This window comes from Panthera tigris, chromosome D1, assembly GCF_018350195.1.
Source record: "Panthera tigris isolate Pti1 chromosome D1, P.tigris_Pti1_mat1.1, whole genome shotgun sequence".
Taxonomy (NCBI): Eukaryota; Metazoa; Chordata; class Mammalia; order Carnivora; family Felidae; genus Panthera; species Panthera tigris.
Genome location: NC_056669.1, coordinates 44,400,677 through 44,544,855, shown reverse-complemented (window position 1 = coordinate 44,544,855; position 144,179 = coordinate 44,400,677). Strand labels below are relative to the sequence as shown.

General features: G+C 39.0%; 1 protein-coding gene and 1 pseudogene across 1 annotated transcript; one reads left to right on the top strand and one right to left on the bottom strand.

Moving 5' to 3' along the window:
• Positions 1 to 70,639: 70,639 nt before the first annotated feature.
• Positions 70,640 to 127,740, bottom strand: RAB38 (RAB38, member RAS oncogene family). Its single transcript, XM_042958734.1, has 3 exons — positions 126,999 to 127,740; positions 104,764 to 105,044; positions 70,640 to 71,526 (listed from the first exon to the last, which is right to left on the bottom strand). Exons 1-3 carry the CDS (start codon positions 127,198 to 127,200, stop codon positions 71,374 to 71,376), a joined length of 636 nt encoding a protein of 211 aa, XP_042814668.1. The 5' UTR covers positions 127,201 to 127,740; the 3' UTR covers positions 70,640 to 71,373.
• A 14,006-nt stretch (positions 127,741 to 141,746) lies between these two features.
• On the top strand, positions 141,747 to 142,232 carry LOC102956450 (annotated as a pseudogene).
• The last annotated feature ends 1,947 nt before the right edge of the window (positions 142,233 to 144,179 follow it).

The following is a 144,179-nucleotide window of genomic DNA, read 5'->3' as shown; positions in this document are numbered from 1 at the left end:
AAGCTAGCATCTGCTTGTGGCCATGTCTAATCTTGAGTTATCTTCTAGCCTAGAAGCAGGATGAGCCACTGGCTCTGGGCTCAATAACACTCCAGAAGTAGTTAGACAATTGTTGAGTACTGAGGAGGCCTGAGGAGAGAACTCTATAATCCTGTAGTATTAATTTGCTAGAGCTGCCATAACAAAATGCCACAGACTGGATGACTTAAACACTCAAAATTTATGTTCTCACAGTTCTGGAGGATGGAAGTCCGAGATCAGGATGTCAGCAGGGTTGGTATCTTCCTTGGCCTCTCTCCTTGGTTTGTAGATGGCTGTCTTTTTTCCGTGTCTTCTCATGGTGTTCTCTAGATGTGAGTCTGTGTCCTCGTTCCTTAAAGATACCACTCATATGGGATCAGGACCCACCCATTTTAATTCAATCACCTCTTTAAAGACTCTACTTCCAAATACATCCCTGTACTGAGGCACTTAGGACTTCAACATATAAAGTCAGTAGGGCTGCAGGGGATGCAGTTCAGCCTATAACACTGGCCACATTCACAAATGGAGACTTAAGGGAATTTGAATGTTGAAAAGATAAAACTCCTAGTATTTTTAAAAGTTATTTTATTGTCTAATCATTACCTATCACCAATCTTTTCAGATCTAATGCTCTGTCAACTTGCTTCAGAGATTTTGTTTAAACATATTGATGAAAATAGAAGATGTGGTTGAGGTCATCAGTATGTACCCTGACAACATTCCTATGGATGTTTTTATTCTTCTGTTATAAACTGCCTGGCATTGTAAGCTGGTGAAGTAGATCATACCATTTATATCTGATTAAAATTCTTATATAAATGTCAACGTCAGAATAAAGTCCACACTCCCTAGCATGGCATAGTTTTTAAAGATCTGTCCTTACCTGCCTTTCTGGTCCCACTCACCGTCCTGCCCCTACACAATGGTGAGCTAAACACATCATTTGCATGCATATATCTCCATCCCCTTCCTTATATGAGCTCTTCTCTTTCCCTAGAATGACCTTGCCTCCTGCCATCTAGTTTTTTGTCTCATTTATATTCTTGTATCATTGAATAATGCCTCTGTCACAATACACATTATATCAGATTAGAATCGTACACTTTTTTTTGCATGTTTTACCAAAAGGATTCAGAATGCCTTGAATGTAAGGAGGGGACCTCTCATGATTCAATGTCTGGAGTTTGGCATGTAGAATATTATTAGCTCAACTAATATTTTTTAAATGAATAATTTAATGAATAAATTGGTTATTGATGATGTTGGTAACAAATATTTCTTGGTGGCACATACTTGTCCCATGAAATTGGAAAAAAAATTAGTTTTTGCAAAAAACTAAAAATAAAGTATTTCTGAGATTCTGTTCCAACGACAGAAGGAGCACCTAAATAAGGGGGGCAGGGAAGATATATGTACTTCCTGAGAATTGTTTCTCCTGCTGAGAAACACCACTCACCACTCCACTCACAACACCACTGCTTTCCTTCGGTGGCTAGGATGTATACATGGCTGACTGTCTCTGCGATGCCTGAACACAGCCTTCTCTTGACACCTGACAGCCCTGTCTCTCCCTGACCCTGCTGGGAGCTGTTACTATCAGGTGTCAGAGGCTTTTATTCCTACCTTATTAAGATGGAGACCCTGGTCCTGGAACCTAATTCCACCAAAACCCATAACTCAGGGAAGGGAGTGGGGGTTAGGGAGACATATAAGAGAGCCTTTCAAACAAATTGAAAAGCTAGTCTAGGTTCTAAAATTTTAAAAGCTTTTTCATCACATCCATGTTCTGTATCTGTCTCTTCTCAAGAAAAAAAAAGTCATTTCTATCAAATTGAGGTTATAGGCCTCCCAAGGAAAGGCACGGGCCAGCTTCCCCCCAGGCAACAGAGTCTCCCAGACTGGTCTGTCTCTGCAGGGGACACAGCCTCTGTGCCTCTCCTTGCTACATGGGGCAGCCTTGCAGTTTCTGCACACAGGCTTATTCCACCACCCACCCAGTGGTAATTGCTTTCCTGGGACACGACAAGAAGCTGGGGTGGCAAAAGCCTGGCAATATCCTGAGATAATTCCTGAGGGCTGTCTTCCTGCACTCATTATCCTCACAGACACTCAGCCCTCCAGGTTTCCCCAGAGCACCCCAAGTCAGTCATGCCAAAGGAAGGCATCATGGGCACCCTCCCTCCCAAATGATAGAACAGAAGGTTAATTCCCAGGCACAGTGCCTGGGGAAGCCAGGGAGTGTACACAGGAAAATTGATAAGCATACGAGGGAGACCGTGTCAGCTCTCTCACCCTCATTAGTGGGAGCAGACAGAAGAAGCTGTCTCGGCTTGCAGACCTGAGGGGATGCTGGCTGCCTACAGGGTCATCACTAGAGATAAAACCAGAGGAGAGAGCCAAGACCTCATGAGGAAGTTTTGCCTTGAATGAATGAGAGCATAGTAAAATAGGACACACAGGTGGTCTTCTCTTGTAGTCCTGAGAATGTCTGACCTGGGGCTCAGGACTTAATACAGGATGAATAATTGTCATCTGATGTGGCTCAGACGCTGTGAACAGAAACGTGTCCACAGAGAACAATATAAGAAAGTTCAACTTCATGAAACAATAGCTAAGTTTGGGGGTAGTAACAAGCACTTGAAACACAACTACCATGCATTTTTAAATAAAGATCTCCTACCATACACATACAGACACACACGCACGCACACATGCACACACAATGAGCAATAAGAGAATTTCTCTCCGTTTTTGTTTTTTTTTTATTTTTATTTTTTGGAAAAGAGGAAACTTGTGCAAAGTAACAAACATAAAAGATACTGACAGACTCCAAAGAGATCAGAAATAAGCTAGAAGGGTCATCTCTTTAAGATATTGTTATACCAATATTGTTCCAGGACCATTTCAATACTTTTATGTGATCATGCCTGTTTCCTCAAACAGATGACCATGCTCCTGGCTAGATCAGTGTGTAACACATCCTCACTTGTATAGTCTGCGGTGCCTATGAAAGTGACAGGCACAATGAAGGTGCTAAATCAACATTTCCGGAAAGGAAGGAAATAAGGGGGAGAAAGGAGCAGGGGCAGGATGGAGAAAGGAAAGGAGATAAGGAGGAAAATGGGTGAGGGATGTTTTAGGGCTTTCCAAAATTACACAGGAATCCACTCTCTGAGCCAAGATATAGGTTAAATTTTTCTTGGCATTGAGATGAATACAAAATATCCAGAAGCTATGCAATAGCTTAAAAAGCAGTCAGCAGTTTTTGTACACAGCTCTAATTCTCCAATCTAATTTCAATGATGAAACAATATTTCAATAACATTCTGCACTGCTTCTTACCATCTTCTGCCTGCAGTCAGCCATGTTCAATAAACAAAACAGTCCTGGGCCCCAGGGGGCAAAAAAAAAACCCAGAAATCCTAAACAAAGGGCTTCAAACAGGGCACTTAAAGAGGTTTTCCAGCCTTTTTCAATGCAGAATGTACAGAGAGCTGAAGGAATGGTAGCACTTAACTTGACCCACCCTGCTCAAAACCCCCATCTACACTTTATGTAAGTATCCTTCTTCTTATAAACAGGACAAATTGCAATTTGGCCCATGCTAGCAAATACTATCCCTCTGAGAGAAGTTTATCCTGATGATTCTCTGTAAACAGAAGAAAGGGGGAAGCCAAGAGAAGGACTCAGAGGTTCTCAATCCTAACATTATCTCTTCCACTAATTTTGAAGGGAAGAGGGGAAACCTCTGTTTATCTCAGTCTATAGCATCCTTACTTAAGTTGCCCCCTCATCTCTCTCTCCGTCACTCAGCTATGAATGTACGCGCGCACACACACACACACACACGCGCCTATTCTAACCCTGGAAGATGAAGAGGACTAAAAGAACACTTGGGATAACTCCTGGGAAATCTGAAAAGTTAATTTTACATTGTTGTTGTTGTTAATTTTTAATTTAAATTTTTTTTAAATTTGTATCCAAATTAATTAGCATATAGTGCAACAATGATTTCAGGAGTAGATTCCTTAGTGCCCTTACCAGTTTAGCCTTTTTCAAGATCGCTTTGACTATTTGGGATCTTTTCTGGTTCCATACAAATTTTAGGATTATTTGTTTTAGCTCTGTGAAGAATGCTGGTGTTATTTTGATAGGGATTGCATTGAATATGTAGATTGCTTTGGGTAGGATTGATATTTTAACAATATTTGTTCTTCCTACCCAGGAACACGGAATCTTTTTCCATTTTTTGTGCCTTCTTCAATTTCTTTCATAAGCTTTCTACAGTTTCAGTGTATAGATTTTTCACTTCTTTGGCTAGATTTATTCCTAGGTATTTTATGGTTTTTGGTGCAATTGTCAATGGGATCAATTCCTTGATTTCTCTTTCTGTTGCTTCATTGTTGCTGTATAGGAATGCAACCGATTTCTGTGCATTGATTTTATATCCTGCAACTTTGCTGAATTCATGAATCAGTTCTAGCAGTTTTTTGGTGGAATCTTTTGGGTTTTCCATATAGAGTATCATGATATCTGCAAAGAGTGAAAGTTTGACCTCCTCCTGGACGATTTGGATGCCTTTTATTTCTTTGTGTTGTCTGATTGCAGAGGCTAAGACTTCCAATACTGTGTTGAATAACAGGGGTGAGAGTGGACATCCCTGTCTTTTTCCTGACCTTAGAGGGAAAGCTCTCAGTTTGTCCCCATTGAGGATAATATTAGCGTTGGGTCACTCATATATGGCTTTTATCATCTCGAGGTATGATCCTTCTATCCCTACTTTCTTGAGGGTTTTTATCAAGAAAGGATGCTGTATTTTGTCAAATGCTTTCTCTGCATCTATTGTGAGGATCATATGGTTCTTATTCTTTCTTTTACTGATGTGATGAATCACGTTAATGTTTTGTAGATATTGAACCAGCCCTGCATCTGAAGTATAAATCCCACTCGGTTGTGGTGAATAATTTTTTTAATGTATTGTTGGATCTGGTTGGCTAATATCTTGTTGAGGATTTTTGCACCCATGTTCATCAGGGAAATTGGTCTATAGTTCTCCTTTTTAGTGGGGTCTCTGTCTGGTTTTGGTATCAAGGTAATGCTGGTTTCATAGAATGAGTTTGGAAGTTTTCCTTTCATTTCTATTTTTTGGAACAACTTCAAGAGAATAGGTGTTAACTCTTCCTTAAATGTTTGGCAGAAATCCCTTGGAAAGCCATCTGTCCCTGGACTCTTGTTTTTTGGGAGACTTTTTATTACTAATTCAATTTCCTTACTAGTTATGGGTCTGTTCAAATTTTCTATTTCTTCCTGTTTCAGTTTTGGTAGTATATATGTTTCTAGGAACTTGTCCATTTCTTCCAGATTGCCCATTTTATTGGCATATAAGTGCTCACGATATTTTATTATTGTTTTTATTTCTGTTTTGTTGGTTGTGATCTCTCCTCTTTCATTTGATTTTATTTATTTGGGTCCTTTCCTTTTTCTTTTTGATCAAACTGGCTAGTGGTTTATCAATTTTGTTAATTCTTTCAAACAACCAGCCTCTGGTCTCATTGATCTGTTCTACCAGTTTTTTGGTTTCAATAGTGAAAAGTTAATTTTACTTTCAAGGTCACAGATTTACTAGGAAGTATAGTTCAACACAATTGTTTTATAAAATTTTTACTGTTTTTTTACCCCTTCCCCCCCTGAAATCACTCCCATTGCCAAACTCTTGCTTCTCCTCTAGCTCATTGTAGCAATTTAAGAATACTCTTCTCTGGTTCTGGTTCTAGTTTGAGTTAAAATGGAGTAGGAAGCACCTTCCACCTCACTCCCACTAAGTGCAACAATAAAACCTGCACAGAATGTGTAGAGCAGCTACTTCAGGACACTAAAAAATAAATAGTGGCAGACAGGTTGAGGAAGAAGATCAGAATTCAAGGTTCCACCATAGTCTCAATGTTTGCCATTTTCCCTACCTGTCTTCCTGCTGTTCTGCACCACATGGGATGCAGTTGTGGAAGTACACAACAGTACAGGATGGGGATTAGAATAAGGCAATGGAGGCAGGGTCATAAAGTACAGAGCCAGAACCTGTCTTTATTTAAAATTGTAATACTTTGTACATGATGTATTTTGCATTAATTTTTAATGCAATGTATTTTTAAAATTTTTAATTTTTTTATTTATTTGAGAGAGAGAGAGAATTAGTGGGGGAGGAGCAGAGAGAGAGGGAGACACATAATCCAAAGCAGGCTCTAGGCTCCAAGCTGTCAGCACAAAGCCTGATGTGAGGCTTGAAATTGTGAACACGACATCATGACCTGAGCCGAAGACAGATGCTTAACCAACTGAACCACCCAGACACCCCTGATGCAATGCGTTTTTTAAATAATGCATTTAAATTTTATTTATCTTAGTTATTGATTTTTTGGCACCCCCTAATTTTGCACCTCCAGTAATGCCTCCCTTATTTCACCCTAGTCATAGCCCTGTAGCAAAGTAGAGCAACTAAAATCTATTTTCTTCTGGGGAACTGAAAATGTGGAACTGTGGGGAACAGGAAACTGTGAAGGAGATCAAGGATAGAGAGGGTTGCCTGGGTGGCTAAGTCAGTTGAGCATCTGACTCTTGATTTCAGTTCAGGTCATGATCTCAGGGTCATGGGATCAAACCCCGCATCTAGCTCCACACAGAGCATGGAGCCTGCTCAAGATTCTTCCTCTCCCTCTGCCTCCATCCCCACCCTATCCTAAATAAATAAATAAATAAATAAATAAATAAATAAATAAATAAATAACAATAAAAGAAAGAATAGAGAGGAGCTCAGGAAAGTGACTCCATGACAATTGTAAATTAACTCCTGGTCTAAACACCCAGCTGTGTAGACATGGATCAGATTCTAAAGAGCAAATCAAAATCTGTGAGAACTGAGACAAGATACATCACTGCCCAGGACACTGAATGGTCACTAGGTAGAGCACAGACGGGACAGATAGAAGGAAAGGTTTTGAAAACTTAATTGACATTGGAACCACAGACAAGATAATTCTACAGAAGGTTGGGGTTGACTTGCAGCCTGAACCTACCAGAAACAAATTATACCAACATTCTCTATAGTATTGACATGCTATACAACCTCAAATGGGGCAGCATATGAAGGAAAATCTCAACTCACATTGGAAAATACAGCTGCCAAAGCTAAGGTGGCACTATCTGATGGAATTATCTGACCACATCTTTAAGGCAGCTATTACAAAATGTTCCAACAGGCAATCATGAACACTCTGCAAACAAATGAAAATACAGAAGGTCTCAGTAAAAAATTAGAAGATGTAGGAAAAAACAAACAGATCTAGCTAAAAAAATACAAATGACAGAAATAAAAAATTCACTAACTGGACTCAGTAGTGAGATGGACATGAATAGAGGAAAATAGAGAAAAGAGTCAGAAAACTTGAAGATATATAAATAGAAATTTTCTAGCTTGAACAACAGAGAGAAACAAGATTTAAAAAACAACAACAAAGTTTTGGATATCTGCAGGATAATAAAAACAGGCTTCATGTGTGTGTCATCAGAATCCCAGAAAGCAATGAGGTAGAGTTTGGTCCTGAAAAATTAGTTGAAGAAATAATGGCCAAAAACTTTCCAAATATTTTGGTGTACAATTCTAATAATTTTAATGCATGTATTGAATAATATAACCACTACTACAAACAAGTAACAGAATTAGATTTTAAACCGAGGTTTCTTTTTCTCAAAAGCTTATTTAGATCCTGTCCATATGCATCCTTAGGTCTGCATTTGAATTCTATAAAACAGATAATCTCTTCTGTAAAATGTGAAATGAAGGGTGTTATTTGGCCCTCATAATTTCTTTCATTCTCAAAAATCCCTGACACTGAACTATCAGTGTGGCATTAACAACTATATTATGAGCAGTTTCCCTCAAAACTGTTCTTTTTAATAGATAAAAATCTCCAGGGACCTAAAAGACACCAGGCCTGACTCTGACAATCTGCATGGAAAGCTTTCAGAGTGTAGGGTCTCTTCACTTACTGGGTCTTTTCTGACAAAAAAAGAAAGGGGGGGGGGTGCTCGTGTGAATGTAAAGTATGTAGAAGTCTCAATAGTTTGTCTGAAAAAACTATCAAATAAGAAAGTCACCAGAAGGTTGTGTCCAATGAGAAAGGTACATTTATAAAAACCAGAAGGAGCTTCACTCACATTAGTAAAGAGTAGCAAAGACCGAATGAGAGGGGCACCTGGTGACTCAGTCGGTAAAGTGTCCGACTCTTGATTTCAGCTCAAGTCATGACCTTGAGGTTCGTAGGATTGAGCCCCTCATCAGCTCTGTACTGACAGCAGGGAGACTGCTTGAGATTCTCTCTCTCCTCTCTCTCTCTCTCTGCCCCTCCCCCAACTTGCTCACTTGTTATCAAAATGAATAAACATTAAAATTAAAAAAAAATTGTTAATGTTTATTTATTTTTGAGAGAAAGAGAGCGCAAGCAGGGGAGGGGCAGAGAGAGAGGGAGACACAGAATCTGAAGAAGGCTCCAGGCTCTGAGCTGTCAGCACTGAGTCCGACACAGGGCTCAAACTCATGAACTGTGAGATCTTGACCTGAGCTGAAGTCGGACGCTTAACCAATTGAGCCACTCAGGAGCCCCAAACATTAAAATTTTTAAAATGCTATCTTTAAAAATTCAAACAAACAATAAACAAATGATATCAGGAGGTTGGGACCATAAGACCAAGCCAGAGTACTTAAATAAATTTTACCAAAAGACTTAATTACATAGAGGGCTACCATGGACAAATAGCCTTTTTTGTTCTCAACCAGGTACACTGTTAGAGAAAAGGGTTAAGCATTTTCTTACAGCAAAGTCAGTGGTGGGGCTGGGGGCAGGGGTGGGGAGTGATGGGATCTGAATGGTTGAGATGAGAAAGGCATTCTTATTTATGTCACTGCTGCTCATATAGGGAGGAAATTCCATGTGGTATACCTTTAAGCATACCCATTTTGAAATCAGAACTCTTTGTAAAACTCATATCTCCCATTATACATGAACTTGGGCAAGTCATTACACCTCTGTCTTGAACTCAATTTTACAAATTGTGAAGGATGAAGATACCATGCTGCCTCACATAACTTTTATAAAAATTAATGCACCAGGTCACACCTCTTCAAGCTGTGATATTCTGAAGGGAGCATTTTTCCTGCACATGGAGTAGCAGTTACCCTCATTTGAAAGGCCTTTTATCTTGACTTTGTTCTGTGAATCTTGAATCAGCCTTGGGTGAAACCATGTCCCTTTGAGTTGACTATATCTCTGGGTAGTTTTCTGCATTCCAACAGCCTCAAACTTTAGATATTAAATGGAGAAATAAAACATATAATACTTCAACTTCCTGGCTTTGAAACACTTCAGTGAAGCAAGTTATTCACCTATATATGAATACAAATTTTAGAAAAAAGCAAAAGGGAAATAAATATCACCTGTTGTATCTCAAACACAGTTTTAAAGCCAACCCTATTGATAGTTTAGCTCAACTTGGAATTTACTGAACACCTACTGGATAAGACATGCTTTTGGCTCTCTAGCTGCCTAAAGCACACTTGGGGACACAGAAATCTGAGTAGATACTCCTGAGTGAAAAATCCAGTAATGGAAATATATACAAAGAATAGAGGTAACATAAAGGAAGCCACTAGCTTGTTCAGGAGGGCAGGTATACTTCACAGAAAAAGTGGTGTCATGTCTGAACACAAAGATGTGTAATGTTTCTTGGGTTGGAAGTGGGAACAGGCTTTACAGGCAAGAGTAACAGCTTACACAAAAACACAGAACCAAGTGATTACAGGGAGAAATGAGGAGATCTCCTTAAATCTACCATGATCCCAGAATGAAAGCATGAGGACAAAAATCCCTTTCCCTAGGCCCAGGATTGTCTGGTTCTACATTTTGCCCACATGGGATAATGCAGGGAATAATATGTAGACAAAAGACTAGGCTAACCATTTGATCTTGGGCAACCAACTCTGAGTATTAGTTTCCTTATCTATGAGTTAAATAAAGATAATTGCTGATTCATACAGCTGTTGTGAGAATGTGCTAATATGAAAGTATTCTTCAAACTTTAAATCTATACAGATGTTTATTATTATGGATATTACTTTAGATATGGTCATTTATAAATCACTCATATTCAATTAATCATAAACAGTTATATTTATAAAGAAAACCAAAGCAGGAGGCCTCACAATCCCAGACTTCAAGCTATACTACAAAGCTGTAATCACCAAGACAGTACAGTACTGGCACAAGAACAGACACTCAGATCAATGGAACAGAATAGAGAACCCAGAAATGGGCCCACAAACATATGGCCAACTAATCTTTGACAAAGCAGGAAAGAATATCCAATGGAATAAAGACAGTCTCTTCAGTAAGTGGTACTGGGAAAACTGGACAGCAACATGCAGAAGAATGAACCTGGACCACTTTCTTACACAGCATACACCATACACAAAAATAAACTCAAAATGGATGAAAGATCTCAATTTAAGACAGGAAGCCATTAAAATCCTCGAGGTGAAAGCAGGCAAAAGCCCCTTTGATCTTGGCCTCAGCAACTTCTTACTCAACACGTCTCTGGAGGCAAGGGAAACAAAAGCAAATATGAACTACTGGGACTTCATCAAAATAAAAAGCTTCTGCACAGTGAAGGAAACAATCATCAAAACTAAAAGGCAACCGACAGAATGGGAGAAGATATTTGCAAATGACATATCAGATAAAGGGTTAGTATCCAAAATCTATAAAGAACTTATCAAACTCAACACCCAAAAAACAAATAATCCAGTGAAGAAATGGGCAAAAGACATGAATAGACACTTCTCCAAAGAACACATCCAGATGGCCAACCAACACATGAAAAAATGCTCAACTTCATTCATCATCAGGGAAATACAGATCAAAACCACAATGAGATACTACCTTATACCTGTCAGAATGGCTAACATTAACAACTCAGGCAACAACAGATGTTGGTGAGGATACAGAGGAAGGGGATCTCTTTTGCACTGTTGGTGGGAATATAATCTGGTGCAGCCTCTCTGGAAAACAGTATGGAGGTTCCTCAAAAAACTAAAAATAGAACTACCCTGCAACCCAGCAATTGCATTACTAGGTATTTATCCAAAGGATACAGGTATGCTGTTTCGAAGGGACACATGCACCCCCATGTTTATAGCAGCACTATCAACAATATCCAAAGTATGGAAAGAGACCAAATGTCCATCAATGGATGAATGGATAAAGAAGGTGTGGTATATATGTACAATGGAGTATTACTCGGCAATCAAAAAGAATGGAAATTTGCCATTTGCAACTACATGGATGGAACTGGAGGGTATTACACTAAGCGAAATTAGTCAGAGAAAGACAAAAATCATATAACTTCACTCCTATGAGGACTTTAAGATACAAAACATAAGAACATAAGGGAAGGGAAACAAAAATAATATAAAAACAGGGAGGGGGAAAAACAGAAGAGACTCATAAATATGGAGAACAAACTGAGGGTTACTGGAGGGGGTATGGGAAGGGGGATGGGCTAAATTGGTAAGAGCACTAAGGAATCTACTCCTGAAATCATTGTTGCACTATATGCTAATTAATTTGGATGTACATTTAAAAAAATAAAAAATTAAATTAAAAAAACAGTTATATTTATAAAGCAACAGGTACACAGTGCCTGAATAATAGTAAATAATACATGGATACCACTAAAATCTTCTAGGAATTGAAATAGGCAGTAAAAGATCTAGATGATTTGAATCACTTTCAAGATGTTTACTGACTAGGAAGAGAAACCTCCATCTCTTAGGACTTCCCATCTGCAAAGTGCAGGGAAAGAAACTTCCCATCTCTTTCACATGAAAGAAGTATTATGACAGAAAAATAATTGAAGAAAGCTTAAGAAGATACTTGAATGCATGGTTTATTTAAAAAACACGATAGAAAACTTTCAGAGTGAGACATCTGATGTTCAGACTACAGCAGCTCAGAAGACGAGACAGCAGAAGAAGAAACTATGGCCATGAGACAACCAGAGGCCCGGGAGGTCCAATGATGAACACTAACCTGTTTTGTTTTGTTTTGCATTGCTTTTGAAGGCTCTCACACTGCTTCTTAGGCGCCATTTCAGAACTGTGATGTTTTTTCTTTCTTTGGGGTGTGTGTACATGTAGGGAGAGGACAGTTTATATGTACTACTTTGCTTTGAGAATACTGTGAAGTATATTTGGAGCTTTCCTCTGGATTGTGACTCCCCTGGAAAAAAAAACTTGCAAATCATCTGATATGGTAAGTAATACCGGCTAAAATATTTAATGAATTTATCAATTAATTCTTTTTTCTGTTAACCCGCCAGCCCTACATTATGCCAGCACTTGGCTGGATGCTATGAATACAAAGGTGAGCAGGGACCCACTGCCTCTGCCTGCAGGCTACTTCAGGTTGCTTCCAGGGGAGCAGGGAAGATGGCCAGCTGAGCAGCAATTACAGGAAGGTTCATTGCTGCTCTAATAGGAGGCATGCAATGTTGTAGCAATCCTGGTAGAAATTGTGTGTTTAGTTTGGGGTGGGAGGGATTGGACAGAGGACTATCACTAAATAATGGATTTTATAATGCAAACATTTAATGAGTACCTGAAATTTTCATGCTGATTTGGGGTACATAGAAACTACCAAAACTGATGCATTAACATTAACTCCCAAGTTTCTTCAGTGATTCATGTGGTCATCCAGTGAACATTTAATGAATGTTATTTCCTTCTGTGGGACGGGCACTGGCATATACAGCAATGAGCAAAACTGGCTGATCCCCTCCATCACTGAGCTTAAATGTAGCACATCTAAAATCTTCATTGCACAGCTGGAGAAAGACTTAAGCCAAAAGGATCACTTATCACAAGTTAGAAGTGAAGACATTCCCTTCCCTGGGAAAGGGTGCCCAGCACACAAGCTTGGAAGCAGCCTCAGAAATGATTGTCCCCTTTCCTCTGCCTGCACCAAGGACACTCCCCAAAACCAAACACAAAGTACCCATTCTCACTTTGAAGACCTCCTTAGACCTGTACTGCCCAAACGTATGAGGGAAAGAGTATGTCTGAAGACAGCTAGGTTGAACTCAGCCATAAAGCTTCGCAGCAGCTGTGTGGAGCTTTGTGAAGAGCAGATTTCCCCAAGGCTCACTTTCATCTGTCTGGAAAATGGAGGAAAGCACAGCAATCTTTTGGAGCTGTGGTGAGGATCCAGTAGACTAATCTAACTGAAGAATAACACAGCATGTAGTGTTCAGTAAATTTTTCTTTGTGCTTCAAGGTCCTGGCCAATTGTCAATCCCCACGTTAAAACTTTAATTTCCTGTTCCCTAGTGTGTAACTGTACTCCTGTCATAACTTGAATGCAATTTGAAAAAAATTAAATTTCTATGTTTCCTCACCAGGCTATGAACTCCTTGAGGATAGGGAATATATGTGTAGTCCTGCCCTAGTTCAGTGCTTGGAACCTTTTAACTGCTCTTTCCCTCCCTCCCCTACAGGATTACCATGACTTTCCCATTAACAGGAGGTGCAAACGACAGGAAGTCAGGGAATTCCTTCCAGCATCCTCTCAAATGGAAAACATTGCTTGGCAAATCTCTGCCTCAGTCAGAGGTACTTACCTGAAGTGTAAGGTTCAATAAATTTCCAGGTGAGTGGCCATACATTTTTGGCAGCCAAAACAAATAAGGAGATATGAATATTTACATAATTTGATGTGCAAAAGAGGAAAGCAAACCAGAAGCATTAGTAAGAGCACAGTGATCTCTGGTATTAAAACCAGAGAATCTCTTCTCTGGGGCCTCAAACAAAAGACGCTGTTTAATTTAATTAACAGTGCCCACAAGAGCATCCTTGCTGTAAATATAGCATACAACAAGATGACAGTAACCATGATACCTAGGGATATTCCTGCTGGTCATTTGCAATCTAGAGATACATTTTACAATACCTAGAGGAACAAACGGACAGTAGAATCTTCAGACGGTCCTGCATAAACACTTATTTCTCTGAGCCAGTTTGATAGGCATGGAGCATCTGTGACTTTGGGAATCTGCTCCCTGAACAGCATAGCAGCAGCATTGCATAGTGGTTAAGAACCCAGGTTCTAGACTCATACTGACCTATTATTTACTATTAATTCTATAACCTTAGGCAAATCATTTAACCTCTCTGAGCCTTGATTTTTTTCATCAATAGAATGGGAATAACAATAGGATCTATACCTTAGGGTTATGGTGAGCATAAACCAAAATGTGTAAAAAGCATTTAGCTCAATGTATGGGATATGGTAACCACTTAATAAATGTTAATCATTGATTCTCATGACTAGTTGTTTCCTTCAGTTGAGTTTGGTTATACTTTACTCTCTGGCTTATAATTCCTATTTGTTCTAACAGGAGTTTCCTTCAGTATCTCTGCTAATGTGAGGAATAGAATCTACTTGATTTTGTTGTTACCCACCTTATGTGAAACCTTAAGTCTCATTTCTTAGAGGAGGCATTATCCTTCAAGGATGTTCCTACAATAGTTATCAGTCATGCAGCTCATAGGCCTCCATATGCCCCATGCCCTTTGTGGGAAGGGACTACCTTTGTCTCTGCCCAGAGTGTTCCCCTCAGTGTTCAGAGTCAAATGTTACTAGACCCACTCAGGAGCATTTGGTTTCAGGGTTTCTATGCATTCATTCAGTAATCATTTATTAAATACTACCATGTGCCAGGTACTATGCTTTGTCCTGAGTCTGTTATAGTGAACAAGATGACATCTTTGGTCTTGAGGCCTCAGGAGAGGATCCTTGGCTCCTATCCACCACAGTCTATGTATTCCAAGAGTCTTGTCTGCCTCACGGCCAGTCCTGGGGCAGGTCTTGAACTGGGGCCAGTGGTTTGCGGTGGGCATGCATGTGCCTTGATTCTCTGGATGCTCATAGGCTCTTTTGGAGGCTTTAGCTTCACTGTAACAATCTCGGTAAAAGTAAGCCTTTGTTATTCTATGAACTCAATTAAGCAAATATTTAATTTTGTGGATACTCATGGAGCTTGGGAAAGGAATGGAATTGACATCTTTTGTGTTAGCACTTTGGCATGCTTTGGTCTCTCTTAAAGCTGTCTGCATCCTTAAGAGGCAAAGGCTAAAGTGTTCTGAGTGGTAACAAATAGGCACCATATTTGTTACTCTTTCTGTAAGCATAGTTTTGATCAGGACTTTATGTCTCCAAAGAATAGCCAGATCCTTGAGTTTTATTAAGATACAAAGATCCCTGAGTCTTACTATGACAAGAATCCCTGCTTTCATCTGTCTCACTGGGTCTAAATTCTTGTAACATTTTATGTCAGAACTTTTCAAAGTGCAGAGAAGTCAAGCAACTTTCCCACGATCATAAAAGCAAGTGAACAAGTGAGTTAGTTGGGATGGGAACCTAGATCTGACTTCAAAGCCATATTTTCCACTATACCAGGGTCTCTCAACCTTGGTAATATTATCATTCCAGACCAGATAATTCTCTCTTGTTTGTTTGTCCTATGTATTTTAGGATGTGTACCATCATTCTGGACCTATACTAACTAGCTTCTAGTAGTACTCTCCACTTGTGAAAGTCAACATTTTCTCCAGACAATGTCAATGTCCCTGCATTAAAAACATTTGCCCTATAATAAACTAAGGGAAGCCATTCATCCAATATAAGTACTTGAACCTCCTTAAAATTGCTGAGATTTCAAATTATATAAGGCAATCTCTTAGGGACTGTGAGGATGAAAACATACATGAAACATTCTACCTTGGAGGAACTTAATAAAAAGGTCTTGGAATAAAGAAAAAGAAGTTGGGGGAGGGCACCTGGGTGGCTCAGTTGGTTAAACAACAGACTCTTGATCCCGGCTCAGGTCATGATCTCATGGTTCATGAATTTAAGTCCTGCATCGGGCTATGCGCTGATGGTATGGAATCTCCTTGGGATTCTGTCTGTCTGTCTCTCTCTCTCTCTCTCTCTCTCTTTCTCTGCCCCTACCCCATTTGCACTCTCTTTCTCTCTCACAATAAATAAACATAAAAATTAAACTAAATACATGAATAAATAGATAGATGGATAGATAGATAAATCTAAAAGAAGTTGGAATTGCTTGTGGGGACAATCATTTAATTTATCAGGAGTGGGAGCTATTTAAGCACTGTTGTCCATTCACTGATCTGGTCAACATTATTGATACTCTATAATATAATAATGTAGATAGTAACAATCACAGTTGTGACAACAGTCCTATGATATTGCTAGTTTTACTGATTTTGCAAATGAGGAAATTGAGGCTAAGAGAAATAAAGCAGCCTACTCCAGATGAGGTAGCTGTAAAGAGAGAAGGCCAGGCCAGGACCCATTTCTGCACTATTTTAACCAACATTCTAAATGACAATCACCAATGGTGGAAAGTCACAGATGCTGTGAGAGACCCAAGTGCAAGCAGTTAGCAAAAGCTTTGCGAATAAAGTGAAAATAGCAAATTAACCACGAGTTGAAGTGCTGAACAAAATGAGAAAAAATCATATATATTTGGAAGAGACATCTCAGATGTCTAGTGACATTAACCTATTTATATATTGCAATTGAAGACATCACTTTGTTTTATGATCATTTAAGAATCAAATTGCAAAAAGGGCTGATTCTAGAAAGACGGCTGATTCTAACTAGAAATATTATATTAGAGGAAATTAGAAACATTAAGGCAATGGAAGTACACTTTTAAAAAATATAACCTTAAATGCCTATAGGAAAAATAACTCAAATGATACAGTATTTTATCCTAGCTTGTTCATAGGCTGAACCCATTCTGGAGATTTATCTGCCCTTTGTGTTTATAAAAAATTTCTGTAGGCTGTAAAGACTTGCTCTGGATGGTTCAGCACAGGGGTGAGACCTGATTTCCTCTCATGTGATGACTCACAGCATGCGAGGAAGACTTGCCAATCCACTCTGCTGGGAGCCCATCTGGCACCATGCAGAGGTGTCACAATGAGAGTAAATGGTCAGGTTCACTATGTTGTCATCTTCATGTGGTTACAAGTCTTCATTTTAGTGACTGCACAAAGTCTAGATTCAGTCTGCTCTGAAAAAGGGTCTTTTTCTCTTGAAATTTTTTAGTTTTGGTAAGAGGAAGATTTTTTTTTTTTTATCATTTAAACAGATTCCATTACAAGTCTTTAAAATAGGGCACCTGGGTGGCTCACTCATTTGCTTAAGCATCCAACTTTGGCTCAGGTCATGATCTCGTGGTTCATGGGTTGGAGCCTAAACATGGAGCTCTGTGCTGACACCTCAGAGCCTGAAGCTTGCTTTGGATTCTGTGTGTGTGTCTCTCCCTCTCTTTCTGCTCCTCCCCTGCTTGCACTCTATCTCTCTCTCTCTCTCTCAAAAATAAATAAAAACATTTAAATAAAATTTTTAAGTGTTTAAAGTACAAGGAAAATGGAATTTATATATGTAAGAAAGTATATGTAACAAATGAGAAATATTTCTAACACATACACACACACAAAAAAACAAACCTAATATTTTTAATATATCAAGAGCTTTCATAAAAGTAGGAGATAAAAATGAGTAACTCAATAAAAACAAAATAAAGTATATAAGAAGGCATTTCACATAAAGAAAACATTGGCCAATAAATATATAAAAAACATGTTCACCATCACAGATTTTAAAAGATGAGATACATATTGTACTCAATAGCTTGATATGAGTTTAAAGTATACATATATATGAAACAGGGTCTTTTGTTCTAATACCTTTTTCAGTTTCACTGTTGTAGAATTTTTCTTTTCATTTTCAATTTCCACATCTTTGGAACTGTCAGATGGAAGGACATAAGGCTGTATCTACTACTAAATATAATAGAAAAAAAGGAGAAAATTTTAATAAATAAAGAAAATTAAAGCAAAAATATTTGAAGAAATAGATGGGGGCAGGGTGCCTGGCTTAGAAGAGCATGCAACTCGATATCAAGCTTGTGAGTCTGAGCCCCTCATTGGACGTTGTGATTACTTAAATAAATAAAACTTAAAATAAAACAAGGAAGAAACTGGGCAGTGAAATACTAACTTTATGGTGCTTCAAATGTACCTATTTTGTTCTTATTTTTGTTTTGTGAATCTCATCTCTCCAGAAGCATCTTTAGGCTCCCTATGGAAGGTAGCACTTGTTTTTTTTAAAAAGTGATAAACATACAGCAGTTGCCTAAGTTAATCGCCCTTAAGTAACCCAAGCAGGGCCAAAGTACAACATGGCAGAACTAGACAAGAATCCCAGGACTTGTGTTTCTAGTGCCAGGTTTCCCACTCACTATTTGTGATCTTCAGCAAGTCACTGAGCTTCTCAGGTTGTATGTGTCTCACCTAGTAAATGAGTGTTGGGTATATTAACCATGCATAACTTATTCCCCTTAAGTCTAAAAGTAATGTTAAGGACTACAGAGTCACAAAGTTTGGTCAAATGCTAGCTTTTAGAATTTACTTAAACTTATTTAACTTTAATTTGCTCAGCCATTACATGGTCAGAATAACAGTACCTACTTCACAAGGTTGCCATATGACTGTCACATACAACACGTCCAATACACTTCAGCTAGTAGCAGGAATAGCATTGATAGTACTGTTGAATAGCTTTTAATATCAGTGGCAATCTTGACCCCTATCACTTCTTAATAGTTTCTCTCTTCCCTAAACACAGGATCATATGAAGAAAGATCATTTTCAGTGCAAAGGAGGAAGGAGGAATTAGCATTCCCATGGTACTTCATTCCTGGCCAACATGTGGGTGTTACACACTATTCACACTCCAGGAACTTCTTTATATCAGATAAGAATTTCATGAAGACGATGCCAAATACTTTTTTGCTTTCAGATATTTGGATTCAGCAACAATATCATTAAGCATACATTTATTAAACACCTACTATGTGTTTAGTATTGTTCTAGGTATTGAGACATAATGAATGATGAACAAGAGAGACAAGATTTATCACCTCATGTTGAAAACATTGAAGAGACAGAGAACAAAAATAAATAATGGAATTACAAGTGTTGTGCCAGGAGGAGAAAGCAAAGCCTGAAATAGTCTTGGGCAGGACCCACTGAAAAGATGAGTCCATTGGTGGTAATCCAATATATTCAAAATACTATGCTTGTTAAACATTTAGAATAGATGTCTATGGGATTTTAATAGATGTTGCCTGAGGAAAAAAAAATACTGTGTTCAAACAGTTGGAGAAACTATAGTAAGGCATTAAATACATTCCTTTAGTGCAGCACTTATCAGAACTATCTCTATCTATCTATCTACCTATCCATCTACCTATCTATCTGGAGGGAGCAGCAGAGGGAGAGGGAGAGAATCCTAAATCTAATCCTAGTCCTAACCCTGACCAAGGTCTCAATATCACTACCCTGGGATCATGACCTGAGACAAAATCAAGAGTCTGATGCTTAATCGACTGAGCCACCCAGGTGTCCCAGAGCTTTTATTTACTGATGTACATTAGTTTTCCAAAAGAAACAACTATTTTTCCCAACTTACTTTACTACACTACAGAATCCTATTCTCACAGAACATTTTTAAAAGGACAAGTGGCTCATTAACATGTTCTGGGAATAACAGCTTTAGAAATATCACATTGAACTGAAGAAATATGTTATATTAAATGATGTTTTAAAAATGTTGTTGAGAAGTTCTGAAAACTTTTATAATATAATGTAGGTATGTTTGTAGTTGACAATATTTCAGTTTGGTATTTTTATCCAGTTAGTCTTAAATGGAAAATATTATAGGCCTCTAGAGAATATGAACACATTTTTTTCTCAGTCTCAATAGATAGTTTGCATTATTTTCATACTTGAAGGTCAGCATCATTTCTGTAAGAACTATACTGTTAGTGGAGTCTCTGGGATAGAAAGTTTAAGATGAATGACTTACTAGTGATCCATTAATGTATCAGTTGTTTCCTCTGGTGAGAGGAGGGAGAGGAATGAAGGACGATGGTAAGATTATGTTGTCATTTCAACCATTTGTTGAAAACTCATTTACTGAAAAAGAATGCCTCAGAATTGATATACATCTATGGTTTTTCTTTACTATCAACAATTTTATTTATGAAGACATATTTTGACAGAAATAGAGATTACCTTCGACTCTTTAAAATATATTTCACTTCAATATTCAAAACCGTTTTTTTAACTGTTTTCCTACTAACACCATAGAGAGACCACCAGATAGTTTTTATCCCTGATGACAGTAAACAACATTATTTGTGAAATATTCTGGATTTGTTTTCTATGTAGTATAACAAAATTCTACAAACATAGCATCTTAAAACAACATACACTGTAGTATCTCATAGTTTCTGTGGGTCAGGGTTTAGATATGGATTAGCTGAGCCCTCTGCTTAAGATCTGTCATGAGGTTGTGATCAAAGCATTAGCTGGGCTCGGTTTTCATCTGGAGGCTCAAATGGGGAATAACCTACTTCCAAGATCATTCAGGTCACTGACAGAATTTATTTCCTTGTGGAGGTAGGAATGAGTGGCTAGTTGGCAATTCACAGTTGACTAGCGGCTGTTCTTAGGTTCCAACAGCCTAAGAACTGTTGGAACAGTTACTACAGCTACTGGAAGCTACTGGAAGCCACTTGTAGTTCCTTGACACACAGGCTCTCTCAACATAGTTATTTGTATCATTAGAACAAGGAGAATCTCTCATTCCAGTCTGCTATGACAGAATCTTAAATAATGTCACCCAATCACAGGAGTGACATCTCATCACCTTTACCATATTCTATTGGTTAGAATTAAGACGCAAGTTCTGTACACACTCAAGGGAAGGAAACTATACAAAGGCATGAGTGTCATAAGGTGACAATTATTTGGGATCACCCTAGGGACTGTTCATGATGTATTCCTTCCAAAAAAGTAAACTGAAATCTGATCAAGCCTGTAGATCTATTTACTAATTTACAGACAAACAAGTGGCAAAGGAACATATTAAACATCAACAGAGTTCCAGACAGTAAAACCACACTATAAAAAACTTCGTAATCAATTATCTCTTTATTTGCCAATTGAATTATGAGGAGAAAAAAAAGTCATAAGGGGAGAAGAATCTCAAGTAATATTAATCAAGTGCAACGAATGAACTTCATTTTAATCCTAAATCAGACAAATGCAGAAAAATACCCAATTTATCAGATAGTTGATACTAGGGAGCTATTGCTTTTTTAAAGTATGAGCATTCTTGGTTATATTTTTAAAGAATAATTATCTTTTTATGATGCATATTGAAATATTTATGGGCAACTAATCTGCTATCTAAGCTTTGCTTCAAAACAATAATGTGTGGATTGTGGGAGCCAGAGGGTGAGGGTATAGAAAAACAAGATTAGCCATGTGTTAAATATTGTTGAACCTGGGTAATAGGATTAGAATGGTTCATTATGTACTTACTTTTCTATGTTAGAAATTTTCCATAATTATTTGTAAGACTTTTATGAAAAGTACCCAAATTTCTTAATGGAATAAAGTGTCTCAATTCATACCTTGTCTAAAGGTAGCCCCACTTATATCAAGGGAAAGAGTCATTCTGGGATGGCAAGAAGGGAAAATAATAAAGTATATTTTATAACTATATCTACAATAGAACTTTTACTGTAGTTGGAAACAAATGGAACAGCTTGGAACCCAATATATCAAAACTTACTAAGTTTTTTAGGTAACTGTATTGCCAAAGACAACATCTCTCCCCTTAAGTTCACCACCCAAAAAAATCCCCAAAACATTTTTAAAGCTTTGTTATTACACTTAAGTTCCCAATTTTCTACAAGCAGAAGGCAGATTTTGAACTCTCTACATCCCTGAAAGAGAGCACACACCTTATATCCACTTGGAAGAGCCAAGGAGAAAAATGTGCAGAGGATCTTGTCTTTAGGTGGGCAAGAGAGCAAGAAAACTGTCAGAAAGCAAAACCAGGGCCTAATTAGGAACTTCCTTCTATACTTAGGGTAGGGGGACTTCCCAACATGTGGCCAGTGAGATTTCACAATTGATATGGAACAGTGACTGCTGTATCCCTTTATTTTGATTATGCTGGGTATGTACCACCATTGTAAATGGTTATACCAGGAGCCAGATAACTGTAAGGAGCCACATCTAAAATCCAGAGGAGGAACTTATCAATGGCTATTCTAAACTTTGAGATGGATGCAGCCCTGTAACCAGATGAGACTTTGGGTTATTGTCTTATGGATATGCTGAGTGTATTCTATGTGTGTAAGAAAAAAACACAATGAAATGTGGCAAAGGGGATAAATGCCTACAAATTTCCCTTCTTCCTGCTGGGCAGACAGGAAAAATACATTCTGAAACCCCTCTTCTAGTTAGGCTGGAACCATGTGACTGGCTTCTGGCTAGTGATATGTGGGATAAAGTGATAAATTCTACTTCCAGGACTGGCCCTGCTAGGATGCATGAGAATTTTTCTATGTCTCTCCCTCACCCATGCTACTGGAAGCGATGTGTAATACTCTGAGAAGGAAGGAGACTTGATCCCCCAGTTATCAGTTGGAAAAAAGCAACAGAGAAGAACCTTCTTCCCACATCAGACTATAACATTATATAGAGACCTTATTCTGCTAAGCCACTGAGATTTAGAGAATATTTATTGAAGCAGCTAGCATTAATTATCTTAGATTCACTGCTTGATACAAGCATATCTCTTCAAGTAGCTTTCCCAGGAATAATACAGGAATGCTATATACTTTGAGATATTATGTGCTTATGATTATCTTTGAACTCTACCTTTTGGGAATTTTTTTGGTCATAAGCTTTTGCTTTTTTTCCTCACCTATTTGTTCAACAGACATTCAAGAAGCATATGCTGAGTTCCTTCTATTTATCAAACACTGTTGTTGGTGCTGGGAATTCCTAGGGGGAAAAAACGGATCGTTTCTGCTCACTTAGTGTATACAGTCTAATAGAGAGCTCTTTTGGTTCTTGTAAATAATAATTTTCAAGGATTTGTTGAAGTCTCTGGGAAATGGTTTCTTACCCTGTGTTGGGTCCTGTGATCTCTGCTTTGTCTTTCTTGTCATTTCTTTAGTGATCTTTAAGTGGGTAGAGCTCTATCAAGCCCAGCCTTTAACAGGCTTGCAGAATTTCCCTCTTAGATCCAGATACAAAGGGCAGATTTTGTGTTTATCTCCAAGGTCCCTGTGTGATGCTCAGGTGTATACTTACTTTACAAATATGGACTCTCCTCTACTCAAAGCCCACAATAGTGAGTTCTCTAATTTTTATTGAAACTAAGGTTTTACTTACAATTTTTTTATCAGTCCAGTATAAGATAGATAATATGACCTGTCATCTAATATTGCTAATATTCTTCCTGCCTTAAACCCAGATTTTAATGCACTTGCTTTCATCTGCAATGCCCTGAGACTCTGAGCTTGAAGGGATGTTTGGGCATGAGAGGGTACTCAGAGGGACAGGAAAAATGGCTGGCTTTAACTCCAAAATTAGTTTACCAGGGCCAATGCATTCCCAGAAACATCACAGCAGAGACAGAAGACTAGATTTGGGCAGTGGGGGAGGTGGGGAGAGAATATTTGGCAGTAGGGAATGGAGGGCAGCTAAAGAGGCCTGAATCTTGGCTCTCTCCTCTACAATTGTGTGATGTGTGTCCTTGGGCAAATCAATTAACCTAGCTAACACATTTTAATTTATGAATGAGCATATTAATAGCAAATTTCTCATAGGGTTGCTGCGAGGATTAAATGAGCATATAAAGTACTTTGCATTAGTATTGAATTTCAGAGGGTGAACCACATAGGTTACAGCACAATAAGGCCTTTCTCAGTTTATATTCATCATGACACAGAGGGAGAATGTCCCTTTGATTTGATCAATTGTCCTTTTGCTACATTTACATTGTAGATTCAGTTTTCTGTATATTTATGGCCATTATGTTGGGAAGTTGGGAGGAGTAATATCATGCAAGGTTATTATTGTAAATTTAAAAGCTGCTGCCTCATTCAAGAATGAAATAACACTGAAGGGACCCAAGCCCTGCAAAGGCATTGCAGATTGCTTTGTTTTGTTATCACCAAAGGAGCAAGGGACCTTTGCTGACATTTTTGATTTAGCAGTTTAAACATATGCTTTGTAACAGAGAGTGAGAGAACAGGTTTACGTTGGTTGCTAAAATCCCATCTTAGGGATACTGCTGATTCCTTGTTAGTTCATTACACAGCAGACACTGGCAGCAGTTTTTATACCACAGGACTTAGTGAGCTGTCATGTGAATATGCTGCCTGAGGTTACCATAGCTGAAATATTACTCTCAAAACCTCCCAAAGTTCTTGGAAACACATGCTGACAAGGGAGAGAAAGTAATTCCACTAGATGTATCCTGGGTCACGTCATCCTAGCTAAATATTTTAAAATAGATAGGTCTTCTTTCTAGAGTTTTATCCAAAATATGCAACTCATATCTCCAGGAAGAAGTCAGGACATTTTAAAACATGTTTCTCTGCTTCAATCTGTATCATATAGTTACACAGGATAAAATAAGTTAAATCACAAACCATGGGTCAGGATGCACCTGTCTCACCAGAAGCAGCATAGCCTAATAGTTAAGTACACGGGCTGTGTGCTTAAACATATCTGGATTTTATTTTGGTATAGCCATCAGTAAATGTGAACTTGAATAAATTACCTGAACATTCAGGTCACTGGTTTCCTCATCTTAAAATACTTTTAAATTTTGTTCTATTCCATAGGATGTTTTAAAGAAGATTAATTTTTCTCTCAATTTTCATTGAAGTATAATTCACCTTTTTATGAAATACCCATATTTTATGTGCACAGTTGATGAGTTTTTCAAATGCTGTTGCACTTCTATTGAGATCTAGCCTATTTTCATTACTTCAGAAACTTCCTATAGTTTCCTTCTCAGTCAAGCCCTGACTGCCCCATTTCAGAGGCAATCACTGTTCTGATTTATTTTATTATATCTTAGGCTTTCCTTTAAGGAAGACTAAGTTTGAAATGAAATAATGTCTATAAAGTGCTTAAAATATTTCTGGTATCTAGTCAGTATTCAGTAAGGGGTACCAATTATTATAATTAATAGTTCTACACAGAGTTACAATTGGGATAACTGATGCACAGCAGACACTAGAGCAAAATGTCCAAACTGACAGGGAATGAGATGTATTGAGAAAATGAAGAAAAGAGGAAAATAAAGATTAGAAGAAAATGTAAAAGAAGAATTTTTTTTTAACTTGCACCGTATTTAATCAGCAGCAGAAAGAGGTCAATAGATGATTTCATTTACTTTAAACACATTTATTTCATGTATTTTTAAGACAAACCTGGCAAAATAAGTCACTGAATGCTTTCAGATGCCAATACTAATGCAAAAGTTTATATGATTTAATATTCATGATACTCTAAGAGATTCTGCTCTGCCCCCCATGAACAAATTGGAAAACAGAGGTTCAGGCCAGTTAAGAAGCTTCCTCATATCACAACACACTGCTAAGTAACAGGGCTGAGACTGAAGCCTCTGTGGGGCTCTAGAGTGACACTCATTCTAGTAGAACACTAGAATCCCCATATTAAAAGACATAAAAAAGGAAAGAAAAACAACCTTGAGTCATAAAATGACAACGTATTAAGCTTGGTGCTTCTCACACATTATCTCATTTAATTCTCAAAGAGGTTATTCCTTCTCCTCCCATGCCCCGCACCGGCGCACACACACTGTATACTTGAGGAGTCAGAATTAAAAGTTTAGTTTAACTTCAAATAACAGTGTCTTCCAACTGTCTATCAAAAGAAAGAATGCTTGGATTAAATCAGGCCACAAATACTCAGCTCTCTCAACACACTCCACAAAAGGGCCAACTGAGATCTCAATATTTAGATTTGAAGTTAAAGAAGGTGATCAAAGTTGATCATACGGTATAATGTCAGGTCTAGGAAGTTACACTTTCATTCGTTGTATACACATTTATTTATTTATTTTTTATTTTGGGAATGTTTATTCACTTTTTGAGAGAGAGAGAGAGAAACAGAGCATGAGTGGGGGAGAGGCAGAGAAAGAGGGAGACCCAGGCTCTGAGCAGGCTGCACAGAGCCCAACATGGGGCTCTAATTCACGAACTGTGAGATCATGACCTGAGCCAAAGTCAGATGCTTAGCCAACTGAGCCACCCAGGTCCCCCCTGTATACACATTTTAAATCATGGATGGGTTTGCATAAAATATCTAGATGTTGCTAATTGATCATAGTTACTTTGGGTGGTCTATCATCTACACTCTGAGTTTTTTGTAGCTATTTTAAAAATTCTATTATTTCTTTTATATATGGAGGCATTGTCTGATCTTGGGATCTCGAAATAAAGCAATCGATAACTCAGCAACTTACATAATCTTAAAAGAACAGCATTTAAACACAGTAAATTTCAAGGCTATGATGTAAGCAAGAGAATGCAAGAGAAAATTTTGGACTTTTAGACACTATAAAGTGTCTATAAGCCATAAGTGTCTTCCTTTTACTCAACTAATATTTGATCAAAACCATATATTGTGACACTTTCATATTGAAAATTTTTTATAAAGCTATTATAGAAATGCATTGACCCAAATCAACCTTTTATATTCAAGCCTATACTTCCCTTAAAATGGCAATTTAATCTTTAATCAGGCTGTGCTAAACAAAGTACTGCTGTCTATAACAAGGAATTATAAAATCAAGAAATCTGGGAGACCAAATGAAGTCAAAGGGTCTCTAACTCTGGCTCCAACCCATTCTAATTTGATGAAGATAAATACATTGAGGCAATTTTCTCAGTTCACAATTAGTTATTTTAAGTAGGGAATTAGAAGACAACTTGAGCCTGAAGTATTTTAAGAACTTTCCCAGAAATTAAAAATATGGATGTCCTCCCAACAATGTTCTCCTAAGTTTTAATATCAGAAAGAGACAGAGAGAGAAAGAGAGAAAACTACCCTGAGGATTGAGGTCAGGAATGACATACTAGTTATCTTGGATTATCAGACATCAGGATACCAAGATCAGAGCAATGGACAAAACTGTTACTTTTACTCTGGATGGAGAAAGCGAAAAGAGAATGGTGCTCCCATTCAAGCAACAAGAAAAAAAAAACAAGCAATCTCCAAAATTATAACTTCTCTTGAGCTCATTAGATAGCTGAAGTTGCAAGACAGGGAGACCTGGAGTGAATTTCAAACAGTACCCGTAAACTTTGTCACCATTTATAAAACATGGGAGGAAGAAGTGGCTGCCATAGTGTAAGAAAACTTCAGCTAAAATTTAATGGATTTGTAAAGGCCAACTATGGCTAGCATGAAAGTTTAAAATAGCCTGGAGCCCGAAAAACTCAGGAGGAGTTTGCAAGTATACACTCAAAAGCTCATTGTTATGAGCCTTAACTAGATGCTCATATTAAATATAGAATTAGGTCAGACAAGTGGAAACAGCCCTGCTCAGTGATACAAGCATGTAAGTCATGATCACTGCGACTGGAAGAGATGAGCACAAAACATTTCCTGCCTTCTAGGACACATAGAAGGTAAAAGCTTTAAGCCATTGAGAAAGGGGCAGGGAAACTTCACACATACACACACACACACACACACACACACACACACACACACACACACACTCCCTCCCTCCCTCCTGGTCATCACTGAACTGTAAGACAGTAGCAGTGGTCTTATATACAGTACTTTGATTGTCAGAGGGAGAAAAGAGAGAAATTGAGTATTACAAATAACTATTTGAGGGGCGCCTGGATGGTTCGGTCAGTTGAGCATCCGACTCCTGATTTTGGCTCAGGTCATGATCCCAGGGTCATGGGATCAAGTTCTGCATTGGCATCTACACTGAGTGTGGAGCCTGCTTAAGAGCCTCTCTCCCTCTCCCTCTACCCGTCTCCCCTGCTTGCACACTCTTTCTCTCTCAAATAAAATAATTAAAAAATTAAAATAAATAAATAACAATTATTTAAGATCTAATGGCTAAGAATTTTCAGAATTAATTACAAGAACCTCTGGGAATCCTAAGAAGATTTAATTTTAAATAATAATATTCCATTAAATACACCTATATTCATTATATTCAAACTGTTGACAAACACAAATAAAATGTTAAAGCCACAGAAAATAAGGAAACATTACATAAAATGAAACAAATCTCATATTAAGTGTTCTTACAATTAAATTAAATTAAAAATCTAAGAATTAGAGTCAATTTCAGAAATTATTCAAGCAAGACAACAATGGAAAACATCTGTAGAGTGCTGAAAGAAAAAAGAACTGTCATTTCAGAATTCTATACAAAATAAAAATAAAATTTAAAAATAAAAATATTTAAACAAACAAAAAGAGAGTGAGTTCATTGCTAGAAGATCAGTACTTTTAAGAGATGTTAAAAATAATTTCTTCAGGAAGAAGGAACATAATACTAGATGGAAATATAGATTTATACAAATAAATCAAAGGTGCCAGATATAGTAAAATTAGGATAAATATGGAAGATATTCTTACCTTTTAATTATTATAAAAGAAATTGAATTTTTAAAACAACCAGAGCAACAATCTTTTATGGAGTGTATGTATATGTAGAGTAAGATGTATGACGACAATGGCAAAAAGGATGGGGTAATTATTGTGGAGCATTCTGTTGTAAGTTTCTCAAACTACACAGGAAGTGTTGAACTGTAATTAGAAAGTAGATAAGTTAAAGATGGATATTGTAAATGCTAAACTAAACACTAAAAGTTTAAAGCACAGAGATATAACTACTAATCTAATATTAAAGATAAAATGAAATATAAAAACATTACATTAGTCAATAAGAAAGACTCAGCAAGATAAATAATAATGGATGGAATAAACAGAAAAAATAGCAAGATGTTTTACTTAAATGCAAATATATCAATAATTGTATTATACATAAATGACCTAAACACCCAAATTAAAAGGTAGATATTGTCTGATACTGTAGAAAGAAAGAGTCAACTATATATACTAGTGTCTAGAATTACAAAGAATAAAGTGAGATAAAAGAGTTCTTGCTAGTAAAATGAAGGGTTGGGAACAGTATTAAAATACAGTTTCTACCAGTGACACACAGAGCCTGGTACAGGACCTATAATCAATAGGATGCACAGTTTAATGCATCCAGCATCTTTAAATCATATGAAGCATCTTTTCCACTACCATGGTAGAAAACTAGAAATCAATTATAAGCAAACTGCAAAATACACAAATACATACTTATGGGATGCAGAAAAACAAAACAAAACAAAACAAAAAACGTCCTAAGGGGGAAGTTTAGAGGAATAAACACGTTAAGAAAAAAGAAAAATTTCAAAATAAACAATCTAACTTTACACTTCAATGAACTGGGAAAAAAAGAACAAACTAAAGTCAAAGTAAGTAGAAAAAAGGAAATAACAAAGAACAAAGCATAAGTAAATGAAATAGAGACTATAAACCTAATAGACCAATGAAACTAAGAGCTGATTTTTTTATAAAGGTAAACAAAATTAGGGGGCCCCTGGGTGGCTCAGTCGGTTAAGCGGCCGACTTCGGCTCAGGTCATGATCTCGTGGTCCGTGAGTTCAAGCCCCACGTCGGGCTCTGTGCAGACAGCTCAGAGCCTGGAGCCTGTTTCAGATTCTGTGTCTCCCTCTCTCTGACCCTCCCCGTTCATGCTCTGTCTCTCTTTGTCTCAAAAATAAATAAACGTTAAAAAAATTTTTTTAAAATAAAGGTAAACAAAATTCAAAAACCTTTAACTAGACTTACCCAAAAAAAAGTTAGTGAAAATTAAAGTCAGTTAAATTAAATTATAAATAAGAGACATTACAACTATTACCACACAAAAGATCGTAAGAGACTACTATGACAACAAATTATCCCAAACTTGATGGCCTAAAATGACAGAAATGTATTCTCTCATAGTTGTGGATGCCAGGAGGCTAAAATAAAGGTGTTGATAAAGTTAGTTTCTCCTGGAAGCTCTGAGGAAGAATCCATTCCATTTTCCTCTATAGTTTCTTGCGGCTGTCTGCAATCCTTGGTACTCCTTGACTTGTAGATCCATCACTCCAATCCCCACATCTATCTTTACCTGACCAACTAGTGTCTTCTCCTTTTCCATCTCTTATAAGGGTAGTCATTATTGGACTTAGGGTTCACACTAATCCAAGACGATCTTATTTCAATAGCCTTACCTAATTACATCTTGCATAAGGCTTTATTCCAAATAAGGTCACATTCTGAAGTACCAGATGGACATGTCTTTTGCAAGGCTAGTATTCATTCCACTAGGGTGGCTTTATTCACAATCACCAAAATCTGGAAAAGCCCAAATATTCTTCAACTAGTGGATGGATCAATAAATTGTGCAACACCCCTATTACTCAGCAACAAAATGGAACGAACTCCTAATACATGTAACAAAATGGATTGATCTCAAAGGCCTCCTGCTAAGTGAAAAATTCCAGACACAAAAGCTATATGCTCTGTGATACCAACTATACAATATCCTGGAAAAAGCTAAAATTTAGGGACAAACTCAGATCTGTAATTGTCAGGGGTGGGGATGAAAGATAGAAATATCTTTCACAAGACAGAATTTTTAGGGATGATGGAAATGATCAACATTTTAATTGTTATGGTAGTTACATATCTGTATATATTTGCCAGCACTCAGAGTAGTTCAGGCCCAACAATAGCCAAGCCAAGGAGAGTCAATTAAGTTTAATAAACAATGGGGAGACATTGAAAGTTTTTGAGTACAAATGTTAATCACCCTATGGTATACATATACAATGGAATATTATTCAGCCGTAAAAAATGAAACCTTTCCATCTGCAACAACATAGATAGACCTAGAGGGTATTATGCTAAGTAAAATAAGAAAAGAGAAATACCAAATGATTTCACTCATATGTAGAATTTAAAAAACAAAGAAAAACAAAAAGAGAGACAAACAATAAAACAGACTCAACTATGGAGAACTGATGGTTACCAGAGGGGAGGTGGGTTGCAGAATGTGTGAAATAGGTGAACGGGATTAAGAGTACACTTACAATGATGAGCGCTGAGTAATGTATAGAATTGTTTAATCACTATACTGTACACCTGAAACTAATGTAACTGTATGTTAATTATACTGGAACTAAAATTTAAAAAATAATAAACATGTTAATCACCTTAATCTTAGAAAGAAAATAATGATTTGTTGAATCAGGACATGCAAAGCCTAGAAAGAAGGGTAATGGTTTTAAGAATCTGAGCATGGAAAGTGTCAGTCTGGTGGCAGAGGCAGTAGGGAATAAACAGTGTCAGAAAATATAGCCACTGGGATACCTGACAGGAATCTCAAATCTAAGATTGCCAAACCTGTACTCTTAGTGTTCCGTATTAAACATGCTTCTCTCACAATCTACTTCATCTCAGGCAACAGCAACTCCACTTTTCCAGGGTCCCTGATCTAAAACAGAGGCATCATCATCATCATCATTGTTGATTCTTTAATCTCAATCCCACATCTCAGTCATCAGAAAATCTGTAAATTCCATCTTTAAAACTTACTCAAAGTCTCTCATTTCTTATTAACTTCATTGAAGGCATCCAGGTCCAAGCCACCAATACCACATTCCTAATTTTTCCCATTGCTCCCTAACTGGCTCCTATTCTCACACTCTCCAGTCTTTCCTCGATTCAGTAGCCAGAGTCCTTCTTTTAAAAAATAGATCAGATTATTTAACTGCTCTATGTAGAAACCTCCAATCGTTTTGCATCTCACTCACAAAAACAAAAGTTCTATGGTAGCCTAAAGGATCCTACATAATCTGGCTTTCTATTCCTCCTGACCTCATCTCCTACTACTCTTCTTTTAGCTTAATCCCCTCCAGTAGTACTTGCCACTGCACTGTACCTTGAACTTGAATAGATATACTCCTGCCTCAGGGTTTTTGTATTCACTATTCTCTTTGTTGGTCTGCTCTTCCCTCAGAGGTCTGCAAGGCTGACTTCCCTTTAAAATATCATCTGTGCAATCAGACCTTTCAGGATACCTTATTTAAAATTAGGTCCTTCTGGGGTTCTTGGATGGCTCAGTAGCTTAAGCATCTGATTCTTGATTTTTGGCTCAGGTTATTGAGATCAAGCCTCACATAAGGTTCTGCACTAGGCATGAAGCCTGTCCCTCCGTCCCTCGTGCATGCGCTCTCTCTCTCTCACACACACACACACACACACACTCTGAAAACAACAACAAAAAACACATCCCTCACCCTCAGCTCCTCTTATCCCTTTTCTCTATGTAATTTTTCTCCTTAGCACTTCCCATTATCTGAGATATTGCATGTGTTTATATTATTGAAATTCATTGATCTGAAGATGCAAAAAATTCATATTTTATCACATTTTAACATTTATGAAATCAAAGTATCTCACAATTGATAGTGTATTATTTTAACTGGTAGCATTTTTTGTGGTGATACACAAAATAATAATGTACAGTAAAACCTTGGTTTGAGAGCATAATTCATTGCAGAAACCTGTTTGTAATCCAAAGCACTTGTATATCAAAGCAAATTTCCTCATAAGAAATAATGGAAATTCAGATTATTCATTCCACAACCCAAAAATATTCATATAAAAATGGTTACAGTACTGTAATATAATACAAAAAAATACAAAAAATACGGAAAAATACACAAATTAACCTGTACTTGACTTTGAAAACCTTTGTGGCTGGTGTAAGGGAGACAAGAGGGAGGATGGTTACTGTGTAGGATGACTTTCACTATCACTAATGGAATCACTGCTATCTATTGGCTCAATGGAATCTTTTTCTTTTTGTGCAACTTTAACAAGGAACTTATCAATGATGCTTGCTTTTGCCTCCTTTCAAGGATTTTGTGGAAATGTGACATTGCATTAATGATCACCCACAATTCCACAGTGAGAGAGAGAGAGAGAGAGAGAGAGAGAACCACTGGCTCAGTTGTGATCATGTGACATTCAGCACTGCATACTACTCATATTGCAAGACATTGCTCATTTATCAAGTTAAAATTTGTTAGAAATGTTTGCTCCTCTAGCAGAATATTTGCAGAACAAGTTACTTGCAGTCCAAGGTTTTATGGTATTTGATAATCACTGACCTCTTAGATTCAATTAAATGTGGTAAGTTTATTATTTATTTATTTTCATTTGAATATAAATTCTAGAGTGGTTATTTTTGTCTCCCTTGCTTAGTACTATATCCCTAGATCCTAGAATTGTCTCTGGCTAATAGTAAGTGTTCAATAAATATTTATCCAATGAATGTTGAATAAGAATATTAAATGAATAAATGACTATTGCAGACAAGTATACAGAGGAAGCATCTGGCAACGGATTACATGTTAACAGTGGTGTTATATGTAGTGATAGTTAACTTAAGCCCTGGAACCCAGGTACCTGAATATACAATGAGTTACCAGAAATAGGTAGGTTGGGAGGAAAGTCTTAACCTGTAGTTTAAGGGAAGGAAGTCAGGAATTTTGTGTTTCATGTTGCATTGGGAATCTGGGGCTAGAGTTCAGATATACAGTAAAAAGCTGGAGGGTTGACCCCATTTTCTCAAAAAGGAAAAAAACTATAGAAATAAATGGGAACTATAAGAGGACTATAGTAAAAGAGAAAAAAGGAGAATAAAGTCTTACTGAATAATAACTGTTACTATGAGGAAAAAAATGACCCATTGAAGAAGTTGGAGATTGATCAGAAAGGAAGGAGTAGAATGAAGTGAGACAAGATTGCTTGGTCAGGGAGGTCATACTTTTATGTGAAAGATCCTTATATCACTGTATCTATTTTGACTGAGGGTCTATTTTACATTTCAAGAGCTGGTTGCATAGCCTGCATCCTTCTCTGAGCTCTTCTACTTCCCTCACATAATCTTTCCCTTTCCTGTTTTGCTGCTTTCTTCACACTTTGATAGTAGCATTGTCTGTATATAAATCTGTTATTTTGTGTTGTTCTTTCCAGCCCTCGGGGAATTTTTTGAGGGTGAACTCCATCTTGGCCATTATTATAGCACCAGTGTCCACCACAGTGCCTGGAACATAATCATGCTGAATGAGTATTTGCTTAATAAAGTATTAGAAAAACAAACAACCCTGTGAGGTGGACAAATTGCATATTTTGGTCCTATTTACAGAGAAAGAATTAAGGTGTAAAGAAACATCACTCTGAGCCTCGTGAGAAATAGATGACATACTCAAAATGGATAATTTGATAATAGTTTAGTAATAGGACTATTTAAAAAGAATGGACAAGTATAAGGGAATCACAAGGGATAGAGCATATTCCTGGTACATAATAGTTACTAGAACCTGGAGAAAGAGACTCTTACTGGGACTGTCTTTACAGAAGCAATGACATTCTGGCAATGGAATTGGCCAGCCCTTGATGACCCTGCAGGACAGAACAAACCTCATTTATCTCTCTTACTTTTATCTCTTCTTCATTCTCCCCCTTGGTCAAATCCAACTGAAAGCCACAAGGCATGAAAACTAAAGAATGCAGTTCTTAGAGGTAGACCTCCAAGGGCATAGAACAGATTAAAGAGTGGAAGGTGTATCTCAAGGAGCAAAGGGAAAATACCACAAGAAATGAAGGGACTTTAATAGTCATACAGGTCATAGATGACAAAAGCAGTAATAAAACTCAGATATTCTGTCTCCAAACCTAATTATATTTCCATTAAATTATGTCACTACCTGGTGCCAAATGCTATAATCAAAATTAAACATTACAATGAAGGTTGGGAAAACTTCATTAACTGTAAGTTATGTCTTAAAGGAAAATATTTTCAGCAATCCCCATGGTTGTAAGGAATAAGTGGTGACATATTATTCTAAAATAGAAGAAAAGAGATGCTCAGGCAACAATCATTGAAAGATTTCTTTACACTAAGAGTCATTGAACTACAGCCCACAATCCAAATTCACCTGTCATTTGTTTCTATAAATAAAGTTTTGCTGAAACACAGCTTATTTTCTTTTGCTTATATATTGTCTATGGCTGCCTTTGTACTACAGCTACAGAGTTGAGTAGTTAGGACAAAGACTATAAAGCATGCAAAGCCTAGAGTATTTTCTATCTGACTCTACAGAAAAAAAAAAATCAACAACCCCTGCTTTACAGAAGGACATGGATTGAGGCTGTTCTGTGGTTGAACTTCCTTAAGACTGCAGTAAATAGCACAGGAATTTGGGGTCAACTAGAAAATACAGATAAATAGACAAATAGAGGGTTTCTTTTGGCTTTTCCCCTGTCTTTTCTAGGAGAACCTGTAGTTTAGGTCACAAACCCTCTGAGATATGGAAGCAGGGTACTATCTTGTTTCCAGATAACTCAGACTTTTCTGGAACAGAAGTAAAGTGCTAATCACAGTTCCAGCTCCAAAAATCTAGCAAGCATTCAATATGTGATATCTGTTATTTTTGTAGAAGAAATGAAAAAGTTAAAAAGTGGGTTATACAATGATATGGGAACAATGGAAGGGAAGGTGGAATGTCCCATAAGGAAAAGTCTCATAATATAATTTTCAATACAACTGAGGGGGATAGAGAGGAGACAGGAAGGACATTTATCACTTTTGTCTTTCCTCTGGCAGGCATCATATGGCTTGTTGAGCAGAATGTGCCTAGAATCAAATACTTAATTCTCAAGACTCTTTTCTGCGGTCATATGCCCAAGTAGTGAACTCAGGACGAAGATCTCATCTGCCACCCAGGCTCAGAGCAAGAGGTTCCCAGGGAAGAGACCAGGCTTTGCTATTTACTATATTGCTTCATTTACTTCAAATACTTTATCCTAAAGAGTATGTTATGTATATAGATGCTAATTAGTTCTCGTCTTCACTATAGGCATGATAAATTAATAGAAGAATTAATCCCTAACCAAAAATACACCCTTCAAGGTGAATGCTTAACATCAGACAGACTCTATTGAGAAACCTGTATTTCAAAGGTAGTATACAAATGAATAAACTTTGAGAAAAGATGCCTAAAGCCACAGGAGTTCATTTTAAGTATATATAAAATCACAAAAAAAATGATGACTTTCTTTCATACAGTCAGACATCATGAAGATTCAAAGGATTCTAGAATTTGAAGATTTTAGGAGATGAAAAGGATGTGTTGATCCCTACTTTAGGGCTCCATTTTGTGGTTGACCAAAAAATTTTGCCTCCTTTTTTTCCAGCACCACCAATTAACCATCTTTCTCCCTATATTTTGCCAATTTAGACTCTTTCAGAGAAAATTTGATTGGTTTGTTGAGATAGTTGTTTGCATCCTTAGATGTCCATATGGCCAGAGTTTACTCACTAGGCAACCTCACAGACTTTTGGCTAGCCTAAATTGACTGACTGCCTTTGGGTGAGATGCTCACCTCATATTTGACCAACAACAACCAGAGGAGTGAATTTATATTCTGCAAATCAGTTCCACCTCAACTAAAACACTGTTTGGTTCTGTAGGCTCTGGATATTGCAAGTATTCAGAATGTAACAGGCTTCTCTCTATTACATACTGGATTTACCTCCAAGTGTAAAATTATTATATGTTCTAAACTTCCCTAGTACGTCTGGCAACACCCACATTTCCCCACCTTCTTCTATCCTTTGTCTCTAACTCTACTCCTGTAGACCATAAAAGCAAAGATGAGTTAGAAAATCAAGGTTTAAGATTTAAACCCAGGTTATGCTATGGTTCAAGTATAAATACCACAACTACTTCTATCTGTCTGGTAACCTTCCATCCCCAGATAGTTCATTTATGCTTCTCCTTGCTTCACAAACTCCCACATATCACGAACTTCTCTGTTTTATACTTGTGCCTGATAATTTGACCTCAACTGCTATCAGTTCCTTTATTTTATATTGATCTTGACATATGTATTTCTGACTTTGGTCCTCAGTCCTTAGTTTAATTCCATGTCATAAACTTAGAAGGTAGAGGTCTATGTCCCCAAGACTCACTTTTCTTGAATCTTAACATATCTTAAAGAATAACGAATTATAATAATTTAAAAAATCTGTTGTTAGGACAGAAATCCATTTTGGATTTGTAAGAATTTAAGAAATATGAACTTGACATAAGGATAATTTTCTCAAAATTACTCTTATTTTCCAAAGGGACTCCAAATAATTTATTTTCATTTCCTCTATGAAAATACTTACAAGAGATTTCATTTGGACATATCAGGGAACTTGGAATAGATGCTGCTGCACATTTTATATCCACCATCAAAGTGAGCCTTAATTGGAGAGTCTGGAAGATGGCAGCAGAGTAGGATAACCCTAGGCTCATCTTGACTCATGAATATAACTAGATAATTGTCAAATCATCCTAAATACCCCATAAATAGACCTGAAGACAAGCAGAACAATCTTCACAACTAAAGGTAGAGAAGAGGCCATATCAAAGAAGGTAGAAAGTACAGACATGCAGTTTGGGAGAGAAACAGATGGTGACTCCTAGGGTGGAGAGGAACCACGGTCAAGGAAAGTCAGGAGAGAAAGACTAACACATAGGGGAGAACATGGGGAAAATGAATCATCATAGCAATTGGCTTGGAAAGCTAGAGATCCTAAATTTTATGAGATCTTTAAATCAGCAGAGCTTAGAACCTAGAATTCTAAAGGTCAGTAGTCTTGCCTCAGGAACAGCCCAGAGGACATTGGTGCTACTCTTAGAGAGAAGGCAGGCAAACTACCCATGGACACACAGCTTGGAAAAATTTATCTGAAGAACACCGGGGGCACACAGTGGAAAGGTTGTCTGCTCTGTGTCTCTGAGAGGCAGCATTCATGGAGAGACCCTTCCAGGAACAAAGGAACTGGCAGGTGCCATTTCCCTGCACCTCCCACCAGCATCCACCTACGGGAACCAGCACAGTGCTGACACTCACCACCTAACTTGCTTATACCAAGCCTTGCCCATGCACTCCAGTGGAACCACCCTTCCCAGTCATTCTTGCCTCAATCCCTGAGGTGGATTGAGAAGGGTGGAACCCTTCTCCCAGAAGACCAGCCCAAAGCCCTACTCACATCACATCTCCCAAAAGAGGAGTTTTGCATAGCCTCGGTATCAGTGCTGGTGGTAACAGGACTCATTTCACAAGAACACCAGAGCACACCTAGTCAAAATGTACCACATTTAGGCCAGGGACCAAACACTACCTAAAACAGACAAAGAGAACTTCTACAGATGACTATCCTGAAGGATAAAGTAGCCAAGGAGGACCCAAGATAGTGGAACAGCATGGGAGGTTTTTTTGTGTGTGTGTCTTACATTCATGAAATACAGCCAGATCAACAGTAAACCATCCTGCACACCTAGAAAACTGATTTGAGGATTAACACAACAATCTGCACAACCTGAACCACAGAACTCAGCAGGTACACAGCACAGAGAGGTGAACTGGGGGAGAGAGAAGCCATGTAGGGCAGGCAGCTGTTTTTGTGGGCAGAGAGAGGATGGAGATGGGGAGGGGGGAAACACAGGAAATGCACCCCCCCAGAAGCAGCTGGAGAGAAAATTAAAAAGTGGAAACACTCACAGAGACTGAACTAAAAAGGGAGAAAGGAGAAAAGAGAGGGTTTAAATTCCATTAAGACTCTATAAACAGGGAGAGGGCAGAGTCTGAAAATCCACAGCTCAATAACCGGCTGTACTCTGTTAAGAAGGGTGAATCCACAGGAAAAGAGTGAAGTCCAGGGGTCTTTGGGCCACATGGGGAGAGGCTGTTCCCCTGCTGGGAGGACAGCTGGTAGAGGCTATGTGACCCCCGCAAGGCAAAGACCCTAGTGGACCCAGAGGAACAACCACATTCGCTGGTGCCAAAACAAGTCATTGGGGGTGAAGCCTGGCGCCAGATGTGTGTTATGATTTCCCATAATCCTTGAAATGCTGCTGTTACATGATCGTGTGAAACTTTTCTGGGGCAGGCTGGCACCCAGCTGCAGCCTCTGGGCATCAACAGCAGTAAGGTCCCACAAACATTCCTGGGTACGGCCGGCATGCAGGCATTGTTCAGTGAGACTCTCCTGCAGAAGAGCAGAACAGGTCAAACCTGCAGTCCCTCAGAAATAAGGGGTCGGGAAAAACAGCCGCATCTGAGATAAAACCCAGGAGGGAGGTGGTTCCTGGGGCTTGGTAACAGTGTAAAAGCAGGGAGTAGATGGAAGCTGAAGACAAAGGATGGATGCGCCATTGCTGATAGGAGAGAATAGAGTTCCCATACTAGAGACTGGGTAGCTGGGTGACGCCATTTTCACGGCTCCCACACATGCACATACACACCTACAAGCACCACAACAATCCACGCCAGTAAGCTAAGCAGCGCCATCTAGTGGAGAATGGAGCTGTTACATTAAGCCCCACCCAACTGGGCCAACCTTGCTCTTCAGGAACACAAATCTTTCTGCCTGCTTAGTTTATGGACTATAAAGTGCTTCATAGTTTGACTTCTAGGGGAAAACGAAATAATTTCAACTGTATTTCAGTTTGTTCGCTGGTCCATCTATTCAATTTTCTTTTTTTTTCTTGAATACAGAAAGAGAAAAAATTTATCTTTATTTTCAATTTTTATTAAAAATATTTTTAATTTTTTTCCTACTATATTTTTACTTTTGTGTAAATTTTTTCAAACTCTATTTTACTTCCATCATTTCATTTTCTTCTATTTCAGTGTATTCAGTTTTTCAAATTTTCAAGCGATTTCCTCTTTTTTTCTTTCCCCTTATTTCTCTATCAAGCCTCTTTCAACACCCAGACCAAAACACACCTAGGATCTAGCATCATTTATTTGATTTGTGTGTGTGTGTGTGTGTGTGTGTGTGTGTGTGTGTGTGTGTTGTTTTTAATTTTTAATTTTTCTTTGATTTGAATTTTTTTCTAATTTTATTTTTTTTACATCATTAATTCCTTTTCTCCCTTCAAAATGACAAAACAAAGGAATTCACCCCAAAAGAAAGAGTAGGAAGAAAAGACAGCCAGGGACTTAACCAACACAGATACAAGCAAGATGTCTGAACCAGAATTTAGAATCATGATAATAAGAATACTAGAGGGGGCGAAAAGATTAGAATCCCTTTCTGTGGAGATAAAAGAAGTAAATCTAGCCAGGATGAAATAAAAATTGTTGTAATTGAGCTGCAATCTCAAATGGATGCCAAGGAGGCAAGGATGAGTGAGGCAGAGCAGAGGATCAGCGATATAGAGGACAAACTTATGGAGAATAATGAAGCAGAAAAAAGAGGGAGACTAAGGCAAAAGAGCATGCTTTAAGAATTAGAGAAATCAGTGACTCATTAAAAAGGAACAACAGCAGAATCATAGGGGTCCCAGAAGATGAAGAGAGAGAGAAAAGGGTAGAAGGGTTATGTGAGCAAATCATAGTGGAAATTTTTCCTAACCTGGGGAAAGACACAGACATAAAAATCCAGGAAGCACAGAGGACTCCCATTAGATTCAACAAAAAATGACCATCACCAATGCATATCATAGTCAAATTCACAAAATACTCAGACAAGGAACGAATCACGAAAGCACGAAGGGGGAAAAATCCTTAACCTACAAGGGAAGACAGATCCACAGACCTATCCACAGAAACTTGGCAGGCCAGAATTCTAAGAGTGACAGGATATATTCAATGTGCTGAATTGGGAAAATATGCAGCCAAGAATTCTTTACCCAGCAAGGCTGTCATTCAAAATAGGAGAGAAAAAAAGTTTCCCAGAAAAACAAAAAGTAAAGGAGTTCATGACCACTAAACCAGGCCTGCAAAAAAATTTTAAGGGGGACTGTCTGACGGGAGAAAAGATTTAAAAAAAAGACCAAAAGCAACAAAGACTAGAATGGACCAGAGAACATCACCAGAAACTCCAACTCTCCAAGAAACATAATGGCAATAAACTCATATCTTTCAGTACTCACTCTAAAATGTCAATGGACTAAATGCTCCAACCAAAAGACACAGGGTAACAGAATGGATAAGAAAACAAAATCCATCTATCTGTTCTTTACAACAGACCCATGCTGGACCTAAAGACACCTTCAGATTGAAAGAAAGGGGATGGAGAACCATCTATCATGCTAATAGTCAACAAAACAAAGCTGGAGTAGCCATACTTATATCAGACAATCTAGACTTTAAAATAAAGACTGTAACAAGAGATGAAGAAGGGTTTATATCATAATGAAGCGGTCTATCCACCAAGAAGACCTAACAATTATATACATTTATGCTCCAAATGTGAGAGCACCCAAATATATAAATCAATTAATCACAAAAATAAAGAAACTCATTGATAATAATACCATAATAGTAGGGGACTTCAACATACTACTTACAACAATGGAAAGATCATCTAAACAGAAAATCAACAAGGAAACAATGGCTTTGAATGACACACTGGACCAGATGGACTTAACAGATATATTCAGAACATTTCATCCTAAAGCAGTGGAATATACATTCTTCTCCAGTGCACATGGAACATTCTCCAGAACAGAACACATACTGGGACACCAATCAGCCCTCAACAAGTACAAAAAGATTGAGATCATACCGTGCATATTTTCAGACCACAACGCTATGAAACTTGAAATCAACCACAAGAAAAAAATTTGGAAAGGTAACTAATACTTGGAGATTAAAGAACATCCTACTAAAGAATGAATGGACTAACCAAGAAGTTAAAGAGGAAATTAAAAGGTACATGGAAGCCAATGGAAATGGTAATACCACAGCCTAAAACCTCTGTTTTAGGGATGCAGCAAAGGCGGTCATAAGAGGAAAGTATATAGCAATCCAGGCCTACCTAAAGAAGAATGAAAAGTCTCAGATACACAACCTAACCTTACACCTTAAAGAAGTGGAAAAAGAGCAGCAAACAAAACCCAAAATGAGCAGATAGCACTCATGTCTCAGGGAGGAGAGGCCTTAGATACCAACATGGAATGCAATGAGACCTAGACATAGTTATGTAGTATTTGAAGAGATTTTCAGTTATGTCTAGGAGGAAAGAGTATCACCTACAAAAACTTCATAGGGGCACCTGGCTGGCTCAGCTGGTTTCATGTCCAACTCTTGATTTTGTCTCAGGTCATAATCTCACAGTTCATGGGATCAAGCCCTGTTTTGGTCTCCACACGGAGCCTGATTGGGATTCTTTTTCTCCTTCTGTCTCTTCCCCTCCCTCATTCATTCTCTCTACCTGACCCGTCTCAAAATAAATAAACTTCTAAAAAAAAAAGCCTTATAGAAAAAGAATATCTAATAACAATCTTATAAAATAAGACATTTAGTAATGTCCTTTTCCACAAATGCAGCTTAGTGAGGTATACCCACTTGCATTAATGGCTAGAAAAGCAGTAGGTTATAGTAGAAAGGCAACATCTTGCAATTTATATATACCCTTAACTGATTATAGGTTCAAACACTTACTAGTTCTGAGACCTTAGACAAATTGCCTAATTTATTTGGGACTCTGGTGTCTTACAAAATGGAGCTATATTTATCTCATGGATTTTCATAGGATTAAATGCCTACTTCTTCCCTGGAATATCCTGCTTATTCTTATTCAGAGAACGGTCTCTTCTCTCTTTCATAACCTTGGTTAAGCTGTCCATTAGAGAAGTTTTTCTTGCATCCTAAAAGAACCCTATGCTTAAGTCTATCTGGCTAGTAGTTTAGCGGTAGGATTTTCATAGGCTGCAAATTCAGATCTTAAAAAAAGTGACTTTTTCTATATTGAACATACTTTCTCTACCAAATCTTAATTCATCTTTTAACAGAATCCTAATCTGTTAATCCTAATCCTAACACTGAGAGTGTTCAGAGTCTTTTCCATAAAATCAGCATTTGTCACCCACCATCTCCCTGGCTTTATCTAATGGCACCATTGTCTGTGCAGGTGGGGGTGCAGAGATTTTTCTGAAACCCTGGTATAAGCATGTATCCATGAGGTGATTCAAAATATGTTTTATTACCACATGTGATGGTCAGTCTGTGCAAGACACACCATTCCTGGCCACAGTGGTAAAACTGTTGGCCCCTCTCAGCTCTGAGGCTGTCTATGGACCTCTGCCTGACCTATACCATGGCTGTTTCTACTCTACTGATCTCATAACACAAGAGGTTCAGAAAAGCCTAAGAATTCACCTACACTGCTTTCTAATGGAAACATAGGGCCCTGTGAACTAGAACCTTCCATTGGGCAATCCACGTGCAGAACCCTTCTTCCTGGAACTGCCCATCTTTGATGGATGAATTCCAGGAAAATGTGATCAACAGCTCCTCACTACAGCCATGTGTATTGAATTTCATAATGGAGCTTTAATCAATGTTACCAATTAATGCAAAGGCCCTGAGGACTGTAACTTCTGAAATTCTTTCCTGTCTTCCAATTCAAGAGATTATTTTATATTACAACTGTGAATGAGTCTTAGGAAGTTTACTCAGTCATTGGTAGAGTAATTGTGACTCACACAACAGGCAGTTAATTGTAAAACTGGTTTTCATGTGAGTAGTGGTCTAGTCGTAGAGAAAGAAAATTCATTCTCAAATCTCTGCTTTCCCTCTAAGTGTGTGACCTCCCTGTGTCTCAATAACCTCATTTGTAAATGGGAATAGTTGACCTACATCATGCATGGTATTGATGCAAGGATTAAACGAGATTATGTATATAAAGTTCTAGGAACAGTACTTGGTGTATAATAAATGTCAACAATAGTGGTAATATTCTTGTTAAAATAGATGAAAACAAATTGTTGATTTTTGAAAAAATGGGAAGTCACTAGATTTATTTTCTACATCCTGCACCCCAGTCTTTGTTTTCTCCAAGTTTATTTAAAGTACTTAAATTGTAGACATTTTACCTACTGACATTTACTTCATTGGGTTAGATCTGCATTTCAGGTATGATAGACTAGCTAATGATGTGTCAATGCTCCTGACAAGAGAAATTAGAAAAAAAAAAAATTACACAATTTAGAAAATATTTTAGAAAGTAGCAGAAAGATGCAGCCAGAACTAAAGGGACTGAACTTTCAGAAAGGAGGAGCCTTATCATGTGGCCTGACCTTCTCCACTTCCTTTACCCTGGGGGCATTTGTTGGTTCTTGTTTGGACAGGAGTCTGACAGTTAAGACTTTGAATGTGTGGAGGGCACAAAAAACCTGGCAGAGTATTTGGAAGAAATTTGATGGGCTTCAAAGCCCTGCCAGCTTTCCCCTTGGGACTTGTGCTCAATACTAGGCTACATGAGGCAGGAGGCTAAACCCAAGTGAAAAGCCCTAAAGAGCTCAGCAGGTTTGGGAATCTTGGGAATCGAAGATGACATTTCTGTACTCACAAGGAGGAGGAGTTGGGAATACATTAGGCTCTCTGTTGAAAAGGGGATAAGGAGAACCCAGGTAAACTAACCTTTGATAGGGCTGTACCTCAGCCTTGACTCAGAACTGCCTGTGATTGGATTCAGGCCCCTACTCTACCTAGAAAGAAAAGGGTGAAAGATACCATCTCGAGTCTATTTTTAATAGATAATCAAACATTTAAAAAAATTAATAAGGCCAACAAAGTACAGACTGAATAACTAAAAACAAAAATAGAATATTAAATCAGATAGCAAAAACAGACTCACAAGTAATTCAGCTGCTGGAGTTAGGTAATTGAGACTTCATGACTATTGTGACTAAGGCAGGGGTAGGGGCTGACAAAAAGATTAAAAAGTTAGCTAAAAATTTATCTTATAAAAGACCATCAAATTCAAATTGTAGAATTAAAATATGTAACATCTGAAACATCTGAAATTAAATTGATGGCATTAAACTGAAATTTTAAAAATAAGATACCTTCCTTTTCATCTGTATGCAGTGAAATTGAGGTAATAGGTACATAATGAATGATGCTCTATCCTTTTCCCCTTTTTGTGTCCCTTCTCCTTGCCTCTCTTTCAGATTCTGATATTAAATCAACAATATACACAGCACTGAGTGACATATACAAAAGGCCCCAGCTGGATGACTGTAGGTAGAAAGGGCAGCTGAGAATTAAAGAGAAAAAATTGATACAGCATGGTCAGTATCCTCAGAGGAGACTACTGTATAATGAAGAACCTCAGAATACAAACTAGAAATTCAGGACAGTGGCTTCTAGTCCAAGTTTCTTATTAACTAACTGTGTGGCCTTGGGAAAGACTTTCTCTCTAAACCTCAATTTCATCCTGTTGAAAACAAGAGGGTGACCCAGATATCTATGTCCAAGATTCCTTCCAATTCTGAGATTTAAAGCAAATGGAGACAATAAGACACAGCTCAGAAATCCCCAATTTAATTATAGAAGAATTTATTCATGGTTTTCCTGAATGTTTTAAAATCAGTTTAATTTACATAACATTTACATAAAATACATTTCACTCATTTTAGGTGTGTAGTCCAATACTTTTTGACAAATACACATATGGTTATGTAACCACTACTATAATCAAGGTATAGAACATCTCCAATGACCCCAAAGTTGCTCTGTGTCTTTGCAGTCAATCCTAGCCTCAGTAACCACTAATTTTTTTCCCTGTTTCAATAAGCATCTCCTTTGCCTGATATTTTATTTTTCAACTTAAAATCATATTCATTTTTATACCTCTCAGATAGGTAGCCATCCAACATTCTTTTATACACAAACACACGTGCGCACACACACACACATAATCCAGTAAAGCAGCAAATCATTTAAACAAGTTCATCTCACCAGGATTTTATCTTTTCTCGACTGCTTTCTGAGCCCTTATTGATAAGATAATGTTAAAATATATCATTATTTTATTCAAATGGTGCATTATTATACTGGTTTTTTTCTTGGAATTAGCATTTTTTGTTTCAAATTTTTATCTAAATTCTAGTTAGTTAACATATAGTGTAATATTAGTTTCAGGAGTAGAATTTAGTGATTCATCATTTACATATAACACCCAGGGCTCATCACAAATGCCCTCCTTAATACCCATCACCCATTTAGCCCATCCCCACCCACCTCTTTCTGTCAACCTTCAGTTTGTTCTCTACAGTTAAGAGTCTCATGGTTTGCCTCTTTTTTTCCCCTGTCCCCTATGTTCATCTGTTTTGTGTCTTAAATTCTACATACAAGTGAAATCATACAATATTTGTCTTTGTCTTATTTCACTTAGCATTATACACTCTAGCTGCACCCATGTCATTGCAAATGGCAAGATTTCATTCTTTTTGACGTCTGAGTAATATTCTTGTATGTATGTGTGTGTGTGTGTGTGTGTGTGTATTCCCCAATATTATTTATCCATTCATGATGGATATTTGGGCTCTTTCCATAATTTTGGTAACCACTAATCTGATTTAAGTCAATACTATTTTCTATTTTTTTTAATGTCCCATAAATAAAATCATTAGCCTTTTGTGTCTGGCTTTTTCCATTTAACATAATGATTTTTCAGTCCATGTTAATGCATTTATCATCACTTCATTCATTTTGAATACTGATGAATAGTATTCCATCCTACATATATAACATGCTTTATTTATCAATTCATCAGTAGATAGATAATTGGATTATTTCCAATGTGGGGCTACTATACTTAAAGAAGCAATGAACATTTTCTGTACTATTTTTTGTCTAGGCATGTTTTCATTCATTTTGGATAAATACATAGCAGTAAGATACCTGGTTCATATGACAGCTCTATGTTTGACTTTTATTTTAAAAATCTACCTTACTGTTTTCCAAGTATCTGTACCATTTTTCATTTCAAATAGCAATAAATGAGAGTTCCAGTTGTGCCATATCCTCTCCAAAACATTCATGGGTTTTAATTAGTATTTTCCTAATAACTAATGATGTTAATTATCTTTGCATGTATTTTCATATGACCTAGGTGTATTTTTGGTTAAATAAAAGCATGTCAAAATCCTTGGCTCAATTTTCTTACTTTTTAAATGACATTTTTACTGAGATAATTATAGATTTATATACAGTTGTTAGAAATAATATGTAGGGATCCCTTGTAAAATCTGCTCATTTTCCAACAATGGTAACAGCTTGCAAAACTGTAGTATAATATCACTATCAGTAAAATGACACAGATATGGTTCATTAATCTTATTCAGATTTCCTATTTTATTTGTGTGTGTGTGTGTGTTAAATTTTACACAATTTCATCATCTGTATAGGTTTGTGTATCCATCACTTGACTTAAGAGACTGAACAGTTTCAATACCACAAGGATCACACCTGTTGCCCTCTTAAAATCACTCCTACCTCCCTTACCTCCATCTCCCCCTAACCCCTAGCAATCACTAATCTGTCCCCTATTTCTAAAATTTTGTCATTTAAAAAAATTATATAATTGAAATCATACAGTATGTCACCTTTTGCGATTTGCTTTTTTTACTCACCATATTCCATTGTTGTGTGTCCCCAAATTTTGTTTTCATTGCTGAATAGCACGCCATAGTATGGCTATACCACAGATTGGTTAAACACTCATCCAGAGGACATCCAGATTGATTCTAGGTTCCAGCTATTACAAATAAGGCTGCTATGGGGACGCAAGTGTGGCTTGGTAGGTTAAGCATGTGACTTTAACTCAGGTCAGGATCTCATGGTTTGTGAGGTCAAGCCCCACATCGGGCTCTGGGCTGACAGCTCAGACCTGGCATGCTTCGGATTCTGTGTCTCCCTCTCTCTCTCTCTGCCCTTCCCCCACTCACACTCTGTCTCTCTCTCAAAAATAAATAAATGTTGAAAAACAAAATTTTTAATTCAAATAAGACTTCTATGAATATTCATGTATTTAAAGTGCACTGAGAGAGGCATTCCACTACAATCCTTCCCCACAAACAGACACCACATGGCCCAGCCTGGTGAAAATCCTTCCACTTCCTCAGATAGCATCAGCAGGGTTTCTGTCACCTATGTACATCACTACAAGTCCTAGAGTGCTTTAATTGCCTATTGTAGCAAAGATTTCTTTTGTCATGAATTCCTTTTGCTTCTTCTCTACTCTTACCTCATACTTTTTGCTAAATTATCCTGAAATAGACCATATTCTAAAAATAAAAGCTAAGACTAAATAGACCTAGAAGAAAATCTTTATGAACTTGGGTTATGTAAATATTTCTCACAACACAAAATATATGAAACTAAAGAAAAAAGTAATAAATTGCTCTTCAACTAAGCTTAAAACTTTAGCTTTTCCAGAACACTAAAAAAAAATGTGAAAATGCAAGCCATGTATTAGGAGAAAATACTTGCCACCTATAAAAATGATAAAGGACTATGTTCAGAATATTTAAGCATCCTTTAATATTTACAACTCCAGAGTCAAAATGCAAACAACACAATTAAAAATTGGGCCAAATCAGGCAGGCAAGTGGAACAGGAAAAAGGAAACCAGTTACAGCAAGTACCTAATCCAGGAAGTCTCTTTTACCCCCTCTGCCAAAGACTAACCCCTCCTACTTAGAGGAAACTTCTCCTTCTCTGAAGGGATGGGTGATTGCTAGAGCTTGGGTTTTCTCCATTAGCTCCACTGATGTATCCAAGTGGTAGATGGTCATTGTGGTATCCATTTTCTCCCATACTCGTCTATCTTCTAGGCTAGTGCTCTCTACACCCATCCCCAATCTAGAAGGAGGAGGAGGGAGGTATAGATAGGGTTACCCTGAATGTGCTCCCTTTTCTATTTTACCACCTCCTGTTTTCTATTCTTCCAATATTTCCCTGCAGGAGCAGCATCCTCTTGGGCCACAAGAGGGAGTGAACTTTTAGAATATGGAGGCTGGCTACTCAATGGGTCCCAACTCTGGGAGTCAGGCCTAGGTCAAAACTTAGTCTCTCAGGAAAAATCAGGTACTGGCATCCTCTTTTCAATAATTGTTGCTTGGACAAAAGGATATTCACATACAAAAGAATGAAGTTGGACCCCTTCCTCACATCATACACAAAAATTAAGTAAAAATGGATCATAGAGTTAACCTAAATATAAGAGTTAAAAGTATTTTAAAACACTCTTAGGAAAAAAAAATAGGAATAAATCTTTACAACTGAGTTACATAAAACCTTCTTAGATAGGACAGCAACTGTATTAGAGACAAAAAATGTAATTGATAAATCAAATGTCATCAAAATAAAAACCTTTTATGCTTCAAAAGATGCCATTAAGAAAGTGAACAGATAATGCATAGAAATTAAGAGAACATTTACAAATCATCTATCTGACAAAACATTTCTATACAGAATTGTATAAAGAACTCTTTACAGTTCAAAAACAAAAAGACCAGAGACCCAATTAAAATGGGCAAATGATCTGAATAGATTTTTTTCAAGGAAGTTATACAAATGACTAATAAACACATGCAAAGATACTCAACATTCTTAGAAAGGAGTTAAATGTAAATCAGAAAAACAATGATTTACCACTTTACATCCACTAGGATAGTTATAATTGAAAAGAGAGACAATAACAAGTGTTGGTGAAGATATGGAGAAATTGGAAGGCACACGCATTGCTGATGGGAATGTAAAATGATACAGCAATGTTGCAAAGAACTTGACAGTACTTCAAAAAGGTGAACATAAAGTTACCGTATGAGCCAGAAATTCCACTTCTAGGTATATATCCAAGAGAATTGAAAACATGAGTCCACAAAAAATGTTTATATATGAATGCTAAGTGAAAGAAGCCAGTCACAAAAGATCACACCTTATATCATCCAATTGACATAAAGTGTCCAGAATAGGCAAATCCATAGAGACAGAGCATAGATTAGTGATTGCCAGGGGCTGGGGGTGGGGTGGCAATTGGGAGTAACTGCTAATGGTTATGGGGTTTCTTCCAGGAGTAATGGCAATATTCTAAAACAGATTGTAGTCATCATCAGGCAACTTTGTGGACATACTGAAAAAACATTTTTATTACACACTTTTAAAAAAATATCTGCTGCAATTTTATGCCTCTTAATTATTCCTTTTGTTAATTGAGGACCTTGATAATTCTTATTTTTACTGTGCTAACGTCTTCTACCTCAATTGCTGCTTTCAATCCATCTGCCATACTAGAGACAGAAAAAGTTTTCTGAAATCTAGATCTGACAGTCACTCCCATTTAAACCCAATGGTGACTCCAACTGCTTACAATAGAAGACATTCTAATCATGTTTTCAACCTGTGTTTCAGCCCCAGTTTGGCAGCTTCTCTGCTACCTACAGAGGAATTGCCCTGCCATATCTGCCTATTTGCTCTCTCCTCACCTTCCACTTCATTGTCATACTCTGTCTCTGCCAGATGTCCTGCCCTCTTTATGGATCTTGAAATATATACTTATCCATCCAAGCATTCCTTTCTACCTTACCTGAGAAAGTTTCTCCATCCCCTAAATACAATAAGCCATTCCCACATGATAGGGGCTTCCATAACTAGTGGATTGCACAAGATGTGGCTTTAATGATCTGTTTTCTGCCTCTTGCACTGGCCAGAAACCCGGGGGAAGCAGAATTTTTATTTTATGCATGTTGCATTTCCACTCCCTGACGTGCTGAAGGACTCAATAAGAGAGTAAATGAATGAAGCCAGGTTTAGTGCTTTTTCCAACATACTACCATTTCCCCCACTTCCTGGATAGACCAGAACTTCCAAATTTACTCTCTTCCTCTTTATTTGAAGATTTTTATGTTACTCACCATCACTCTCCAATTCCACCTGTTGTGATTTCAACGTGCACATGGATAAATTTTCTAGTATCATGGACCTGTTCTTAATATCCTTATTCCTCTACCTACCTCAGCAACTCACCTCTGAAGTCTGCCCTGGATCTACCATTATCAATGAGGAGTCTCACTTTCCTTCAACTCCATCTGTACTCCCAATGGAGTGATCCTACCACCTTCTCACTGTCTCTCAACTCCTCATGTCTTTACTTTTCTCTTATCCACTTCAATTCCATTGTCAATTATTATATCAACTCTCTTACATGCATTTACATATCCATTGCTCTTCTTTTTCTCTATTGCACTTTCTTATTAAATTACCAACTGAGGCGGAATCTAAATCTCTTCCTACTTTAACCTAAGCCTACCTAGTAGAATGTGACTGGGAAAAAAAGGCACAACATACTTGCTAATCTCATTTTAAATTCATAACAACCAACCTTAAGTGAGTTCTTCGTGCTGGCAGGAAATTATATACTTTTTTAGTCAAATCATTTTCCTTCTTTCCTAGATTATCTCATGCCTTTTAATTTCCCCCTCAAACCTTTTCCATTGCCCTCTGATTCAGCAGCAGCATCATCACCTCCTTGGATTATCACAGTAATCTCCTATCCAGACTCTCTGCTTCCCTCTGACCCCTATAAACTCTTCTCCATAAAGTACCCAGAGGGGTTTTCTTAAAATGCCAATTAGATCATGCCACTCTCCTCAATATCCTATAACCATTCCCTATTTTATTCCTATGGAAAGTCAAGATAAAAACTATCACATCATCTTCTCCCTACCCAACACATTTCTTACCTTATTCCCTACTATTCTTCTTGCTCAGTGTCTTCAAGCCACACTGGTCTTAGAAAACTCCACATATGTTCCCACACTGAGGCCTTTGAATTTCCTATTCTTTCTGTCTGGAATTTTATTCTCTCAGACATTTTCATGGCTTAGTTCCTCATTTTCCTAAGATCTCTGCTCAATTGTTGCACCATAGAAGACTTCTTTCACTAATGTAATATAAACAGTAACCCCAACAAACATTCTCTCTTCCTCTTACGTGTCCTTATTTTTCTCCATGAAACTCATTAGCACCTAACATAACATATATTAATGTGCGCACTGCTCACTGCAGTTGAATGCAACTCCCCATGAAACCAGGGACTTTGATCTACTCACTGCTTTATTCACAGCACCCTCAACAATGTTGACAGCCTGTTGAATAAATGCATTTCACTTGAAGAAAGGATTCCATTACAACAAAAATAATAAATTAAAGAAATGAATGAAGAGAAGTAGGAAAGAAGTATTTTGTGTTTTTAAAAAGGTTCTGTACATAGAAAAGATTCTCCTTTTATTTGAAGTAACAGGATATACATAATTTGATGCAATATTTTTAAAAATTAAAAAAATAAAAACACGTATATATACATAGAAAATTGTCTGTCTGTCTCTCTCTCTCTCTCTCTCTCTCTCACACACACACACACACACACACACACACACACACCCCAAAATGTCAACAGAGTATATTTTTCAATACTGTGATTATGATGAAAGGATTTTGGGGGTGGGGGATCTATTTGGTCTATCTTCTATTTTTGTGTGTTTTAAATAAGGAACAGAATTTATAAGTGAAAATTTTTAAAAAGAAAAATTGAGAAGATGACATGAGAAGGAAAATAGATTTGGGTCTTCATATTTTAAAAATGCATTTCCTACACAGAAATCTCAAATACTGGACTAACTAAAAACAGACTTGGTCTTACACACAAAGAGGAACTTTCCTTTCTGTTCCCATTCTCAGATTTCCAGGCTGTCCCTCAATACCTCCATGAAGTACCAGTCACTCTGTAGGGAACAGAGTGTTTCAGGTCCAATTTCATATGCATGGGTCGAACAAACTCAATAAGACAATCAGCATGCACTTAGCACTTATCTGATTGTGAACTAAGTACAGAAGCAACACAGCCCTCCATCTGTGCCCCAAAGAGCTTATAAACTGTTGGGAATAAAACACTGAGTTTGTGTTTAGAAAGTAAAGCAATATTTGATTGTGAGTAATACGTGTGCCTGTTCTGCAGGAACACAGAGAAGAGGTTCACAAAGACTAAAGAATGAAACCCTCCTTAGGGCACAGTCAGGATGCCTCAGGGCTGCTCCGTGGGGCCTCAGCCTTGTGACTCACAAACATGTGTGGGGATATGATTAGTACACCAGGATCTAATCCATTATCTGCTTCACAGAGGGCTTGAGTTCCTTCATCCTATAACACTGTTGCCTCTGCATATTCATATCCAATCTGTACCACCTTCAAATTTAAAAGAACTCCTATAAAAATCAAAGCCCTGGAAAATTAGAAAAGGACAAGATGGGGCTTCTGAGGGAGAAGGGTAAGCTCTGACTATGTTTCTGAATAACTGAAGTTGTAAGTATATTGAAATCACAGAGACTCAGTTTTCTTGTCAGTGAAGTAAGTTGTCATATGATCCAGAAGTTTCATTTCTGGGAACACATCAAAGGAAACAAAAATCATAAACTCAAAAGGGTATCTGTACCCCCATGTTCATTTAACATTATATACAATAGTCAAGATATAGAAACAACCTAGGTGTCCATCAATGGGCAAAGAAGATGTGGTATCTATATACAATGGGATATTATTCAGCCATAAGAAGAGGAAATCCTACCATTTGCAACACATGGATGGACTTTGAATGCATTCTGGTCAGCAAAATAAGTCAGACAGGGAAAGACAAATACTGTATGACCTCACTCATATGTGGAATCTAAACAACAAACCAACCCACCAAACTTGTAGAAAAGAGATCAGATTTGTGGTTGCCAGAGATGGGATTGAGGGGAAATTGAAGGAAGGTGGTTAATGGTATAAACTTCCAGTTCCAAGTTAAGTAAGTACTAGGGATGTAATGCACAGCATTCTGACTATAGTTAATATTGCTGTATGATAGACAGGAATGTTGGTAAGAAAGTAGGTCCTAAGAGTTCTCATCACAAGAAGAAAGTTTTCTTTTCTTTTTATTGTATCTATATGAGATGATGAATATTAACTAAACCTATTATGGCCATCACTTCACAATGTATGTAAATCAAAATGTCATGCTGTACACCTCAAAACTTACACAGTGTGGTGTGTCAATTACTTCCCATTAAGACTGGGGAAAAAAAGATATGAGTAAAAATACCCTTAATATGTTAGAGCATTTTAAGCCTTCTAAACTATAATACATAGGATTGTTAACTTTAAGATGTTGAGATTTAGGCACTTGGAATACTGTTATGCTGAAATTTGGTTATACTATTATTATAGATGAATAAATGTATTATTTATATTAAAAGAAATAAGTGGCTGGAGAGGGCTGAATATAATAGAGACATAAAAACATTTTAAAAAATAGTATCACTCTATCAACACTCTACTGGTCAGGCTTCTCTTTTGTGAAGTCAAACCCTCCAGGCATCCATTAACTTGCATTTTGATTTGATTTATCAAGGAGAACAATTAGGTGCCTTTGGAATTTGTCCTAGAGCGCCTTCTGAACCAGTGCAGACCAGCTATGTTAGAGCGCTAGATATAGATACAGCACATAGTGTGTGTGTGTGTGTGTGTGTGTGTGTGTGTGTGTGTGTGTGTGTATGGTCTTATTTGATGGTGCCCACCTGTTTCTTACCAGAAACTTGGTGCACAGGGCACAGGACAGAACACACTGAGAGCTTTCAGTACTAGAGAGTAGGATGAAATAGCCTGATATGAAGGAGACAGAGTGGTGTACCAGAACGATCCTGTGCTAAGAGTCATAACTGGATTTGAACCCATCTTTACTTTTGTATGACCTTGTGCAAGTTATTTAATCTCTCTAAGCCTCTGTTTCTTTATTTGCCAAGTGTAAATTTAAATCCATGTTGCAAATTTGTTATGCCAGTTAAATAAATTAATGTAAGTAGAGTCCCTGGTACCCAATAGACTCTCAGTGACAGGAAATACTGGAGGAAGTGTAGAGATGTGGCTTTTAGCCACTATTCTAAATCTTAGCTAGTTGCATGACTTCATATAGGACCCTGAACCTCCTTGGACTTTAGTGTCATCTGTAAAACAAGGGGCTGGGGAAAAAAATCTGAAAATAATATGTTTTTAAAGCAACCTTGGTTTTGGGGGAGGATGTGTAAAGGAGGTTTATTTTCTTTTTACTAATAGCTCACAAAAGCGCCTCTGGGACTTAGCAAGAGAATCAATCCTGAGGCCAGTGTTGTTAAGTATACTTTTCTGCTGACCTCAGTTTACTGCTATTAGAATTCTGACTCGGTTAATGGCTAAGGGCATCCTATATATTGTATTTACTTCTGGCATCTCCATCATTACCTAGACAACAGAACAAACCCCACATTATTTAAAAATAGTCCGTCTTCATTTTGGGTCTTAACAGGAATACTAAAAATTTTTTTAAGAAAACCAGCAACAACAGATGTTGGCAAGAATGTGGAGAAAGGGGAACCCCCTGCACTGTTGATAGGAAAGCAAACTGGTATTTCCACTGTGGAAAACACTATGGAGCTGCCTCAAAAAATTAAAAATAGAACTACTCTACAATCCAGCAATCACGCTACTAGGTATTTGCCCAAGGAATACAAAAATACTAACTCAAAGACATACATCTGCCCCAATGTCTGTAGCAGCATTATTTACAAGAAGCAAATTATGGAAACAGCCCAAGTGTCCATCGATTGATGAATGAATCAAAATGTGGTATATATATGTACAATGGAATGTTACTCAGCCATAAAAAAGAATGAAATCTTGCTATTGGCAACAACATGGATGGCAGTAGAGAGTTCTATGCTAAGAGAAATAAGTCAGTCAAAGAAAGCCAAATGCCATATGATTTCCCTCCTATGTGGAATTTAAGAAACTATTGAGCAAAGGGATAAAAAAATAAAAGAGAAAGGCAAACCAAGAAACAGACCCTTAATTATAGAGAACTGATTGTTACCGGGGTGGGGGGAGTGGGAATGAGTTAAATAGGTGATAGGGATCAAGGAGGGCACTTGCTGTGATGAGCACCAGGTGATGTATGGAATTGTTGAATCACTATATTGTATACCTGAAACTAATATAACACTGCTAACTGGAATTTAAATAAAAATTTTAAGAAAATAATTATTTTCATACTAATTCCACTCTAAATCATTTTTTATTTTGAATTGAGCATAGACTGGACCAATGGAAATGAAAATGCTTTCCTATGTATTTTGTTTCAAATAAAGCTTTTAAATCATTTCTATGTTTTAGTAATTATTAAAACACAAATAGAATTATAACTGATATAAAAAATCAAACACAATCTCGGTAGAATAAGAAATTTGTCTATGCAATTTTTTCTCATGCAAACTGATTATATGTAATATATTTTAAATACAATAAAATTATGAAAAATAGACTCTGGGATTAAAATCAAGCCTGGTATGTTATTAAATATTCAGTGATGTTTATGCTCTAGAGCTCAAGAAAATCCCTTTCCTTGTTATATTATTTTATTTTTCAATTTTCACAAAATCCATTACCTCTTCTTGAATCTCTCAGGCTTTCTTTGTGTGACATTCCAAAAATCAAAAGGAGGCAGGGAGGAAGAGAACTTAAAATGGACACAGGTGGAAATTCTACTTAACTCATATTAACATTTCATTGCTAGCAATTAGAATCCCCTGAGGAGAGTAAAGTAACCCAAAGTGTGAGCATAGTCGAATTGAAACACAATACGGGGTGCATGTATGCATACGCATACATACATACACATATACTGGGAGCTTAATAAATGGGAACATATGTTAAAATATGCCAGATGAGCATCCTCCAACAGTTACAGTGCTTGACATTCTCTCAGGACCAGAGTGTAGGTTCTAATATCTCTAAATTGAAATCTATGGTTGCTACAAAACAGACCTTTGGCACATAGGATAATTGTCTTGCCTTGTGATAATTTGAGTTTTAATTCATATCAGAATAATAATACTTAGTATTTACTCGGTTCAAGATTCTAGGGACATTCCTAAATGCTTCAAATAGATTATAGTATTTCCTCCTTATCTGCCAGAATAGGTTCCAAAACCCACAGTGGATACCTGCAATGGCGGATAATACCAAAATCCATATGCACAATGTTTTTTCCTATGCATACATTCCAATGATAAACTTTAATTTATAAGTTAGGCACAGGGAGAAATTAAAAACAATAACTAACCTGAGAAACTTAACAGAAGACCATGGGGGAGGGGGAAGGGGGAAAAAAAGTTACAGAGAGGGAAGGAGGCAAACCGTAAGAGACTCTTAAAAACTGAATAAACTGAGGGTTGATGGGAGGTGGGAGGGAGGGGAAAGTGGGTGATGGGCATTGAGGAGGGCACCTGTTGGGATGAGCACTGGGTGTTGTATGGAAACCAATCTGACAATAAATTTCATATTAAAAAAATAATAACTAACAATAAAATAGAAATATTACAACAATACTATAATAAAGTTATGTGAATGCAGTTTCTCTCTCTCAAAATACCTGATTGTATGGTACTCACCCTTCTTGTGATGATGTGAGATGATAAAATTCCTGAGTGATGAAGTGAAGGGAAGTGAGGGGTGTAAGCACTGTGAAGCTAGGTGAGACTACTCTTGACCCCACCATCGGTCACAAGGAGGATCATCTGCTTCCAAACCAGGGAGTACTGGGAGTAACTGAAACCGTGGATAAGGCAGGGACTACTCTATATCCCTAACAAGGATTTATAGCAGTGGTTCTCAACCTCCCCTAACCCATACCCTTTGTAATCAATACTAAATCATCACTCTCTTCTCGTCCCACCCTCTTTTACTCTCACAAACACACACCAGATTCTGATATGTCATTTCACCTGACTTTCTACCTTCTACATTTTATTACCATCTGCCATTCCCTTCCATTGCAAATCCATCTTGTGAAGTTAACTTCTCCATATCTCACCCACGGAAGATGTTTAAATCTTCTGAGATTTGTATCACAAAAATAGTAGATTTTTTTTTTACTTTTCCACATATAAAACTATAAGATTGACTATTTTTCCAATTATTACCGCCTCTGTGAGATTTTAATACATATCACATGCCCTCTTTAACTCTTGATAATTATTGATTTAAGGAATCTCATATCACTGAATGTCTAAGTATGTATTGTCTAGTGCTTTATATAATATTTCTTTAAGTCCCACAGCATTATTTTGAGCTAAATGTTACTATTTTTAAAGATGAGCTATTTAAGACTCAGAGGTACAACAACTTGCTTAAACTCACTGCTAATAACAGACCATGCACTTGAAATCTAGTGTGACAGAAGCAAGACTGCATGCCCACTGTCCATTTTATTTTCCTGTAGCACATTTCCCAGCCACTCTTACAGCTGGGTGGGAGGTTCTAAGTTCTGGCAAATGTTACATATACCACTTATAGGATTGGCTTTAAAGTCTGTTCCTCAACCATCTATGTTCTCCCTCTCCTCCATTGCACATCCCAGAAACAAAGGACTCCTCAGTGATGGAGCAACACAAAGGAAGAAGCTAAAATAGCTGAATTTCTGCTTGTAGAAGGGTAGCTTTGTCGAGTTACCTGACTGGGACCAGATCATGAGTAGAAGTAGATCATGAGTAGAAGTAGACCATTTAAGTAGAAGTGAACCTTCGTTATGTTATTATTGACAGTTTGTAGTTATTTGTTTTCACAGTTATCATGACTTAGCCTAGTTAACACACTGCCTGTTATCAACTTACTGCCTCTGTGTTCCAAATCCACCGTCTTTTCCTTGCATTATGATTCTAGAACTGGACACTACAAATATTTCTCCTTTGCCAGCAGGCGCAGTGTAAAGGCTTTGCCAGTGCAGGGGGCTGTGGAGAAGTACTGTAGGAAGGAGGGGATTGTTTTCTCGGAACCAATGCTGCCAGCAGACAGGTTTTTTGCCAGACGGTCCTGGCAATGATGGAGACCTACAGGTGCACACCTCCCAGTGAGTGTCAGTGGCACACCAGCCAGCAACCTCCCAGCAAGTGGTTTTCTACTCCTCAGCCTAAGTGAACTCCTCCACCATCCAATGGACCTCAGCCATACCATCTCCAACAAGGTCTGATGTCAGCCTCAGGCAAGAGGTGGGAAGCGGCCAGGCTCTGCCAAGTGTTTTCCTTCTTTGGATGCTCTCCTTCAGCCACAAAAGTGGTGGCTTTTCCCTATACCTGACATTCCTGTAGAGTTCTTTTTAACTGTCCATAATTAACCTCCTTTTATTGGCTAATAATTCCTTATGTTAAATGTTCCCTTTCAACTGACTGTATCATGTCTGTTTCTTTACTGAACCTTAACTGATACATCTACGAAATAAATATATGTTTTAAAAATCAGTGCCATCTAAACATATGGTCATATAAAATATAGTCATATGGAGGCATATTGAAAATAAAGTCTTTGAGTCAGCCAGTCTTGAGTCTGAAGAGTGGCTCTGTCACTTGCTAGCTGTGTGACCTTCAGTGAGTCTCTAAATATCTCTGATTAGGAGTTTCTAAATATCTCTGTTGCTATGGAGATTAAGTAGCGTATGTATTTCGTTGGCACAAAGTAGGTGTCAAACAAATGTTATTTTTTAAAATTTTTTTGATGTTTATTTATTTCTGAGACAGAGAGAGACAGAGCATAAGAGGGGGAGGAAAAGAGACAGAGGGAGACACAGAATCTGAAGCAGGCTCCAGGCTCTGAGTTGTCAGCACAGAGCCCAACGCGGGGCTCAAACTCACAAACTGTGAGATAATGACCTAAGGGGAAGTTGGACACTCAATGGACTGAGCCACCCAGGTGCCCCAAACAAATGGCATTTTAAATAATAATTTACTACGAGTATTTTTCAGCACCTGTGATTGAGCATTATTGCGTTTCCTTGTCCTATTCAAGCGATCGTGTCCCCCACCTCCTCACTGTAGTTCTTTGTGTACTTATGTCTAAACAAAGCATTTCTGAATGCAGCTTAAATTTTGTCCTCTCATTTTCTTTTGCCAAAGATTATAGTTGAATGTCACTTTTGTTAAAAGTAATCAGTATTTCAGGCATTTATCAAATTCCTTCTCATGCTTCTTTTGGGAAACTCTATGACCCCACATTACTTTACACTTTCACAAGTTTTTTTTTCCATCCTTCTTTGATCCCTCTCCATATTCTCTCTCTCTTTAAAAGAGAGATTCCCAGATCATACTTTATAGACTTTTAAGAATAACTACCTCCTGATTTATGTAGGCAAACACCATCTGCTTAAAACATTTTTATATTAATTTTTAAATGTTAATTTAAATACAACATGTGGTATGATATGTCTATTAGAACTTCCTCTACAGTAATTTCATGATATCATCTAGTCCAAAAAAGTATTTATGTGCTTTATTTTTATTCTGTAAGCCACTTGTCACTATTTATATATTTATTTTGGGGATACTGACTGTTTAGTTATTATTAGCATGAAGCACCTGTTCTTCCATTGACTATGTCTTCATATATTTCCCTTCTAGAAGAATATTTGAAGTTAAACTTCCAATGCCTATAAAAGTCTTCCATTTAAGTGGGAGCTGTTATTTTAAATAAACATTATGGTCAAGAACATGGACCGTGAGGACCATGTACACAGACACACTGGGTACAAGACTTAACTCCCCTTTTTTTGACTCAAATATAATTAACATATAGTGTTACATTGGTTTCAGGTCTACAGTTTGATTTAACAATTCTGTACTTTTCTCAGGGCTTACCATCAGGAATGTACTCTTAATCTCTTCTATTTCACCTATCCCACCCACCCACCTCCACTCTAGCAACCCCTACTTTGTTCTCTGGATTTAAGATTATGGTTTTTGTGTTTGTTTGTTTGTTTGTCTCTTCCTTTGTTTGTTCAGTTGTTTTGTTTCTTAAATTCCACATCTAAGTGAGATCATATGGCATTTATCTTTCTCTGACTTATTTTATTTAGCATTATATTCTCTAGTTCCATCCATGTTGTTGCACATGGAGAGATTTCATTAATTTTTATGGATGAATAATATTCCATTATATATATTATATATATAATATATAATATCACATCTTCTTTGTTCTTCTTTGTTCACTCATCTACCAATGGACAGTTAGACTGCTTCCATAACTTGGTTATTGTACATAATATTGCAATAAACAGAGGTGCGTAAAATTTTCAAATTAGTGTTTCCATATTCTTTGAAGAAACATCCAGTAGTGGAATTACTGAATTACATGGTAATTCTTTTTTAATTTTTGGAGGAACATCATACTGTTTTCCCCAGTGGCTGCACCAGTTTGCATTCCTACCAGTAGTGTACAAGGATTCCTTTTTCCCTACAACCATGCCAACACTTGTGTTTCTTGTGAGTGTGTGGTTTTTTAACGTTTATTTATTTTTGAGAGAGAAAGAGTGTGAGCAGAGGAGGGGCAGATAGAGAGAGAGAGAGGATCCAAAGCAGGTTCCGTGCTGATACTACAGAGCCTCATGTGAGGCTTGAACTCACGAACTGTGAGATCATGACCTTAGCCGAAGTTGGAAGCTTAACCAACTGAGCTACCCAGGCATCCCTGTTTCTTGTGCTTTTTATTTTAGCCATTCTGACAGGTATAAAGTTATATCTCATTGTGGTTTTAACTTGCATTTCCTTGGTAAGTAGTGATGAACAGCCAAACCAACCTTAAGAAAGAAAAACAAAGCTGAGGGTATCACAATTCTAGATTTCAAGATATACTACAAATCTGTGGTAATTGAAACAATATAGTATTGGCACAAAGATAGACACATGTACCAGTGGAACAGAATAGAGAGTCCAGAATTAAACCATGATTATATGGTCAATTAATCTACAACAAAGGAGGCAAAAATATACAATGGAAAAAAGTCTCTTCAACAAATGATGTTGGAACCACAAGGGATCTTAATGATAGAGAACAAACTATGGGTTGAAAGAGGGAGGTGTGTGGAAGATGGGCTAGATGAGGAATAGATACTAAGGAGGGTAGTTGTGACGAGCACTATTACATGTAAGTGATTAATCACTGAATTCTACTCCTGAAACCAATATTGCACTGTATGTTAACTAAGTAAAATTTAAATTTTAAAAAAAGGAAAAAAAGAAAAAAAATGATCCTGGGAAAACTAGACAGCTTCATGCAAATAACGAAACTGTACCACTTTCTTACATCATACACAGAAATAAACTCAAAATAGGTTAAAGACCTAAATGTGAGATCTGAAACCATAAAATTCCTGGAAGACACAGGCAATATCTTTGTCATCAGCCATAGAAACATTTTTCTACATTTTTTTTCCTCTGGGAAACAAAAGCAAAATTAAGCTATTGGGACTACATCAAAATAAAAAGCTTTTGTACACTAAGGGAAGCCATCAATGAAACAAAATGGCAACCTATTGATTGGGAGAAGACGTTTGCAAATGATATATTCAATAAGGGGTTAATATCCAAAATATAAGAAGAATTTATACAACTCAACACAGAGAAAAATCCACAAATAATCCAATCTAAAAATGAGCAGAGGACCTGAATGGACATTGTTCTAAAGAAGACATGTAGATGGCCAACAGACACATGAAAAGATGCTCAACATCACTAGCTCCACTTTTAATGGCCATGTGGCCATGTTAGTTAGGGGCATCTGAGTTACAAGTGGCAGAAAATCAAATCAATCTGCCCTGAAAAAATGAACAAAGAACCAAAGAGGAATTTATTGCATTGCACAACTGCAAAGTTAAAGGTTAAATTAGGATTCAAGCACAGCTGGACTAAGGGACTCAGATGGGGTTTTCATTTCTCCCCGCCCTCCTTTCTCTCATTCTTGATTCTTCATCTATGTATTGGCATGTGCTCACCTAATTGTCACATGTCCCAGGGGGTGAGAAAATGATGGCCATTTCCTGTGGTCCTCTTTCGTAAAGCTTTGTGGGGGCACCTGGGTGGCTCAGTTGGTTGAGCATCAGACTTCAGCTCAGGTCATGATCTCACAGTCTGTGAGTTTGAGCCCTGCATCGGGCTCTGTGCTGACAGCTCAGCCTGGAGCCAACTTCGGATTCTGTGTCTCCCTCTCTCTTTGCCCCTCCCCTGCTCACACTCTGTCTCTCTCTGTCTCTCAAAAATAAGTAAACATTAAAAAAATTAAAAAAAAAAGTTTTGTGGGGTGGGGGGGTACATTAGGCACAAAAAAGACCTTTGAATGGTTCAGCTGAATCACTAACATACCCCTAGATCTGTCACTTCAGCCAGGAAGAATGAAGTACTCTGATTAGCCCACTATGCCAAAAGGGTAGATACACTGACTAGAAATCCTGCCAGAATCATATGATATACATGAACATTGGTCTCTATCATCCTGTTTTTTTATCTACAAATTGTGAAATCACCCCCGCCCCCATAGGGTGGTCATGATGATAAAACGACATTATGTTTAGAAAAGATATAAGACCTGAGCAATAACTATTAACATTTATTATAATGATCAAATAAAAATGAAGAATGTCATGTAGTAGAAACAGAAATACCTTTTTTTTTTGATCCATAAATGTATCTTTTGTCTGTCTTGTTAACCCATCCCTATCTCCCCAAGGAAATAGCAAACTTAAAGATCAGGGACCCATGACTTTTAGTCCTCAGGTTTCCATGACAACAACTATCACAGAGAAAGGAAAGAAACTAACATATATTAAGCAGAGACCTTGACACGCGATCTTCTTAAACACACTAAATACAGCAACTTGTTCAGAGCAGTCACTTCATAGCTGTTTGATTAAGGACTTCAATGAATACAAAGTGACTGATGTTATACATCTGGCATAAGGTATTCTTAAAAGCAGTTCAAGAAAAAACAGAAAACATTGTATTGTATTATAAGTAATAGAATGCTTTGATATTTCACATTTGGGGAAAAAAACACTTTAATAAGGTTTTTTAAGTCCTTTTTTAAAGAAAATTCTGTCCTAATAGAAAGCATAATTAGGGCCATTTGGAATTTTGAATTCCAGAGTCTTATGTCTACCATTAATTACGAGTACATTGCACTTAGGAATATACCAAGGCCTGGATCTGGAGATTAATAGTCTGAAAATCAATACAATTGAACAAAATAAGTTGGTTTGTTGAAATGGAAATTTTTAGTCATCAAGGCAGTGAGATAGTGTATATACACTTCCCAGATTCATTTTGCCCTCATCTTTGAGAATTAAGCTAAGTCCATCAGCACCTCTGACCTTTCTGTTGAGATTTCTCCTACTCTTTTTTAATGTTGGAGAATTGTATGTGCCTGGGGCCCAGAAAACAAAAGGATATTTTCAGATGGAAACAGCTCAGATGCAGCTGATCTAAATCCACGTATAACACTGGTTCCAACATCTGAGAGCAAGTCATGAATTCAGAAGTGATGACTAACCAGGCAGATGTCAGCAGTGGTAAAGGGCAGCTCATGAGATTCCGCCCCGTGGAATAAAAGCAGGACTATTCTCCGTGGTGAGGTAAGGTAATGTACTAGAGGAGTCAATAACTGTGTACTGCTTTCTCCTATGGCCCCACTTTTTTTTCTTATCACAACTTTATTATTTATTTGCATATCATACATTCCATCTAATTAAAGTGTACCATTCAATGCATTTCCGTAAATTCACAATGTTGTGTAAGCATCACCACAATCAATTTTAGAACATTACCATTACCCCCAAAAAGAAAACGTATACCTTTCAGCAGTCATGCCTAATCCTTTAAGCCTAGGGGACAAGTAATCTTTCTATCTCTATAGATTTGTTGTGGTCCTAATTTTGATACCTCCAAAAATATCTGCCATTTTTATCTGACAGCTTTGTTCTTACTACTTCTATTTAATAAATAAATAGCAGACAGGCTAGTATCATAATAACCAAATGTATCAATTACTTACTATGGTTTAGGCACCATGCTAAGTGTTTTTCATGTATTAGCACAGGACAAGATGACACGATCTCTCCAGTGCCAGCATATGGTAAACTCTGCTAGCATTTCCTGGGCTGACTATTGTGCTCTGCATTCAGAACATTGCCCCCTCCAGAAATGTCAGACTGTCTACGATTTACTAGCCTAACAGTTAAGAGTGGGGACATTGTAATTAGGCTGCCTGGGTTGGAATCCTTGCCTTGCCAGTCTGTAGTGGTGTGAGTTTTGGCAAGTTGCTCAGTGTCTCTGTGTTTCAATGTCTTCATATATAAAATAGGAAAATGAGTAGTTCTATGAAGGATTGTTGTGGGGATTAAATGACATAATAGGGGTGCCTGGGTAGCTGAGTCGGTTAAGCATCTGACTTCGGCTCAGGTCATGATCTCACAGTTTGTGGGTTCTAGTCCTGCATCGGGCTCTGTGCTGACAGCTCAGAGCCTGGAGCCTGTTTCAGATTCTGTGTCTCCCTCTCTCTCTCTGCCCCTCTCCCATTCACGCTCTGTCTCTGTCTCAAGAATAAACATTAAAAACAAATTTTTTTAATGACATAATAATGGTGAGCTTACATATCAATGACTGTCCCATAGTACATGTTCTATAAATAACAGATAATATATCACTATAATGTGGCATGTGAGTGACAACAGAGTCGAGTTGAGCAAGTATAGGAAGAGATTTGAATTACAGAGACCTACAAGTCTACAAAGTCTGTGTCATTATGCCGATCCTTGAAGAATGGGTAGGATTTCCAGGCAAAAAAAAAAAAAAAAAAGCAAAGAATATTGTAAACATTAGGAAGCCCTAGCTGAACAAAATAGTCTAGTGTGGCTAGATCCTGGTGTTTTAGGAAGAGAATGGTAGGAACATATATTCTATTTCCTTAAACACAATTGGAACTGAAGTCCCTGCATTTAAAAACAACTTATGTTTTCAGAAGAAATATCTCAGTTTGGACATTTGACTTCTCTCTTGATACATTGTAGATTACTTACATATTTGAGTTTCCTACCTGATCATAACACCTTAAGATCTGAGACCATGACTTAGTCATTTGTGTCTTCGGAAAAGTGCCTAGCCAAGTGCTGGGAATATACTAATTGTTCAATAAATATTTGTTGAGGGAGTAAAGGAATCAATAAATCAATGAATACTCATTTTGATGGCTGTAAATAACAATTTTCTATGCTGGGTGAGGGTTAGAAGACAGTTCGAATCTTACCATGCTTATTTTAAACACCACATTTCAGAGGATATTTAGAAAGAAAAACAGTGAATTAGAGATTCCATGGTAATGAAAATTATTCCCTGGATGCTCTGATGTTTTAAGAACTATTAGCAGTTGGGGGAGCCTAGGGGGCACAATCGGTTAAGCCTCTGACTCTTGATTTCGGCTCAGGTCATGATCTGACAGCGAGTTTGAAGCCCATGTCAGGATCTGGGCTGACAGTGAGGAGCCTGCATGGGATTCTCTCTCCCTCCCAATCTACCCCTCCTCCCCTCAAAATAAGTAAATAAACATTAAAAAAGGAATTATTAGCATTTGAAGGTCAATCAAAAATGGAAATGTCCTCACTGGGAGATGATCCTTGGAAGCACTGGCAGAGGAGTAGAGAACCAGGACAGGCAAGGAAGGGAAACCAAAACAGTTGTGGTAATGAGCAGGTCACCACTGTGTGAAATTCTGCCTCAATCCCATCTGGGACCTCTGAGGGTTCATAGAGTTAGCCTCAGATTTATCCCACCTGAGCCAGGGACGATACTGAAGTACTTATCTGCCTGTTTGTCAGTCTCAGATGAGACTGCTCCTAGAGGTGATAACTAACTCTGTAGCACTCTGGCCTGTCCAGCATGCAAAACAAATACACTCCATGCACCTGGGGAATGCTTTTAGGCAGAGTTTCAGAGGACTGCAATTGGAAGCCATGTGCTGGGCGGACACAGGTATTTCCTCCGCTGTTGACTACTGTAGCCCATACCTTGCATTTCTCAGATTCACTTATGCTAATGTTAAGTTCAGTCTGTCCTTTCACTGATGTTTTTAAGGAAGTCATTGGTCATAATTCCCAAAGACAGAGGGAGAGCACTAGAGAACTCACAATAAAGGGTTGGTGGGATACGCTCCCATTTCCACTGCTGTAGTTAATTTTGAGACCATCATTGACATGCAGCATTTCCCTCCTCTACCACTTCTGTCCCTTGACCAACCTGCTCCTAGCTGAGGGTCATGATGTGGTGCATGCAGAGCTTTGTTCCTGAGAGTGTGAGTCCCTGGTTACTTGTACTCTTCCAGATGTTATCACCTCAATTGCCCTTTTAGTTCTCACTAGGCATGGAAGCATCAAGAGGCACTCCAATGAGCCCCAGGATTTCCAGACATACTCTTCCCTGTTTCATTATTTAGCAGCAACCCTCTCCTCTTGGTAATAAGGATGACCTTCCCCTGCCTGTATAGTTAACAACCTTCTCTAACAACAGGCCCGTAGGCATGAGGAGCCAAAAACATCAGGCAGCAGCTGAAGAAGCTATAGATTTGGCGGAATCTTTACTATGTCCCCTGGTAGAATGATCAAGACCTCTAACTTTGCAGAGCCTGAAGTACAAAGGGGAAGCTCACTTTCTTAAGTTGATTTTTTAAAGAGATAGTAGGAGGCTTTACTTCCACTTCCACCTTTTGATGCTCAAGATCCAGGACCCAGCACTAAATATGCTAATACCACATATTGAACCTTAACCATGTTGGTGTCATTCCCAGTGAACACAGCAACATACTTACAGTCTCAAATCTGGCACAGAGAACAACCACCAGTGAGCTTCTCATTGATGCTGGTATCCCTGTTTGGGGGACACTCATTGTTTTAGTGAAGGGAGTGTCTTCTGGGCTCTCCTGAGGAACATAATCAGCTGGTAGTTTCTCTGATATTACAAAATAAATACATTATAATATGCCCACCTCTTTGAGACCTTAGAGCTCTTCTCTAATACTTTGCCAAGGTAGTTCTGGCATCTCCACATCATTTATTTTAGGCCAACATTGTTTCCAAGCTTCAAAGAGCTATTCTAGTAGCACATTGGGATCAGCTCCAGGTTTCCTTGCCAGAATGTTAAAAATTAACTCATTAAAGAGTGCTCTCATAGAAATAGATTATCCATCATCTGGTGCTACATTCTGTCCTCCCTGATGCAGCATCTTAAGACCAATTCAAGAACGTTCTCCAGCTTCCTACCCATACTTATTAGTCAGACTTTGTAGTTCATTTGATTAATAATCCTTTTCACCCTGCAACATAGAGCATAGTTTTCTTCTCTGAGACTGTTCACACTGAGACTTGATTCTAGTTATTTGTCTGGAAGCAATGAGGGAAGATGGGAGCAGAACTTGAGAAGGAAAAGCATCACCTTCTAAAACATCCTACTCAGGTGGAGCTTTTATGTGACAAGTGGCTATTCTCCCCCCAGGAAAGGGTAAAGGTCTTTTTTCTGGGCCACAGTTTCAGAACAATCTTTGGGTTCAAGATTCTTAAGAGCATCCATCCAAATTATCTCCTTCTATATTTCAGTGTATGATTTCTTTCCTATAAAAATTCTGATTTTAGTGGAGGAAATTTGCTAGCTCTGTGGGGTCAGCCTCTTTTAAAAGTCTGCTTCTCAGGAAGCCTGGGTGGCTCAGCTGGTTACGCGTCTGACTTGATTTCGGCTCTGGTCATGATCTCACAGTTTGTGAGTTTGAGCCCCATATCAGGCTCTGTGCTGTCAGCTCAGAGCCTGCTTGGGATTCTCTATCTCTCAACCCCACTCTTTTTGTGGGTGTGCTCTCTCTCTCTCAGAATAAATAAATAAGCATTAAAAATAAATAAAAATAAAAGTCTGCTTCTCCTAAAATCTTAGGCCTGATTTTCAGCATCCATCCTGTCTATCCTGTAGCTAAGGGAAATGAGGATTATTTTGATTGCTGTTTGGAGGTCTTCAAGATTATACACCAAATCCTGAGTTGAGCGTTAGCTGAATCAACTCTATAATGTTTTCTCCTACAGAGTTTCTGGAAGTTAACTCCATAATCTGTCTTTGAAACCCAAGAGCAATAGACTTTCCTTCCATCTAGATTCTATCCCAATCCACGTGATGACAATTTTAGTAATTATGGTGCTACAGCTTGCTAGGGATTAGCTCCACCACATTGTCTACCAGCAAGGGGGTCCTTGCTACCACCTGGGTGATGAATGATTCAGTTCAAGAAGCTGGTGTTGAGAATCTGCTTCTTAGGGCACCTATGTCCCAACTAATGTAGACTGGGTTTGGGTTTCCCCATAAGACCCTGAAACAAGGATTTCAGTGAAAGTTTATTTAGGAAGTGAACCCAGGAGTGACCAGTAAAGGAGGGAGGAAGTGAGGAAAAAAGGAAAGGAAGCCCATACAGGATGAGTCAGATGGCAGGTTTCCCCTGTGAGAGCCAGGGCTTAATCCCACTTGGACCCCTGTGAGGCTGTATAAAGTATGCCTCAGGATGAGTCAGTTGAGTGTCCAGCTTTGGCTCAGGTCATGGTCTCACAGTTCATGGGTTTGAGCCCACATGGGGCTCTATGTTGACAGCTCGGAGCCTAGAGCCTGCATTGGATTCTGTGTCTCCCTCTCTCTCTGCCCCTCCCCTGCTCATGCTCTGTCTCTCAAAAATAAATAAATATTAAAAAAAAATAAAACAACAACAACAAAAAGAATGTGGTTCCCAGGAACCCAGGATACTCATCTCCCACTTCCTGCTATCCTTGGTTGAGAGCTACTCCTGTAGACATTAACTCCTGGAACTTCTCATCTGTCTGCCTCACATGTCAAGTGCTCCAAAGGCCAGAGAATGGCCTCAGGGAATAGGTCACAACAATAAGAAGCTGAGTGGTTGGTACTTACAGAAACAGTGAATGCCAAGATAATATGGGTAGGACACACAAAAATATCTGCTACAAAAGACAAAGCTCCCGTGAGTATAATATGAATACCAACGCCGTTAAATGCTATTAAAAAGCAGTACCTGGGGCGCCTGGGTGGCTCAGTCGCTTAGGCCTCTGACTTCTCAGGTCATGATCTCGCAGTGCGTGAGTTCGAGCCCCGCGTTGGGCTCTGTGCTGACAGCTCAGAGTCTGGGGCCTGCTTTGGATTCTGTGTCCCCGCCTCTCTCTGCCCTTCCCCGCTTATGCTCTGTCTTGCTCTGTCTCTCAAAAGTAAATAAATGGAAAAAAAAAAAAAAAAGCAGTACCTATCTTCAGCATATCAGCACCATAGCCATTGGGTAAACCAAAATATTATCATGCATATTTTAGTTGTTTCTTTGCATGTTGATTGGTCTGCTATTAGACCATATTCTTGATTACAACATATGAAAATATATTCCTCTCCTTAACCAAGAAAATGTAGATACACTGCTTGGCCTAAATGCTGAAATGAACAATAGATAGACTCATCTAAGTATAATAGTGCCCAGAAGTTCCTTTAAGTGTATTTTTCTCATTGCATTTTGAAAAAAATTTTAGAAATGGGTCTTGAGAACCATGGCTACACAGTCAAAAAAAAAATCACAGTATTAAGACACTTAAAGCATTTTCAGAAATAGGGAAACAGCATCTTGTAATGTTTTATTTTCCACTTGTGAAAATATATATAATATATATTACATGAACAGAAGAGCCCCACGGCTTAAGTCAGAGAAAGTGAACAGAAAGGCACATATGGAGGCAGGTCTTTTCATACAGTTTTCACTTAAACCAACATTCAGGGCATGGCAAGGGACAATAAAAGCAAGAAAAGCACAGGAAGCCTGTGTACTCGACTCTGAAGGGCTAAATCAGAGACAACTCTTAGGGCTGTTGGAAATGGAGGTCATCTCTGGAGAAAAAAAAGGTTTCTACTTAATAGGCCTGTCAGCCCAGCAGAGAGTGTATTGAAATCTGGACAAAGGCACCAGGGGCAAAGTGAAAGCCAGTGCTGAACTTGACAGCTAGTCTGCTCTTCTCCCCTTTCTCTTTAAGACTAGAGGCCATGGCTGAATCCAAGAAGAAAGTAACAGGGCAGACGCTGGCCCTCCAGAACTGTGGCCCTCCAGAACTGTGGTCGGCTACAAGACAGAATTTTGGAACAGACTAAATATTTAACAAGCTCGTAAACACTGTGCTGATGCTGGGAAAAACATGAAAAGAACATTTGCTATTTTTCTCTCTTTTAGGAAATATACAGGCATAGATCTTTGGCTTGCTGCATGTGTATCCCTATCCTGACATTTACTCAAATTGATAAGAACTGAGACATGAGATAAATGGGATTATTTCCATCATATGCCAGCAAAGAAGCCTACTAGGATTTGGCACAGCTGGAGCAGCTGACAATCTTGGGTGATGTGAGATGGGGCTTCACGACGTCCGGCTCAATGGACTCCATCAGGTCACACTCGTTTGCAAGTATATGTTTCACCAGGCATCTGGAGGCTTCATCAATGTTTATATTCTCCTACAGAGGGGGTAAAAATAAATAAATAAATAAAAAGTTTTTCTTGGCGCCTGGGTGGCTCAGTCAGTTAAGCGGCCGACTTTGGCTCAGGTCATGATCTCATGGTCCGTGAGTTCGAGCCCTGCGTCGGGCTCTGTGCTGACAGCTCAGAGCCTGGCGCCTGTTTCAGATTCTGTGTCTCCCTCTCTCTGACCCTCCCCTGTTCATGCTCTCTCTCTGTCTCAAAAATAAATAAACGTTAAAAAAAAATTTTTTTTAAGTTTTTCTTTTGTTTTTCTTTTTTTCTTTTTTTAACGTTTATTCATTTTTTGAGAGACAGACAGAGCATGAGTGGGGGAGGGGCATAGAGACAAGGAGACACAGAATCTGAAGCAGGCTCCAGGCTCTGAACCGACAGCACAGAGCCCGATGCGGGGCTCGAACCCACAAACTGTGAGATCATGACCTGGGCCAAAGTCAGATGTTTAATTGACTAAGCCACCCAGGCACCGACCCCCCCAAAAGTTTTTCTTATCAATATTTTAAAATAATGCTGAAGCAGAGACCTATGTATGACAAAAGAGCAATATTTTTGGCAACTCATTTAAGTATCTCTTGGATGCCCTATCAACGCATCTTCTTTCTCCTCCCCTGCCTCACATTCCTTTGAAAAGCTTTACTTTTCATTCCTTCACAAAAGCAGATATATTTATTTTGTTACTTCAGAGAAATAGTGTTTGTTAGTCTCACTTACTTTTAGTAGGTTGAAATGAAGGTAGAGGGCAACTTTCTCATTTTTACATACTCTTACAGTAAAGCATAATATTATATAAGATACATAAGTCTTCAGTCTAACTTAGGTTCATAATTGCCCTCTTCCACATACTACTTTCGTGACATTGATATGAAATAGGAATAATAAGACACCTCTTACAGCGGTCATTAGTGATTTTATAAGTATTTTCTGGCTGTCTGCCTTTCGGTCAAATGGGAGAAGTGGACTGCTCTGACCTCTTTGAAGTTAATCACGGATATGTGACTTTCATTGGACAATGACATGTGAGAAGTGATGTGTCTCCCTTTTGTATAGAAGCAATAAAAGGCAATGCTTAATTTGCCATGTTTATTTCTCCCTGCTTCTGAAATCGTGGAAGCACAAAGATGGAAATTCTCTTGTCCTGGGTCTATGAATGGGAATCAAGAGGAGCCAAGTGGCCCGTGATGATGCATGTAGCACCAAGTGAGAATTATGACGCTATTGTTTGACGTCACTACATTTAAGGTTATTACTGTGATATTACCTAGACAATCCAGATGGATATAACTCTTCAAAGAAAAATATGACATCAGAAATTTGAATCTGTGTTCAAGAATAAAATAAGCTTTAATTTGGGGAAAATGTGGAGCAAACATTTAAATCTCAAATATGCTCTTTATTAGGTTAATCTAGATTAAATAGCTTTTTTTCCCCCTGCTAATAGAAAGCAGAGAAATACAGAATATTTACTACTGGCATCCTAAACAAAAAACCTTGATCTCCGGTAAAGTCAAATTTGTTAAACTTCTCTGACATGTTTCATCATAGTCAATATAAAGAGATAAGGACTTTCTTGTCAACTTGTTTCACTGCAAGACCTTGTCCAATCTGAAGTATAACTTCTGATCTCTGAGCTTTTTATGTATGTCAGTTGTTGATACATTTTGAGATCACTGCATGAAGTCATACTATGTGGAAAACGTAAGAAGTGGTGATGGTTTCCAAATGGCACCTGTGGCTAATGACATTGGATGCAAATATTCATTAACATGTTCCCCATCCTTCAAGTCCACTTCCGAGCTCACCTCCTATGAAAGCTTAAAGTAACTTTTGGAGTTCCAGGACATTTCCTCTGATTATTTTCTTTCATGTCCAGACCCTTAACAAAAAAAAAAAAAAAAAAAAAAAAAAAAAAAAAAAATGCTTCCAAGGGTTCCCAAATCTAAAACAAGGTAAAATTATGTTTTGCTTGTTTGTGATGTTCTTGTTGTTGTTACTGGTTTTTATACCATACCAGAATTCATGTCTCTGAGCCTTCCATTCCTCTATGCATTCCATTCCATCTATGCAATGGTCTTGATGACACTACTTACCTGATGAACAACTGCTTCTCTTTAAAGGTTATAGTGGTCATTGGTGCTTGCCCAGTGTGTTCATGCCGGGCACTTTATACACATAATTTACTTAATCCCATTTAAAGCCCTATGAAGTAAGGGTTTGGTTTGTGTTCTCACTGATTTTGCTGTTATTGTTAGGCTGGGCCTGAGGATGGCCTTGCTACTTTTTGCTCCTATATGTGCCCATTCCCTGAAAGCCATTCCACAGAGAACAGCTTCCTCTGCCCTGTTCCCTGCTGGGTGGGTTACTGCACCTTCACGTCTTTACCCAGGCTTGGCATGCCTTCTGCTCCTCTTCCTCTGCCAGTTATTATGCCCAGGGGTCACAATTGAACTATCTGCTCTCGGGCAGCAATCTGACCTATAAAGAGCCTGGCTCTTTGGGAGAGACTCAGCTCCATGTTTGCTCTTGAGCCCAGCCACTTATTTATGTGACCAATTAGAAGGTCCAGGTCCTCTACTGTCTCCAGTTCCAGAAAAGTGGAAATGAGTAGCTTCACTCAGCCTTCTGAGCCCTGGCCTCATGGGCCAGTACATCTCTCTGCAGAAGCCCTACATTTGGTTGGTTTTAACCAAGCAACTTTGGTTGCTTATCTAGCCATTAATAAACCAACACTTTTGTTCCCATTTGGCGATTGTTTGTGTGTAGGGAAGAAAGCAATAAAATCTCACCTCAAATACCAAATGGATGTCATTATATCTATTTATAGATAAGAAAACTTAAGTTTAGGTAGATTCCTGAGACAGGGAAACTGAAGGACTCCATAAAAATCTGCTTTCTTCTCCCTTTCCTGCTTCTATTTCTGCCAACATCTGCACCCCCTACTCTGCTTTACACACACCTCACAATGCATATAGCTCATGCCCTCCTTGTAAGGGACAAGGAGTTAGTGATTTCTCTAGAAGAGATAACACCTAAGGAAGGACCAGATGAGGCATCCTGGCTTTTACCAACTGGCTTTTACTAGGTGTGTTAAACTATATGCATATTCCAGACCACCAGCACTAGACATCTTTTTACCAAGGACCCTTGGTTCCCATGAATGACACCTGGGTCTTTGTCTTTGTCTCACCAGTTCCTGGATTCTTGAGAGAGTACATACACCACTGGACCATCTATCCTTAATCAAAACCCCCAGACCTGAAACAAAGACAAGACTCATGCTCCTTTCTTTTCTGAGTCTCCTGGACCCTCCACCTGTATCTGCTCTCTCTACATCATCAGTAAATTCTGCTTTCACCTCCTGCTGGCTTGCATTTGATTTCCATCCTAAGCTCAGCCAGAGATCCTCTTGGCTCATCCTGTAGGACCTCTTCTGGGTCACTAGACCTGACCTGCCAAGATCATTAAGAGACTTCCCCAAGATCATGCAGTGGGTGGGTTGGGGGCCACACCTAGGTCTTTCTGACATCAAAGCCTGGTTCTTATCATGCTATATTTCTTTCCAGGATTGTTTTGAAGATCAAGTGCAATAACAAACAGAAGTTCTTACTGCAGTGTTAGGCCTCATAGGTGCTAAATAAATCTTAGCTCCTTTCTCTTTCATACATTAGAAGAAAAACATGTTTATGTAATAGGAAAAACACATCTTAAGCATTAAAAAGGCCCCTCTTCACCTACAATGTAAAATTAGACTAGTCAGTAGTATTTTTTAAACTTCCACTCATATATTAACATGCCCTTTATTTTTTTTTATTTTTTATTTAAAAAAAATTTTTTTTAACGTTTATTTATTTTTGAGACAGAGAGACACAGAGCATGAACAGGGGAGGGGCAGAGAGAGAGGGAGACACAGAATCCGAAACAGGCTCCAGGCTCCGAGCTGTCAGCACAGAGCCCGACGCGGGGCTCGAACTCACGGACTGCGAGATCATGACCTGAGACGAAGTCAGACGCCTAACCGACCAAGCCACCCAGGCGCCCCTTAACATGCCCTTTAAATAGGGTTTACTTTCATTAATGTGCAAATTGGCAAAATCCAGTAATGAGGTGAGTGAAATGCAAGTGTGGACAAATCTATGAAAACTCATCATCATTATAAGAAACACAAGAAAAACCTAAGCCCAATTAGTGGCAGCCTAGCAGGATCATTTTCACAAAAGATAGGATGATGCTGGTAAAACTGTTGGAAAGTTTAACACCTGGTAAAAGCTAGTTGGGGTCAGGACTAGGACATGGGATCATGGAGGATGGGGCTGGACAAAGGGATCCATCAGAGCCAAGAAGTGCTAGCACCTGCTTTTTTGCACATAGGAACAACGTGGCAGCTCATGATGGCTGAGACACATTCAGTCATTCATTCCGTCAATATTATTCAGATTCCCCCAAGTAGTAGACATACAAAGAAAAAGATGACCAAATAAGTCCCATCCTTAACTGAGCTTAAACCCCAGCAAGGTTTGTATAAATAGCAGAGGTATAATGAGGTTGGAAAGGGCAGATCACTCCAGATCACTGAAGAGCCTTGAATGCTAAGGGGCCACGTAGAGTCACTGAGGGTTTTCTGCAGGTCAAGTGTCAATAAACACAATATGATACAAATCCATTACTAGGCAAAACTGTACACAACCTGAGCACTGTTTTATCAATTAATCTATCAATAAGTATTTAGTAAATGGCTATCAGGCGAACCATGGTGCTGTTGCCATGCCATACCTATTTCAGATCAGAAATTGTCAGAGGAAGCTCAGAAGAGGAGCAAACACTATTATTTACCACATGCCCTCTATGAAAAGGCCTGGTATGCAGTGTTTTGAGCACAGGCATGAAGCCAAACTCATCTCAGCTCCTCCACTTTCTGGCTGTGTGACCTTGAAAAAATTACTTTAACCACTCCATACCTCAGTGTCCTTATCTGTGAAAAAGGGAATTAAGGGATCTACTTTACAGGTGGTTATAAGTTAATATATATTAATAGTGAGAACACGTGAAATACTCAACTACTCAGAAATACACATTCAACAAATGTTATCACTATATTTTCATTTTCTCATTGGCAGAACACAATAATATGTGTATTCGATTCCTTCATTTTGCAGCTGAGGAAACAGATTGAGAAGGGGTAACTGGCTGACCTCAAGACACACACTAGTAAGTGGTGGGGACAGGTACAAGTCCAAGGAGAAGAGTAAACACTAATACGTACCGCAATATTTACCATATGCTTACAATAAAAAGGGATAAAATGCTGAAAGCACAGGCTTAGAGCCAGACCCTCATCTCAGCTCCGCCAAAATAGTCCCACAAACAAATAAAGGAACACTATGGCCAGGACACATGTTTCCAGCATAAAAAAGGTGGGAGCTGAGGTGCCTGGGTGGCTCAGTCAGTTAAGCGCCTGACTCTTGATTTTGGCTCAGGTCATGATCTCACAGTTTGTGGGATCAAGCCCTATGTCAGGCTCTGAGCTGACAGTTTGGAGCCTACATGGGAGTCTCTCTCTCCCTCTATCTCTGCCTCTCCCCCATGCTTGCTTGCTTTCTCTCTACAAAACAAATAAATACATTTAAAAAATAAAATAAAATAAAATAAACCCCTCTCTTAAAAAAAAAAAAAAAGGTAGGAACATGTATTCAGGGCCTCCAGCAAGGTTCATTTGTATTGCTGGTCCTACTGTCTGTCTATATACCACTGAGGTCACAGCCAAGGGCCTAGGCTCAGATAAGGAATGGCAAAACAGCAAACTTCCCTCTCTCCTTCTGTCCATGGCTAGCGTGGATAATCAAAATGCACCTGATAGAACTATAGGTTCAGACCCTTTGGGCAATTATATTGCAATATAATTGATTGAGCTACTTGGCACCCAAGTCGTCACAGCTAAGTCCACATTTTCCAGGTGATTGTAAAGAAACACAGCTGCTGGCTTAAGTGAAAAATGCTACCTGGGAATGTTTATTGGCATTCATTCTAGAGAGCAGTAACATCTCTAGGAGGAAATTTATACGCTCTATGACTTTGATGATATGTACACTCAGGCTGAATCTGACTATGATGTATTTACAAATTGCAGTGTGACAAGATGCTCTATTGTGCAGACTGTGTTAGGTTTATGTATGCTCATCTTTGTGTCTCTACTCAAAATCTTTTCATTCATATTAATAAGCATACCTAAGAAAAAGGCTTAAAATTCCCAGCAAAGCATTTTAGTAAAAATAAATGGTAGTGATGGGGCACCTGGGTGGCTCAGTCAGTTAAGAGTCCAACTTCGGCTCAGGTCATGATCTCACGGTTTGTAAGTTCAAGCCCTGCATCTGGCTCTGTGCTGACAGCTCAGAGCCTGGAGCCTGTTTCCGATTCTGTGTGTGTGTGTGTGTGTGTGTGTGTGTATCTCTACCCAGCGCCCCACCCCCACTCATGCTCTGTCTGTCTCTCTCTCTCTCTCTCTCTCTCTCAAAAATAAATAAATGTTAAAAAAAAAACAAAAAAACAAAAACAAAAAAAAATAAATAAATGGTAGTGACCACCAGGGTGACTGCTGAGTGTCTACTCCATGCTGGGCGTATAGCAGGTCCTTTACTTATGACATAATGTTCACATCCAATCCTCATAAAAATCTATTAAAAAGCTAATAGCCATATTTTAAAGGTAACAAAACTTTGACCTTTAACAAGGTTAAGTAATTTACCCAGGGGAGTATGTGATTGTGATCAACCTGTCTTTTCGGCTTAAACCAACCTCACTCCAATTCTTATTCTGTTCACATATATTACATTGTAGTGTCTCCCAGGATTAATACAGAGATTAAAATAGTTTTATTTCTAGATCAGTAGTTCTCAATCCTGGCTGCATATTCAAATCATTTAAAGAGTTCAAAAAAATCTGTTACTGAGACCCTCCTCCCAGACGTTGATATGATTGGTCTGGGATGGGGCCCAGCATAAGTATTTTTAAAAAGGTTCTCCATTTCTTTAAAATATGCATCCAGATTTGAGACATACTTCTATAATTAAGAATGTCTTTAATGCCATTTTTTTTTAATTTCAAAATGAACTTTCTGGAAGTATCATTTAATATAGGGATTTTAAGCTGTAGTGATTGTGATCTTCCTGTAGAGGATGGAATATAAATCTAACTATATGAGGTCTTGGGTACTTGTCAGTTTTTTAATTAGCTCTTCAGAACATCTGTCTGGTGGCAAATTATTTAATCTCTGACCCCCCAGTGCCAGAGAGCAAAAATATTCTAGCAGAAAACCTTCACTTCTGCCTAGTTAAAAACTGGCAAAGAATTCTTCCTCCTCTAATCTTTCCAAATACATCAACCTCAAACAAAACACCAAGTGTACCAGAGGCCCTGAGGTTAGGGCACTAAATTCCTCAGCCCCGTGAAATTTTAATTAGAGCAGATGGCCCGCAGGGTAACACTACCACTGTAAGAAGTCTTGCGCAGAACAGGGCTTTTCAAATACTTTCTTTCTCTAAGATTCAGTACTTGTTTATTGAGCATATAAGTGCTAAGCAGTTTGCTGGTTTTCATTTGCCTTAGTTCATATCTAATATGGGGCAGGCACAATGGACACCTGTGTTTTTGTCTGCTTTGTACTTCTTTCCTCCCTCATCTGTAATATCACCCCCCATCCTTCCAGTAACGGCTTCCTCTCAATCTTGAGCTTCTTCTACTGGGGCTCCTCTAAACTGAGCCCTCTATCTCCAACACTGTTCTCAGAAGTTGGCATTTCATTTAATTTTCACAAGAAAGCCGAGGTGGGAGGCTCTGACCTCATTTTACCAATGAGAAAAGTGAGGTACAGGGAGGCTAAATGGCATACACCAGGTCTCAGGGACAGGAAGGGGCAGAATCTGGTTTCCAGCTCCAACCCTTGGAGCTTCTGTATTTTCTTTTTCTTCTCCCTGTTGACTTCTCAAGGTCTATGGCCAAAAGGTTGTAAGTGCCCAAGCAAAGGTCTGCCTGCATCCAAACCCCATGGTTTTACACTGAAGAGTGTGCTTCAGAAAAACCACATCCTAATGATGCCCTGTTGTCTGAAAGTTACTTTGCATCTACCTAACAGGCACTGGGAAGGACAGATGGAGCTATATTGTCATTGATTTCAACATAGGACAGAGTCACATTGTCAGCATGTAGATACTGGTGAAGAAGAGGAAAGTCTACAGATAAAATCAGCTCCAAAGACTGTGTCCCTCTGACAAGATCTCTCCACTCTACTGTAGCCCTGCCTCAGCCCCTGTCCTCCATGTTAGATGTCCAAGTTCATGTTATACCCCATTTCTCCCCTGTCTTCTGTAGCCCTCGGGCCTCATACTTTAAAGCTCTCTTCTCTGATGCCCTTGCCATCAATCTAGCAGCCTCAGAAACCCCACCTCAGCCGTGAAACATCTCCAAACTTGCCACTTACCAGGGAAATCAGATACCACTAATTCAAATTGATCTCTTTGACACATGCAGAAATTAACGCAACAGAGAAGGAAAGTGACTTGCCTGGCATCACACAGGCTGCCTCTTAGCTCTTGCTGCTTGCATACTTCTTTGTTTCTGTAAATATCTCTGCTAAGTAGCCTTCTCTCAGCATTATGAAATGTATCGTCAGGGCTGCTTGGCACTTTGTACACACCTGGCACTTACCAGTGACTCATAACCACTTATCGCCTGTGTTCTTAAAAATGGATTTTATCTTATTATGTTTGTGTTCCTGGCTCCCAGCACAGTGTTTGGTGTATAAGAAGCCTCTAAACAAAACTGCCAAAGTTAGTTGAAACCTGTTGAAACTTACTGTCTGCGAGGTACCATTTATCTACTTTACCTTTACGAACTAAGCTAATCCTCACAAAAACTCAGGCGAGGAAATGGAAGGATAGAGAAGTTAAAATTTTTCCCAGGGTCACGCAGCCAGCAAGTCAAACTTTCAGCACCTAGTTCCCCAGCCCATGCTCAGATCCTTCTCCTCTGACCCCTGAAAGTTCTGCGCTGTTAGATGGCAAAGCCAGACTGAAGCCCAGAGCCCTTGCTCTTAACCTACTGAGCCATACTCCTCTCTATAAATGTCCATGGAAAGAATGAAGACTCAAGTCTCCTACCTTGGTGGCCAGGGCTTTCTTCCTAAATTTCAAAAATTATGAATGAGCAATTGCAGTGTGGTATGTTTGGCCCACAGGCATTTATTTACTTATTTTTTTTTTATTTTAAATGTCTTTAAATGGCACATATTCACTCTCCAGTTTGCCACCTACCTCTCTCATACCCTTAACTTCATGGCTCCTAGAGGAATGTGAGTTCACCATCCCCGTCTCTTTTCCCACAGCAGGCTAACTAGGGACACACAGTTCCCAAGATCTTTTTTAGAGTTTACCATTCCTGAGATACACTGCCAACTTCAATATGTAATGTATGACTTACCACTAATGGCTATAAAGAATCAAAACATTCATAGATTTTGTCTCTATTAACATTTGGCTTTCAATACAGTGTTTTTTTAATGTCCCTCACTATGAGTAGTATACTGAAACAGTGTTTGCCTACCCAATAATCAGTTTTGAAAAGACAATAAAGAATAAATATAAGCATAAAAACTACCATTAAGCCAGATTTTATAAACCTTATTAATGAAGACAGCAGCCTTCAGTAAAAATACTTGCTCATACATCAGTTTGAGAAGATAAATGGCCCACCAGACCCAAAATATTAACAGTAACACTTGCTGGGTGGCTCAGTCAGTTAAACATCTGACTCTTGATTTTGGTTCAGGTCATGACCTCACGGTTCATGAGATTGAGCCCTGCATCAGGCTCTACACTGACAGCGTGGAGCCTGTTTGGAATTCTTTCTCTTCCTCTCTTTCTCTGTCCCTCCCTCCCTCATACATGCATGCTTTCTCTCTCTCTCTCTCTCTCAAAATAAATAAATATTTTTTTTAATAGTAATACTTGCTAGTATTTACTGAACACTTACTATTGAACATTTACTCGGGTACTATGCTATATATGCTTCATGAGTAACCACATTTCACCCTTAGTACATGCTGAGAGGTGGATATATTACTAATCTATTTTACAGGTTAGAAGACTGAGGAGTGATACACTTACAGAATAAACTGTGTGTCCACAGTATTTGCTGGACTTACTCAATTCAAAGTCATATTTTTTGAGTGTTAACTATGAGTAGAAATTATCTGTTTAATAATTCATTTCTATCATAATTAAATGCTTGCACTCTGGAACCTCTGTGTGCCAAGTCTGAGGATTAAGACTGGAACATTGTTGTCCCAGGAAGCAGCAGGATATAATGGAAAGAGAATGAGCTTTGGAATCAAGCTTTAAAACTTGCTACTGTCCCTGACTCTGGGACCAAGAGCAAATCCAAACCCTGAGCCTTCCTGCTTAAACTGTAAAATGAGGCTAATGATAACCACATGTCATAGGGTTCTTGTTAGAATGTAAGAATTAAATGATACACACGGATGAAGCACCTACACATTACGTATCGGTCCTCAGATAAATACAATCCTCTTGTGAGAAGTTGCCTCTGACTCCCAGAGGCTGGACAAACATCCCTCTATTCTAGCACCTGCCACTGGTCAATACGTAATGGCTTGTTAGTCTGTGTCCTCCACTGCACTGGGAGCTCCTGGGGGGCTTCGTGGCTACATACCAGTGTCTAGCACAGTGCCTGCTGACAGTAGGCACCTGGAACACGTTGAGTAAATGAATGAACGGATGAATGAATGCATGAACAAATGAATGAGCTTGTTAACAAGGGCCCTCCAGAGTAACAAGTCCAGGTTTCAACCCGAAAATAATTTTAGATGGGGGTGATCTCTGCAGGGAGTGAAAAGGAAAACTTATTCACAACAGAATTTATTTCACAAGTCAAACTGCCTTTCCTTATCTTGTTTTTCAGTTATGATCTGACACCATTATTTTTGGGTGAAATGGAAGGAAGACTGACTGAAACATTTTATAAAAATCAAGCTGAACTACTAAAGGCTTTGCAGCTGAGCAGACCTGCATTAGATACTTCTTTTGCTCTTTTAAAAATAATTATTTATGCCCTGATATTTCAAAAGCTATTTCAGGTGACTTCCACTATTTAATAACTAGATAATAAACTTAGGCAAAATATTCACCTTTATTGGGCATCACCTAGAATATAAAGATAATAGCACGCTCCTGACAGAATTATGAGAATTAGAAATAATTATATTAGGGGCAAAAGTAGAAATTGGGTAACATCATATATATTTATGACTATATATTATATATGAATATTTTATTATCATCTTTTCTCAAGAATTTTTATGAAACTGAATGAATGGTCAATTCGAGCTTTACAACTACTTCTCAGGCCTGTAGTTTATATTTTCTTAATATACGGCCCTTTTGTCCAGCCCTCAACTAACTCTAGCAGAGAGTTTGAAACCTTTGCTTTTCCTGATAGCATAAATGAAATGCTTTCCACCACCATTGTTAGAATAACATCAGTGTGGGGGAAAACACAAGCAACAAAAAGTATGCATAAAAGATGATGTACTGACAAAATAAACAAATGCATCTTTTAGCACTCCCTTTATGTTTGGAATGCCATGGTACTAGCCAACTACCAGAACCCTGGCTTCAATGGTAGAACCAAAGTCTACACTTCCGTGTCTCTGAGGTCTAACTCCTAAATTCCACACTCGGATAACAAGTCATTCTTGGACTGGGCAACCTCCTTAAGGCAGTGCTTAGCATAGGCTATATAATTTTTTTTTCTTTTTTTTTTTAATTTTATTTTTTCTGTGGAATAACACTACCCTTTTCTTCATTCTACAAGCTTGTAGTAGCAAAGAAGAGATGCGTCATTTCATAGTTCCTACCATGTAATATTGATGTATCATGTAACTAAATGAAATAACTTATTATTCAGCAAATAATCATTGATCTCTTTTCATGGACCAGGCACTATTCATCAAACTCTCTACAATCTCCACTTTAATAAACCATGGTGCCAGTCATTATGTGATTATTTTATTAGCCCTAGCGTCTCCTGCCTCTGCTCAGACATAACGATAATGATGAGCTCCATCTCACAATTGTTGTGACATTTTGCCCTAAGCCAGGCCCTATGTAGTCTCGTCTATGGTCACATCCCTCTGTTTTCTTCCCATGGCCACTGTTTTCCATACTCCTTTCAAACTATCCCCTGACTACTCTAACTAAAGTGTAGTGACCATGATACCTCACCCTAATTCCCAGCTCGAAAAACGTTGCTGTCTCACCTTGCCTAATCAGAATTAGTCCAAACCACTACATTGAGCCAACCAACAGGGCTCCCCCTTAATTCTCTTGGCTCATCTCTGCTGGCTCCCCTCACTTAGCTGAACTCCAACTGAACTAAACCACAGGCCATTCTCTCAATGTGCCTTGCTTGGATTATCCTTACTCCATCTCTATCTGTAGGCCTACAGAGTGGATATATCTCACTTGGAAGTAATTAGCTACTGACATCTAATTGATTCACAAGGATTTCATTTTACTCTGCTTTGAACTTTTAGGTGAAATTTGGGTACATTTTCCAGTTTCATAATCGTTGGGTATCTTGAATTTTTATTGCTTACAAATTGGTTTATTTAAAAGGAAAGGTACAGTAAAAGGACTCAGAACTATCCTAGCCCTGCCAATTGCTAACTATGTAACCTCAGGGAAATCGCCAAAAGTCACCAAGCATGCAATCATGCATGACTGGTGCCTCAGTTTCTTTACCTATAATTTGTGAGAAACAATGTCAGCTTCACAAGTTTGTTTAAGATGTTATTAAAAAGAAATGAGCTACGTGAAAGAACTCAGCAATAGGGCCAGAATATAATAAGCCCTGAAAAAAAAGAAAACACTTGATTAAATACTAAGTTGTCTATGAGAAAGTTTGCAGGCACAAACATAATATACTTCTTTGTTAGAGCAAGGTATGTCAAAGTGGGTTCTGAAGTTTCATAACAAGGTAGGAAAAAAAAAAGGCATCTTATGGCCAAATAATTTTATGAAAAGCTAAGTTAAAAAAAATTCCAAAATGTTTCTTTATAAAAAAAATAATGTTTATTTGTTTTTTAGAGAGAGACAGAGACAGAGCATGAGTGGCGGAGGGGCAGAGAGAGGGAGACACAGGATCTGAGGCAGACTCCAGGCTCTGAGCTGTCAGCACAAAGCCGGGCTGGAACCTATGAACCCTGAGATCATGACCTGAGTCGAAGTCAGACGGTTAATTGAGCCATTTAGGCGCCCCTCAAGATGATTCTTTACCACTGGATTGCTCGAGTCCTAGAAGCTTATGCAATGTAGCATGTGATTGAACTTCTTGCATTAGATGGAAAAGGGTTTTAGCATCTGGGGTGGGGGGACATGTGAGGAACCAAAGAAACACAGCAGAACTGGGAGCAGAGGGTAAGGATCCGCAACAACAACATGAATCGAGGAAAGGCAGATTCGGGTTGGGATGGGAGGGTCAGAGAGAATTAAGCAGCTCCACTTTCCTCTCCCATCTCCAAGTAGAGAACAAGTATACAGTATTCCATTACCTCATCTGATCACAGAACTCTTATCTCACAGAACGCTATCTCATATAACTAGTGTTCCTCTCTGCACAAGTTGGCAATTACTGCTGAGGAGTAGTGCAGCGCCTCTAGAAGTGGCTATGGATGGTGAGGGGATGGATGCAGAGAGACATATGTTAACTGACTTTGTGTTATACTTGTGGTCTTCCACCCTTACCTAAGCAGCGCTAGATATTTTTGCCTTTCTCCATTTTTCTGATGCTAGCCCCAAAGGAAGTTTATGTATGTTTTTAATAGGAGAGTAGCGAGAGACAATGTTAATAATAAAGCTGGAAACAATGGGCCTGACGTGATGACAAGGTCCTGACATCATCCCCTTTGGGGAGCCTTCCCTGGCCAATGCCCCATGTCCCAACCTGAGCTGGGTCGGGTTGGGTATGTCTCTCAGGTGCTTCCATCACAGTCCCTAAAGTAGCTTTAATGGCTGCAATGTCTTTTAGAAATTTACCTTCGCAGTAGGTAGTAAACTTCTTGAGAGCAGAAGTGGCACTTTTATGCACTTGGACTGTTACCAGCAGCTTATATAGGGCCTGTTGGCACATACATGCCCAACAAGTAATTTATGAATGAACTGAGCTGTGAAAGGGAGAGAAGAATGGACTAATACCAATTAAAATTACAACAAAATATTGTGAGCTCTTTTATATTGTAGTCTATTATACTGAACTTTCTTTAAACTCAGGATAGCTTTAGACAGTTCATTAATTAAGAGAGCTGGGTCCTAGCCCTGATGTTACTACAACTAGCTTAGTCACTATGAACAGGTCAAGTCTTCTCTCAGGCATTAGTTTTATCAGCTGTGAAAGGAGAGAATTTATATTCTGCCTTTTTTCCAATGCAGTTAAACTGGTGCAAGTCCTAAGAATAACGTTTCTTTAATGGGAAAGATTTCTCAAGTTGAGAATTTAAGAACAAGACGTTTATTTAAGCTATCATTTACTACAGCAAGTGCACTCTATCAACATGATTAGCCATAAGTTCTTGGTTGCAAAAATCAGAAATCCATTGAATTGCCTAGGTCATTTGAAGGGTAGCTCCCAGGAGTTACAGAATTGCTGAATGACCCAGGCCACTCCAAAAACCTTAGGAAATAAAATTAGGCTCTCAAACACCATCAGGTCAGCTTCATTCTTCCCTATCTGTTCAGCAGCTTTCTGCATGTAAAGAGGGAGAGAGCTGCCAGCAGGCTCTGGGCTTACATCCTCATAGCTTTACCACCCAAGAGAAAGGTCCCTTAGCCCCAAACTCAGCTGGAGAAGTGCTGGGGAAGAACTCAGATGAGTCTGGCTTCAGTCACATCTTCACACTGAAGATTAAAGCAACTAAGGGTCCAGGAGAGAATGGTCCCAGGAGAGGCCCCACTCAGGTCATATAGACACTATTGGCCAATTATGATGACTTCAGGGACAGAGTATGCAGGAAATGGTAACTTTCATTTGGAAAACCTGTGGGGGAAACTGAAAGGGAATGTTTGGGAGTAGAAGCACAAAAATGGCCACGAAAGAATCACCACAAAATCAGGAAACCCTCAGTTGTATCTACTATAAAGCTTTATGCACATTTGTAATTATCTACACTGATGTATTCATGTTTTATTTTATTTATTTTATTTTTATATGTTTATTTTTTATTTATTTTGAGAGCGAAAGAGCAAGCAGGGGAGGGGTAGAGAGAGGGAAAGAGAATCCCAAGCAGGCTCTGAGATGTCAGCACAGAGCCCAATGTGGAGCTCGATCTCATGAACCATGAGATCATGACTGAGCCTAAATCGAGTCAGATACTTAACAAACTGAGCCATCCAGGCAACCCAACACTAGTATATTCATATTTTAGACAAACATAGCAAAGTATGATTTTTTTAAAAAATAGGAACATATTTTTCCATAAAGTTGTGCACTATTAAGCAGATACATATCTAGTGGTGTCTGATAACTTTAACATATGCAGAATAAGTGGACATTGAAGCTCTTATATTGGACATGCAAAAAGAGGTAAGTAGAGTGAGACAGAAATGACCTGAAAAGATGTACCTCATCAGAAAGGTATGAAGTAGTTGCTTAATAACTTTTTAAAGGAATAAATGAGGCTCCTGGAAGTTAAGACTTGACCTTAGTTCAGATTTCTGGTTATTTTTACAGATTTTCACTGAATTAAGTCTTTTCAAAAGGACAGTAACTTTGCCAGATAAAGAACATTTCTGCTTCAATTATAAACTTTAAAAATCTTAACTTTGGGGACTCCTGGGTGGTTCAGTTGGTTAAGTGACCAACCCTTGATTTCAGCTCAGGTCAGGATCTCACAATTCATGAGATCAAGACCACACTGGGCTCTGCACTGACGGCAAGGAGACTGCTTGGGATTCTCTCTCTCCCTCTCTCTATGCTCCTCCCCCACTCACTCTCTCTCCCTCAAAATAAATATATAAGCATATTTTTTTAATTTTAAAAAAATTTTAACTTTGTTCTGGAGAACTATTCAAGGTGTATTATATACTTTCTTGCATTGTAAAATATGATTCAGAGGACCTAGCTTTTCTTGCTGACCCTGGGTGCCTTTTGCTTTTCCTCTCTTCCTTCTTCTGATGATATTGTGTATATGCAGCTTTAGGTCTACAGCTACTAAGCCAACTTTATGCACTGACACCCTAAGTGTAAATATAGCCTAAAAGGGCTATAAAGGAGTTCTTTTTAATAGACACCTAGTCTTGATTAGAAGGAACAGACTAAAATGATAGCAGTGAAATCAATTGGTGGTTTGATTACAGATAATTTCAACACTCAATTTTATAAGTCTGGTTATTTTATAAGTTATTTATAAGGTGCACATACTACGTTAACATTCACATTCAAAGGTGTGGAACAGAGGAGTAATTAATTTTGAAGCATGAATAGTGTAGGTCCCAATATCTTCATTTATCAAAGTCCAGACAATAGGAAGGAGACAGCACATCTAGAAATATTTCATACACTGGAAAATAAAATTATAGAGAATAAATGGAAACATATATGTAGGTTTTTTTCACAGATGGAAAACAACCCATAAGATTGAGTCTGGAGAAAAATAAAGACAATAAACTCAGGAACAGAAATTCTAACTATACAGTCATGAGTAGCCCAGTGAAGAAGAAAGAGGAAGGAGATCTAAAAGAAACGAGTTTGACTACAGGAACATCTCAGTTAAGATTAGTTTTAAAAATAACATGTACACAAGTAGAAGGGAAGTAAACTCAGAAAAGATTCAAGGGTGGTCTGAACTCATCCAAATAGGCTCAGGATGCTCAAACCAAGTCTAAAGACATGCCTGGAGAAAATGATAAAAGCAGAAGACAGTACTGGGATTTATTCAGAGCAAAAGTATTGTCATGAAGGGAAAGCCGAATGCTTAAATAATGTAGCACAAGGTTAACAGATGACACAGAGAAGGCAAACCTAACACAAGAAACTAACTTCCTTTTCTTTTATAATAAATATTTCAGTTTGAGCAATCAAGAGACTGCCTTTCAAACCTTTTCTTTAGTATAATGCCCCCCATCACATCCTGTGAACAAGGTGCATTTGGACAGGCTCCGTGGTAAAATGAGTAGATCGTAGCACAGAGCTCAAGATTCTGCTGGGAACTAACCTCATTTTATCAGAAGTTTGGATGAAGTCATAAAAGGCATGCTGAGCAAATTTTTGTTAGACATACAAGAGGCAGAAGTGACATGATGAAATTTGGATTTTTAGAGTGTTCTTATAGAGGTATAAACACTTCTGTTCATTGTTGGCAAGTATAAATTAGCTCATCATTTTTGAAAATCTATATGGAAATATATAATAAGAACTGTACAAATGTCTATTCCCTTTGATCTAGTAATTCTATTAAGAATAAAGTCCAATAAAAAAGAATAAAGCCCAATTAAGGAATCATAAATATATAAAATAATTTACATATAAAGATACTTATCATGACATTATAACAGTGAAAAGTAAAAATTGCCTAAATGTATAATAAGAAAAGGAGGGCCAATTATAGAGGATATTATGGTACAGACTTATGACACAGTATGATTCAGTTACTAAAAATTATATTTACAGAGTATGCCATGGAAAATGCCCATGATAAATGTTAAGGTTGCATATAATATGATGCAGTTAGGAAATACAATGTTAACAGTGATTAATCCTGGGTAGGAGTTTATGTGTGAGTTTGTTTTTCATTATTTTTTTAAGTTTATTTATGGTGAGAGAGAGAGAGAGACAAAGAGAGAGAGAGAGCACGCAGTGCAGAGACAGAGGGAGAGAAAGAGAATCCCAAGCGGGCTTTGCACCATCAGCGCAGAGCCCAACGCAGGGCTTGAACACATGAACTGTGAGATTATGATCTGCACTGAAATCAAGAGTTGGATGCTTAACTGACTGAGCCACCCAGGCACCCCTTGTTTTTCATTATTAAGTCCTATTTTTCCTAAACTAGATAACATTTACTTTCTGCACTTTGGCATTTCCATTCATGCCCCGGCTATCTACACAATACATGATATCTCCTCTTCCTTTCCAACAGAATCCCAATATATGTAGGTAGCAAAAACTTGATTTCCCTGGCTTCCTTGTGCTAAGGGTAGCTATGACTAATGAAATATAAGCAGACGTCTATTGGGTAAGCTTCTAGTAAAGCTATTGTTTTCTAAACTTTAAAAAAGAGGAGTTGGCGTGGGCAAACCCAGCTGCTACATGTCTTTTACCCTTAACCTTTCCAGAATACTTATTCTTGTCTAAAAACAAGTATAGTGGGCAGAAGTCTATGCCATCCCTAAGATTTCTACCTCCTGGAATACATGACCATTGACTATAGCCAGGACCTATGCATATGATGGGATACTCACTCCCTTAATTAGGTTACCTTACATAAGACTTCATTGTAGATGACTGGGGACAGATTCTCCTTCTGACCTTGAAGAGGTAAATCGCCAGGTTGTGAAAGGCCACGTGGCTAGAAAGTGACGTCAGCCTCTAGAACCTGAAAGCAACCCCTCGTCAACAGCCATCTGTCGTTGTTTTTAGGGTCTCTTCCAAACTTGTATGCACATAACCCTAACTGAAACTGACACTTTACTTTTATAAGCAAATAGATTAAAAATGAAACTGGAACCATAGATTAAAGCTTCAGAAGAAAATTTAATGGACATTAGTGTAAAATCCTACACTTGGGCTCAAATTATCAGCAGCTCATATCAGTAGCATAAAGATCTTATTTGATAGCATACTATTTGCAAAAATAAGGAGGCTTTTAGATGACCATGAGTGTACACATGTCAACAGCCTGATACAGCTGTTAAGATAAATTAATGCAGTAAAATACTATATAAAATTTAAAATGTGATGTAACCAAGGTAAGTTAAAGCCTCATTATACCATGCTCTGTCCAGTCTGTTGGTATGTAATCAACAGACCTGGCTGCTACGAAAGAAAGAAAGAAAGAAAGAAAGAAAGAAAGAAAGAAAGAAAGAAAGAAAGAAAGAAAGAAAGAAAGAAAGAAAGAAAGAAAAAAGGAAGGAAGGAAGGAAGGAAGGAAGGAAGGAAGGAAGAAAGAAAGAAAGAAAGAAAGAAAGAAAGAAAGAAAGAAAGAAAGAAAGAAAGAAGGGAAGGGAAGGCGATCGACAAATTACAGAGTATCCAGGGGAAGGAATCAGAATGATTAGGGTTCTTAAAGCCATTTCACGTGAACAACAAGCAGGAGTTCTTAACAAAGAGTTTCACAAAAGAGTGAGAAAAATCAGAGGATTTGTGAAAGCCAAATAAGAAAGTAAATGTTAGAAACTTTCTACATTTGAAAGTACTATTCCAATGTTAATTATCATCATTTTGAACATTCTTGGCAAATAAAAGCTGACTTTCAATCTACATGATGAACTTAGTTTACAAATTTTTTCATAGACCTGAAACTTAAGTTTACATAATTGCTCTCAGAGTTAGATTTAAACATCTCCCACCTCCCCAAAACCTAGTGAAAGCCATCTCCAATCATATCAGGGACACTCTGGCCTAGGTTAGAACTCCCAGTGACTTGAAAGAAAGTGCATGTTGATAGTATAGAGGGAGACAACCATTTAATCATTTTCCTACTTTGCAAAGTGACTCACCAACTAGCAGACATACAGTGAGTAAACCCAAGTTTTGATGCTTTCAAGAGAGAGCCTATAATGTGTACTCTTCTCTAGTTCATCATTTTCCCACCTCACTACTGAAAATAGCAGAAGAAAAGAAATTTCAGGCTAATTACATGTAATCTTATTAGGGTTATACACTGAGAAGAGATCACTGAGTTCCAATCTCAGCTTTTTTGGAAAATGCCTTTGCCCTCTACTACTTTTCCTCTGTGTAGCCTCATTTTCTCATCCAAATGTGGGAGTGTCCAGGGATCAGTACTTGGTCCTCTGGCCTGCTGCCTGGACTTTCCTCCTGAACTCCAGAATCATGCACAGCTATCTACTTGGCATCTGCTCTTAGAGGTCTTCTAAATTTTAACATATACAAAACTAGGTCTTGACATCTCCTCCACATCTCAGGGCTCCTACCTCAGAAAATGGCAACTCCGTTCTTCTAGATGCTACAACCAAACACTGCGGAGCCATCCCAGAATCCTTTTTCTCTTATAACCTCCATTCAAATTGTCAGGAAATCCTATCTGCTGCCTGTTCAAAAAAGCATGTCGTCTTTGACTACTTCCCACAATTTCTCTCTCAGATGCTGCAAATAGAGTCCTCGCTAATCTCCTGCTTCCAGTTTTTCCCACTAAAATCCAGGCTCAACATAACCACCAGAATGATTGTTTACATCAAATCCTATCACATCTCTGATCAAACCCCGTGTCTTCCCATCTCACTCAAGGCAAAACTTAAAGTTATTACAGTGCTCTAACGACTCAGCATGACCCCTGTCATCTTCCTGACCTCATCTCTATTATTCCCACCAGAGTGCCTCTGCACATGCCACACCTTCTTCCTGGATCATTGCCCTCAGCAATCTCTACAGCTCAGTATTGTCCTCTTTCAAATCTTGAACTCAAAAGATAAAAAATAAAAAAATACAACACCACACTTTCTAGTGAAACCCACCTTAGGTAGGTAGCACCTACCCAAGAGTGCTTTCCTTCTTTGAACTCTTTCCTATATCCTGAGCTTACATGCCACACTAGCTGTACACTCCTTCCCCGCTTAAATTTTCTCAGCATTTAGCTCTACTGACAAACTACACATTGCACTTATTCATCTCTTTATTACCTGCCTCCACCATTACAATGCAAGCTTCAAGAAGGCAGGGATTTTATCTGTCGTGTCTGCTGGTATAGCTCTGGTGCTCACAACTGTGCCTGTCACATAGAGGAGAGGTGCTCAATGATTATTTGAAAAATGGCTGAATGAAACTACAAAATAAGTAGTTAGACCATAAGATGATTATGAAGTGCTCTCCAGATCTACTTGTCCTAGGTTTCCACAGAATGGTAGAGGAAGATATAATGACATGATGATTTGGGGGTTCAGCATGAGTTTCTGTTACTGTGGAACAGTTGAGCTCTTTAGAACTTGGTCATTTGAAATTACTGCTCATGTCTGTCCTTTATGAAATCTGAAACATAAGAACTAAACTTATAACCAGATGAACCAGAGGATGATAATTCTCCTTCCAAAGGAACTTTTCCTTGTCAAAGGGAGAGCTGTCATAATGAGCTTCTTGAGGTAGCACTAAAAAATGGGACTTATATACAATGTTTCAGAAACATATTGCATGGGCAATTCTAGGCACCCCAACTCTGACCCTCTTTTTCATTTTGGGAATCCTGGGAAACATAAAAACTGGAGGACTTGCTTTATGGTACACAAAGATTATGCCTACACTAGAAAATTCAAAGGGACCAAGAATTAGAAAAGCTTTCTACAGAGAAATTCCTTCCCTGAAGCAACCTTTGACAGGCAAATGATTCTCAAAAGATGATTCAACCTCATTTAGTTCATGGAAACAGATTTACAACCCTTGATTTTACCATCACTGACTTTTCTACCTTATACCTAGGACAAATTTAATCACTTCGGAATACCCCTGGACACGTCTGGCTAACCTAGTCTTTGAACAGTGTCCTAGCATGTTAGGTCAACTTCTGAGGCTAGCTTCTGAGAAGCTGCTGCTGCTTCTCATTTCTATCTAATGGGATATTGGTTTTTCCTCCAATCCCAGCAGGCCCTCCCAAGAAATCAATACCTCACTAGTCAGTGAAGCAGACAGAGATGAAACAGAAGGCCTTGGGAGAGCAGGGCTGCTGCCCGCAAATCTAAGACCACTTGTGTCAAAGATGGCAAACAAGACACATCAAAGAAGGTAAATGACCACAAAACAGGAACAAACAAAATCAATACCGAAAAATAATGAAGTAACACAGGGAGGGAGAAGACAAACATGTCTTAGTAACAAAACCTCTACAGACACAAGGAAGCAACACTTCCCAGAACGTTCTGACAGTGGTTCTGACAGAAGAGACACAGCTTTTGCCTGTTGGTTGTCTTTTTCAAAGTAGAAAGCTGGTATGGAAAGCACCAGGCATATCCAGAATCAATCAGACCTGAGTTTAAGTCCCAGCTCTGAGACTCACTAGTTGTGTGACTTTGGGTAAGTTACTTAAATCCCGTTGTGCTGTAGTTTCCACATAATAAAATGAGGATAAAATAACCCTAATTTTAAAAGAAACTATAATGAGTTAAATTATATAATGACTAAACTTGAGTCAGAAATGAAGTAGATAATCAGCAAAAAGGTCAAAGAGCACGGGTACCTTCCAGTTAAACATGGCAGACTGAGGGAATAGGTTTATTCCCTATCCTTGCCAAAACACTGAAAACAAATGATTTGAAAGAAATAAAACATTTCAATTAGCATCTCAAGAACTAAAAGAATGAGAAAATATGCAGCAGCATTCAAGAGATTTCAACACATGTTTAGAAATCAGAACACAATGGAGAATAGTAGTGGATTTATAAAAACTATTCAAAGATCCCTTTGAATAGAGGGATCTGGGTTCTAATTCTGACTCTGCCACTTGCTAACCATATGATCATGGGTAAATCATTTGACGTCTCTAAGCCTCAGCTCCTTAATTTGTAAAACATGCATAACACTATGTGGTTCATGAGGGTTTGTGAGAAGTAAATGAAACAAATAAAGCACTTAGGACAAGGCCTGGGAATAAGAGTATGAGTGTGTTTCATAAATATAAACTATGATTCTTAATAATAAGATTCTTTGTGGTTTCGTATTGACAAGTTTCTGATTACTGTAAAGCTACTAACTGCAGTAGTGACATGTTCTCACTTAAGATATCTTAAGAGTAAAGATGAAAAGCTTGTCTTTGCTTTTAAGAACACCCAGAATCTCCTAACAGTGGCTTCTAAAGACCCTCTGCGTGGCACCCCTTAAAAAGGAGTTCCTCTCACGAGTCCCCTTTCAATCTTCCTTTGGGGACTCTCTCATCCTTGGTGACACACAACAAACATCAAGGAAGCTGTCTCACTCTCAGGCACAGATAACAGCCTTTCCTTCAAGTGTTCCTACACCTCGCATAGACGCCACCAATTTTTACAGAAATTCATACTGCATTATAATTATTTGTTTATATGAGTTTGCCTCTAGGAGACTGGGAAGTTCTTAATGGGAAGAATCTATGCCCTTTATGATCAGTGCCCCAGTGGTTGGCAAAGTGCCTACCTGAACACACACATAGTAGCTATTCAAGGAATACTTCAGGAATGAATGAATGAATGAATGAGTGAGTGAACGAACAAAGTATAACACAATGCATCTCAACCAAGGTGCATACCAACATCACCAAAGACCGTTTTCTAAAAACATACATTTATGCACCTCCAGACACCTCAGAGCAGGGCTGAGCCATGTGGAATCTTAGCAAGCTCTTCAGGAGTTCCTGATGTACAACTTTTCAAGAATCATTGTCACTGGATAGAGTTCTGGACTAGATCTGAAGTCTGGGCCTGGTTTCTCCAAAGCCTCTCTGGAACTCCATTTTATGAATAGTAAGAAAAGGCCAATATGCTAGCCATTGTGCATGGCTCAAATGACAGGAGCTGAACAAAAGGAGAGATGCATGTAAACAAGATGATGGGAATTTCAATGAGGAAAAGATACTAAATTCTGGTCCTGGGGTGTGAAGGAGGAATAAGCCAGATAATAAGATCCACAGGCTAATGGGAGATTCTTGCGGGATGCTGTGCGGTGTTACCAGGAAAAGAATTCTGCAGTTCCCAGTTTAGGGCCCAAGGCATTAGGGGGGATATTTCCCTCATCTTCATTTCTTTCTCTGCTCCCCCCTCCACACTGCAGGGCACTGCAACCTCCCTGCTGTGCAAAGGATCTATAAAGGTTTCTGGATGAAAGCAGTTATGTAATGTGGAGTCCTCCTGGGAAATATAGTAGTAAATTAATTTTTCTCCTTCTGCACAGTTCTCTAAGGACAGAAATACCCCCATAAAGGGTAGGAAAAAGAATAATAGGGTAAAAGAATCTTCTGAAAGAGTCCTTGAGAAGCAGTGTAGCAAACAATTCTGTTCCATCCAATAACCACTGACCAAATGACCACTATGGATGTGCAAGCCACTGAGCTGGTGGCTGCCCAGGAAGATTTCACAGTGCAGTACAGAGGGCAGGCTCACAAAGAAAGAATCTTGACACAATTGTGATAAGAAACAGGAGAGACTACCTGAGGGTTGGTAACCAATAGCACTTGAGTCAAGTTCTGAAGGAAGAATGAGAGGGAGGTGAATAACTGTAAGAAGCATGTCCCAGACAAAGGGAAAAGCAAGATGTGAACAGGGGATGTGAAGCAGTTCAGTAACATTAGGGATAAATGGAAGGACAAAAAAGGGGCAAGAAAGAATCTCACTGTGGGTTTTCTATGCTCAGGAACAAGGGATTTCTGAAGGGTGAGTAACCTAGTTATAAGGGTGCATGGCTTAGATGTCCAGGTGGATGTGAGGTCTCCACATCAGATGATCTGACTGGCAGAAAAGCCAATGAATTCAGTTTCAGATGTGTTGGGTTTGAAGAGTTGTCTGGGTGAAATCCAGGTAGAGACCCAGAAGGATATGGAAGTCTGAAGTTTGGGAAAGAAGTCATGGTTAGAGATCAAGATCCAGGAGGAAAGCTGACTCCAGAAACATAAATCAATGAGCATGGCTGTGCTCCAATAAAACTTTATTTACAAAATAGGAGGTAGGCTATATACTTGGGCTGCAGGCTATAGTTCGCTGATCCCTGTTCCAAGGTGTCTAAATTTGAATCGAAAAGTAGGGCCTACAGAAGATTCTTGAATTATCAAAGTGATCCCTTGGGTAGATTGAGTTTTTAGCACCATGCAGTACAGACTATCATAAGCAAAGTGTGGAAATAGACTATTAAAACTGTCCAAATGTCAGACAGGAAGGACCTAAGCTTTATGAAATGAAAATTTAAAACATGCAGGAGAGAAGGACATATGGAACACCTTGCCCCCTGCACACCAAGCTGTGACTATATCCTCTGAGGATCCACATCTACTTTCCTACGACATTTTAGTCATAGTTGGATCTCAGATTCTCTAGAAAATTTTAAGCACAGACTAGAAAACCTCTAGAGAACCAATTTGGCTAAAGATAAAAATCAAAACATTATTATTAATTTACATTGATTCACAAGCAGGTGAGTAGCTTGAGTTTCAGGCTCTGGCACTTAAGCTCTTCTCAACTTCAAGAAAAAAGTCGCTTTTTTTTGTTGTTGTTGTTGTAGGGCATTAAGAATCTGTCAGAAGCAGTGATTCCAATGGTTGTGCTACAGACTATTAAACATTGCCACCATTTCCTTTAAATAACATCTTCTAACTTGGCTCTGATTATAGATTCCAGATTGGGCCCTTCCTTTTATGTCCCTAACTACAAACAGCTCTAATCAGACCAGCTGAAAATACAGGGTTAAATGTGCTGGGACAAAGTAAGTGAGTGAACGCTCATCCTACAACCTCATCTAAATTCTTTGGAGACAGATGCTTAAAACCTGTAAGATCTATTTCCTATAGGAAATTCTAACATTTTAAGAATAAGAACTGGCACCTCATAACATGCTCTGAACTCAGAAAGACCTTAATATACATCATTCACAGCACAGACCTGGACAGTCACTCAATACAAATTGTATTGAATCAGTGATTGCACCAGTGACTGTCAAGAATTTTTTCATGGTTTGACATTTGAAAAATGAGAATAATCAGAGATGGCCTACTACCCAATTTAAAAATAAAAGGTTTTTTTTTTTTAAATGGTGTTCTCTACTCAATCTGCTAAAAGTGAATTAGAATAGCCATCTACCCATACCCAGATGGCATTATCTATGCATTTTCAGTTTGTATGAATGCATTATGTTTCTAAGTGTATATTTTCTAGAAGCCTATGAAATAAATCATATGTGATACTACTCTTCAGGCAGCTTCCAGAAAAACTAGCCACTTCTTAACTGCTGCATATTTTAGCTTGCAGAACAATAATAATAATAATAATAAGAGCTCAGTAAACAACAAAACACAGAAAACTTTCCTTTTAAATGAAAATTCTAGGCCAGCATTTCCTAAGCTTGTTCCACTATTTTGTTAAGTGTTCCACATGACCAAACACATTTAGGTACTGCTGCATGGTGTAGACCCCTCTTTTTTTTTTTAATGCTTATTTATTTATTTTGAGAGAAAGAGAGAGAGAGTATGAGTGCACATACATGAGTGGGGGAGGGGCAGAGAGAGGGAGAGAGAGAATCCCAAGTAGGCTCTGCGCTCTCAGGGCAGAGTTGGACGTGAGGCTCAATGTCACAAACCCACGACATCACGAACTGAGTCGAAATCAAGAGTCAGACACTTATCGACTGGGCCACCCAGGTGCTCCTCTTCTTGAAGGAGACAGCAGAAAAAGCCATCATTTTTATTTTTAGAAATCACACTGGCTATAGGGCACACTTTGATTTTGAAATGTTAACATATGAAAGAACAAAAAGAGTATGTTAGAATTAAAAAAAAAAAAAGGCAGTAGTGGGGCACCTGGGTGGCTCAGTTGGTTGAGCGTCCTACTTGGGCTTAGGTCATGATCTCACAGCTTGTGAGTTCAAGCCCCGCATCAGGCTCTGTGCTGACAGCTCAGAGCCTAGACCCTGCTTCAGATTCTGTGTCTCCCTCTCTCTCTCTGCCCTTCTCCACTTGTGCTCTGTCTCTCTCTCTCTCTCTAAAAAATAAACATTGAAAAAAATTTTAAAGGCCGTAGTTATACAGTTTTAGGAAAGTCACTCAAGTCTCAACTTTTTTTTTTCTTTAAAATGGTAATAATAATAATGCCTACTCTGTAGGCTCATGAGAAGGATTGAATGAGTGCATTTGCATGAAAATCTCCACATGAAGCTCACATATAGAAAACAGCAAGAGATAGGGCCACAGTTCTTCCTGGAGATTCAGAATGCACATTAGAATATCAAAGTCCTAAGAAGTCCTGCAGCAAGGGAAGCAGTTATTCAGGCTGGATTTCTCAAACATATTCAACCATGTATATTAATCCAGGTTCTCAGTTGTAAGACACAGAATCTGAAGTGCCAAATACGGAATAGTGTATTCAAGAGATATTGTGTAGCTTGTACATTTATTCAGCAGTCTTATGAAATAGGCTCAAGCCTAAGCTTCCAGAAACTCAAGCCCTACATAAAAAAGGCCTGATAAGGACACAATGCCAGCCACTAATGAGCACTGCGTCCCATAATCTGTGAAGCTTCGAGGAACTGAACTTGAATGCAACTGTCCCTGGGGCCAGCAGTGATTATCTTTCTGGGTCAAACATAGGACCCTGAAAATTCTGCTGTCTCCCAAGGATGGAGTCCTGCTCTGCCTCCACCCCCCTCTCCACCACCAAAAAATTGATTTTACATTGTACCCTCTTCCTCTAGTTGCCCACTTCTCCATCAGTATGATTGGTGGAGGGGCTCCTGGGTGGCTCAGTTGGTTAAGCGTCTGACTCTTGGTTTTGGCACAGGTCATGCTCTCATGGTTTGCCTCTGTGTTGACAGTGCAGAGCCTGCTTGGGATCCTCTCCCTCCTCTCTCTCTCTCTGCCCCAACCCTGCTCATGCTCTCTCTCTTTCTCTCTCAAAATAAGTATTATTGGTGGAATCTAGGTCACATGCCTGTGATCTGGCTGCAAAGAAAGCAAAAGAAGAAAGTTCTATGGGTTCTTCCTGAGAAGGTAAGCCTGCTATGGCTGGGGGTTCCCCTAAAGATAGCAAACATGTGTAATAACTGCTAGAAATCCAAAATACATGAAAAACATCCATTACACTGAGGAAAACCTACTCCTCCCTGTAAGAAATTAATATGATCTTATAGAGAACACTTCTGAGTATACTCCCTCTCTCAGAAGGACAAATACCAACATTTTTCTTTTTAACTGCAGGGAAGAGACCAAAATTGAGTGGAGTTTAATGTAAGAAAATTTCTTCCTGGGGAACCCAGTGATTTTAGAACATTCTAAGAAAGAGAGTGGGCCTAAAATGGAGCTATACATAGGATAGGAACAGCCATGGAAATCTGCCAGGAGTAGGGCATGAGGTGGAGGGGAGCATGAGTCAGGAGCACTGAAGTTCTTTCTGTGACTTTGGTTCCTGTCACCACCATTGGATAGATATTACTTGCTCCACTATTTCCCATCTACCCAGGAATTTTCCTGGTCTCCTGTTTCTAAACACAGCCATGTGTGAACCACTGCACCATAAAAGCAGGATGGGACAGCCTGTAAAGAGCTAAGATATAGAAGCATACCCTTCCACCAAGTGCAGTTGTTGTGTGCATCAGAGCTAAGTACAGACGGTGACATCCAGACCAGAGGATGGGTTGTGCAAACAGATAACAGAGATGTTATGTTTGAGGGGTAGGTGTGGTGTGTATATGTGATCAGACATAACATATACATTATGTCACTTAATGTTCTTGACAACCCTAGAAGGTAAGTGGGTGTGGCCAGAAAGTGAATCCAAAAGAAGCAACTGGTGGAGATTCAGGTAATGGGCACCAAGAATAGACGAGGTAAATGGCTCAACAGGTAGCAGGGCCCCATCAGCCAGTGAGAAGGGCCCAGAAGTTAGGACTGCCAACTCTGGGGATGCTCCAACAAGAACAGACCAAGGCTCTCATCGTAAAGAGACAAATCTACCAAAACATATTATAGAGACTGGGCTTAGGCACAAGGGTGCATAAAATAGACATTAGTAGAGTTAAGATCTGATGTGGACAGTGAGATGTACTAGAGCTCCTGATCTATATGGTGACCATGTAAATTCAAATTACAAACCAAGAATGGGTTGTTCCAATAATCATGCCAGGACAGCAGTATAAACCAGGAACACCCTTGGAAAATGGGACATGTAATCACCCCCAATTATATATTATCTGGTCCTAGTGAATCCACAGGTAGAATTCAAGTAAACATGGCTGAGAAAAAAAAAAAGAATATAAAGGTTGAAAACTAAAGAAAACTCAACTTATTCACAACAGTTTTTCTTTTTATTCCTCTGGTTTTAATATTTGAAGAAATGGTGTAAAAAGATCATAGATGCTAGCATACACCTAATTTTTTCTCTCTTAAATCACAGCCAGAGGCTACCATGAGTGTTCCAGCAATAGCAGTGAGACATAAAAACTCTTATGGAAAATTATTCTACAAGACTGAAGAGCAAAAGGGCAAATTTCCCTCAGCAGCAAGGTCAGCATCAAGATGGAGGCTAGTCCCAGTGACTTTTCAAACAACCTGTTAGTTTCAGCTTTAGAAATGGCCAAGCTGCAGGACTGCTACAAGATGTGGCCATGGCGACAAAGCCAAAGGTCATGGCCTTTGGTCCATCAGAAGTTTTAGAGTCATAAAAAAGGAAATCAGTTGTTTATCACCAGACAGATCATGACATCCCACAAAAGGATTCTAATTGTTAGTAGATTCACTTTCTAAGACAAAGATCTCTATAGGAAATGTTCCCTGCCCCCAAATGTTGTAATCAAAGAATAAATGGATCGCAGTTCCACATGCTGCCATCTTGTCTTTGGGTAGACAGTTTGATCTGGGCCTCTATTTTGTAAATGCTGTAATACTATCCTCAGAAATTAAGCAGAGCTTTATCAGAGATCATTTAAAAACGACTTTTTGAGCAGTTTGACACTCCAGCATCAATGCTGCAGTATTGTTCCTGAGATGCTAGATATTAACTTTGAATACTAACCTGGCACTGGGAAGACATTTTCATTATTAAGACATTTGGGACAATTTCAATAGCAGTATGTTTGGAGGGAAGAAGGCATTGAGTGCAATACAATGAGGCCTTGTACCCTCTTTAGCATTTCAGCACACTTTAGGCTTGTGAAATCCCTCCACCCTCTCTCTGTACAAAGCTTCTCTTCAAAGTTTACACTGGCAGGGATTTGGAGGATTAAAAATCCAGTATCTAAGTACAGTGGGTCAGTCAGGCCTTAAGTTAATGAACCTCATGCTCTTAAGCAGAGTTTGACTGCCATGGTGGAACAAGAAATGTCAAAGTGAGGTTAAAGAAAATGTCCAGAAGGTCCTTTGGTCTACAAGCAATTTCAGCCCTCCTCACAAACTCATAGGTCTTTTCCTTTCCTTTCTTTTCTTTTCTTCTTTTTCTATTTTATTTATTTATTTATTTGTTTTGCTAACACTTTTCCCCATATACCATCTTATGTGTTTATATTTTATTGTTATCCATGAGGTCAGGATTCTGTCTTTTTTATGCATTTCTGTATTCCCAGTGTCTGGTACATAACACGTGTTCAATAATATTTGTTAAATGAATGAATGAATGAATGAATGAATGAATGAATGATGGAAGACTCCCTCATCATATATATGAGTCATTCATTCTAGTTTGCCCTTCAAATGGAAAGTAACCTATTGGGAAAAGGAGTTCTCTAAAATCTTACTTTTCTACCCCTGTACCTGGAGTTTTGAGCAGGAAAGCAATTATTTTGAAAGAAAGGAATCTGAAGGAAAATGCAGAAGTTGTAGAGTGAAACTGAGGATAGGGCTAAGGAATAAAGAGAATAGGTGAATTCACACACATTTTGGAATTTAAAAAGAAAACAGCAATATCAACATCCAAAAATAAAACTATAAAAAATGTCATATTTCTTTAATTTGTGTAATTTAATCAGACCTGTGAGTTTTGCTCTGCATCTCTCTCTTTACAATAATTCATCAAACAAACCAACCAAAAAGGTTCACTGACAAGTAGAGTAGAAAGGCAGTAGAAAATGATGGATACTGTGGCCTGAATTAAAAGATAATCCCAAGAAATAAGGGAAACAAAAGGTTTTGGAAGAAAAGACAAAATAGCACACCGTGGCTCCAAGGAAGGCAAAAATGCCAGGCACTGAGAAGTAGCAACTTCCCAAAACAGGCCAGCTCAGAGACACCACTCTCATTGAGACTCTCCAGGACATGAGGGGAACAAAGGAACATCCCAACTAGGACAGAAAAAGTGGCACCACCACCCTCTTCTCCATCTCTACCATCCCCCAACCCACTCAGTTGCTTAACAACTGCTGGTATTCAGATTTCAGTGAGGGGCACCTGGGTGACTCAGTTGGTTAAACATGTGACTCTTGGTTTCAGCTCAGGTTATGATCTCTCGATTCATGGGATCAAGCCCCACATTGGGCTCTGTGCTGACAGCGTGGAGCGTTCTTGGGCTTTTCTCTCTCCCTCTCTCTCTGTCCTTCCCCCGCCCTCTCCCTCTCTCTCTCAAAATGAATAAATAAAGTTTTAAAAATAAATAAATGAATTTCAGTGATAGTCTCAACTCAGGTTTTTCTTTCCAATCCCTATAGCCTTCACCTTCGTTCAAAGCCTTGCCATTTTCCCACAGGAATTCAATCACTACTACGTTACTCTGTCTCCAGGTTGACCTGCCTCCAGTCTGTCTTGCCCTAGTCCCCGAGGAAAATCTGACCATTCTTCTCTCCAGCATGAAACAGGTCTCAGACTCCTCCTCAGCCTATTTGAATGATGTCCACTAAAGTTATATTTTCAAACCATTCTCTAGTGATTGCACAAATGTTCACAATAAGGCCTTACTGTGATTTCCATAAGTACAGAGACAATGCCTATCTTATTCATAGTTGAATCCCAAACAACCAGCACAGTGCCTGTGCTCCACTCCCTAAGTATTTATTTTGTGTTTTTCACAAATAAATAAAATGGGAAAATTATGATATAAAACTAAGCAGAATGCAATCCTAATAATGTAAAATATATGTATACATTTATTTGTAAAATATATAAATATTATACAAATATATATTATAAAATATAATTTATAAATATAAAATATATAAAATGTTTCATATATTTTATACTTACATTTTTAACATATATGTAAACTTACAATATGTTATATTAATTTATGTATTTTTTCACTTTCAAAATTTACCATAAAAGCTTTTTTTTTTTCTCTCTCTGATACTGAGATACAAAAATATAAGCAAAAACAAAAGGGAGTAAAGCAAAAACCATGCATCTGACAGATGAGATAGCAGCATGGGGCATTATGGGAACAATAATATCCTTATCACACCACATTGGGTTCTTCATCTTCCAGCCCTGACTCTGCCCCACTCCCTGCTACTCCTCCACCACCTGAAGAGTGAGCAGTGCCAAACCACACGATGTTCTTCACAGCGATACTTGCTAACTACTTTCTCACTCCACTCTTCCAGTATTCCCAATGTGGTAGTTCTGCGTTCCTGCCATCTTTTCATTTCTAGGGCAAAGCACCATGCCTGGCATACAGAAGAACATATTAAATATTGATGGAATAAATTAATTAATACATGGATAAGGCAGTGACACTGAATGCAAGGCCCATTTCTTTCATTCACTCTAAAATCATACTTACCTAACAGGGTTGTTATTGAGGACTAAATGAGAAAATGCACGTAAAACATGCCTGACATATAATAAGCACTCACTAAACAAACAGTTATTAACTATTATTACTGTGACCATGTACAAGTTGCTTTTTGCTCTCTTAGCCAAAATCATCTTTTTAAAAAAATTTTTAAGGTTTATTTATTTTTGAGGGAGACAGAATGAGAGCGGGGATTGAGGGAGGGGCAGAGAGAGGGGGAGACACAGAATCTGAAGCAGGCTCCAGGTTCTGAGCTGTCAGCACAGAGTCCGATGTGGGGCTTGAACTCAAGAACCACAAGATCATGACCTGAACTGAAGTCGGACACTTAACCGACTGAGCCACCCAGGTGCCCCTGCCAAAATCATCTTAAATTGTGGATAGTAATTTCTGCCCTGCCAACTCATCTTCCTGAGATGAGAAAGAGCTTAAAACAATCTGGGAAATACAAATCACTAAACAAACACATATTATCATCATAATGATGATGATAATGATTATATGATTATTGTCTTTGTGAATCTTGCCTAATAGGTTTCCCCTTTAAGGTCACATTACCTTGGCTGATGTTTCAAACCATCCTACGAAACCATGCTCCTTGCAGAACTGATCCATCTTGAGGCCATTGTTCGTGAGCACATCCTTCCCCTGGTCACATTTGTTGGCCAACAAAACCACTGAAACTGGTTTGCCATTAGGAAGACTTAACTTTGAGTCCAAATCATTTTTCCACTTTGTCACTGCTTCAAATGTAGCTGGCCTGGTGACATCGAAGACAATAAATGCGCCCATAGCTTCTCTGTAATAGACCCTTGTCATATTTCCAAATCTTTCTTGACCTATCACCAAAAAGAAAGAGAAATCAAAAACTCATTACAATTGTAAACTGAATCATATACTGGAACCTCTCAAGGTGTCCAGTGTGAGCAGATCCCTCACTAAAGTGCTTCACTACTTATCTTTAAAGAGTGAGCTAAGTACACAATCAGTATGATGTAGGTAGTGAAACCAGAGTTCCAGAGCAGAATTTATGACCAAAATTGACTGGGATTTCAGCTAATTAACAAAATGGAATGAATCTTATTGGTTGTCACTCTATCCACTAGCAGTAGCTGAAGACAGGAGCTAATGAAGGGTGGGTTTATATTTTTTGAACCCAAAACTCCAGAAGTGTATGGCCAAAGGCCTTTTATTCTGATTTGGTCATTTATTCATGTGAAGAGTCTTATAAAGTTATAAAAATTAAAATAAAGCGAGGTGTGTATTTAATAAGCCAACTTCTCTCAAAAAGAATAAAATGCCGGAACTGGCCTATATCTAAGGACATATAGGTCAACAATTTTAAAAACACTTTACATTTAACTCTGAGTACAAGATGTTGTGATGGTGAGTTTTAATTCAAGTTAAAAAACTCTTTTGTAGGTTGTGATATTCACATGGGCATTAGCATTGCAGATTTGAAGAGGAAATGATACATAGCACTAGTGAAAATGGATGCAGGTCAAGGGTTCCGCCCTAATGGTCCTATAGTGTGTGAGCCTGTGTGCTCACGCATGTATCACTGGAAAGAAGAGCATTCGGTAGGGGCCAGCACATGATGATCCTAAAACATTCCTTACATGGGTTTCACCACAGAAGCTTTGTTTTCTTCCCCATAGTTGTCTAGTCAATCAAAGAAAGAGGTATAATACTCTTCATATGACACACAACCCACAGATGAACTTTCATTTCTCCCAAATGAGTTTTAAATTTCTTTTATTTTCTTTCTTTTTTTAGTTCCTAATGCAAACAGTGATCTCCTTTGATACTGCTCAGGGTGGCCATGACATTTCAGGAAGAGAGGGGAAAAAAAGGCTTCTGTGATCATTTGGGACTCTGAAGGCCTCTAGGCTTTGCACAGTTGTCTTATGATCCCTTTCAGGGAACTAATCAGATGAAAAGCAAAGTCATGGGTTATTCAATAATCTGCTTGTCCAGAGATTTTCATAATAGAGTAAGGAGGTCCTGAAGAAGAAAGATTTTTACATTTAAAATTTATGGCAAAGGGTCACTTTTAAGACTAATGCAAAAAAACAATGTATAGGCTTAACACCTTTATAGGAATTCAAAAAGGAAAATCTGTATGTATGTGTGTGTGTGTTTGAGTTCATGAGGGTATGTGTGCCAGATCAGAAACAAAGAGAAAAAAGTGATCTTTGTACACTGAGGTCACTGGGCTGGTGGACTTGAAAAGTTTATATTTCCGGTGATCTGATAAGAGGTCACATTCAGAAAAGGGCATTTCTAGCACTCACATTTTATCCTTCCTTTGTCAGCTGATAGCTCTCTCTCTGCTGTTTTTTATTAAAAGAATGAGAACCATGTGACTTTTCATGAATCCCTACGAATGGCCAATATTGAGACCTGAGGAGAGTATCATAGGTAACTTACTTAAAAAAAAAAAAAAAAAAAAAAAAAAAGACCATAGTTCAAAAACTCCCTGTGGGGTTAGATCACTCATTGAACATACATTTACTGGATAGCTAATACAGTCCAGGCTCTGTACTTTGTGCTGGAAATACATAATTTTTTGCCCTTGAACTGCTAAACTAAGAAGTGTCATACTGGATGCTTGCACTAAAAATGATCCAATTCAGCAGGTAGGTTCTCCTTTCTCTTAGATTCTACACACACATCCATAGCCCTGTTGATGTGACTCATGATTCAATGTTCAGCTTCCAGGAAAGTTAAATGACAAAGCAATCAACTGAACCACAAAAGTTAATACGATGGCTGCAGTAATAATTTGGAAAACCTTGCGGCAGAAGGCAGTAAATTAAATGGTCAGAAGACACCGGTCTTCATTTTAATCACTGGTTACCAGTGCAGCCTTAGACAAATGTATTCCTCTTCGTAAGACTACGTTTTCTCACCTGTGCTTATTATTGTATGTCAGGCATGTTTTACGTGCATGAATTTGTTTTGGCTGACCTCCTAGGTCCCTCGCTGCTTTCCTGCTTCTAGAGTTAAAATATTCCTAGTAAATTAATGCGTGGCCCTCTGTCCCAACGGCCTTAAGTGGTCCATTTGGTGTCACAGACTCATCTAAAAATATACACAAGCAATACAGTCATAATGTTTATTTAATGGATTTTCACTTGGTAATTAATACTCTATAGATGTTCTCAGTGCACATAATCAAGCTGTGAATCTTCTACACAGGCATAGAAACAAGAGGAGGAAGTGTGTTGGGTTTTCTGTTAAACTGGGCACATCCATTTACCACTCCACTACTAACCAACCAGCTCTGTGACCTCAGATTAGTCACCGTACCATTCTGAGCCTCAGCTTTCCTCATTGGTAAAATAGGGAAATGGGATTGGATACCGGAAACTAAATTCGTTATTGCCTCTGGCAACCCCTCTAATCAACCTCCTCAGATGCAGGCAACCAGCTCTCCACCTCCTACTCCCTCTGTGTTCCCGCCAGTTCTCAGCATCACTAGTAATATTGTGCCCCAGAGCGGTACCTTCAAGTCATCTGACTCTTTCTTCGCCTCTCTGTCCAAAGGGTCTCCAACATTCTACCAATGCTTCTGTTTCAGAAGCAGCCCCTGATCAGTCCTCTTCCCCATCAGCACTGCTACTGATCTTAAAATAAATATAAATATAAACATAGGTCTTCAGACATTCTGGCAGCATAAGGGATCACCAGACGGGCATACACAGGAAGGAAATGAAGTCATTATCTTAAAGAGCTATCTGCACCCCCCTGTTCATTGCAGCATTGTCCACAAGGAATGAGACATGGCAACCTCGTAAGTGTCTACCAGTGAATGAATGAATGAATGAATGAAGAAAACGTGGTATATGCATACAGTGAAATATTATTCAGCCACAAAAAAGAAGGAAATTCTTCCTTTTGCAACAACATGGCAAATGCTATGAGAACATTATGGTAAGTGAAATAAGTCAGACAGAGGAAAAAAATACTATATCATCTCATTTATATGTGGAATCCAAAAAAGTCAAACTTGTAGAAACAGAGAGTAGAAAGGTGGTTGCTGAAGTCTGAGAGTGGGAGAAACGGGGAGATGTTGGCCAAAGGATATAGACCTCCAGTTATAAGATAAATAAGTGGTGGGATCTAATATATAGTATGATGATTATAATTAATAATACTGTATCATGTGTATAAAGTTGCTAAAAGAGTAGTTCTTACATGTTCCCACCACAGACAAAAAAAAAGGGAATTATGTAAGGTGATGGAGGTGTTCATCTTATCGTAGTAATCATTTTGAAATATATAAATATATCAAGCCATCATGCTGTACAGCTTAAATTTACACGTTATATGCCAATTATATTTCAATAAAGCAGGAAAGAAAATGCATCTTAGGTATTTATAGAACACCCATTCCTGGGCCATGTTCTTCAGAGATTCTTACATGGCAGTTTTATATGGGGCCCAGGAATCTGTCTTTTTAAGCAGTCCCTAGGTGAAATCTTAAAACCATTTCTGTATTAATCCACTTTCAAAATGTAAACATTACCATTATGCTCTATTGCTTTAGCCCTTCAGTGCCTCTTACATGCTTAAAAACAGACACCTTTATTAAAACTGCAGATAAGGCGACTTTGGCTCCAACCACCTTTCCAAACTCTCCTCCTGTCACTTTCTTCAAGTGCTCCATGGCGAAGCCACACTAGAGTACTTACTCTTTCTAAAACACATCCTCCATTACTCCCTGGATTTTTCTTTCCTTTTTATATCTCTATTCCCAAAACCTGAATTCCTTCCCCATCTTTCTTCCTCTCACTCTGTCCAATGAAATCCTGTACATCCTATAATTGTGCCCTGAAATGCCATTACAGTTCTGCAACCTTCCCTGGCCTCCCAACTTTTTCATGACCCTGTAGCATTTTCTTTACCTGACATCATTTACATTTATTATGCTATATATTCATGCTTCAGTCTCCACTACAGCACTGTAAAATCTTGAAGAGCAAGTTGATCATATTTTGATCTTATAAATCTGAGGCCTATTTTCCACCTATTTGATATAGTAAAAACTCAAGATACTCTTGCAGAAATAAGCTAAAATTAAAGTTCTTTCTTCCTCTAAAATACAACATCATCGTATATTCATGAACGAGTGCTGTGTACTAACACACTTGCTCTATATTATACTCTCATTTCCAGTAAATAATCGAAAGATGTTCATTGATGGAGAAAATTAACATTATTCTAACAGGGCTAGGTGCATATCTGTTGCAACAAGTTTTAGACTGGAATGTTATGCTTTTGTAATCATTTTCATATTCTTAAGAAATTTGGAATCAATTTACTCTATTCAAAATAACATATGTTTTGGGTCATGGCACAATCCATAGAGCTAAAATTTCCTCCAAGATACAGATATGCTCTTTATTTCTAGGGAATAATAGAATGAAAAGCAGGAAGATAAAAATGAGAGTAAATATGGACCTTGCACAAGGATCTAGAGGAAAAAAAATCTATCTAATTACTGAATTTACAATAGCTTAAGCTGGTTTTGAAGAGTGAGTCAAGGAAATCTAGACTAGGATCAGAGTCTGGCTGACATCCTCGTGAGCAGGTTTTGTCCACTTTTTAAGGGCCCATCTTACCTTCTGTCCAACATTTTGAAACCGTCTCATCTTCTCTCTTCCCTACTTTGCCCCACCAAGCCAGTGACAGAAATGTAACAATCAATCACTTTTTTTCCAAGTCACCTAGGCTGATATACTGGCATTAACCATGTGTAATATTCCCTCACAAAATTGTAAGTTCCCCCTAGCCAGAACCAGGTTTAAGCACCCCCATGACAAGTGTATTGAACATTCAGTATACAGTGAGTGCTCAGTAAGGTCTCCTCACCGAGTGAAGGAATAACCCTTAATTCTTTACCTCCCCTCACCCCAGAAGATACTTGCAGGCTTAACTGGACTTTAAGGCTCACCCTCTGCCATGTCTCTTGTATTCATCATTTTCTTTCCATTCCCATCGAAACCACTCTAGTTAGGATTGCCTCACCTCCTTCATTCACTGAACAACAAAGTTTTGAATGCTTATTAATTTTCAGGCACTGTTCTAGCAACTAGAAAAGATAATTAAAGGTCTGTGTCCTAATGAATCTTACATTCTAGTGGAAAGAGATAAACAGTGGTAAGGTACACATAAAACTGCATTAGCTGGTGAAGTGTTACAGAGAAAAATAAAGTAGGAAAGGAGAAAATGGTATGTGGGAGGGAAGGCAAAGTTAAGCAGGATGGATAGTGGAGGCCCACAAAGAAGGTGTTATTTAAGTAAAGACCAAAAAGAGGTAAAGGAGAAAGCCATATGGATATTTAGAAGAGGGTTTTAGACAGAACAGCACAAAGACTCTGAAGCAAGTATTCAGAGAAGAACAAGGAGTCTGCATTGGAGAGGACTGAGCAAGGGGAAGAGTAGTGTGCAGTGAGATGGGCAGATCTCAGGGTCCAAACTGGAAACAATTTCAGGCCATTATAAGAAGGTTGCCTTTTATCCTGCATGAGAGAGGGAAGCACTGAAGGATTGTGAGCAGTTGAGAAACATCAACGAGCAGGAGTAAATGGATAGTATGGCTGCTGCATTAAGGAACGACCTATGGGGGTCAAGGTTGGAAGTGAGGAGACAGGCAAGAAACAATAATTTGGACCAACATGGTGATGGTGAAGGGTGGTAAAGATTGCTGGCTTCCTGGGTATATCTGGAAATTGAAATGATAGAGGAGATGTATAGTATGAGATGATGCGAGCAGGACTCCAGAACTTTTGGCTGAAAAAAATGGAAAGTATGGAGTTGCCATTAACTGGAATGGAGAAGACTTTTGGAAGTGTAGCTTTTGTGGAAACAGGTCAGGATCTGATATGTTAGGTTTGAGATGTCTGTTAGGCAGATACGTTGAGTCGGCAGTTGTATATATAAGGCTGAAGTTTCAGGCTGTGGTCAGGGCTAGATATTGAACTTGTACTTTAATTTCTATACACCTCTTCCAAATTCACCTTCCAAGGCTCTGTTTTCACCCTATCATTTTCCTAATTAAACACTTTCAGGGATCCCCTACTGCCTACAGCAGATGCCACAAACTGGATGTTGGGCTGCTAACATGTTCTGTGACCTACACAAGATTTAAGGCAATTTGGACAACTTGCCAACAGTTATAAATTGGAAGATCTCTAATAAGACAGATATTGGAATGTCTTGAAAACTCAGAATATTTAGAAATACAAGGTCTACATCATATGAGTAATGTTTAGGAGTTAGTTCATTTGAGCTGACTAGTACCAAACACCCAATTTTAAAGGGAAAATAACTTTCTGAGATGCTATGCATATCACATTGTCATATACCACAAAACTCCACCTTACATTTAAGTGTGGGTAATTATATCAATTTTATAAAAACTAACTCTAACGAAATATTTAGAATTTAATGAAATTTATGTAATTTTATTTTAAAGAAATTGTTGCTACTGATCCTTTTTTCTTATTGCAAGCCTCTTATAAATGATTACTTAGGATCCCATGTTTGCTTATTTTTGCATCAAAATACTCTTTAATGCACTTGGGCTTGTTCCAGGATATCCACCTACTGTAAATGGAATTTTGTAGAGAAACAAAATGTGATCCAGGATTACAAGGAAACTGTGTTCCTATTTCCTACAGAAACAGGGAGCAGTAGCTTGAGTGATCCTGAACTGGCAACAAACACTTCAGATAGGCCCTCGAAAGATGAGTAAGAGTTTGCCAGGTAGAAAAAAGAGTTCATTTACTCTTATCCTCTGGGCTCCTGTGGGATTTTCAAAGTTGCACACCTTGATCAAGTTAAAGGCTGATGCTCAGACTGAGCTCAAGGTCCTGCTACAACTCTGACTTGCACAGCTCTCCTAAATTCTGCTTCTTGCTTTCATTCACATTCACTCCTTGGCACCCTCCACTCCCACTGGAACATATCCATTCCCTTACTCTCTATCTAAGTCCTAACTATTCTTCGAATCTGTACAAAACCCTACCTTCTTGGAGCATTCTACTTGGCCCATACTCAACTTTCCTCCATTATACTCACATGGCACTGACTCTATCACTTGCTTGCCCACTTATGCAGGCCCTGCCTTGTACTGCTTTTGATGGGCTGCAAATTTCTGCAGTTTACGTCCCTAACTACACTGAGCTTCTTGAGCTCATTGTTGAATTACTCAAGTACTGTTCTCTACGTCTCCATAGCACACACACACTCTGAGAGGCTCCTAGGCTATGCTCACAGCAGACTCATGTGATAGAACAGAACTGTAATACAAGTACTCTTTATGTAATGAAATAACAGCTAACATCGATTTCTTATTTGTGAGCAGGAACTGCAGCAGGGAGAGGGGTGAACTAAATAAAGCAAGATCTCTGATCCAACTAATTTATTATCTATGCCTACCAAACTCCTGTTCATTCTTTTTTTTTAAAATTTTTTTAATGTTTATTTATTTTTGAGAGAGACAGAGACAGAGACAGAGACAGAGCATGAGTGGGGGAGGAGCAGAGAGAGAGGAAGACACAGAATCTGAAGCAGGCTCCAGGCTCTGAGCTGTCAGCAGAGAGACCAACAAGGGGCTCAAACCCACGAACTGTGAGATCGTGACCTGAGCTGAAGTCGGACACTTAACCAACTGAGGCACCCAGGCACCCCTAAACTCCTGCTCATTCTTAAGATTCACTTTGAAAAAACTTGTCCCCAATTCAGAACCATTGAAGCTCCTTCTGCAATTTCTTTAGTTTCCCCATAAATGATGGCTCTCCTTTCATCCTGTTACTGGTTGTCATCTCTTACAGGCAAATCCTACCTCTATTCAACAAGAAAGTAAAGTTATATGCAGTGTACTGAATTAATAAGCTAAAGCGTGAAAGAGTAAGATGACATAAAAAATAACAATTGGTTTCTCAGGTGTCCATAAACAATAACATTATAGAAAAGAAAGATGAATGAATTAGAGTGATCTGTTTTTAAATTAAATTTCAAAATATTCTCATTCAATTCTATATTTATATTTAAATTTCAGGCTGTGTATGTGGGAGAGAGAGAGAGAAACAGAGAGAGGGTCAAAGAGAGAGAGACAATTAGTGCCTTGGTATCTCAAAAAAAAATTTTTTTTGTCAGAATTTATTTTGACTGAGGTCTTAAACTACTCAGTTTAGATAAAATAACTCACTTGGATGGAGAAATAAGATCATATAGTGATAGAATGGCCAATACTGGATAGAGGGAGGGAATGAAACCAAATCACAGAAGAGAAGTTGGCATGAATGGATATAAAACAATCAGCATGCCATGTTTTTAATTAAACTAATTACAACTGAAACAAATACCTAACAAACAACCTAAAAATATCTCCACTGAATATAAGCTCAAACACATTAAGTAAAAAGGTATGTTTTGGATTACTTAGCATTTGAGATATCGCCTCTAAGTAACATTTATAGATATTTTTATAAATAATTCACAAGACAGTAAAAAAACAAAAACAAAAACCTCACAAGTCTTAGCACTTTCACAAATAACTCACAAGTCTAGGACTCTAAGGGTTTTGTTTTTAAAGAATTTCCAGATTCCTCCAGAGCTGTAATTCCCAAGATGTGTACCAGGGTGTTGTGGGGTGTCTCAGTGAACTCACAGGGGTACAATAGGATATTTTAAAATTTCAAGGCAAACACAATGGTACTCAAGATCAATCAAACACCTCAGGAACTACTAGCTTGAGGTAGATCACAATTTTAACCTTAGATAACACTACATTCCTGCTGATGTGATCCTATCTTTTTGAAACTGGATTTTTCAGTTTGTGTAATAAAAAGCAAGAGGGGCACCTAGATGCCTCCATCAGTTAAGCGTCCAACTCTTGATTTTGGCTCAGGTCATGATTTCACAGTCCTGAGATCAGGAGATCAAGTCGCCCTTTGGGCTCCATGCTGGGCAAACAGCCTGCTTGGGATTCTCCCTCTTCCTCTCCCTCTGCCCCTCCCCTGTTCATATGCACGTGTGCTCTCTCTCTCTCTCTCTCTCTCTCTCTCTCTAAAACAAAAACAAATACAAGAGTCATGTGAAAATCAATGTGAAACAGGAAATGAGAGTGGTGATGTCTACTCTGACTCAAATTTTGAGGTGTTCCATGTCCCAAATATATAGAACTTGGCCTGTTATCCTACTGACCTAGAGGCACCATGAAAATATGACTTGACACTTAAGAATGCTGTGAACTAAAAGTTTGAGCACTTATGCTATAGCCTCTACATTCTCTAAATTACTGTTTTAAGTTTAAAAGGCACACACATGCACATGCACATGTATCCCTCTGTCCTACATAAGAATTATTTTTTATTTCAATACCATCAAGCATCACAATTCTTTCTATCTTTAGTCACTATGGTTATCCTGCCTAGAAGTAGTATATTAAGATGGTTGTTTTTAAGCCAAGCAAACTCCATGATCTCAGCAATAATGTGTGCATTTAATTCTTAGCTCTATTCAAAAGTATAAACGTTCAAAAAATAAAAAATTCTTCCTTTAAAATAAATAAGGTGTGTTTCCTTTTTTTAAAATTTTTTAAAATTTACATCCAAGTTAGTTAGCATATAGTGCAACAATGATTTCGGGAGTAGATTCCTTAGTGCCCCTTACCCATTTAGCCCATCTCCCCTCCCACAACCCCTCCAGCAAACCTCTGTTTGTTCTCTATATTTAAGAGTCTCTTATGTTTTGTCCCCCTTCCTGTTTTTATATTATTTTTGTTTCCCTTCCCTTATGTTCATCTGTTTTGTATCTTAAATTCCTCATATAGGTGAAATCATATGATATTTGTCTTTCTCTAATTTCAGTTAGCATAATACCCTCCAGTTCCATCCACGTAGATGCAAATGGCAAGATTTCATTCTTTTTGATTGCCAACTAATACTCCATTGTATATATATGCCACACCTTCCTTATCCATTCATCATCCATCGATGGACATTTGGGCTCTTTCCATACTTTGGCTATTGTTGATAGTGCTGCTATAAACATTGGAGTGCATATATCCCTTCAAAACAGCACACCTGTATCCCTTGGATAAATGCCTAGTAGTGCAATTGCTGGGTTGTAGGGTAGTCCTATTTTTAATTTTTTGAAGAACCTCCATCCTGTTTTCCAGAGTGGCTGCACCAGTTTGCATTCCCACCAGCAGTGCAAAAGAGATCCTCTTTTCCACACCCTCGCCAGCATCTGCTGTTGCCTGAGTTGTTAATGCTAGCCATTCTGATAGGTGTGAGGTGAATAAGGTGTGTTTTCTAACTGCAACTTAATCTACGGTATGTGAAAGTGATTGCACTGTTGTATGACACTTAGGAAACAGCAGAACAGAGTAGTTAGAAAACAGTAAACAAATCTCAGTTCCTAGCCACCACCATCCCTTACGATTTGTATGGCTTTTGAAAAGTTTTATGTATTTTTTTTTCCTTGCTGATCTGTTTTCTAGCTTGTCTAAGCACAGTTCTCTCAGTGCTGTGATGGGATTAGTAAATAGTACCTACCAGATACTCTCAGAGAGCAATGAATAAAATGATACATAAAAATGCATAGCACTATGCCTGACACCCAATAAATGGTAGCTGTTAATAACACATTATATCATAGAGAAAAATAGTCCTCCCAACAAAAAATTTGTCGATTAGCTTTAAATTTTTCCCTAGAAATTAGACTGAAAATTGTCTGAATCCTTCCCACTACAGATATTTTCCTTGTCTCCATTAGGCTGAGGAGCTCATACAAGAAGCCAAGTTTTTCATCACTTTTCTTGAGAGAACAGTTTAATGCAAGGCTGATGAGAAAGAAGGGTTAAATAACGTATCAGGATAAAAGAGACTACAAAAAGTAGAGACTCCAAGCGGAAAGAAATAATTCTGATCTCTCTCAGACATTTGAAACTATTGACTATCCTCTCCTAAAATCCTTTCTCCTTTGCTTCCAAAATCCTGTCCTTGCTTGTTTCTCCTCCTATATAGTGCTTTCTCCTTCTCTACCTGTTTGCTGACTCCACAGTCATTTCTGGAAATTATGCAACAATCTGTGGCAATGCCTGCTAAAACACATGAGGGCTATCTGGAGAGGTATGAATAACTCTAAAACAAGGTTAAAAGAAGAAGTGCTACACTGGTATAAAAAAAATTGCATGAGGTTCAAGGGAAGAGGAAGTTACTGCTGGAAAGAGGGAATTAGGGAAGTCTTTGTAAAGGAGTTGCCCTTTTGGATGGGTCTTAAACATGATATAGGATTTGGATATGTGGGAATAAAGGGAAGGGCATGTGAACCAACAGGAAGAGCAGGAACAAGGGTGTAGAGGCAATGACCATGGGGTGTGAACAAGGAAGCAAAGCTTCATCATGGAGAAGAGAGGAAAATAATACTAGGAATGCTATTTGAAGCCAGACTATGGATGTCTCTGGGTACCCCCGGGACCATCACCCTCTCTTCTTCACTGCATGAATTTCCATAGGGCTGGTGCCCACCAAATTCAATTATTTTGGTGTCTCAGTGCTTAAGACTATACCAAAAAATTTAAAAAAAAATAAGCTTCTTCAAATCTCATCATTAATAAACTAGAGATGCCTACATTCTGGTTCCAGTTCTACCATTAACTCGTTCTAAAATTCTGAGAAACTAATACAAACCCCCTTTCAGAGCACAGCTTTCTCTTCTGTAAAATGAAGGATTCGGTTTGATGAGCTGTCAAGGTCTTACCTCTGTGAAAATTACCCTTCAAAATAATGACTTCATTTAATGTATCCAAAAATCATAAGGATGCAGTTTTGCCATGTGACCTCCAAATAAATGACACTTCATTCCAAATTATAAAGACTCGGTTAAATGATGAAGTGCGGTTTTAAGAATGGTCTTTAGGGGTGCCTGGGTGGTTCACTCGGTTAAGCGTCCGACTTCAACTCAGGTCACGATCTCGTGGTCCATGAGTTCGAGCCCCACGTCGGGCTCTGGGCTGATGGCTCTGGGCTGATGGCTCAGAGCTTGGAGCCTGCTTCCAATTCTGTGTCTCCCTCTCTCTCTGCCCTCCCCCGTTCATGCTCTGTCTCTCTCTGTCTCAAAAATAAATAAACGTTAAAAAAAATTAAAAAAAAAAAAAGAATGGTCTTTAAGCTCACTCTCCAATTTTTATGGTAAATAATAAAATAGAATGCCATCTTCAGGAAAGTGACTACCATATTTGTCATTTATAAAATGTATGCATTTTTAATTGTTAATATTCATAAAACTAGAAGTCTTTCAAGCATAAACAAATTCATTATTTTTTGTTTTATTGGAGAAATGTTTAGATCAACAGTATATCTTAGAATTAAAGCAATGCTGAAATAGTTGGCTGAAAAACTTTTTAATGAACAAACACTCATTGAGGACCTACTAAATACCAAGGACTATGCTGGGACCTAGGGTCATAAATTGGAAGAAAAAGACATTGTAATGCAGAAGTGAAGAGCTTCTAATCTAAAATGATAAGCATGGCTATTATGGGAGCAAAGAAACACTGCCTCCCAGGGACACATGGGCTCAAGCAGACACTTCATAAAGGGGGTGAGATGGGTTTTGTGACAAAGAATCCATAGACATCATCTAAGTAAAAAGGAGGAAAGTGTATTTAGCCAGTGGCAATCATATGAGCCACAGCACAGAGGGGAAGGTGGGTGAATTGAAGCCACTGTAAGATATCTGGAATGGTCAAGAGTCAGAGGTATAAGATATGAAACTGGAATGGGTGAGCTCAAATTTCATGGTAAAAAGTGTAGCCTCTAATTCTGAAAGTGATGGAGATCCACCGAAGAATGCCAAACTGGAGAATATCTGACTGGAGAATGAAGCCATGCTGCAAAGTCTCATGTCTATGGATGACAAACCGATGGGGCGTGGGAGCAGGGAGAGGAGCCTGATGAAGGTATGGGTATAAGGAAGCTGCTATAGTAGTCCAGATGAGTTGTGAAGAAGACATGGCTACTCATAAGGGGATAAGACAGTTATTTTTCAAGATAGAAGAGATGGGGGCAGTGAGCCTGGGTGGCTCAGTTGGTTGAGCATCCGACTCTTGATGTAGGCTCAGGTCATGATCTCAGGGTTCATGAGTTTGAGCCCCTTATCATCAGGCTGGGCATCATGCTGGCAGTGCAGAGGATGATTGGGATTCTCTCTCTATCCTTCTCTCTCTCTCTGCCCCTCCCCCACTTGTGCAGACACTCTCACTCTCTCTCCAAACAAATAAACTTAAAAAGAGAGAGAGAGAGAGAAGAGATACGATTTAATTAATACCTGTGCATGAGAAACCAAAAGGAGTGGGGAATGGTGGAAGTTAAAACCTGAGTTTTTTTTTCAAAGAGTAAATTAAGATCATATACTTTTTAATTGAATTCTCAAACAGTTGGAAAAAAAATAGCGGAACTCAATAATTTGAAACCCAGGCTGCAGTCACAGTCTTGACCTTGCCAAGTTGGAGACTACTCTAGTACACCAGCCTAGAAGATGAGGAACTTCCTTTGAGGGAATAAACGTGATTTCCAGCCCAGGAGTAGTAGGGTCAGCATATCCCTCTGGAAATTTCCATCTCAGAATCTAAGAAAGTGAAAGAAAAAAAAAAGGGCATGGGGGCTCTCAACGACTTGAAAGCTTTGCAGGATTCCCTAGAGTGAATCATCAGAAGAGGGAAAGGGCTCTAAGCCTTACTACAAAGGAGCTCTTCTCAAAAACTTTTCAGGTGAGCGAGGACTCCAGTATTAATGCCAGTGACTGCTTAACACCAAACCACTTTCACTGAACAACCACTACATACCGGACACCATGCTCCACTTTTGCTGGGCCCAGTTTCCTCACCTACAACATTGGAAATAATAAGACCTATTTGACAGAATCACTGTGGTGTTTAAACTGCAAAGACTGACTTGACAAATTGATAAATATAAGGAACCATCACTCTTAACCTTTAGCTTAGCATATGCATCCTTTCATGGGCCCACATGTTGTAACCTATAGCCATGCCAGATTACCGCTGTCCACACCGTGTCCTCACCCCTACACTATAGCTAGGGTAGGTGGCCTGTTTTGACTTTCTTTTAGCACCCCTTCAGAGCACTTATCATAGCAGTGATTAAATAATTATCCCACCAGACTATCAGATTCCATAAGCGTGAAAATTGATCCATTTTGTTTACCCCTAAATCCCTCTGCTTATCAAGTGAATGAATAAATTCTCCCAGGAAAAATCTTATACCTCTCAAATCCTCAAATTTTAAAATGACTTTTTAAATAAAATTCAGTAAAATAAAACAAAAAAAATTTAAGTACCATTTCAACCCTCAATGAGAATAACTGTATTCATGACAAGAAGCCACCATGAAATGGATCCTGGGTTTCCTCTAGACCTGGTCAGGCCTCAAGGACTCCAGTCACTTCTTACTTGCTAGGACCCCACCAATTCTACTCCCAATGGCTCTATGGCCTGAAATCCATCCTCGTTCTAGCCATCAACCTTCCATCACCTCATCCCTACTGCTTTAATTCTTCTTTTCATGATATGCACAATCTATAGACAATGTGGAGCCACCAAGGTGATGTTCTGGGAAGATGAACTTCACCTTGGTACACATAACAACTGCAGGAAGAAGAGACTAGAGCTATACAGGTGGCTATTATATAGGTAAGTAATAATAGTGCTGCCCTTGATCTAAAGCAGTGACAGGAGAAGCATAATCACTATCTGACTTGGAGGGTCAAAGAAGAAAAGATGGCACAAGTTTCAAGTCCAAGTGAGTGGGGGAAAGGTGTATAGCAAGTCCAGTGAGTGGTGAAAGATATCTAGTATAGACAGACAAATAGCACCCTGTGCTACTTATCATTAAAAGGGGTGATTGTGGATATTCTTTGTAGTCCTTTGTTGTTGCTATTGTTGTTTTCTTTTGGGCTTTCCAATTTTTGCTACACTGAGCATACATTACTTTATTAAAAGAGAAAAAAACAACAATCTTTGTTTTTTATGCCACTTTGCTATGACATACTAATCTTGCAATATGCGTGAGATATCATAAAGGAGATGCCCAGCATGAAGGCAGAACTGTACGTCTGAAGGTCATGAGAAGTCAAGGTTATACGCACATTTTTGGAGTTGTCTGCATGGAATTTAAAGCCATGGGAATGCCTAAGATTCTCAAGAGAAGGAGACAGAATTGACGAGAGCCAGAAAATGAACTTCTGCTTCAAGCTGTACAGCCCTGAAATCACTCACAAGGAGTAGCTGGTGGTAGGTAAGGGTACAGGAAACATCCCACTAGTTAGAGGCTTTATCCAGCCTGCTTGAATTTAAGCTCAGAGAGTGGATGGATGTGGTGCAGGTAGGACCCCATCTGCACCCCCAAAATATTTTGGAGTAGCCTATATTGGTACAGTTCACTCGCTGTTACTGTGATTTGCCTTGGTGCCATCATGCCCACTGAACTGTGAACTTCTTAAGGTCAGGAATCGGGTCTTGTTCAATACTTTATCCCTCTTTGTTTTCCCCTCACCCAGAACAGTACCTAACACATACCAGGCATTTCATAAACATTTGTGCTGAAGCCACACACATTAGAACTGCTCCTCCCCATCCCTTCCTTCTTTCAGATGACTTGGCTTTCCTTGGTCAGACTGCTATGTGCTCTCCTGTCAGAACCAGTCCTCTAAAACCTAGATGAGTGGACATGTCCCACATGCCTAATGCTCATGTGTCTGTGACAGATGGAGATTCTAGTGAGTGCCCTGTAAAAAAACCCTGAGGTGCTTTCCCCACACATCATTCACCCTACTTAGAAAGTTCACCATCTTGCTCAGTGCACATACCGCTTACCTGTAAGCACACACCATGTTAGTCCACATGGTATTTAGAAAATTTATAATTAGCCAGGCTAGAAACAAAGCAATAAACTGCCCAGCAGAATGTGGCCCAGACTCGACATGCATTTTTATTTTTTGCTTTTTGCTTGACATGATGGTTGCCAAATTTAGCTCTTTCTACATTTCTAGATCTATTATGTTGATATTTAAGACCTTTCTTCTAAACTTCCTTGGAGAATTACAGGTTTTTTTTTAGAAAATTGACACTGAAGAGATAGTAAAGTCCAAAACCTTCCCCCAATTGACTGTCACAATGTGGAAGCATTTTATAAATTCTGAAACAACACAGCACTGTAATCCAGATGAATCTCATGGCCACTGGAGTGGGGATTCAGTGTCCTGGGGCTCCTGATTCTAGGCCCATGCTGCCTCCTTCCATCGCTCTGCCTGTTGGATAGTTAATGTCCTCCAGTGCTTCCTTGTCACACAGCATAGGCACGGAAAGTTAGCAGAGATGTGCCCTGATGGAAATGTTTTTCCTCGGCTACTTTTCCTCCTCTGCCCCTTGCTAACTCCTGTGACCCTGGACCAGTCCCTTAACTCTCTGATTCTTCATCTTGTCTGATATAAAATAGATTTAGTTTAGTACCACCTGATCTGTCTATACCCTCAGCAATGCTGGGAAGATCAAGCAGGAAAATGTTGTGAAGGTATTTTGTAATAACAATTAAAAGCAAGAGTAGGGGCACCTTGGGTGGCTCACTCTGTTGAGTGTCCGACTGGATTTCAGCTCAGGTCATGATCCCAGGGTCGTGGGATCGAGCCCCGCGCTGAGCTCCGCACTGAGTGTGAAAGCTGCTTAAGATTCTCTCTCTCTAAAATAAATACAATGAAAAAAAAATAGAAAAAAGCAAGAGCAATAGCTAACATTTATTTAGCATTGATTTTGTGTCAGATAGGCACAACTTTACACAAATTAACCCATTTCATTCTTTTACCAACTCTAAGGTACGGGCTCTGCTATTGTCCCCAGTTACAGACAGGAAACCGAGGCACAGAAGCTAAGTGACCTGCCCAGGTCACAAACCTAGCAAGGAAAGAAGCTGGAATATGCTGCCACATACAACCTGGGAAGAGTGAAAACCTACTAGAGCTGACAGGAACTGCAGGATATAACATAATACAAATACGTGATGTCATAGGAAAATGGAACAATGGCCATTTACAGACAGGGCAAATGACGTCCAGCCAGGTTTCATTGCTTACTCAATGTCAGGTATATTTTTAAAATATATTTGTAGTATGTTGAAAGTGTTTTATGTTTAAATTGTGGGAAATTGAGCAAAACTGTTAGGAGACTGGGTACTAGATTCCATGACCAAATATTTTTTAATAATTTTTTTAAATTTATTTGTTTATTTTGAGAGAGAGAGAGAGAGAGAGACAGACAGAGAGAGAGAGAGAGAGTGTGTGTGTGTGTGTGTGCATGAGCAGGGGAGGGGCATAGAGAGAGAGGGAGAATCCCAAGCAGGCTCTGTGCTGTCAGTGCAGAGCTCAATGTGAGGTTCGATCCCACGAACCATTAGATGGTGAACTGAGCATGGCCACATTTTAAATTCTAGCACTTCCACTTAATCAGCTATTTTACTGGGGAATTAAAAATTAAAATGTGTGGACAACTGCAAGAATAAATGCATATGAAATGTGAGCTACTATTACTATGGCTATCTCAATTCCTGCAGCTGGGTCCCAAAGCACGTTAAGAGTTCTAGACAAAATTGTACAGTTCTCTTTGAAAATGCTAATGGAGTAATTATAGTATCAGATTTGAAGAGAAATAGAAGAGTCTCAAGTGTGAACCTTTTATTTACTTTTTCTTGATAAATCTATTTTAAAAACCTTACAACCAAGAATTAAATTTTCAGAAATAGATTTTCATTGCATTTCCTCTTTCTATCTGCACAGTGGTTCTGATTAATATCCAAAAATATGTTAGAAATAGGAAGTAGAAGGGGCATCTGGGTGGCTCAGTCAGTTAAGTGTCTGACTTCAGCTCAGGTCATGGTCTCATGGTTCATGGGTTCGAGCCCCGCATCGGGCTCTGTGCTGGCAGCTCAGAGCCTGGAACCTGCTTCAGATTCTGTGTCTCCCTCTCTCTCTGCCCCTCCCTCACTCCTACCCTGTCTCTCTCTACCTCTCAAAAATGAATAAAAACGTTAATAAAAAAAAAAAAGAAAAGAAAAGAAAAAGAAATAGGAAGGAGAAAGCAAGGATAACCTATTTACTAAGGAAGCAATACCTGTAAAGGAGAGGAAGGTATAACCCCAATGGGCCAGCAATGTCCCAGGGACTCATGGGCTTTAGTCACGAAGAACATGGCTTGATTCCAAGTCAAACAAAACTGTATCAAATCCAGCTCTCCCACTTATTAGGCAGGTGGCCTTGGGCAAAATGACTTAATTTCTCTTGATGCTATCAAGAGCTTTGGAACCCAGAGTTGACCCACTTGCTCCTCTATGTAGAATCTTTGGGATTCAGGGTGATTGCTATTCCCTACAAGGTTTGTGGAATTTACCATGTTGGTGTCAAGACCTACTTCACAAGCCCTGAGAGACATTTTTTTTTTAAATTAAGTAATCTCTAGGCACAACATGGGGCTCCAACTCATGACCTCATGCCCCGGAGATCAAGAGTGGCATGCTCTACCAACTGAGCCAGCCAGGTGCCTCCTGAGAAGTATTTTTGGAGTCTTTCAGGAACAGACTGGCCAGCTGAAGTGGCTATAAGAGATATATGATGGAAATTAGTTGGACAAATAAATAGGGCCCAACTTGGCATTGAATCAAATGAATATCAAAGGTCTAATGAGCAAAGATCCCCTCTATAGCAGATGGATCTGATATTCTATCAAGACAGGGCCATCCCCTCTATCTCATCCACACTCCTAACTAGCTCAAAGTGAGGCTCACCGTTCACTTTTTAGTCTCACCTCTTCTTTCCACACACATAGCAGAGTTGAGAATAAAGAGGAAAGGGAATCATTCCTGTGTTTGGACAGACAGGCTGATCTGAAGGTGCCGTAAGGTACAGTTAGTTGACTGGAATCTGGGTGGGCAACTGAGGCTGGACTTCATATGAATTCACTCCTCACAGGGCTATTGATGTAGCATGAAACATGTCACCACGATGCTCCTATCGTCCTTTCCCACAGGGCACAGGTTCCCCACAACAAGCTGTGCCTGATGCCCAGCTTCTAACTCAGCTCACAGGGTCTCTGGGCTGGAGGCTGACACAGACAGGTTCCCACTGAACATCAGAGTTCTGGGAAGAAGTTCCCCTACTGACCTGCTACACACCACTATACGTACACAGACCTCTTACGTTTCTTAAGTACACAGACCTCTGTCACTAGAGCCTCCACAGCCATGTTAGTCCAGAACCATGGCTCGGGGGCATTTCTAAACTTGGGATTTCAGCTGCTCATGTCAGCATGTTGTAATACTGATAAAGCTAAAAGATGGTGCTGGGCATTTTGGAACAGATTCTATGTTCCAAATTTATTAAGATTTACTTTTTTATAATTTTTTAAAGTTTACTTATTTATTTTTTTGAGAGACAGAGAAAAAAGAGACGGCATGAGTCAGGGAGGGGCAGAGAGAGAGAGAGAGAGACAAAAATCTCAAGCAGGCTCCAGACTGTCAGCACAGAGCTGGACGCTGGGCTGAGACCCATGAACCCTGAGATCATGACCTGAGCCAAAATCAAGAGTCTGATGCTTAACGAACTGAGCATCTGGGGGCCCCCCTCATTTATTAAGATTTAGTCCACATATTTATATCATGTCCTTCTTCCTAGCATTTATACATGGTCAAAAAAATGGTAGTATAACAGTAATCCTTGTAGCTCTCCTAGATAGTGGGGACTTTAGTCACCTTTAGCTGGCATCTGTTTGCTCATTTGCCATTTATTGGGAGAAAGCATTCTGCCTAATTTCACAGATAAGTCAGCTAAAATCAGGAGGTTAGGAAACTTAACCTAAAATCGCCCAGGACATGGGGGGGGGGGGGGGGTAAAACAGGGATTCAGTCAAAAGCGGTTCAACTCTGGAATTTAGGCTCTTAATCACTATACCTTTCTCTCCTCTCTGTTAGGTGGGGACACTGAGATTCATGGACATTATATAACATACCTGAGGTCACATCCTTATTTGCATTTGACACAAAAGTCTAAATTATAGCTACATCCCCTTTGAAACAGTAAGCTAATTCTAAACTTGAGTCCTGGACACTCCAGTACAGCCAGGAGAGTTTTCAGACACCAAAAAATGCAGCAACCAAGTGCAGAGACACAGTGTGGCTTTTCTAGATGAAAAACCCAATCAGATAGTGGCTGGTAACATCTTCCGGTCTCTGATAACCCCTATGCTACTGGAGCTGCTGAAGATGACTTCAAATGCATGAATCTGTTCACATGCCAAAAGGTTTATCATAAGACTTGGCAGCTCATGATTAAAGAGGCACCGCAGTCCCCAGAACTTGAAGTGCCCTTTCAAAAATTTTCCACATTTGTTCTTGCTTCGAGTCATGATAAAGTGTTTCCAGTCAAATACACCAGCTAAAAATGAAGCTATTTTCTGAAGGACAAGTGCCGGGTTTGGGTCCAGCACTTACAAAGACTCCTGGTACCACAGACCATGGAACAGTCAGAGGTGAGGTGGGACTGTTCACAACGAATCCCAGAGGACCTTAAAACTGAGAAGGAAGATTCCTGAGCTGCCATGTCCAACCCCTTTGCACTTAACAAGGATGCAACTGAGCTGAAGGGACTTGTCTGAAGCCACTGAGCAGGTTAGTGAGTGGCAGAGCCAGGATCTATAATGAGGGGTTGGACATGCCCAGGTTGCAAACAGCTTCAGTCCGAGAACTCACGCTTGGGGCAGACATACATTTGCCTAATGCCCTGCCCAGCTCTGGGTACAAACCCTCAGAATCAAATTCTGGTTTCAAACATTGTAATGAAGCTTCACAGTTTGCAGATTTCTCACTGAAAACTTTAAGGCCAAATCAAGAAATCATACGGCCAGGGTGCCTGGGTGGCCCCTGGATGGGCTCCGTACTGACAGACTGGAACCTGCTTGGGATTTTCTCTCTCCCTCTCTCTCTGCTCCTCACCTGTTTGCACTTTCTCTCTCAAAATAAATAAACTTAAGAAATGACTAATGTCATAGACTCTTTGACAAAAGTGACCTCAAGGTATGTGCACAGGCTCCTTTTCATAGACCACAGAGAGTCAGAGAAAGAGAGAAATAACACTTTGCCCCCAGTACATACACACAAAGATCCTTGGCTTCACCAAAGCGGAGAACCTCAAACTCTCTTGACTGAAGGGTAAAGAGGGAGGCAAGAGCAAGGAGCAATTAAAAACAGCAGTGAGTAAACCCCTCTAGCCTGGAACTCTCCTAGTTCCCGCTGTTAACAGGTCTGAAGACTCCCCCGTTGGTGGCTGGCATGACACTAAGGGCCTCATCACCCGCAGCGTTGCCCACGCCCGGAAAAAGAGCTGGAGAGGGAGAACTGAATGCAACTCCAGATAGTCTCTCTGGGTCCCTTCGGGGGCCCGCGCTGGGTAGAGTGATCCCAGGGGAGGGTGTGAGAGGGTGTTCAAGCAACAATCCCAAAGCGCCAGGGAATGCACTTGAAGTTTCAGCCAGAGAGAAAGAGAGAGAAAGAAAAAAAAAAAACTTTTTTGTTTTCTTTGGAAACAAGTTTTCAACCCACCAGAAAAAGTCTCTTGCGGCTCAGCTCCCCGAACTACACTAGACCTCAACCCGCTGCCTGGGGCCTGCAGACCCGCTTCGAGGCCCTCCGGCCCTCGCCTCCTCTCCGGGTGCTCACCTGCGATGTCCCAGAGCTGCAGGCGCACTACTGTCTCAGGGTCCCAGTGGAGCACCTTGAGCGCGAAGTCCACGCCGATGGTGGCCCTGTAGTGCGAGGAGAAGTTCTGGTGCACATAGCGCTTGATGATGCTGGTCTTGCCCACGCCCAGGTCGCCGATCACCAGCAGCTTGTACAGGTGCTCCTTGTGCGCGGCCTGCATCCTGGCGGGCCGCCCGCGTGCCGTGCCGGACCGAGGGAGCGCAGCCAGCAGGGGCCTGGGCGGGAGAGGGACTCCGAGAGCGCGAGTGCGGGCGCCAGGGAGCCCAGCGGCGGGGCGGGGGCGAGAGGCGGAACTCCTCCCCGGCCGCCTGGAGAAACGCCCAGACAGGCGCCCAGGGGTTAATCCTCCTTCCTACCCCGCGCCGCGCCGCCTAGGAGGTGGGCGGAGACGGGAGCGTCTCCCGGGACTGGGAAGTGGGGGAGCTCGAGTGTGAATGCCTGTTGCGGAGGTTATTCGTAGGGCGCTTTGCAGTTTCCGAAGAGCTTTCCTCGCCTGTGATCCTGAACGCAAAGCTGTGAGGTGTGGGCTTTATTTCCCACGTTCTGCGTGCGGGAAAACTGAGTTAGAAAAGTTCAGTGTATTGCGGGAGATGAAAGTGACAAGCCTGGTGAACACAGGGCTCCTGAGCTCACAGCCGTGTCTCCAACCCACACCGCAGAGAGAGCTTGGAAGAGAGGCAGCGGATAATACAATTGTAGGAGACCCAACATGGGGGGTTGGGTTCAGCATGCCCTGGTTTTAGAGGTGAGTGATCTTGGGCAAGTCCTTTGATCTTGGGCAAGCCTCAGTTTGCTGTCTTCCTCAGTGACGTGGTAGGGGTAATCCAGACATGCGAGCAGCCTTGCAGTGAGAACACTGAGCATTTTGACTCTTTGTCAGTGGTCTACCAAGGGGGATCACTGGGCTGAAAACGCAGAGGGTATCCTTGGCTTTTAGCCTCCTCTTCTATCCTAAAAGCTCTGTGCGACATTGAAAGACGATTTAAATAACTGGTCAGAATACTTCAAGTGATAATAATAGCAAGCATTTACCCAGCACTTGCTATGTGCCAGTTTTTATATGCATGTCGCTTAATTATCCTAGCAGTCTTAAAAGTGATACCATCATTCTTCCCCCTTTACAGAAGAGGAAACTGAGGCCTAGACATTTTAAGTAATGTACCCAGGGTCAAATAGGAAAAAGTCAAATTAAAAGCCAATTTTCTAAGCCAAAGGGGGAGTTTTTGTTTGGTTTTTAATTTATTCTTTTAACCAATATATATTTGTGCCTGGGATGATACAGAAATAACACAAAGATTCCTGGTCTCAAAAACTTTACCTTCTTGTAGGTGGAGGCAGACGAAAAAAACAAAAATAAATAAGTACAATTTGTAACATATTAGTTGGTGATAAATAAGGTAGGGCTACAGGTATGAAGAGTTGGAATGGGGCTGGCCTTTTAGATAGGGTGGCCAGGGAAGGCCTCCCTGAGAAGGCAACAATTTGGTAAAAACATAAATTTCTGAGGAAGTGGCATGCAGATCCATGTGATGAGCATTTTGTACCAAAGTGAATCATTTTGTACCCGAAAGTGCCAGGAACTGAGCCATGTCCACATTATCTCATTTCATCTTTCCAACTATATTATGAAGTATTTTGTCCAGTTTATCGAGGAGGAAAGCAAGACAGAGAGCAGTTCTCCCAAACCCACGCAGAGTGTTACAACTGGGACTTCAATACAGGCTTGTGTGAAACAGAGAATAGAAGGTGAGGCACGCCCATCATCTTTCTGCCTTCATCTGACATTACACATGCTCTCCTTCAGCCTCCATGAGCCCCTAACAAGAAGAGCGATGCCCCAGCTGCCTAACCTAGAGAAGTCACATAACCTCTCTGCACCTCAGTTTCCACATGCACAAAGTGAGAATAATGGTATCTACCTTCTAGAGTTGTCGGTCAAAGTAGAGACAATATGTATAATAAAACGTCCCGCTGAATAGCAGGTGCTGACTAAATGGCAGCTATAAATAGCAAACGAGGGGCAAACTTTTCACACCCTGTTCTCTGATATAAATACTGAGGACCAGCATCATATCTTGTCAGCTTTCTGTCCCTTCAGGGAGTAGCTTGGCTCACAATGGGCACTAAGTGAAGGTGTGCAGAATTGCACTGGTTTGTGTTTTATTGACTGCCTAGACAGGTGGACACATTCTTTGGTTTCCACCGATGCAGGGACACAGCAGGCAGATTATATCTAACAAGTGAACCAACTAGTCTTCCTGCTTAAAGTATTGGCCAACGCTGTGGCTTCACTTTGCAGGGAGGGGAGTTCACAAACCTCAAGGGGTCAGGCCCTTCTGAGAGCCTGCAGAATGAGGGATGATGACAAAGGTCTTCCCTAGGTCTAAAATCCTGGGTCTGTAGACCTGAAGACAAGTTTGGTCTGGGCAAGGAACTGGGGGTGGAAACAAGGAGCGGGTAGAGGGTTGAGACATTACATGAGCCAGCAGCCCTCAGTGTTATGCCTGCCCCAGCTGCTTTACAGGCCCCAGCCTGTTTCCCAGCCTAGTCCAAGCTGAGCCATCCCCAGCCTTACCTGGTCTCCTCTTCTGATTGCGAGCATGTTGGAGCACCAGATAGTTAGATTTACCATGTAGGACAGGCAGACCAAGATTCAGGTTTTCTGAGATCTAAAGCTTATAAAATTGGGTGGAGAGTGGTCTTTAAGCAAAAGAATACAAAATTAAGGAACAGATCCTAAAGCTTCAGCCTCACTGCCTCTAACAGGGCCTCTCTGTTAGGGGCAGTGGGCAACTGTGGAGAGCAAGCTCCCTGGCCAGACAGGAAGTACTGCAATTTGTTTCCAGAGTCATTCATTTAGGTCTCATGACAGTTCTTCACAGTGGGGAGAAATAACTCCTGGTTTATGTTTTTTTAAATCTTTTAGACTAAAGCGGCTTGGTGATCCTGCCAGGCTAGCAGTTCAGTGACATCCTGAAAGATCCGACGTAAAATGAGGGAGTTGGGTTACAAGATCTGTGGAGTGTGCTTGTGACTGACCTGTCAGAGTTCTGGGTCTTTTAGCCACACCTTCCGGCAGGAGTGACACTCAGCTGATTCTAATCACTCCCACAATGGCACCATTACCAAAGCTGTGGCATTTTCTATCCTGTACTCCATTTGCTCCCTCCTGCTCCCACCCCCCAATTAGGACATTTGGGTGAAAGACTGTGGAAAAGCCATTTCAAAACAAGCATCATGACATGGTTCTCTTCCGGTTTCATGGCTCTGTTCTCTCCTTAGCTGCTGTGCATTTGCCCCCAAGATAAGAGCTCTCCAAGCACATTTTTTGGATGGCAAGCCATTCCTGTGCTCCTTTGCTTTGCTTTGAACTTTTCTTCCCTCAGAACTAGGCTGCAAATAGCAAACCAGGTATCTGAGGAAAGACCATAAGCTAGATTCAGGCTAGAGTACCTTCAGATGAAAAGAATATTAGCAAATAGGTAGATCATCCTTGCCTACTGTCCTTCCTATCCCCCCAAATTATGAGACTCCATAAGAACCCATCTGGCCCAACCTGATAATCCATCTGTCTCAGATACCTTGAGTCTATCCAGAAGGAAGCCTGGCTTTATCCTGACAAGCTGGCTCTCCTTCCCTCCAGAGAGAATGGCTGGGGTTGTGCTATGTGGCTCCTCCCAGCAGCCACACTGCACCATGGAAACCTGTTTTCCGCAGTAACCCTCAAAGCATCTCTGGTGATGCTTTGATAATCTTACTGCCCTCAAGTTGCTACACTACAGAACACCTTCTCCTGAAGAACAGGAAGGGAGGTGACTCAAGTCTGTAAAAGCCGTATGTGACCACAGAGTTCTCAGAATTCAGGAACGGAATGGCATTCCAGAAAGCATAGAGTTAGATTTCTCTAGTCTCCATTCCCTTGCTATTCAATGTAGGTGCATACTCTGCTCATATTAAGTGGCAAAACTAATTAAATTGATTGGGAAATGGGACACCTGGGTGACTCAGTCGGTTAAGTGTCCAACTCTTGATTCCAGCTCAGGTCACGATCTCCCATTTGTGAGATCCAGCTCTGCAGTGGGCTCTGTGCTGACAGCCTGGAGCCAGCTTGGGATTCTCTCTCCCTCTCTCTCTACTCCTCCCCCTGCTCATGCTCTCTCTCTCAAACTAAATCAATAAACTTTAAAAAATAAATAAATAAAATAATTGGGAATTGCTTTTGCAAACATAAACACGAAGTCCACATATTTCCCTCCTAGGGCTGTTCTATTAGATGAGTCCTTATAAAGTTACCTTATTTGCTTTCACCAATAAGAGAGCAGTAGGGAGTTATTCATTAGTTTATATGGCTCTTAATTATTGCTCTGAAGAAATACTTCAATGACTTCAAGATAGGGTACCAAAGACTCTGCTGGAGGAAAGGTATGGTAATTTTTCTTAGATTAATGCAAATAATATATCTTCGAAAAAGCCCTGTAAGAGATAACAATAGAATTTATCATCCAAAAAGGGACCCTTGAGAGTGAAAGGGGGGGGGGGCTATTAATAATTACACCAAGCCCCAGGAACAAGCCAGGGTTGTCCAAAAGAATGTTTATTCCTGAAGCAGAGGATGAGATCCACAAGAAAGAGGGACATTTGAAAATTCTCCTAAATCACCATTTTAATATATAGTTCTGCCAAGTGAAGGCTGTGCTAATTTCTTGTTGAATGCAAAGAGCCCCCCTTTTATCTACTAGGCTTGTCTGAAGCCTGTGCTAACTTGCTATGTGAGTTATATCCAGTATTGACTCAGGACAGAGCAGGTGTCTGGAAGCAGGCAACCATTTTCAAACTATGTGGAGACAGGCCAGGATGGATTCTGTATGGAAAGTGCTTCAAATGAATACACTTCAGTCCATGAGAATTTTGATGTCGGACTTTTTACCCAGAAAGAAAAACTATGATAGGATATTTACTAATTATCATCAGAAATTGATTGCAGGTGAGTTTTTGAACCCACCACTTAGTTTGGACCAAAACAAGCAGATCATGACCTAAATCATTTTCAGCAGATTTATTACCATCTAAACTTCTATACTTTCGCTGAACACATTTGACTTGCATTAGACAGATAGGGAAGGCTGAGTTAGGATTTATTTTCCTCCTAACCCACCCAACATGGATGAGTATAAATGAGCTTTGGGATAGCCAAAAGGTAAGCATCGGAGAACACTGAGGGAAATAATTCAGTATGACTCAGAGTTTTAACTTCCTTGTACTGAGTGCCTACAATGCACCAAGCCCTTTATCTTAGTTAATTTATTTAACCTTCACGACCACCCTGTTAGTGGGTATCTCCATTTTATCATGAGGGAAATGGGACTCAGAGAATCTTTTTAATGTTGATTTATGTTTGAGAGGGTGGAAGCAGGGGAGGGGCAGAGAGAGAGGGAGACAGAGGATCGGAAGCAGGCTGTGCGCTGTCAGCACAGAGCCCAAAGCGGGGCTCAAACTCACAAACCATGAGATCATGACCAGAGCCCAAGTCAGATGCTCAAATGACTGAGCCACCCAGGCACCCCATGGGCTCAGAGAATTTAAATAATTTACCCAAAGTGACAGAATGAAAATTGTAACTCATTAATTCCTAAATCCCTGCTTTTCCTACTCTTCACACTCCTGTAGCATGTGGTAAAATCCAGATCCAGACTTCTTGGCCTTGTTTCTGCTATAAAACAAGGAGTCTACTTCTGTTGCTCTCAGAGGAGGCAATAGTTTGATAATACTAAGGATCTTCTGGGAGTGAGCCCCCAACCCACAACAAGTGGGGACACGGGGACTGGTATGGTCTAGCTCAGAGGATAACCCAAGAAAATTTCTGATGGAGTGTCAGTCAAGGAGTATTTATGTGCAAAGCACCGTGACAGAATTTGTTTTCAGGGGCAGGGGCAGGAGTGGGGTCTCAGATTTATCGACAAGAATGTCCCCACCATCAATATGTTTGGCCTCTGGTTAGAGCATCAGTCAGCAGGTATATATGTCAGCCTCTACCTTCCCCCAGATCCCTTCACTGGCTCCTTCCTTCTTTGCTGCCCACTACCCAAGTGTGCTAGTCCCTACCAATGGGACTATGCCTTTCCTTGCTTGAGCTCATCCACCTCTCTGGCAATGGAGCAAACAAGGCTATTGCTTCAACTCTGGAATCAGGCCAACTTAACTTGGTTTCACACTCAAATTTCACCACCAACCAGTTATAGGACTTCAGTAAAGAAATGTAGCTTTTGTAAACCTGTCCCTTGGTGTTTATAACCTGATAAGGATAATAATTTCTACCTCCTGAAGTGTTTAGGAACCCTAAATGAAATGAGGCAGTGAAGTACCTTAGCCTAGTGTTTGGCCCAGGATGTTCACTGAAAAGCAAATGTTGGCTGAACTATCAAATGTCTGCTGATGGCTTCTAGATCTGTGTTTAAAACCCCAACCTCACTCGTGCATTCCATTCGCTGTTCCAACTGCCTTTTGGGCATTTCAACCAGGATCCCTGGCAGACATTTCAAGAGCAGCCTGTGCAAAACCGAACACATTATCTACCCTAACAGACTTGTTCCTTTTCCTGTATTCCTGGTTTTAGTCAGTGGTTCCACCCTCACCAAAGTCTACCAAGCCTGAAAACTCAGTCACACTTGACTCCTCCCTCTGAATTACCCACACATCGCATCATCTGAGTCCTCTGATTCTATCTCAGACAAATTCCTGCATGCATTTCCTATACTCTGTGAAAGTACTATGAGGACATAGAGGTGAATATCTATTTCAGCATTACTGCGGGCAAAGGATTTTTATGCATTCTGCAAAGGGCAGAAATCATAAAAGGAAAAACATTTTAAATGTAGACATATTAAAAATTACCAGAGGCAAGACAAATGGTAAATGCAAACTGAGGAAAAAATTGCAACATTTACAACAGGCAAAAAGGGAATATATTTTATATATAAAAAGCTCTTATAAATTATTTTAATACATCCAAGTAGATAAAGGGACAGAGCTATAAATAAGCAACCACCACACAAGAAAAATAGAAAGGCCAGTAATAATGCAAAAAAAAAAAATTTTTTTTTCACTAGCAATAGAAGTAGGAAAAATAAACAATGAGATACCATTTTTCACTCTTCAGACAGACAAATATGTTTTAATACTAAAAATACCAGTCTTCATGAAGATGCAAAGAAATGGACACTATCATGTGATCATGGTGGTACTATAAGAAAAAGCTGTTGGGGGGAAATTTGGTTACATGTATCAAAAACCTTAAAAACGTATGTGCCTTTTGCCCTAATGATTCCATTTGTATGAATTTATGATAACAAAATCACTAGAGATTTGTACATATTTAACTTCATGAATGCATATTATACTGTTGTTTGTCACAGAAAAAAATGAGAACTTCCTAAATATGCATCAGGTTAAATATCACAATGGTAGGGGTCCCTGGCTGGCTCAGTGGGGGAAGCATGTGATTCTCAATCTCAGGGTTATGAATTTGGGCGTAGAGATTACTTAAATAAGTAAAACTTAAAAACTTTATCATAAAGGTATAAATATATAATGGCACATTATACAATCTTTATAAATGAGGTGAAAGAAAAAATACTGAATGACTTAGAAAGATGTTCATAATATTTTTCACAAAATCTGAAATTGGAAAAAAATTATAAAATATTATAATACCCCATTTGGCATAATACACATACAAAAACTATGGAAAGGTATAGATCTCTGGATCATGAGGTTACTGCTTTGCTATATTATATTTTTCTACTTTTGTATATTTTCTATTTTATTTTTACTGGGAACATTATTGATTTCAAAGCGAGAAAACAAGTTTTAAAAGAAATGACTATACACTGAACGGGTCTTGGCGAAAGACTCCCAGCTCCAGTTCCAGGTTTCAGCAGCAATCTTTGTGTAATAACTTTTTCTAGGCCTCTCCACCAGATGCTCTGAATCAGTGTTTCAGGTTTCAGTATTTTTGCAGCCAACCTTTCTCATCCTGATGCCACTGATCTTATCAGTGCCAAGATGTTTGCCCTTCCAAAGTAACCTATGCACCGTTTCGCGGGTGGCTGACACTCGAGGTCCCCATGCTATCCTGGAGCAACAGCCACACCCCACACACCACCACAGCAGCCCAGGCTCGGCTCACAAGGCCCTGATGGAAGGCATCCCCACAAGCTCCAAGTGCCTGCAAGGAAACATCATCTTTCCCCTAAAGAGATGGCCCTCCCAAACCTTGATGCCGTCTTCATCTCCTTCCTGCTGGTGTCCTGCTTTTCCACTCAGACACCTTTGCTGATTCTTCCCTCCAAAATCCCTCCCATTCACCCTGTGCTTTTCATTTCAGTGTCTCATGACAGCTCATCAGCAGCTGCTTCCTAAGGAAATCTCCATGGCTCTGTTTCCCCTACTTAGACCTATCTTACCACTCTGAGATGGATCGCCTTCAAAACTACATTTTTTCAGTAGGACACTCTATTCACAACCTCTGAAATTATTTTATGTTTGAGAGGAATAAATTCTGTCTTATTTAATCTTTCTTGAGTTGTTTTCTGTTTCATGCAACCAAACCACATCTTAAGTGAAAAACCTCCTAGAGTCCAACAAGGTCATTTCCCTCTGTAGCACACCCACATAACAGCGGTTTATACGTAGGTCATTTCACTGCTCTGTGTCGTAACTGAATTATTTTCATAGATTTCCTCCCAATCTATTGTACCAATCAGCACCTGGCACAGTACTTGCCATGTCACACCTGAAGTCTCCAATGGATTTGTGTCCTCTTTCAGACCGGCTGCATTTTGTGTCCTGACTTAAGCAGACAGTAAATGTTTTAATGACAATGGAAAATATGAACCACGTGAGACCATGTCTTATGCCCGTGCCAACCACTCTGAGCCCTGGATGCAGTAAGCTGCTTGTTTTTCCTACAAGGAACTTGAGCATTGCGGCTGGCTTCCACAGAAAACAAAGGAAAGGGAGGCATCCCCGCACCATGAGACTATAAGTTTTAAGAGCTGTGTTCCATTTTTGACTCTCCCACGAACTCCCAGGTCAGCCTGGTTGTTTTGCCCCACACCATCAGACCCCTCTTAAATACCTTCTCTAAATTGATAAGACCTTTTCAAAGATAATCTGGCCATAGGCATTAAAAGTGAGTCCTGAAAATAGGCATAATTATCTAACAAATAGTAAATGCCCTTTTATCAATCGTTCCTTTTTTAGGAATCCATCCTAAAAAATAATCAGTGTTTCAAAGATTTATGCAAAAGATTTTTAGTAGCAACCCAAGTACCAATCAATAGAAAATTGGTTAAAAAGACAATGTCATATCCAAAAATTTTAATTGAATTTAGTATTTTATAGCCATTAAATATCACATTTGTAAAAATATTTAGTGCCATGTGATGTTTAGGATATAATCTGGAAAAAAGCAAACATGAAATTACACATGAAACACATCTATGCTGTCAGTATTATCATCTGTTTGCCTACAACCCTCTGGAGAACTTCGCAGGTATAATCTGAAACCAGCCCCATACGTGGAGGACAGGAAGAGAGGAACAGAGGTAGGCCACTCCAGGTTGACAGGTAGCATTTTTAATAAGCAAAGGGAACTTAAGTATGACGCTTGCCTTGGGTGGCAGCAAGACGAGTAGATTCCCACACCTGTCCTCCAAATCTTAGAAGTTTATGAAGAGGTCCTAACTGGGCTCAGTCAGGTATACTGTGCAGTTCTCAACACAGTAAAACTATCTCAGGGTTATGTCCTTGGAGTACCCTCTGAGAGCAGGAAAGGCAAGTAGGACCCACATTCCCAGGCTGGGGTGGGGAAGATGGGGCTCCGAGTGCCCAGTGACGTTCCCATCATCCCAATTTTGCAAACATATGTGCATAATTATATGTATAGCTAGCAGGAACCTTGCCAAAATATAGACTTAATGGTGATTTTTCTTCTTTATACCTTCTCCAAATTCTCTACAATATATGTGTATTGACTTTAAAATCAGTGAAAATTAATGTATAATTATTTTGGAAATCTTTTAGGATTTACCACTTATTTTCGTTTACTCTTGGTATTTTGAAATTTTATAGTATTACCCGTTAAGTCACTAAGTAATCTCATGCCCTTCATTTTGCAGAAGCATTCTTGCATTATTTCTTTGATAACTTGATTTGCCTTTTTATTTGTGTTCAGTATCTTGAAGTTTTTTTTAAATCTAACCACCATTCTGAAGACTTTTTTTTTTAGGGTGTCATCCTTTTTGTATCTTTATCTGACTTTCTAGAAAATTTGCTCAACTTGCTTCCCAAGTATTCCACTGAAAGTTTTTTATTAGCCATTCCTTTTTTTTTTTAAATGTGACATCTTTCAAAAACAAATATACATCTTGATCAATAAGCTCTTTTTTGTTGATTTTTGCCAACAATATCATAGCAGCTCACCTTGGGGACAAAACTGACAAGTTTTTGCTGTTTTCTCCCCAGTTACCCAAGGGCCCTCTTTATTTCAGAAATTTTGGTTAGGAAGCAGTCAAAGAAAAGAAAATATGGGCAAAAAAGAAGGATGGGAGTAATAAAACCTCTTAGCTCTGGTCCATTTAGTCTCCACTGTAACCCATTAAAGAGGTTTGGAAATATCTTTCTTTTGATCAGGGTTTAGATCCCAGATCTTTGTCAGTTGCTAGTGACCTGGGTTAGAAGCCAGCCTCCCTCAGCCAGTTCACTTTGGAAGAGAGATATTTGGCTAGACAGTTGGGATCACCTTCCCCAGGGAAGGCATTCTGTTACACAAACTGGCCCATGTTACAGGAATAGAGCCACAAGGATGACCAGAGGCCTCCCAGACATGTCTGTTGGGCTTCTTAAGGCTGGTAATTCCATGATAAAAAAAAAAAAAAAAAAAAAAAAAAAAAAAAAAAAAAAGGGAGGGGAGCATCCTTAGGTTGTTGGGTACCAGAAGGCTCAGGAAGATCAGAGCTACAGAAATTCAAAATTCCAAGCTCCAGGCTCATGGAACAAGTGTTTACAGCTATAGGTAGAAGGGTCTTCTCCTCCACTGAAACAGTCTTGTTTAGTATTCCTGGTGACAGCCATTGCTGAGTGTTTTTTGCTACTGCTTCCTTCCTTCAATGAAACGAATATTTAACGAAGCCTTTGCTACTGACTCATTAAAGTTAAGGACTCCGAGGTAATCAAATGCAGGCATTTGACCTTGATGAACACATACTCCAACACTCTCAGCCGTTCTGGAATAGAGTCTGTGCATCTCCAGTGAGCACTTCTTGGCTGTGCTGACCCAAGATCCTTTGGAGTGCAATAGTTCAATCAGCTGAATCATTCCTGAGTCACTCCATAGTACTTCAGTTTACTCTATGTTATATATTATTGTTTTGTTTTGTTTTAATAAAAGGTTTTACAGTTCATTCATTCTCTTCCACTTAGGAACACTTTACACTGCTAGGAAGTTTTCTTGAGCCACTTTTAGAGCAGTTTCCTTGGAGAATAACCATCCGGAAGCAAGCTCCTGATGCTCCCCCATCTCCACCCCCACCAGGGTCATGGCCTCTCCAATACATGGCCAGGTCTTCCAGCTCCTGGTATGCAAGGCTGGCATTCTTTCCTGCTGATACAGACTCCTGAGGCTCAGCCCGGGGGATTAGACAGCCCCTTGCCCTCCAGAGAAAAGGGCCAAATAAATAATAATTGAAGATGAAAGGGATTTTCACAGTTTCAACTAAGGCTAAGAAGATTACATGTATTCTAACCCTAATCACAGTGGTAGCTTTATTGCCACCAGGGTTCACAGTGAGGTCACAAGTCACTGGCAGTAAATAGGGGCCTTGGAAGAATAAGTTATGTATCAACATGCATTGTCTGCTGTTTGCTAATTAGTCAGTGCTGCCTGGCATTTATTATACAGAGAAGTTAGCAAAACTAGGAAAAACAAGATTTGGAACACTGGGCCCACAAGCATTACTGAAAAGCCTGTAATTATGGGTCCCAACAAGAGAAGTGACAGCCATCTTGGCTAAGAGAAGGAAATGTATATAGCAGACCCCTAGGACATACAAGCAGGGAGGCCAATGGGAACTCTTCACTTTGCATTCATGGCTCTTCAGACTCCACTGAAAAAGACAAATTATTTGGTCTAGTCTCAGCTCTACAACTCATTTGCAGTGTGATGTTGGGCAGTCCTTGGATCTCTCTGAGCCTCAGATATTTTAGCAGTAATAGTGATATTATCTACCCTCTGTAGTTATAAAAATCAAACTGGATAAATGGGTGAGCAATTATTTAGGAAATTAAAGAGATTACTATACAAAAGTGAGTCATGATTTCTCAGTACTCCTGTTGCCCCCACTATAAGACCAAAGGAAATCTTCTATAAGACTAAATACCAATACTCTACTATAAGACCTTTATTTGGAGCTAAAAGAACTTTATTGCCCATTCAATAAAACTGAAAGACCAAAAGAATTCAACCTCCTCTAAGAAAGCATCACTGAACATTGCCAACTAGAGTGATTCTCTAGCCACTCTAAGAGTCTATAACACATGCTACTGTTGCATTAAGCAGGCCTGAGTTCAAATTGTGACTCTCCCACTCAGTATCCATATGATCTTTGGAAAGCTACTTAGCAATGTATCTTGGAGTTTTTGTGTCTGTATCCAGTATGTAATGCAACCCCATTTTTTCTTATGGCTGAATCGTACCATTATCCCCTTTTATTGAAGGAACTCAGGCTGAGAGGCTAAGTTCCTCCTCCAAAGACACACTACATGTAAATACTGGAATTGGGATTTAAACGCAGAACCATCCAGGTCTGAGGTATTCATGCTTACCGCAAAGCAATGATGCATCATCAAAAGTTCAGAGCACATAGTAGATATTTGTTAAGTGCAGGCATAGGATACTGGTTAAGAGGTGGACCCTGGAGCCAAACTGCCTGAGTTCATTCTGGCAAGAAACTTAGTCTCTTTGTGCCTCGGTTTCTTCCCCTGTAAAATGGAGATATAGTGCAACTTTGTTAGGTTATTCTGTGTACTGAGTTAATGCATATAAATGTTTAGAGTAAGTGTTTAACAGCAATAATTTTCTGAACTTGTGCTCACCAATCTGTACTATACATATATTACTGTCTCCTTTATGAAGGAGAAAAATGTAGTCACTAAAAGGAAATAATTCTTTCTTTAACCACACTGAGACAAATAGAGATTCTTTCTAAGTTTTTAAAATTATACATTCATTCAAGTATATTTTCAAGAAGTGAGGCAAATACAGAAAGTAGAAAAAAGAAATCATTCATAATTTCATCAGCTAACAACAATCACTGCCAACATTTTACCGCATTGTATCTTATTACTTATTTCTATATTTGTTTCTCTGGAATGTATTTGTGTATGTGTAGATATGTAAATACAATTACAGTGATATCATATAGGTGCCTTGATTTCTTAATTTTAATCGTTTACATAATTGGGATTTCCTTTGTTTCAAACATGAAACATATTTCTTCCAAATAGTCATCGTCCATTGTCCCTTAAGAGCGTACTTAAGATAAAGCCCAGAAAATTATCAGTTGTGAACTCAAATAGAGCTTTTTAGACATAACATCACTAGACTTAATGAGTTTTTTTCCTATTTTTAACACATTATGTATGAAGTGATATATCCCAGGAAGTGGCATGTTAAGAAAATATCATTTCCTTTTTCAAAAGATAATAAAACATCTGTGTTTCTTTTTTTTTTCCATAGTGAAATAGAGGGTAATAAAAATAGTCTTCTTGAGCTATATAAATTATCTTTCATATATTTTGGGAGTTCATCCAAAATGCAAATTTCACAAAAAATCAATGTGGTCTTTGAACATAATTTCTAGCATGTGCAAATTTTCTATATCTAATTATACTTAGCACTTAACACTTCTTATCTTAAGAGCATCAAAGCATTTCACACGTCTCAATAAAGACTCAAAGTTTTTTTTCAGTTTAATTAAAGATTTAATCTGGAGTGATATTCAACAAAGAAATTCTATAAAAATATCCTTTATATGATGCTACATGTAATACATGGTTAGACTCAATTTCTAGAGCACTAAAATGAATACTCTACTTCAAGATGAATATTATTCCAAATGGAACCAAACAAACCCATTTATTCTCATTTTTTACCTATGATAATTTCTATTAAAATGAAATAGATTCAGATAGCTTTATTAAGTATAGTCAATTAGATAAATAAATAGGTTTAAAAACTTTACTAAATCCTCATGCTTTTCTGTCTTCCATTTAAAATACATTCCTCTGAGGCATCTGGGTGGCTCAGTTGGTTAAGCTTCCAACTTCGACTCAGGTCATGATCTCATGGTTTGTGATCTCTGTGATCTCAGAGCCCTGTGTTGGGCTCTGTGCTGACAGCTCAGAACCTGGAGCCTGCTTCAGTCTTTGTCTTCCCCTCTCTCTGCCCTCCCCCACTCATGCTGTGTCTCTCTCTGTCTCTCAAAGATGAATAAATGTTAAAAAAATAATAATAAAATAAAAATACATTTCCCCTGTTGAGCTGCCATCTTGCGTCCTGGCTCATGTGCACCTAATCGTGGCTAGTCTGCCCTAGGCCCCCTAAGCACCAACTCTAGTCCCCTGCGGTCCTATTTCTGCTCCAACCAGATGAACAAAACTATCATGAACCAAGAGAAATTCATCAAATTCAAGCACTAGTGTGCATCGGTGGAAAAGGAACCGCTCACCAAAAGAACAAAGTGGCTCATAGAACGGCTACAGAAGATGATAAAAAAACTTCAGTTCTCCTTAAAGTTAGAGGTAAACAATATCTCTCGTATTGAAGAAGCAAATACATTCACAAACCAAGGAACAGTGATCCACTTCAACAAGCCTAAAGTTCAGGCATCCCTGGCAGCGAACACTTTGACCATTCTAGGTCATGCTGAGAGGAAATGGCTGACAGAAATGCTACCCAGGATCTTAAATCAACTCGGTGCAGACAGTCTGACTAGTTTAAGAAGACTGGCTGAAGCTCTGCCCACACAATCCGTTGATGGAAAAGGACCACTTGCCACCTGAGAGAAGGAGGAGGAGGAAATTCCAGATCTTGTGAAGAATTTTGATGAAGCTTCCAAAATTGAAGCAAACTGAATGGAGTCAAGTTCTGAAGAAGACAGAACTTGAAGAAGTTCTGGGGAGCTGCTATTTTATACTAAGACTGCTTTTTAAAATTTTGTTCATGGATCTCTAATACTTTTAAGCCAAACCCCTGGGACACTGCAGCTCTTTTCAGTTTTTGCTTAGACACAATTCATTCTTTGTAGCTAATTAAGCTGAAGAGGCCTGGGAATAAAGTTTGAAACAAGATTAATAAAGTTCTTTGCCTAGTGAAAATAATAAATAAATAAATAAATAAATAAATAAATAAATAAATAAATAAATTTTCCCCCTGTCATTTTTTAAAAATAGTTTTCAGCCCTCTGTGGTTACTATTTTGGATATCTAATTGCTCTTTCTCAGCCAACATCTCAAAGATATGCCTGGAAAGTGGCAGTGGACATCATCCCAATTGGACAGTGATATGTACTTCTAGAGTCAGAAAGAAAAACTACCTATGCAGCCATCTAGGAAGGGAAGAATGTACAGATCTCATAAAGAGTATTAGTATTTATATTCTTTCTTAGGTCATTCAAAGAGCATCTAATCTGGAGTGTTTATGCTAAGGAGTATCTGTTAGAATTTTAATATAATCTTGGAAAATGAAAATGTAGCCATTAGCATGTTTACCTGGAAAGGAAGTTAGGAATTTAGAAAGCTGGAACAGAAAGAAGGAAAATAGAAAATGAAGTAGGGAAGGAAAGAAGGTGAAAGAATAGAGGGCAGGTAAGAAAGAGGAAAGAAAGAAAAAAAGTGGAAAAGAGGAAGCATTCACTATACTACTCTGTGCCAAGACTTTTGCTAGCCTTGTATCATTTAATTATTATTCTAACCTTGAATAATGGTATTACCCACATTTTTATAAAGGAGAAATTGAGGCTCACAGGATAGCTTCATTTCATAATTAACACAACCTGTAAGTAATTGAGTTGGAGATTAAACCCAATAGTATCTGACCTCAAAGCCTCTATTTTTTTCCAATATATCACATTACCATTCTAGAAATTGCCTGAATGCTATATGAGCTTATGTCCGATTTATGGAAGTAGCTCAATCTGGCTTTTTTCTAGCACACTGAAGAGTGTCTGATACACAGCAGACATTCAGAAAACATTTGTTGACTGAATCAGTGAATGAATAAATGATTCCTGAAAGCAGAAAAAAGAAATAGGAAAATGAGCTTCTGTTGTTATGAAGGAAATGAAAGGAGGCAGACACCAGAAGATGAGAACAATGCTTAGCTCTATTTTGACCTTGGAAAGAAAGTACGACTGTTTGAATTTAGCTGAAGACATGAATTCAGAATGAGTATCGCCAAGAAGAATAGTTTGGGCTCAGATGATCTGTAAGATAGAAAAAGCAAACAAACAAAAAACAGGAGTCAAGTTTAAAACAGAGACTAGTCTGTTGATTTTCTTTTGTTCTAGGGAAATTCAAAGGTGTGGTCATAGGTTCTGAGGCCTTAGGGGATCATCACAGACCACATTCCTACTACAAGATTAACCCTCAAAGAAACATGAATTGCAAGGGCTTCTTCAGACCTTAGCCTGCCTCCAAACTCCTATCTGATATATGTTGAGGCCTTACCACTTGGGCAGAGCTGAATCTCCCAGTGTGCAACCTGATACATCAAATGCTTTACTGGAAACTCAAGCATTCAACATTAAGACTTGCTTTACTCAAAGAGATAACAGGAAGGTAGCAGGAGGTGATGCTATGTTAAAGACTGTTTGTTGATTGTAATGGAAAATCCATTTGGCAACTCTACTGATTACAATGTTTGACATAGCAAGTAGCAGAAAATCCAACTAAAACAACCTTTGACGATAAAAGGAATGTTAGCTAACATAGTTGAAAAGTCGAGTCATGTGGTGAAACTTGATCATGAAACTTGAAGAAGGATGTCAAGAATTCCATTTTGTTGGTTTTCCTACTCTATCT

Coding starts and splice junctions, on each gene's coding strand:
- RAB38 (XM_042958734.1), bottom strand. CDS start 127,200: ATGCAGGCCGCGCACAAGGAGCACCTGTACAAGCTGCTGGTGATCGGC. Junction 105,045..126,998: donor GCAGCTCTGGGACATCGCAG/GTGAGCACCCGG, acceptor TTTTGGTGATAG/GTCAAGAAAGATTTGGAAAT. Junction 71,527..104,763: donor GGTTTGAAACATCAGCCAAG/GTAATGTGACCT, acceptor CCCCCTCTGTAG/GAGAATATAAACATTGATGA.